Source organism: Sitophilus oryzae, unplaced genomic scaffold, assembly GCF_002938485.1.
Source record: "Sitophilus oryzae breed Bouriz unplaced genomic scaffold, Soryzae_2.0 scaffold_169_pilon_pilon, whole genome shotgun sequence".
NCBI lineage: Eukaryota > Metazoa > Arthropoda > Insecta > Coleoptera > Curculionidae > Sitophilus > Sitophilus oryzae.
The window spans coordinates 1772715-1916893 of NW_022146390.1; the positions used below are offsets into that span (position 1 = coordinate 1772715).

The 144179-nt window shown below is 31.9% G+C and overlaps 16 protein-coding genes and 1 long non-coding RNA gene across 24 annotated transcripts; 6 read left to right on the forward strand and 11 right to left on the reverse strand.

Annotated features, from left to right (window-relative positions):
* Positions 1-1832: 1832 nt before the first annotated feature.
* On the forward strand, positions 1833-18834 carry LOC115881110 (facilitated trehalose transporter Tret1-like). Of its 4 annotated transcripts, none has more exons than XM_030898490.1 (3): positions 1833-1979; positions 11177-11437; positions 17496-18834. In XM_030898490.1, exons 2-3 carry the CDS (start codon positions 11281-11283, stop codon positions 18812-18814), a joined length of 1476 nt encoding a protein of 491 aa, XP_030754350.1. In that variant the 5' UTR covers positions 1833-1979; positions 11177-11280; the 3' UTR covers positions 18815-18834. The 4 variants fall into 4 exon arrangements, with proteins under 4 accessions (XP_030754350.1, XP_030754351.1, XP_030754349.1 ...); XM_030898491.1 differs by having other exon boundaries at positions 11301-11437; XM_030898489.1 differs by lacking the exon at positions 1833-1979 and having other exon boundaries at positions 11027-11437.
* On the reverse strand, positions 18827-19985 carry LOC115881111 (deoxyhypusine hydroxylase). The gene is made up of 2 exons (XM_030898493.1): positions 19578-19985; positions 18827-19482 (listed from the first exon to the last, which is right to left on the reverse strand). Exons 1-2 carry the CDS (start codon positions 19855-19857, stop codon positions 18860-18862), a joined length of 903 nt encoding a protein of 300 aa, XP_030754353.1. The 5' UTR covers positions 19858-19985; the 3' UTR covers positions 18827-18859.
* Positions 19986-20205: 220 nt separating this feature from the next.
* On the reverse strand, positions 20206-21095 carry LOC115881112 (probable 28S ribosomal protein S23, mitochondrial). Its single transcript, XM_030898494.1, has 3 exons — positions 20903-21095; positions 20680-20841; positions 20206-20622 (listed from the first exon to the last, which is right to left on the reverse strand). Exons 1-3 carry the CDS (start codon positions 20944-20946, stop codon positions 20331-20333), a joined length of 498 nt encoding a protein of 165 aa, XP_030754354.1. The 5' UTR covers positions 20947-21095; the 3' UTR covers positions 20206-20330.
* Positions 21096-21296: 201 nt separating this feature from the next.
* LOC115881109 (nuclear pore complex protein Nup85) lies at positions 21297-23921 on the forward strand. Its single transcript, XM_030898488.1, has 8 exons — positions 21297-21492; positions 21545-22258; positions 22317-22439; positions 22492-22710; positions 22770-22882; positions 22936-23153; positions 23213-23531; positions 23614-23921. The coding sequence occupies exons 1-8, from the start codon at positions 21466-21468 to the stop codon at positions 23819-23821; spliced, it is 1941 nt and encodes a 646-aa protein (XP_030754348.1). The 5' UTR covers positions 21297-21465; the 3' UTR covers positions 23822-23921.
* A 425-nt stretch (positions 23922-24346) lies between these two features.
* On the forward strand, positions 24347-36671 carry LOC115881122 (epsin-2). 2 transcript variants are annotated; one of them, XM_030898503.1, is made up of 12 exons: positions 24347-24706; positions 25211-25256; positions 25396-25613; positions 25668-25833; positions 25902-26117; positions 26176-26350; positions 26407-26518; positions 28007-28221; positions 29608-29795; positions 32476-32679; positions 34567-34735; positions 35638-36671. In XM_030898503.1, the coding sequence occupies exons 3-11, from the start codon at positions 25410-25412 to the stop codon at positions 34725-34727; spliced, it is 1641 nt and encodes a 546-aa protein (XP_030754363.1). In that variant the 5' UTR covers positions 24347-24706; positions 25211-25256; positions 25396-25409; the 3' UTR covers positions 34728-34735; positions 35638-36671. The 2 variants fall into 2 exon arrangements, with proteins under 2 accessions (XP_030754363.1, XP_030754362.1); XM_030898502.1 differs by having other exon boundaries at positions 25410-25613.
* A 1913-nt stretch (positions 36672-38584) lies between these two features.
* On the forward strand, positions 38585-39689 carry LOC115881128 (cyclin-dependent kinase 2-associated protein 1-like). The gene is made up of 3 exons (XM_030898509.1): positions 38585-38634; positions 38687-38938; positions 38995-39689. Exons 2-3 carry the CDS (start codon positions 38779-38781, stop codon positions 39165-39167), a joined length of 333 nt encoding a protein of 110 aa, XP_030754369.1. The 5' UTR covers positions 38585-38634; positions 38687-38778; the 3' UTR covers positions 39168-39689.
* Positions 39645-40683, reverse strand: LOC115881126 (protein C10). The gene is made up of 2 exons (XM_030898508.1): positions 40318-40683; positions 39645-40218 (listed from the first exon to the last, which is right to left on the reverse strand). The coding sequence occupies exon 2, from the start codon at positions 40123-40125 to the stop codon at positions 39748-39750; it is 378 nt and encodes a 125-aa protein (XP_030754368.1). The 5' UTR covers positions 40126-40218; positions 40318-40683; the 3' UTR covers positions 39645-39747.
* A 1323-nt stretch (positions 40684-42006) lies between these two features.
* LOC115881125 lies at positions 42007-43692 on the reverse strand. Its single transcript, XM_030898507.1, has 4 exons — positions 43087-43692; positions 42919-43020; positions 42381-42822; positions 42007-42319 (listed from the first exon to the last, which is right to left on the reverse strand). Exons 1-4 carry the CDS (start codon positions 43472-43474, stop codon positions 42226-42228), a joined length of 1026 nt encoding a protein of 341 aa, XP_030754367.1. The 5' UTR covers positions 43475-43692; the 3' UTR covers positions 42007-42225.
* Positions 43693-45836: 2144 nt separating this feature from the next.
* LOC115881161 lies at positions 45837-46480 on the reverse strand. Its single transcript, XR_004050001.1, has 3 exons — positions 46326-46480; positions 46068-46270; positions 45837-46006 (listed from the first exon to the last, which is right to left on the reverse strand). It is a non-coding gene; the product is annotated as an uncharacterized LOC115881161 (long non-coding RNA).
* Positions 46481-50196: 3716 nt separating this feature from the next.
* On the reverse strand, positions 50197-51575 carry LOC115881132 (histone H3.3). Its single transcript, XM_030898516.1, has 3 exons — positions 51439-51575; positions 50811-51096; positions 50197-50635 (listed from the first exon to the last, which is right to left on the reverse strand). Exons 2-3 carry the CDS (start codon positions 51090-51092, stop codon positions 50507-50509), a joined length of 411 nt encoding a protein of 136 aa, XP_030754376.1. The 5' UTR covers positions 51093-51096; positions 51439-51575; the 3' UTR covers positions 50197-50506.
* A 3395-nt stretch (positions 51576-54970) lies between these two features.
* LOC115881123 (RING finger protein unkempt) lies at positions 54971-62476 on the reverse strand. Its single transcript, XM_030898505.1, has 10 exons — positions 62392-62476; positions 62079-62288; positions 61206-61628; positions 60947-61149; positions 60766-60890; positions 60522-60705; positions 60154-60258; positions 59935-60063; positions 59589-59877; positions 54971-57597 (listed from the first exon to the last, which is right to left on the reverse strand). Exons 1-10 carry the CDS (start codon positions 62448-62450, stop codon positions 57126-57128), a joined length of 2199 nt encoding a protein of 732 aa, XP_030754365.1. The 5' UTR covers positions 62451-62476; the 3' UTR covers positions 54971-57125.
* Positions 62477-69281: 6805 nt separating this feature from the next.
* Positions 69282-84041, reverse strand: LOC115881129. 3 transcript variants are annotated; one of them, XM_030898511.1, is made up of 12 exons: positions 83784-84041; positions 83136-83400; positions 82834-83085; positions 82570-82777; positions 82152-82223; positions 80446-80767; positions 76801-77496; positions 74844-75038; positions 73376-74786; positions 71096-71234; positions 70793-71037; positions 69282-69725 (listed from the first exon to the last, which is right to left on the reverse strand). In XM_030898511.1, the coding sequence occupies exons 2-12, from the start codon at positions 83350-83352 to the stop codon at positions 69472-69474; spliced, it is 4011 nt and encodes a 1336-aa protein (XP_030754371.1). In that variant the 5' UTR covers positions 83353-83400; positions 83784-84041; the 3' UTR covers positions 69282-69471. The 3 variants fall into 3 exon arrangements, with proteins under 3 accessions (XP_030754371.1, XP_030754370.1, XP_030754372.1); XM_030898510.1 differs by having other exon boundaries at positions 69282-69731; XM_030898512.1 differs by lacking the exon at positions 82152-82223 and having other exon boundaries at positions 69283-69731.
* Positions 84042-84217: 176 nt separating this feature from the next.
* Positions 84218-85118, reverse strand: LOC115881130. The gene is made up of 3 exons (XM_030898514.1): positions 84845-85118; positions 84716-84786; positions 84218-84661 (listed from the first exon to the last, which is right to left on the reverse strand). Exons 2-3 carry the CDS (start codon positions 84781-84783, stop codon positions 84277-84279), a joined length of 453 nt encoding a protein of 150 aa, XP_030754374.1. The 5' UTR covers positions 84784-84786; positions 84845-85118; the 3' UTR covers positions 84218-84276.
* A 463-nt stretch (positions 85119-85581) lies between these two features.
* Positions 85582-88782, reverse strand: LOC115881133 (dynein assembly factor 5, axonemal). Its single transcript, XM_030898517.1, has 7 exons — positions 87900-88782; positions 87292-87850; positions 87048-87231; positions 86503-86998; positions 86150-86443; positions 85898-86089; positions 85582-85846 (listed from the first exon to the last, which is right to left on the reverse strand). The coding sequence occupies exons 1-7, from the start codon at positions 88573-88575 to the stop codon at positions 85719-85721; spliced, it is 2529 nt and encodes an 842-aa protein (XP_030754377.1). The 5' UTR covers positions 88576-88782; the 3' UTR covers positions 85582-85718.
* Positions 88783-89167: 385 nt separating this feature from the next.
* Positions 89168-90494, forward strand: LOC115881159 (diphthine methyltransferase). Its single transcript, XM_030898537.1, has one exon. It carries the CDS (start codon positions 89292-89294, stop codon positions 90378-90380), a length of 1089 nt encoding a protein of 362 aa, XP_030754397.1. The 5' UTR covers positions 89168-89291; the 3' UTR covers positions 90381-90494.
* Positions 90486-96889, reverse strand: LOC115881160. 2 transcript variants are annotated; one of them, XM_030898538.1, is made up of 5 exons: positions 96766-96889; positions 94860-95050; positions 93436-93559; positions 91031-91045; positions 90486-90968 (listed from the first exon to the last, which is right to left on the reverse strand). In XM_030898538.1, the coding sequence occupies exons 1-5, from the start codon at positions 96775-96777 to the stop codon at positions 90573-90575; spliced, it is 738 nt and encodes a 245-aa protein (XP_030754398.1). In that variant the 5' UTR covers positions 96778-96889; the 3' UTR covers positions 90486-90572. The 2 variants fall into 2 exon arrangements, with proteins under 2 accessions (XP_030754398.1, XP_030754399.1); XM_030898539.1 differs by lacking the exon at positions 91031-91045.
* An 8443-nt stretch (positions 96890-105332) lies between these two features.
* LOC115881167 (odorant receptor 85c-like) lies at positions 105333-113702 on the forward strand. The gene is made up of 5 exons (XM_030898549.1): positions 105333-105486; positions 107320-107419; positions 107475-107600; positions 113442-113597; positions 113652-113702. The coding sequence occupies exons 1-5, from the start codon at positions 105353-105355 to the stop codon at positions 113700-113702; spliced, it is 567 nt and encodes a 188-aa protein (XP_030754409.1). The 5' UTR covers positions 105333-105352.
* The last annotated feature ends 30477 nt before the right edge of the window (positions 113703-144179 follow it).

The window sequence follows — 144179 nt, forward strand, 5'->3', positions numbered from 1 at the left end:
ATCGCTATTCAGATTCAGATTCTTTTTAAGTTAGATATATCATATCGGACTAAACAAATTAAAGAAGTGGAGAGTGAATTTTTAAAAATATACATTTTGAGGCCATATTCGAACAAATTTACAAATGGCTGCATGTACTCCTCTTGTTTCGTTGTCTGGTCCCCTGAACTGGGCACTTTTGAAACTGATTAAGAAAAATCTTCTTACCTGACATAGCCTTTTTTGGGATAGGAATAAAGAGAGCCCAAAAGAATCGAATCAAAAAAAATGTCAACGTTCTAGAATGTAAAGACAGTGCCCGTTTGGTATGTATAATATAAATTTACTTTTAACATAACGTTAAAATTAGCTTTAAAGATTAGAAAGAGTAGCGTATTTTTGAAATATTTTTAGAACTTAACATAGGACTTAAAAACTTTTAAATTCGAAAACAACTTTCGAAATTTTTACTTTCGGTATCTACATTTTCAAATTTTCAGACTTCTGAAAATATACTTCTAACTCCTAGCTATATCAAACTGTTCAATTCAAAGTAATTTTTATTGCAGTAAATAATATGTCTATTGTTTCTAAATTATTGTCATAAATGAAAAATATTCCCCACATTGCATCTGTTAAATTAAACACTAATATGGGCTAATAATATGACTCATATAATAGTTTTATTTTTATCATTATATACCACAATCAATCCTATGTATTAATAGTTCTTTTTACTTAAAATCAATAAAAAATGTATTATTAATTTTATATTAACTATACCGGGTGCGTCTCAAAAGTGGCTCGCCCCTATAACTTATTTATTTTTTCAGATAAAAAAACGAGATTTGGTATGTTAGTATATGACATAAATTAGGATTGATTGTCGTAAACAATTGTTTTCGGTCACTTCCTGTTTCACCGGAAATGACTACAACTTTTGATTTTAAAATGGCACCCTCGGTATTTTTTTACTTTACTGGATAAAAAATAATATTCTGAATAGAATGACATATCATATGTCAACTTTTGACATTTTCGCATATGGCGTAATTGACATTATAACTTGCGGTTCGTAACAAAAATTTAACTCGTAATACCAAATGTGTGGTATCAAATTATTCGTAAAAAAAGGCTTTTTCCAAATATGTTAATGAGCCACCCTCGTTCCACTTGAAAAATTGAGATGTGATTAAAAATACGATTTGAGCATTTTCTAACTGGCCAGGACAAGACACTAAAAACATTAGACGATCAAATCTATTTTTCCAAGTCTTCTTGATTAAGAATTAGTGTTTTTAACATAGCTGTGGCACTCTAGATTGAATTTTAAAATACGATTTTTCATTAAGGGAGAATGTCAAAAGTTGACATATGATATGTCATTCTATTCAGAATGTAATTTTCTATCGAATAAAGTAAAAAAGATACCGAGAGTGCCATTTAAAAATAAAAAGTTATAGTCATTTCCGGTGAAACAGGAAGTAACCAAAAACAATTGAATACGTCAATCAATCCTAATTTATGTCATATACTAACATGCCAAATCTCTGAAAAAATAAAAAAGTTATCGGGGTGGGCCACTTTTGAGACGCACCCGGTATATCGTTTACTTTAGTCCATATTAATCGGTATTTTTTAACTGAATCACTATACAAAATTTCAAGCATCTCCAGTAGACAAATCTATTGGAATACCCGTAGATTTACTAATTAAAAACTGAATTCATAATGAACCACATATTATAGATTCAGTTTTTAATTATTCCGAACCAATCCAAAGGTCAACATTTTGGTGGAACCCGTACTAACCTACAGTACCTCAATTCATAAATGTAAGACGGGTTTGCTCATTGGTGGGTCAGCGTGTGCGGTAATTTTCCTTCACTTTTTTCTACTTTCTCTATAGCACTACTGTCTTCTCTTTTTCGCGAATGCTTAAAATGGGTCCACAATTTTGCCATACGTTTTAACAAACAAAAACTATTCAATGACAAACTGGTAAGCCTTTATAGATATTTTTTTAAATATTGAACCATTTTTAAAAAGAAAAAGATATTTTTTAATATCCTTATTTTACAGGGTGGTCCAGTTTTAACTGTTAATGAAGTTAAAACATGTGTTGAACAAAAGACATATTGAGTTAAAATAACAAATGATCATAGAAAAAAGAGTATTCTCTTTGGTCTGTTAAAATTGGACTACCCCGTAGATATTTTTATTTTGTATTTAATTTGTATTGCTTAAAATTAAGCTAAGAACATATCAAAATTAGTTTTTTCCACAGGAACTGTTAAAATTGCCTTATATCTATCAAAAATAGTAGATAAAATAGTACTTTAACCGCAAGGGTAGATTAAATGATACTTTAACAGCGAGCATCGAGGATAGGCTAAAAACTTTTCTATTTCTTCTCGCACGTTTTTTATTTGCTTCCCTTTTTGAATTTTTTCTTATTTCTTTTTATAAGTTATTCGGGATTTAAATGGAAGCAGTTTGGATATGTCGTTTATCGCCTCAGCCTGAATATCTGTTGGTAATTTACTTATTTCGTTGTGAGCCATTTCTGGTCCATCTCCAATTCAATCAGCAATCAACACGAAAGAGAATTAAAAAATATTGACTCAAAACTGACAACTAAAGAGACAGCTTTATTTATTTGTCAAATTACATAGAAACCAACGCCAACCCAGCACAATATTTTTTCTACTCCTAATGAATTCCGTGAAATAATAATTTCTGAATATTTTTTAAAACGTAACTCGTTATGGAAAAAAATATTGTTTTATACACGGCGATGATATATTGTATGAAGTCTGTATGATAAAATTGTATGAAGTCTTGTATAAAAAATAACTACTTCTAATGGGTTTCTTTTTAATCTAATATAGAGTCAAACGAAAAGTCTTGAATTGTCAAATATTTATATACCGTATAATCGAATAAAAAACAGAGTCAAAGACGGCAAGGGAATGACAATCGATGATAATTCTTTCTTATAGCCAACTGGCAGTGATTTCCATTAAAAAATAATGAAGATTACGGGACAAGTAATGACGTCTAAGGCTTGACCTCGGCAAAATTATCATCGATTGTCATTCCCCAGCCATCTTTGACGCCGTTTTTTTTCGATGGTATGGTATTTCAATTCGTTACATAAAAGATGTATAACAAGTTGTGATTAATGCAAACTGCCGATTTGTGAAAATTAACTGTATTAATTGTGCCTAACTAAGCAGTGACATGTCTAAGTGACATGATGTAATTAACAAATTTGATTATTTGCACTATATGTAATTAAGCTAATTAACTTTATTTCACACGTGTATTAATTATTACTTATCCCACTAAGATTCCTATAAAGAAAGGTTAAATATAATGTAAAAATAGATAGGTTTTTATTTTTGTAATATAGGTCATAACGCAAAAAAAGTTAAAAATAATTTATAAAAATATAACTAAAAGAGTTTTAACTGTAAATGGACTATTGCGTGCAATATTTGACGTGCTGTAAATAACTACTTACTGAAAATTGGGGGAAAATGGGGAAACATCAGAACATCTCATCACTGAATGCGTCGAGACGACAACCTCTGTAAAACCGTCTCAGATACTGGCTACATTTTACATATTTTCATATAAACGGTAAAATTAGATTTTTAAAAATATCTTCGGGACTTTCCCCTAACTGGAGTTTTTTCCATTTCAAAACATGACGTTGAAGAGTTCAGCAAGCAGTAACTTTTATCTAATTTAATCATCTTGGTATCTCTTCCTATTTACACTCGATCAGATGCAAAAAAAACGCAACGGAGACATTTTTGATTTGGAGTTTTGGAGACAAATTTAAAGTGTTATATTTTTCTTATTTTTAGCCCTATTTTCATGAATTTTTTAGAAAGCTGTATTTAATTATATTAACTTTAATTCGTAAACTGAACTTTTTATAAACTTTAGTACCTATTTCGCATATTATACAAGGTTAATCGAGAGGGGTTGTTTTTTTTTATCTTAACTTTAAAACACCCTGTGCAATAATTTCGTGTGTAAATTTTCACAAAATATAATTTTATATTCAAAACCATGTCTCCTGAGCATTCTGTTTATTGGATCATGTCAATAGATGCCTTGGTAAATTTTTAAGAGAGAAATGAGCTTGCCACCAACAATTTGCAATTTTTTCAATTATCAGTTCTTTTTTGAAGTTATTTCAAAAATGTGACAAGGCGGCTGTGGTGATTATTGTGAACTATATACTACTATGAACTGCCCATCATATTCAACGTTTGGCAAAAAATACTTGGTAGGAGGGTTAGAGGTCGCGAAGCAATACCAGCTTCATTAAATGAACTTCGCTTGGTCCTAAAAAAGAATGGGAAAACATAACGCCATAAATATGATATATGAAGCCTCAATGACAGTATGAAGGGATGTATACAGGCAGTTATAGCAGCCAAGAGCGGCAATAGAAAGTATTTATATAAGATATTTTTTCAATTTTTTTTTTCTGTTTGTATACTTGAGTATTACAGATATTTTCTTTAATATCGTTAGTTCTGTTATCGTTAGTAATGTTTATTAAAACCCGGACTGTATTGTTAGTCTTTAACGTTTTTTTTTTAATTTAGTATAGACTATCCAATGCCGGGTGTAATATGACGTTACGATAATAGTCTCCAAAACCACCTCTCCGTATTAAAGAATTACATCAAAAAGTAAGGATAATTAAAAAAATTGCAAATTGATCGTTATCAAATTGATGTATTGACATAAATCAAAAAACAAAATTCTCATGGTTCTGACCGTAAAATTATATTTTAGAAAAATTTACAAACAAAATTATTGCATAGGGTGTTTTAAAGTTAGGGTTAAAAAAAACAACCCCTCGATTAATCCTGTATAATATGCCAAATACTAAAGATTATAATAAGCTGAGTTCACGAATTAAAATTGATATAATTATATACAGCTTGCTAAAAAATTAATGAAAATAAGGCTAAAAATAACAAAAATATATCTGAGTGTAATAATGTGCAATTTTATTTTAGGACAGCCTATATTAAAACAAATGATATATAGTTACCTTAAATTACCTAAATTTTAATACGAACCGAATAAAACTTTTGACTGTCTGTATATTAAAACATGTTTAACTTGTTCATTTAATTGAATGCTTTTGAAGACGTTATTTTCTAGACTGCATCGAACCATGATGCATAACTATCAAAGTATCGCGCATAGGTATTTTCCATATCACGATTGTTCTGTTTGTGATTTACTACAAAAAAATACAATTTCAATACTCGCAAAATTGATTAATTAGTTCATTAATCCAGTGCATATTGTAAGTACGTTTCAGATTAGTCAATGATAAACAAGTCACATTAAAAAAAATCTAGTGATATAATTTAAGGTAAAGGAATTTAAGACAACAAAGGTATATTGTAGTTTCTGTAATTTTGTGGATGTTTTGTCTCTTAAAGCTTCCCTGAATCAGTAAGTGTTCCATGTGTAATCAGAGTTGAATTTCATCTCAATACTAAATAGTTGATGGGAAATATAACAAAATACTAATTTATTTAGTTACTGAACTATTATTATTAACAAATTTGCTATAGTTTGTATTTTGATAATATAACTTTTTTCTTAAAATGGTTACTTTTTTGTTTATAAAGTATCCACAAAAAGACAATAATCAAATATTGAGAAGATACTGTTTGCGGATGTTGCAGAAAATAAAAAAAAAGATTTTTCTGCTTAATTTTTCAGAACCACTGTTTCTTTCTGGGTTTTGTTTCTCTAAATCTACTTCCTATGTTGTTATATTATCAAGATATTATATTTTTTAACTGAAAAAATAAGAAATCCATATTTTTTTTTCAAAAAATACAAAATTTTGAACATTATTTCTTTTCGCGAAAATAACTTTGCAGACGTGGAATCGAAATTTATCACCCCTAAAGATATGTTTTTAAGACTCCAGCCCTCTGTATTATTTACAAATTTGACAAACGACGACAGGGGCGCATATACGGGAGGGGTAGTGGGGGTAATTACCCCTCCCAGAAAGAAATTCATTAATAAGATAAAATTTGGTATAAAATAAAATTGTTACAAAAAAGTTAATAATACAAATTAAAACAGAATATCCAAACCAATCCAAGTAGATGTTTTTCCACAGTTACAATACCTTCCAGCAAAAATTTAATTCAAATTTAGTACGTTTTTGAATATTCATACGCCACTGACGACGACCAGAATAACAGGAAAATTAATATATTTTAGAATTAAAATTACACTCTCACAAATTTGTATATTTTCACCAAACAGTCTATATAGGGTAAGTCTTAAGTAAGTGCAAATATTTTCAGGGTTAGTAGATCTCGACAAAAGAAACGTATTTTCTCTTTACCGTTTTCCAAATAAGTCCAAAATAACCAAGATACTTTACTTTGAAAATTAAAAAAAAAATGTTTTTTCGCGAAAATGTTGAGAACCACTAAATCTTTTCTGGATTTTCTTTCTTCGTAATTTAATCTACTACCTATGTTACCATATTATCAACAAATTATGTTTTTTAACTGAAAATTAAAAAAAAATTTTCAATTTTTTTACGAAAAAAACTTCATAATCAGGGGTTTCTGGGGTCAAAATATCCTACCCCTAAAAATATTTGCACTTGTTAGTCAATAAATAAATTTTAAAATCTATCTTTATGAAATTTATCTGAAATATTAGAATTACTATTTCAGATAAAATATTCAACCTATAAATCTTAAATTAGTTGGTATATTATTAAATTATATATTAAAAAATATCATAGTTTTGACAATATTGAAGTTGTTTTCTTTATATCAAAAAAGGGATTCACAATGGATTTACCACAGTTTAATAAATCTAATGTAATTTATTCTAATTTAAAAAATCCATGATCGTGTGTATTAAAATGTTGGTATTAATAGAATATGTTCTTAATTTACATTAATATAAACGTGTTATGTTATTTTTCCCGTCTATTTTAAGAATTATTAGTTACGAAATAATACTGACATAATATAACAAAAACTAATAAACAATAGCCTATGACACAATCAAAGCAAATTTGTTAATTGGCTTAGGCCAGTTTTACACTATCAAATTTCTTTGTCAAAAGATCTTTTATAAAAGATATTTAATGAAACATTTGACAGTGTTAATATACTAGAGTATATTATTCAACGAGCATATAATGGTGGCTGTTATTCACGCAGATGAATTTATGACGCGAATGAAGTCATAAATCATCCAAGTGAATAACAGCCATTGTATAAGAGTAGAATACTATACTCTGTCCAGGACTACCAAAAAAATTTAGATAATATTAATATAAGTTTTTATTTTTAATGTCAAAAAAATGTTGAACGAGTATAACGAGTAAGTAACATGGAAACAAAACATTGAAATTTTCTTTAACTAGATAGCTAACTAATTTAGATTTAACTAATTAAAACAAAAATTATTTATTTATATTAATAGTAATGTTTGACAGCTCTTGTTTGGAGTTTGGATCGAGATATCCGTGGAAGCGATAATGAAACCATTATTCACTAGTGAATATTGAATATTATTATTATTTCATAAACTCATGTATAATAATCAAATTATAGACGAGTGGTGGCTAAAATATTGTATAAAATCACACATATTACACTGTCAAAATCTTTGATACAATAAAATCTTTGCCAAAGAAATTTGATAGGGTAATACTGGCCTTAAACGCAATCAAGAGCTATAGAGTAAACTCTGACAAACTAGCACGCGCGAAACTATCAGGGGCTTATCCATTGTTATTATTGATACGTAAATAGCTCTTCCAAAGTGACACAATTAGATCGTTTCCCAAATCATAAGTAAATGAGAATAACAAATACTTTAGTATTCATAAATAAAGGAATTTAATTTGTTCTATTGACTGCTCGTTGTATAATACTGGCACAGAACCACAATTGGCTGCAAAATACAGGTCTCTTTTAACTGGATTTATTTGGTTTAAAAGAAGTAATAACATTTTAGTTGTGTAGTTAAACTCAAAATACAAAGCTATATTTTTTGCATCACCAAAAGAACGGAAGATCATTTAAGAAAGGTACAAAAAGACAAAAAAATGTCTATACGTAAAAACTAATAATTATTATTCTATGAATCAAATTAATTAAATCCATAAATTGGCTTAAATACATAATAAACATCATCAAATTTGTTTCTTGAGTCAGGTAATTTTAATGTTTAGCAGCTAGTACAAATCTTATTAAGAACTACAACGTTAACTTTGAATACAGACTTGCAATCGATAGCTCTCAGAACTTGGGAAATCTTATTATAAACGATTCATACGATCTTAACAAACGGCGTCAGAGTTGGCTTTGAAATGAAGATCGTTGTCATTTTATATGTAAAACTAAACCATACGATCGGAAAAATTGCTGTCATAGAAGGCTGTGAAAAACAAGTGAGTTAACAAAGTGGCCATTACATAATCAAAAAATTAAATATGCATAATATACTATACTATGAGGATAAAATATAATTTAACTACTACAAAACTAGCAAAATCGATGCATAAAACTATGATCGCTGCCCTAGTTGAAGCAGCCGCAGGGCCGTCCTGAGGGGTGGAGCAGAGGAGCAGTTGCTCCAGGCGGCCAAATTTGAGGGCGGCCGTTTCGGTAAAATTATATTGAATTCAGTACATCTTGACCAAATTCGGTACGTCAGTACTACATTTTGGAAAAATTGTCATTTTCGGTACGAAATTTCCAACAGTATAAATGCAACTAGTAAACTGCTTCAGAATGAGAAACTCGACATCATTGAGTCCACAAAAGCTCTAAAAGCTATCGACAACTATTTTGTCAAAATAAGGACTGACGACCATTTTAGAGAAATATTAGTGGATGCTGCAGAGCTGGCAGAAGAGCTGGAAATTGAAGCAGTTTCTGAGTTTTTACTAATGACATTAGAGCTCGTCTCAGAAAAAAAACTATACAGTTTTTGTATGAATCAGTGGATGAGCCAATTTTAGATCCACAGGAAAAGTTTAAAATCGTTTTTTTCTTTGTTGTATCCTGGATACAATCCATGAGGCTCTCCAGGAAAGGTTGTTATAAACTCACTCGGACTATTTTTCGTTTTTATACGACTTCACAGGTCTCAAGAATATCAACAAGAGGAAATAACAAAGCATTGTATAGATCTTCATCTCTATTTAACGGACGGAGACAAGCATGATATTAATGGCCTAGAGCTTCGGGACGAGATATTAGCTCTAATTGCTCTAATACCACCAGATAATGCCGAAAACTTCAGTTGTCCAATACAAAAACTAAAATATTTAAAAATTCACGATCTGATTGGAAACTTTCCAAATATTTACATCTCCATAAGAATCTTATTAACGCTGCCGGTTTCAGTGGCAACCGGAGAGAGAAGTTTTTCTAAACTCAAAATATAATAAATAATTGAGAATTACCTGAGATCAAGTATGGCACAAGAACGATTAAGCGAATTATCTTTAATAGGTATCTATTGAGCACGAAATAGCGATAATAAATACAAAATTTAAATGCTAATTCTGAAAATCTTGCAATATTTATTTCCTTTTTTTTGGAAAGCGTTTGATAATATTTCTTACCACCTGTGGCACAACTTTCATAATTTTTTTTCACACCTGATTCTTCGGATCAAACTTCGCACTAATAAAAAAACGATTGTCTGTAGGGGGGGACGCATTTTGTTGGTCTTGCTCCAGGTGGCCAACAGTCTAAGGACGGCCCTGGCAGCCGGCATGTTAATACTATTTAAAAAAGTTTTTATTATTTTTATTAATAAATTATACTACACGTTAGACCTTCTGAAGATATCACGATATCAAAAGATTTAGATACCTACACTTTTATTTTTTTTTAGAATTTTCACAAATTACACTTACTAATACTTTTCAAATAATATTATATTTTTTTTATATTCCCCATTTAAACCCGTGTATTTGTTTAGTCGGCAGTTTACGATATTCTCTGATTGTGGCAGCACTAGCGGAGAATGCACCAACACTATACAGGGTATCCTAGAAATAAGTGCAAGTATTTTAACTGGTGGTATAGTTCAACCCCAGAAACACGCCTATGAGCTTTTTTTCGCGAAAAAATTATTTTGAAAATTCGAAATTTTTTGAGAAATTTTTTTGGAAATTTTTTGAGAAATTTTTTTTTAAATTTTTTTAGTTTTTAGTTAAAAAACATAATTTCTTGATAATATGGTAACATAGGTATTATATTAAATTTACAAGAAAGAAAATCCAGAAAAGATGCAGTGGTTCTCAAAATTTTAGCAAAAAACTATTTTTTTTTGGAAATTTTCAAAGTAAAATAACTCCGTTATGTTGGACTTATTTGAAAAACGATAAAGAGAAAATATGTTTCTTTTATCGATATCTATCACCCCTTAAAACACTTGTACTTATTTCTGGGACTCCCTGTATAACTTGAGCAAATCAAAATCAACAAAGTATTGCTATCTTCATTCAGCTGCTGTAACTAATCACTAAATTGGGCTACCAACTTGAGATGAAGTTGTATGATGACCTTTTTTTGAACTCCTCGACTTTTTCATTATGGGAAAATCTACCGAAAATTTTGTATAACAAAATAATTACAGAACCCTACTTATACACTCACCGGTACGAAAGGGTGTACACTCCAGAGGGTACACCAAGCGGTACACTCCACAGGGTGTTTCAAACTTTCACCTAAATATCAACATTTTGTTTTCCTTCGTATAATTGACAACGGGACATTTTTAACCCTAATTATGTTTAATCTATAGGTGTCCGTTTTTTTTGTGCCGGTGAGTGTAAGTAGAATGTATCAGAAACACCCTGTAAATATGATATGCAAAATATTCATCGCGTTTTTATTCGTGCTCAATTGGAGCACGTGTTCTAACAGCATGAAAATTTAAAAATTGTCCCGATCGCTGACATGTTTATATATAACAAACAATTAATTGCAATCAGCATCAATTATGTTCCGTTTCGATTTTATTGCGGATTGTTAAAAATTAGAGGGAACAATATTGTTCGGAAACGATACATCTACCACTGCCAATCGAAACTTTAAGTAAACTGCAGCAAAAACATATTCTACATTTTTTTTGTATTTTAGTATGGCTTACATCAGAAAATCAAACAGTCGCGCGGTATAAACTTTAATTGTTTAAAAAGTTGAATTAAGACAGTTAATATTGACGCCAGCCCACTATTTGCTAAATGGAACAAATCTTAAACAGGGAACAGCGCGCTATCACCGAAAATGTTACGAGCACAGAGACCACCTATATTTTCGAAGTGCAAGAGAACAATAGACTTGACAATTTGCGAAATAACATGAAGACAGGTGTGTGGCAAATTTTTCCATCGGTTTGTGGTAAGTCTCGTCAAACAAAAATCCTAAATAACTAGTCAAGATGATTTGTCAATTTTTTCAGCTTAATGATATCAAATAAATGTCAATATTTTTTAAATCGATTTTCTTAAATTGATCATTTTTAACTTTAATTTTTTCATTTTTTATTTGTTTACGATACTAGCAAATAATGTACCCCATACATTTTATTCAAAAATATTACAATCTTCAGTTCAGTTGTGCAGTATTTTTTTTTAATTTTCTATTTTTACCAATCAAAAAATATCAGATTTCGGACATTGTCAGTACTTCTTATGTCTGCATTTATTTACAATTTTCAATTTCTTCTTTCATTCTTTTTATAATTAATAAAATATATAATATATAATACAGTTGGGGGGTTGGAACCTTTGGTGTTGCAACAGCAAAATAAAACACTGATGCACCACAATACACGAAAACACTTTACCTTTGCACTGGACGCGCGTTTTACTAATCATATATGATGATTAGCAAAACAAACATATATGATAATTATCATCATCAGCATAATGATAAAACTAAATGATTATGAGTAAAGCCCTTGATTAAAGGGTAAAACTAAATGATAAAAGTGATTAAAACTTAATACTAGTTTTAATCATCTGCTGATGATGCTAACATGTTTAGCGAAACGCGCGTCCAGTTCAAAAATAAAGTGTTTTGGTGTATTGTGGCGAATTAGTGCTTTGTAAAAAGCTAATTAATAAAATCATTAAGTTTATAAAAGAGAAAAAATTATGATTTAATAAACTGCAAATAAAATATTTTCTCTAAAAAATGTTTAAAAAATAAACCAAAGTGAATTGATTTAATTCTTGCATTTAGATAATGTCAAAAAAATGTAGTTAAAGAGTTACTACTTAAAAACTACCTGATATAAACGGTTGTAGCTAACAAAATCAAAATATTTTTATTGGTATTAAATACTTAACGACATATATAAAAGAAAGATAATCTGGAATTGTTCTGTTTTCTTTTACTTTTGTTACTAAAAAATCAGATAATTTTTATTTTCCCTTTTTTTTATTTGCCTTTATTTTTATCTTCTTTTTTAAATTATATAAATTACTTAACTCTTTAAAAACTAATGGAATTCTTTTTTTCAGTTTTAGCTGATTTTACTGAATTTTTAGCTCAATATATTTCAACATTTTTCATCTGAATGGATCGGTTTTTACAACAAGCTTATAAAATATGTATATAGATGTATATGTTTAAAATATTATATAGTTCTTTTTTAACTATATACTTCAGTTTTTTAATACTCTTTTATATTTTAATCAATTATTCTCGACCGTTTGTCTTCTATATTTTCTGAGTTTTTTTATTAACCTTATTCTGTAAAATCATTGTTTATTTCTTTTTGTTCGCGTCTTCATTTTCACCTTATTTTTTACTTCTTCATTTAATATATTTACCGTTTCAGCATAAACTTTTGAAAATATCTCCTGCAATACAAATATTAAAAACCCAATTTTTTTAGTGAAAATTCTACTAGATTAAAACGACATATTTTTCAGTAGTATTAAACACAAATTTTCTTTCAACAAAAAAAGCCCTTTGGCAACATCAAAAGCAGAAATCTATGATAATGATGTAAATCTGTTGTTTACATACAGAGTGAGTCTTAAAAAGGTGCAAATATTTTAGGGGTAGTATATTTTGACCCCAGAAACACGATTATGAGGTTTTTATCGCAAAAAAAAATTGAAGATTCGAAAATTTTTGAAGAATTTTTAGTTTTTAATTAAAAACGCAATTTTTTGATCATATGGCAACATAGAGAGTAGATTAAATTTACAAGAAAGAAACACCAGAAAAGATCCAGTGGTTTTCAAAATTTAAGCAAAAATATTTTTATATTTTTTATTTTGTAAAATAACTCGGTTATTTTGGACTTATTTGAAAAACGGTAAAGAGGAAATATATTTTTTTATCGAGATCTACCAGCCCTGAAAATATCTGCAATTATTAAGACTCATCCTGTATAATTAAAATAAGTAAAAAAAACAATAGAAATGATAGAATATTTATATAATTAAAGGAAGTAAAAAAACAATTAATACAAATAATAGAATATTCTACTACAATTTTAAAATGGGGGTAGTTATTGTTATATCATACTAATGATAATAAAGATTTCAGTACGTTACAATGTGTAATTTGTGAAAGTGGATTCTAAATTCAGTTTTTTTATATTATATAAAACAGATATAATTTGGCGCCCTCTTCATTTGTCCCCTCCCCTCTTAAAGATAAAATATATAAACCTGTTGTATACGCCACTGTTAACTGTACTCGGTTCTCAGAAACAAACCGAATGAAAACATTTATTAATTCGTTTGACGTATTTGTTTACCTACTATAAATAAACTAACCTTTGTCAACATCAAATTCAGAAAACTACTGTAAAGTTAAATCCGTTGTTTATATACCGTATGATCGAATAAAAACGGCGGCGGCGTCAGCAATGGCTATGAAATGAAGATCGCTGTCATTTTATATGTAAATTTATATGGAAATTATCATTGATCGTCATTTTCAGCCAACTGGACGCCGTTTTTTTCGTTCATACGGTAGCTTCAGTTAAACAAAGTTAATACAAATAATAGAATATTCTATTACTGTTCTACAAAGAGGGTAGATATTGGTATATAATAATAATGATAGTAAAGATTTGTTTAATGCTCAGTAAAAGCCCAATAAGCTTTATTAATAATCTGTAATAAAATAAAGCATTAATATAAAATAAAAAATAAAAAAAAGCATAAGCAGGGGTCAATTCCAGTAGAATGCACATTGCTGTTTTCATAGAGAGAGGCTTTGAAATGAAACTAATATAAATTAAATAATAATACTAGGAACTTTGAATATCAAAACATATATTTTCATTTCAAAAAGGGGTGCAGTATGCATTATAAATAATATTTATAAGAACATGTATATGGATTATTGGGATGATCGCCTCCTCCCTTTTCGTATATAGGCCACTGGTCAATACAATCATCTACATTTTGAAAAAATCAGATAGAAACATACATTACGAATTTTGATATTGAATTTGTAATAATGGTTGAAAAGGAAATAGTTAATTACATAATTTTTGATTATACACGATATACACTACCATTAATATATTTTGAAGCAGTGGCAGCTGATCCTAAAGAGCACAGGGACTCGCGTTACTTTATTAGAAACAAATTTACATAAATAATGGTTAATAAAAAGCTTTTATTAGACTTTTCTTGAAAGAAGCTTTAGTAATAAATTCTGTTTTTCTTCTTTGTTAATAAAATAAACAATCAAAAATAGGGTATTATAGTAGCTACCAACTTAAATCGACATACCTATTATCTTATCTTAAACGTATTAATATGAAGTAAATAATGTAATAATATATACACATATTGCCGAAAATTATGGAAAAGTCGGAGTTTATTTTCCGACTGTTTACATTTGTTTGATAAATAGGTACTTTATTAACATTAAAACATACATAAGGTTGTAAAATCATGATGGATAATGTCATAAGTTTTACACCATATACCAAAAAGATGTCATTGATTTACATCAGCGAGGAATTTTTTTATTACTTGTTTCATAATTTTACTGAATTTCTTATAGGTAGGTGTGAAGTTTTATTATTGCCATTATTAAAGTAACCTATTATATTCCGATGATCATTTTTCTTTGTGTAGATTTATCTGGATAATTACATAATTACTTCTTTATCTATGATCTAGATCTATAAACACCAGAAAAAAGACTACAAATAAATAAAGTAACAATTGTTACAATACAGCTGTTTATAGATATTGTATGATAACAATATCAACATTAATTAAACTGTCACGATCACATATTATTTTCCATTGCAAAATCAGTTTATTCTTTCTAGTAAAGGGCATTCGGATGGCCTAATGCCCTAAAGAAAATATTTTAGTGCACCTACTATGAAATTCTGCCAAATGATTTCACACAGAATTTGGATAATCCAATATGTCAGATGTAAATTTTACTATTTTATTTAATTCTGCTCAATTCATAAATTTATTACCCATCCTACATGTCTTTCTCGAAATTCTGGATCCTGGATCTGTTTCAGGAACAACAGTTTTCAAGGTCTCATTTTAATGCCTATGAGCACCAATTCAACATCTATTTAAGTGGCTGTAGCGGCACACGCTAACTTAATAATCACACAGTGAAGAACATGCACGGTCTCGTTCATGAACACATATTAACCCCTATGACTCCTATGAGCACCAACTTAAATATATTTGAGTGGCCTGTAGTGGCTCACACTAGCTTAAAAGCGACCCAGGAAAGAATACATAATATGATCTCATTCATCAATACATTTTAACGCGCCTTTGAACACTAATTCAACATCTATAATGTGAGTACCTGTAGTGGCGCAGGCTGGCTTAATAATTACCCAGTGAAGAGCATGCACGGTCTCATTCATGAACACTTATTAATGCCTATGCACACCAATTAAATATCCATTGTGTCGTGTTAACGAAAGACGCCTTAGTTACAATTGAGATTCAAAATTATAAAAAGCAAAAAACATCTTCTTTTTTTTATTTTCCGTATTATAATTATTTTATATGTGCCAATAGATTAATGACTCATTCTCCCAGTAATTTAAAAAAGTACATCTTTTCAATGACGCAATATTCATTAAGATAATATTTTCAATCAGACAAAATATTCAAACATGTGTTGTGTCGTTAATTTTTTTATTAATAATTAGAAATTACTTTGTCGTTTGACTAAATTTTGTCTATGTGAAGGACAATTAATTAATTTGTATGTCTAATTATTTTGAATTGTTTTAATTAAAATCATATTTATTTTAATAAAATATGTATTATACAAGGTGAGTCTTAAAGAAATGCAAATATTTTCAGTTCTGGTAAATCTCGATAAAAGAAACATATTTTCTCTTTATTGTTTTTCAAATAAGTCCAAAATAACAGAGTTATTTTACTTAGAAAATTTCCAAAAATAAAGATTTTTTGTTAAAATTTTGAAAACCACTGGATCTTTTCTGAATTTTCTTTCTTGTAAATTTAATCTATTACTTATGTTGCCACATATTATCAAAAAAATATGTTATTTAACTAAAAACTAAAAAAAAATCCAATTTTTTTTCTTAAAAATTCCAAATTTTCAATTTTTTTTGCGGAAAAAATCTTATAATCGTGTTTCTGGGGTTGAAATATATACTACCCCTAGAATATTTGCACTTATTGAAGACTCACCCTGTATAACTGAAAAGAAACGTGTCACAGTAGGCACAGAGATAATATTTCTATTCGAATTTTAGAGTATATCACTGATTATTATCATTATTATCCATTCACATAAAGTTCTTCAAGTGTCGACACAAAACGTAGTTCTGCGAAAAAGGCTTTAAAATTTAAATATCTTAACCAAGAAATTATTATAATTGAAGTTTCATAAAAAATGATCTTATATGTCAAAAAAGTTACAAATCGACATAACAAATTATGCCACTCACTACTTTTACGTACATGATACGCACCTTTTCATATTTTGTAATTTTAATGGCTATAGTCTGTTCAACCAATCAGGGATGATTTCGACAGAGGGTACCCAAAAATTACAGGAAATGCAATTTGCCCTGAACTAAAATGATAGTCTATTCGATTAAACGTTATTGAACAAATAGATAATAGATAATATGAATACATATAAGTAATAATATAAGTAATTTATGCCGCAGGTTTTAGTAATAGTGATTTTAAATGGTGTAGTTTAAAATTTGAGAGCAAATAATTTTTTGGAAATCGATTTGTGTTTCTGGAAATGTTTTATCCATTTTTAATCTCTCTATAATTGCTAAATTAGTGTTAACTTTTGGCAAGTTTTATGTCAATTTTTAGTAAATGATTTCTAGAGACCATCAATTGTGATTCCCAACCGTGTTTGACGCCGTTTTTCTGTCAATCATACGTTCAGTACGGTATAATTTATTTATAATAAACTAATAAACTCTTTGTTTCAGCTTCATTGGCTGGAATTCCTTTTGGACTGATGCTAGGATGGCCGTCGCCCACCTATCACACTTTGCTCCAATCAGACTCACCCATTCCCATCACCCTGGATCAAAGCGCCATGGTAGCTGGATTCCTTATGTTAGGAATGTCTTTTGGAACCCTGTGGTCCTCCAGGCAAATAGGCCCAGGCTCAAAATACGGAATAGTCTTAGGCAACGTTCTAGTCCTTGTCGGCTGGGTGATCATGTGGCAATCCCGAGACGTGTTTTGGTTACTTGGAAGCAGGTTTACCATTGGTTCCGGTTATGGATACGCTTTAGGACAAATAAAGTGTTACATACAGGAAATGACTGATAAAGAGATGTCAGTTGTTCTGACCAAACTACTCACTTTTTATGCACTGACAGGATTTTTCCTAGCGTTTGCAATCGGAACGTTTATCGACTTCCGACGGTATAGTTTAATAAGTTTAATTATAACAGTATTTATTCTATTCCTAGCAGTATTTTTACCTTCCACGCCAAAGGAATTAATTAAAACCAAAAAACTAAACGACGCCAAAAAACTACTAGCATTTTTGAAACCAAATTTAGATCCTCAGCAAGAAACATATTCAATCATTGAAAAAATGTCACGTGAAAGGGGAGGTAACGCAATCGCTGAAATATACCGTAACAGAGAACTTAGAAACAATTTTTTAAGATTCAGCATGAGTCTATTTTTTCAACAATACAGTGGCGCACCACCCACATTAGTATATACAGAAGTTATATTCAGGGAATCCCATGTCCCTTTTCCTGAATACTTCGCTATTGTATACGCTTTTTTATTTTTACTAGCAAACATCTTCGGTGTCTATGTTTCAACAAAGTACAATAAAAGACGTGTTTTAATATTTTCTAGTTGTATTACACTATTTTTGTATATATGTAAAATTTTCGTAATATATAATAAAGTCAACGACAAGTATTTCTCATATACTACAGTAATAATAATGTATTTATTTATAATATTTCATACAATAGGTTTAGGTTCTATTCCATTTACTTTTATATCTAACTGGTTTCCTCCTAGTTGCCAGTTATTCATGACAAAATATTTTACAATTTTACATTGCATTTTTGCATTAACAATAACAAAAGTATTCCAGGTTTTATTAGGCAATTTTGATCTATACATATCTTTCTGTCTTTTTTTACTTTTAACATTACTTGCTATTATTTTTATTATTATTTTTATACCATCCGAATATTCTTACCAATCAGATATACAAAAAATTAAACCTAATATAAATTCAGACTTTGTAGAAAAAGCAGACATAAAATAAAAACAATAAAAAATAAATTAATTGGCTTTATTGATAAATCACTAATCACACAGTTTGTAAAGCATTGGCGTATTGAAACTCGGGACTGTTTTCATATTCACACATGTCCAAAGCTATTACACAACTTTCCTTGACAACTCTTTTTTCATCTTCAATATACTTATTTAAAATACTTGTACATTCTTCTGTTGCAATGGCACCTAAAGCTTCAGCACACTCATGCCTCACCATTTCATTTTCCTGAACATCTTCTAAAGACTCCTTAAGGAATGGTATACCGTACTCACTTTGAAGTTGCCCCAAAACAAAGGCAACCTCATGTCGAAAGAGTGCACTCCCAGTTTTTAAACTTTCTCCAAGAGCAACAACTGCTTCTTTAGTTTGCAAATTTCGTAATGAAAACATTGCCCTATATCTATTAAACAATGACTCATCATTACTATTTAAGATTAGTTTTAATTCATCGACATTTGTGGAATGTGCTGGTGGAGCAGGATCTACGGAATTATATGGATTGTTTGACAACCCTTCTTCATCACAATTCTGCAACCATTTTATTCTTTCCAGTGCTAATTCACATGTTTCAGCAACTTCTTTAACAGGGTCTGTTTTGAACCGTTCCAAAATACTTATTACCTCAGGACTACCAATAGCACCTAATGCTTCAGCTATAACAATTTAATATATATTAATAAGATTGTCAAATTAATTACAAATTAAAACTACTGTAAGCCGTGCTTCTCACTACTTTTTAAAGATATACCTGCTTCATGGCGCACCATAGGTTCCTGATTAGTATCTTCCAAAACTTTGATTAGAATAGAGTTAGCTGTTTTATCTTGCATCTGTCCCAAACAATATGCTAATTCATGTTTTAGTAATGCAGATGAATCTTTAAAGCACTGATTTATAAACTCGATTGAAACTGGACCACCAATATTCCTTAAAGTAAATAAAGCCCGAAATCTCTCTTTTAAAGGCCGGTTAAAATCGTTTAAGAGTTTGCCAATGCTTCTAATTTGATTTTCAGTTATGTTAACCATAGTTAAAACAGTTTATACTATAAAAAAAAAGCAACACAATTTATATTTTAAAATATTAACTTTGGAAAAAATAATCACAGAACAAGGCACGGAAAACGGAAACAAGGTTAATGTCAAACTATGACGTTTAATCTGCTTCTTCTCTTCTCTCCGTTTAACTGCCTTAAGCTGCTAGGACTATACGGCTGGTAGATAGGCTTGCTTTTAATTTAAAAAATTTAATTATGTAAAAATAGTTTATTCATTATTCGATTTTAATTTACCAGAGCCATAATATTTGTTTCTGAAATACTCTAGAACTTAGAAATAAGCATATCATTAACAAGTCAATAAGTATGTAAACCATAATAATAGCACAGATCACACGTTATCTGTGATAATAGTCAATGTTGTTCTTTATTAAACAAAAACCTATATATTTATTAAAAACTCTACATTACATACTTAATTTCAAGAAACTATATATTCAAGCATTAAAACAAAGATTTCACTTTGACATTCAATTCCTTTTCACGTTTCTTTTTAGCTTCTTTGAACGATGAACTCAAACTAACTGTTTCTATTTCATTACTCTGGGGTTTTCTCTTATCTTCCCTCTCTCTATTCAATATATGTATTGCTTCTGTGTACAGCTGCTCCTCCGTTGCGTCTTTTCCACAGCGACTCTCAAGTTCTAAATAAGTATCTATAAACCTTTGTGTTAAAGTTTTTCCGTGCCCTAATAAATTAATCGCTCCTATTCTTTTGTTGTTGCGATGAAACATGCTACAATACAATTAAGTAATTTCATCATTAATGTAACATTACTTTGAACCTGCTTACGCTCTTATTTTGTCCTCTTTATAGAATATCTTTTTTAGCTGAATGTTAGGAGCTGGCCTGTCAAACCGAGGTTCTTCATTGGGTGGAAATGCTTCGTATACATCGTACCAAAGTGGCCTATCTTGCCAGTTCAAGGCTTTTGATTGAATTAGGCCGGAAACTCTATTAAAATCATTGTTGGTCTAAATAGGTATACTTAAGATATTTAATGCTAACTACAAACCTAGTGTATATAGTACCAACTTTTTCTAATCGGCTACCAGCCATGTTGTAATATAATTATTTATAATTATGACTTACAATAAGTAAAGATTATGTTATGAGAGCAAAAAGCAAAATTAAGGAAATTTTGATTTTTTGATCAGGACAATTAGGTTAGCTTTAAAGTCTCTACCTCAACTTCTTTTTTTAATTAACCATTTCTGTCACTCCCCAAAAACTTCTAATCCAAATCTGTGGGCATGTAGTATGATTCAAAGCAAGATTCAAAGCCAGTGAAAGCTTGACATATCATCATAACATTTAATTTATATATGATCTGTGTAGGTGTATATAGGTTTAATGGTCACAGCCGCCAGGGCTATCCGGCCGGTTATGATCTACATCTACAAGGAATGTCAAAAACGTCAATACCATAGACAAACAAATAAGAAAAATGTTTCTTTGTCTATGGACGCTAACCATAAAAATTTAATTTTTAAAAAGCTGTGAACTTGTTTTAAATTTTAAAAATATACTAAAATATAATTGTGTTTATCTAAGAGCCATCAACAACAGACATCAACAATGAGCCAAGACGATGCTAAGATATTTGTAACAATATAATTATGTTTTAATGTCTTTTAGTCATTGATATTCTTTCTAGCTTATTCCTAACGAGCTTTGTCGTCGTGCAGGTTTAGGAGCCACTTGGAAACCTTTAAATCAGTTTGCTGTGTTTCCTCACGAACGACGTACCGTTCGCCAAAAGGATATTCCCAGTAATTTTGCTTCTACAGCACAGAGTTCTGTGTTTCTCGTTCAACACAGTATTATTTTATATCATCCTATTCTCCGAAAACTGGTAAATGAATCAAGTGGTACATTCCTCACGGTTCAGAGTACTGTATCATCAAAATCTTCAGAATTTAAGGGTGAGATCTTAAAACTCAGTAGACAATACCGTTCAATAATAAGAGCTTGTTTGGAAAACTTACAAGATGAAATTGGTAAAAATAATATTACCAATTCGGAACGAGACGAATTACGAGATTATATAACAATATTTTATTCCATTGAATGCATTTGGCATTTGTGTGAAATACTTTTTATTGATGTTATACCTGGTAATATTGTGTTGCCTTATTTACTCGATTGGGTTAGATTTCACTTTCCCAAACATGAGAGAAATGCTGCTCTACTTATATCTGGAGACGTGACTTCTTTGGAATTACATGAAGATTATTGGCCAACAGTGTTTGGGAATTTTTTACAAGGAAGAATTAAAATTGTTCGAACACTTTTAAGACAAAATTCAGCCTTTGGGAGTTCTGTATTTCAGTTAGTAGATGAAGTTCTAAAAACCATGCCAACATATAATGTAAGACAAACTTACACTTGTTTTGTTTAAGTTATTTATAAATTAATATTTTTCATAGGTAATCAATAGTATTTCCATCAATGAATTTAACTTGCAATGGAAGCATTGGACGACTGATATTCAGTTAAAAATTGATGCAAAACAGTTTATAACAAATCACAATTTAAATTTACTAATGCGAGTGAGTCAAATGACTTGTAATTAGTTTACATTATTTTATAGGCATAGTTCAGTTAATTGTAGGTGAAGAAGAGGCTTGGGCTGAAATACAATCTCATTGTGAAACTTGGTACGAATTTCTAGCTGGCTGGCTGTTTTACACTGAACCATCAGTAAAATCTTTTGAACTAGGTCAATTTGCAAAACTTAGCATAAGAAAAATGCGAATCAAAGATCACATGAAACATTTAGATCGCGTTTTACTGGCAGCGATGGAATTTGACTTATTTGAGGTATCTTTATACAAATTATTTCACACAATTGTGAAAATTTATTTTTTCTTTTGGTATAGGTGATTAAAGAAATCCAGCATATGACTGAGAATGGTTGGTTTGTGTGCCACTTGGCTGATATTTTGCATCATTCTGGAAGTCTTTCTGTGTTAGAGAAAGAAGTAGAAAACTTGTATGTTACACAATATTTTATATTAGATTTGGAACTATGTGAGACTTTTTTAGTACATCAGAAAATTTGAGAGAATCGTTTTTACTTGACTATGGAACAATTCTTATGGGGCATTCGAGTTTATGGGAGGTTGGTTTAAATTATCTGGACTATTGTCAAAATATTGGTCTCCAAGCTGTTGAATTGTTGTTGCCTAGAATCCCTTTTAGTACAGAAACAAAAGCACACAAATTAATAAGGGAGGCAAGAAATAGAGAACTGCACAGTGTCGGTATGTTTTTAGCTTCTTATTTTTATAAACAATGATATTGTTATATACAAATATTTTAGCACAAAGTATATGTAAAATCCAAGGAACAAGATCTTTAAAAAGAGGAAGAGTAGGTAATGCTTTGACGTGGGCTTTGAAATCTCAAGATGGGCCGTTTACATCATATTTAGCAGATCTGGTTTTGAAGAAGTACATTGAAAATGGGGAATTAAATAGTACCGATTTGTTGGATAATTTGGGATCTTGTATGCTGGCTAGTGATAGACTTATATTTCTAGGAAAATATAATGAATTTCATAAATTGTATCAAGCTGGTGAATACAAGGAGTGTGGGCATTTATTAATTTCACTTCTTGCTTCAAAAATTGTACCAAAATAGTAAGTAGGCCTAGTATTTTTGATGTCTTTTAAATCAGAGACATAATTTCCTATTTTTTTAATGATTTTTATTTATTTATAGCTTCTGGTCTGTTCTACTTAGTGAAGCTATCCCTCTATTAGAAAGTGAAGAGCTAGTATTTTCTGCTAATGATACATACACCATTCAACATTGCCTGGAAGAGAAAGAAGCAATTCCACAATTAGCTGATAAAATTAGTATTTTAAGACTGGCTGCAGCAAGAAATTTGTCAAGAGCTTTAATGTTTGAAGCCCAACTAGCACAATGATTTTCTTTATTATGTAATTTTTAATTTAATACTTTTTGTACAATAAACAAGATCTTAAAAAAATAAACAGTCACTATGTTTTCATAGGAAATAGTGAATTTTTAAGATGGAGTTAAAGTTTTCTCAAAATTACATTTTCCCTCCTTTTTCTTCTGGTAATTTGCTGCATAGTGCATAAATGAAAAACATATGAAAAAGAAAAAAGTAAATGTTAATAAACGTTATGCTGTTCTATGGTTCTATCACAGTTCTATCTTGTGGTCTGTGGTTCTATCTGTAACCTCTCGCTGGATAGACTATATGCAGTGTCACCAATACACCAATATAAATATGCAATTTATTTTAAACACAAAAAGTAGAATTGAATTATCAAATGAATTAATTATCAAATTACAAAACGTTTTGATTAATAGATCATGACTGATACTCTGCTGTTATAAGAAAAAATAACCTTTTAAAGAATTTTCCATGAGAATTGTTGGTTGCCTACAAAAATATATCACCCACATGTCATTTTAGGGTAAATGTCAAAATTTGATGTTTTTTATAAAACATTAAAGAAGGGTGTTGGATGTCGTTTACATATCGGGCAAAATATTAAAGTTTAATCACGTGAATTTCTAAATAACAATGGTGAAATTCTAAAACGCGTTTATCTTTATCAATTCAGATTATAAAAAGTGATTACAACAGAGCGCGGCCATGTTGACTGTGTTTATTGAAAATAAAAGTGTAGTGTCATCAGTGAACTGAGAGATTTGTTTAGGACTCTGCTTAGGAATAGAGCAAAATTATAGTTCGTTTATTTCTTGTTTTTGTTTTTTGAACGTGTGCTACATCAAAATATACATTCGTATTACCATTCTCACTTCTTAAATATTGTAGGTGGGTCGTATTTTTTGTTTATTTAAGATTTTTTCAAACGCTTAATTTAGCCCAGCCTAGCCTATCTTATCGTTCTTTAAGAAAATCTATTAATTAAGCAATAGTCTTTATTAATAGTTGGGCTGTTTGCTTTGGCTATTAGCTAAGTTTTAATTATTTACCTGTTAAAGGTAACAAATTCATTATTTTCAATCTTAACATTAACCTACATTTACAATTAATTATAATAGTGTTTTAAAAAGGTCACATTCAGAAGACTGACAACAAATCTTAAATGTTGATATCAATCTAATTTATTGTTTTGGTTCTCTTTTTGTCATTATTTTTGTTACACTTTAATTATCTGTAGAACATAAGATTGTTATCAAAATGAACTTTATTGATTTATCACTTGCTTCATTTATATATTTAAGGGAAACCTTCTAAATGCCAGAAGGAATAGATTTGTTTTAATAATGCATTATATTTGCCCTTTAATAACAGTATAACTATCTATTTTTGCAGCAATCTTGGAATATATCATCTAACATCGATACAAAACATCTTCAAAGTAAGTCATTTATTCATAGAAATTCAAAATCTTTAGTTTTAATTGTTCAAGCTAACTGATGCTTTTTTGCAGGAGTTTATACATTAATCTTAGACTTATTATTAACACCAACCTTACTAACTCAAGTTTCTAACATTAGTTGTGGTACTTTAGATGCGTAGGGGGTCCAGCGACATGCAGATGAACGTAGCGGGTATCCGTCGAAACATCAAAAATTTTGCTCACAATTATTCGGATGCTCAGAAAAAGGTCCGAGAGGCTACTTCTAATGATCCGTGGGGACCCAGCAGCACCATAATGGCTGAAATAGCTGATCTTACATACAATGTCGTAGCTTTTAGTGAAATAATGCAAATGGTAAGTAACTTTCTATACTTGACAGCATAATAATTTATTGTGATAAATATGTAGGTATGGAAAAGACTAAATGATCATGGAAAGAACTGGAGACATGTGTACAAAGCTTTGATGTTATTAGAATATCTTATTAAAACAGGATCCGAAAAAGTGGGCCAGCAATGCAAGGAAAATATTTATGCTATACAAACTTTAAAAGATTTCCAACATTTAGAGGAAGGTATAGTTAAAAAAATATAATACATATCTGAAATCATTTGTATTCATCTTAATCATAAATCATTCTAGGTAAAGATCAAGGACAAAATGTTAGAGAAAAAGCTAAACAACTTGTTAATCTTCTAAAAGACAATGATAAACTAAAAAACGAACGGGCTAGAGCTTTAAAAGCAAAAGAAAGGTTTGCACAGAGTGCTAGTGGATTTGGTAGCGATGGAGGTCTTGATACACCGACAAGCCCCAAATATCCAGCCTTTAGGGGAGATTGGTCCAGTAAGGACTCAAGTATGTTCAAATTAATTATTAATATGTTGTATTTTAACGTACTTAAAATATTTTTAAGCTGATATGTCCAGAGAGATAGAAATTGCCAGGCCCCAAACTGCTGGCGAGGAAGAACTGCAACTTCAGCTTGCCCTGGCAATGTCAAAGGAGGAGGCCGAACAAGAGGAACAAAAAAGAAAGTCTGATGATGTTAGGTTGCAATTAGCTTTAAGTCAAAGCCAGCAAGATTTTAAGTAAATTGATATGATGCCTGTGAAATGTTCCTTTTTTAATTTGACTTTTTTGATAGGAAATCTCAGGAAAAAATGCAAAGTCATATGGTTGATTTATTGGATGTCAATTTAGGAGGCGATCCAACTCCTGTTGATCCGTGGGGAATGCCTCAACCACCACGACCTCAGGTAAGTTAAAGTTAAAGATATTACTTATTATACATTACTTACTTTATTAAGTTAAAGTTAAGGTTAAAGTTATTACTGTATGTACTTGTGGGGTGGGTTCTTTGTTGTTATTTTGGATTGTCTAAAGATTTGTTTCATACTATAGATTTGTATATTATTTTATTTGAGCATTTCACTGCATTTTTTTATTAAAAGTTGAGGTGATAAACACTATATATTATATTATAAGAATATTGATTTTTTAAACTAGTCATTGAAACATTTTTTTTTGTAAACAGAACCTAAAATGAACCATACTTTTTTGGGTATGAATGTTATTTATTTATAAAAACTTATTTTATTTTATTTTTCATATAAACAAGTATATCAATATATTATTTATAATTAATTCTCTTAAATCAAACACACTATTTTTATTTTATTATTTAAATTAGTATATTACGTATATTATATGAGCTTATTAAATATAACAGTTTTTCTTATTAATAATTAAACTGATATCTATTAAAGGAATAATATTTATTTAATTTCAATTTTAGACAGAAAATTTTGATTGCAAAAATATTATTGTGAAATTTTAGTGCCGTTCTATTTTATTTTTATCAACACAAAATTCGATAATTATAAACTTCTTTTCTAATATGTATATGGAATTTTTTCAGTCCTTAGATTTAAATCTGTATGGGGTCAGTTTATTGGTATGTATTTGTGTAATAAAAACGCTAAAACTGCTCATATGCTAATTATTTGCATTGTCTGTATATCGTTGTTCACTGTAGTTTACTCTTTTAATAATACTGTTATTAAATGAGACCCTTTGACAAAACAAATACCTGTTTTTTGTATTTAAAAATATAACTGCGTTAATAATATTTGTATATTTAAACTGCTATCCCAATAGCCTCCATTTGATCACATTTTTTTTGTTTTAACCATCAGAAAATGGCATAAGTCAGCAGTGTGTCTAATATGTTTGTGAATTTTATATGTTTTTTTTTGCATTAAAAAAACCTGATTTGTTTTAGGATGTATAATTTTTTAATTTAGTAATGCTAGTGTGTTAAACTTTAAGGGTTAGCTATATAGCCATATTAAAGTATTTTTTAAAGAATATTTTGTTAGGCTAGGTTTAAGATTTTATAGTACCGCTCACTTAGAAAGTGTTTTTTATGTCTTACTACTGGCAAATAGTAGAGAATATTGTCTTTGCCGGTTGTACACGAACTTTTAAGACTTTGACACACTTTTACAGACATATTTATGAATATTAAGGTCTAACATTTACAGGAATTTGCTGATTTCGCATATTTTAATTATTAATTTGAGTAATAATATTCATACAATTTTATGTTACCGATATTTTTATTTGTTTCCAGTTTGTTCTCAATTTTATATATAAAAAAAACAAAAATTTTAGTACACTAAAATATAGGATTAACAAATATGTATCTTAAAATTGATTTGCATCGTGTTTTTTGTGTCCAAAAGCACTCAGCATCCGCCTTAGATCCGTGGCAACCCGCCTCCGCTAACTCCACCCCCAAATTGGATCCGTGGGGTTTGGCCGCTGCGTCCAGTTCCCCGCCCACTAATCTGTCACCCGTCAACACGGGACCTGCCCACGTTGCTAAACACGACCCTTGGTCGCCGACCAGCCAAGGATCGTCGACTGACTTAGACGAATTTGACATTATAACGAATAGGTGAGTGGCATTGATATTATGACAGCTTATTCATTAGACAGTCGACTTTGCTAGTATTTGAGTCCCTGTGCTTCGTGTTCTCGTACACATGCAGGCAGGTAGAGCGCCAGTAGACTTATTATTACCTCTGACTTTTTACAGAACATAAAATAAGCGAATATCTAGGGAGGTATGCAGAAATCCACGTAAATGATTGTAAGTCGGCTGGCTGTCTAATGAATAGGCTGTGATATTACTTTAGAGTTTTTGTATCACTCTTTTATTACTAAATATTTTTTGCAATATACAGAGTAGTCCGAACTGTATTCCGTAAACTTCGGCAGCATATGCTGCAGATAAAAATAAGTAAAAAAGTTTGTATAAATGTATGTCCTAAAATGCTTAGTTTCGGAGATACAGGGTTTAGAAGTTTCATATTTATTTCGAGAGAGAGATAGAGATTTTTTCCTAATAATTTATGAAGTAACGTCAATATTTGGATAAAAATTGGGAGTTTTTTGACATGAGAAATTTGATTTAGATGTCAATATGACTCCAACTGGTAGAGGGCGCCACCTACATATTTTTAACTGGTTTGAAGAGTAATAACTTTTCGTCCGTTCCTGTATAAAACTAGCGAGTAAAAAAATATAAATTTATAAGTTTTTTTACGTAAAAAAGGTCTCTTGGTAAAAATCGCTACGAGTAATGGTTCTCAAGATATTTGAAATCGAAATTATGAGTATCTATCATCATTGACATGAATTAAACATGTTGACTAAATAATTATTAGACTGAAATCCTAAATTTGAAATATTTTTGTGCCAAAAGTTCAGCAGAAACTGTTTTTCATCATTTTTTTCGCAGAAAATTTTATGATTAATTTAAAAAAATAAAAATTTCCCAAATTTATTATTTCACTCAAATAACAATCTACTCAACGTGTTTATTTTTTTGTTAAAAATTACATGTATTGACTATTTGCATTTTAAATATCTTGAAAACGGTTGCTCTTAGGGATTTTTACCAAGAGACAGTTTTTACGTAAAAATTCAAGAAAATGTATATTTTTCACTCAGTAGTTTTATACAGGTCCGTAACAAAAACAAAACAGTTAAAACACATGTAGGTGACGTGGCGTCCCACACAAATAGGACAATCAAAATCAAATTTCTCATGCCAAAAAAGTCTTAATAACGAAGTCTCAATAAATTAATATCGTATCGTCGGACAACGGATATAAGAAAATCAAGCTATTCAAGTCTTTCAATCAAGTCTTTTGTTTTCTTTTAATGTTTAGGATTTTTTTTTATATTGGCTATTCGATATCATCTTTTCTTTCATGTTACAGCCTTTAATAATTTGATGTATATCATGTATTTTAAAAGTGTCGCCATTTTTTTGTAGGAATCGGGCAACGTCTCCAAAAACAAACGGCAATATGACGACGAGCGACCCCTTCGAACTGAACCTTCTAGGGGAGTCGCTATCCTCGGCGGGGCCCAGCCCTTCGACGGGTGCAACCAAAAAGACACCACAAAGTTTTCTCGGTGAAAACTCTGCCTTAGTCAATTTAGACAATTTAGTTACTACAAGTAAGTATAAAGATAAAAAAATAAATAATTTCAACCGTCTATATTAAATATTGTCTGCTACAGTTTTAAACAAACTTAAAAATTTAATTTTGTATGTATTGAAAAGTAGTCGTCAAACGGGGAACACTTAAGATGGCGCTGTTGTAGCAAAAGTTCTACATTTGAAAGGAGCGCCTCAATTTTTAGAACAGAAAATAATTAAAAAGGGATAGATAAGAAGGCGCGTGTTGCCACTATTTTTAACTAACTTCACTACATTTGTAACTTGCTAAGTTCAGTTTGAACCCTTATTGCTTGTTAGCGTCACTGTGGTTATTTAGTGAATCCTTATTTTTCCGATTTTGGTGACCACTTTTTGAAATAAATTGTTATAAGAGATTTTCTCCTTACCAAACCAAACCAAACCAAACGCATCTAATTCGGCAATCCTTGAAAAATTAAAAAATTGAGTAAACGATTTTTTCTTGAATATATTTGAAAATAAAGTTATAAAAATCAAACATTAATTTATTACATTTACAATATTCCATGTTTTATATAGAACACGGCATCAAGATACATGAAATTATAACACCAATAATCCTTATGTTAACAAACCATTCATCATATATTAATTAAGTACATAAACTTAATGAGAAAGTGCTTTTTAAAAATCCTTTATATTGTTTTACGTCAATACTTTATGTAGAATTTAATATTCAAAAATAGCTTCTCAAGTTTTTAAAATGTTTACTTAACTTGGATAATTTTAAATATTTTTTACTTATACATGTTTTAGATTGGCTTTACTTTTTTAGGAGATCATGCCGAATGAAATAAAAGCTAAAACTTATAATTTTTGAATTTAATATCACATAAATACCATGCAATATGTTTATCAAATTTAATGGTTATAAATGTATTGCTTGATGTATGTATGTATTCTCAATGTATTCTCTCTGTAAATGTATTGCTTTACTAAAAATCGTAATATTTTCAAATTGTGTAATTTCAACATGAATTTTTTATGTCAGTGTGTTTAATGCCATGCAAATAACTGCAAATACAAAATAAATTGATATAAAATAAATAATTTGATTATTGTGAAAAAATCAGTATTATGTGAAAAATTTCAACAGCGCCATTAAGTAACAAAACTATTCTACGGTATGATCGAAAAAAACGGCGTCAACGACAGCTGGGCAATGACAATCGATAATAATTTTGTCGAGGTCAATCTCTAAACCTCATTTACTAAAATTTTAAATAGAACTTGTCAAAAATTAACACTAATTATAGAAAGATTAAAAAGATTAAATTAAAAATAATTAAAAAATTATTTCTTCTTGAATTTTAAACTACACCATTAAAAACATTTTTACTTTTTACTCAATAAATAAATTACATCCTTCTTAAGGCCAATAAGGGCCATTAAAAAATAAGGAAGAAGGGCCAAGTAAATGACATCTAGGGCTTGACCTCGCCAAAATTATTATCGATTGTCTTCTGAGCCTTCTTTAACGCTGTTTTTTATCGGTCGTATGGGATAATTTGAGTTATATAATATTATCTACATGCATCTACTACTGGCAAATAGAGAATATTTAGAATTTTTTGCCGTTGGTATTGGTACACAAACTTTTAAGACTTTAACACACTTTTACAGACATATTTATCAAAAAAAAACTCAAAATTTAAGTGAGGATTTAGTCAATAATCAGCACATAGGCTAATAAAACTACTTTTTCAAATTTGTCAAGCTTTCGAGAATTTTATTCCCATCATCAGGACAGTTTCTAAAATGTATAAATAAAAAGGCATTAACATTTTAAAATTGTATAACAGAAAAAAAACTTACGACTGAGTCAATTAGCAAAAAAACATCCTTTGCACAAAAAGGCCTTAAAAACTAGCATCGTATGACATTGGAATACAAGGACATTTCCTTTATAAAATATTAAAATACATATCCAACAATATTACTTTTTTTTAAACACACACAAAAAGATTTTTTTAAATTTAATTTCTACATTGTTATTTCGAGCTCGATCAAACAGTGACTGTTTAATAAAATACCAATGAACTGAAAATTCCAGAACTCTCCTTATCAAAAGATTTTTTTCTCCCATAATGACATTTACTTCTTGTACTGCTCTTTTTTATAAAACCAACAACCATCCACGGTCACAAACTTTAAAAATATATTCATTGTGTGAATTTATTTTACACTATTAAGGCTAAAAAACAACTTTTCAAACTTGTCGAATTACTTAACACATCTTTTATAACCACGGAAAGGCATGCTGGTATACAATCAACACCACAAGGCTATTCTATATTTATGACATAGCTATTTTTGACATATTTATCAATATTAAGCCATTTTTTGAATAAACTAATATGTTCATGTCTAACATTTTTATATTTATTATTAGTTTCACTAATAAATATTCATACAGTTTTAAGTTACCAATATTTTTATATTTTTTTATAAATATGCTATATCTTTATAAAAGTGCGTTCACACCGGCTGCGCCGCTCCGCGCATTTTTTTAACATATGTATACTTTTGTGCGCGCTAAAAAAATGCACTTCAAAAGTACATGTTAAAAAAATGCTTAGCGCGGAGCGGCGCAGCCGGTGTAAACGCACCTTTAGAAGGGCAATTTTATATGAAACATTTTCGCTTTTATTCATTTAGATAAACAAAACAACCCGACGCTGGCCGCGAATCCTTTCTCTGATCCCACAGTGCCTCCAGTTCCTCGTCCAGTCTTCAACACGCAGCCGCCGAAGCCTTCAATCAACGAAATCAAGCAGCAATCCTTCGCTCAATTCAGCACATCGTCGCAGAACACTTTGAGCGGTTTTGGACCTGCTCCGTCGTATAGCTCGACAACAACAGGTACATATTTTGATATATCTATTTTACCCTTTGAATAAAAAGATTAGGGAAGCAGGTTAATATATATCATAGGTCTCCATCCTTGGCAGTTCCGTTTGACGTTTAGAGGTAGTAAATCTAGAAGAAAATTGTATCAGAATTTAAATTAACAGTGACACTATTGTGATTTATCAAAAAAGACTGTATAATAGTTGATTGTATAGGGTGCGGTAGGTCTCGGTCAAAAATCGAGGGAAATAATGGAATAACTTTTCACTAGTAAGTGACTATGTAATATATACTATGTTACGGTTAATATCGACATTACCCGGTTAATCTAGAGAACTTTGAATAAGAAGACTAAGGAAGGAGCATATCAAAAATCTTAGGTACACGGCGATGGGCCTCAAATATGGCCGACTTAAATTCCGGTTTATCAGTGCCGTTCTAATTTTATTTAAAAAATGTAAAACTAGGATGTAGGGTAGACGTGGGGTAGACTCAATAATTTGTTATTTTATTTTATGTTGGGAATAAATGTTGGTAGTTATTAAAATTGTTATAAAAATATATAATTCTAATAAAAATAGATAAGTTAAAATAAGTATTTATTAACACAAACATCCGATACGCTACTGAAGCAGGCAAGTCAAATTAACGTATCAAAATTCTTTGACATCTGATCTTTGACAAGTAGTAAATGAAAGCTAAAATGCAAGAAAAATATATAATTTAGTTAATTTAAGTGAATTTCATAAATGATCGGTTTACTACACATATGTATATTATATAGTCACTTACTAGCGAAAAGTTGTTGCATTATTTCACTCAATTTTTGCCGAGATCTACTGCACGCTACACAACCAACTATTTTAGATTCTTTTTCGATAAATCGCGATAGTGTCACTGTTAATTTAAGTTCTGCCTCAATTTCCATCTAGATTTACTACCTTTATACAACTATTAGTAGTAGAATAAATAATAAATAACATAAAATAAGCTCCGTAAAGACAAATCCACAAAATTTCAAATCAAATTCAAATCTGTCAAATGAATCGTCAAACAGAACTGTCAAGGATCCTCACCCTAGAGTGCTTTTTCCGCCCACCATGCATGAATACATGGATAGCATTATGCTCCCTCCTTAGTCTTCTTATTCAAAGCTAGAGAATAACACAAAACAAAACAACCAAACCCTAACATTAACCTGTTAATGTCGACATTAACCGGACATCGGACTTTAACCGTAACATATTCACTTGTAGTAAACTAACCATTTATAAAATTCACTTAGAATTAACTAATTATATATTTTTTCTTGCATTTTCGCTTTAGTTACTACGTGTCAAAAATAATTTGGATACGTCAATCTTACTGACGTGCTCTAGTAGGGCATCTGATGTTTGTGTTAATAAATACTTATTATAACTTATCTATTTTTATTAGAATTATATATTTTTATAACAATTTTAGTAACTACACACATTTATTGACCACGTAAAATAAAACAACAATTTATTGAATGAATAAAACTAGAACGGCACTGAATAAACCGGAGTTTTAGTCGGCCATTTTAGGTCCCCATCGCGCTGCACCTAAGTTTTGTGATATGCCCCATCCTTAATTTTTTTATTCAATGGTTTTATCAGTTTTGTTTTGACATTTCTCTTGATAAATTTGCATTTTCGGCAATTCATTAATTTTTCTTTATTTATTTTATATTATTATTTTATATTTTATTAGTATAAAGTCATTGTATTAAGACTTAAATTATAATGAATGAATGAAAGAGTTTTCAAAAATAGTATATACCACTGATTGTATAAACCCGAATTGTAGAAATGGAGACATTATTATCTAAAAATAATTCAAATAATTTTTTCATACAGAGTAAATATTTTTTTTTAGATCAATTCCGAAATAATGGAACTTTAGGTAATCAAGCTCAGGCTGTTATTCAAGACCCCTGGACACCTATAACGACTAGTAATGCACCTATTAATGGAAATGGTAACGTAGGTGCGCCGTGGATGAAGGCTAATGAACCAGCTAATCCATTCTTATCTTAACGTCACTGGTAAGAACATATTTTTGTCTTATCTCTCAATTTCTTAAGGTGCGTTCATACCGGCTGCGCCGCGCAAATTATTTTTTTAACATATACTTTTGTGCGCGCTAGAAAAATATACTTCAAAAGTAAATGTTAAAAAAATGTTCTGCGCGGAGCGGCGCGGCCGGTGTGAACGCACCATTAGATTTAACAGATAATCAGTGTCATTTGTAAACTCTATACATTTTTTTTAAATATTTTTTTTTGTCACATTTTTTTATGGTTTATGCCATATTTTTGTCAGGGTTTTTTTTTAATTGCTCTAATATTACAGAAAAAGTTAGAGTTGGCTTAGAAATGGCTTAGAAAAAGGATCAATATCATTTAATATATAAAATTATACCGATCTGGTCATCGAAACTGCGTGGTCTTTTAACGCGTAAGACAGTGATGTAGACAGCTTAATGGAAAATCGAATGTACTAAAACGAGATAACAGTTGGGTTGATTCATTTCTTCTATGCAGTATTGCGGGATTTTGCATCAAAATTTTAAACCCCACAAGTAGACGTTTATGAAAAATATTGCATCTAGGGTTGGATTTTTATTTTTCACAATTAGTTACTCATTTTACTACAGCTTTAATAGTTATTAATATTTAGTTTAGATATGTTATCCTCATTTCAGTAGTATACATGAAAGTTTTTTAAATAATTTATTTTTTTTAAACACATTTTTCTACAAATGTAAAAACCGGCAACACTGCCGCTTTTTCTTTTGTCTCTCTGTCTGTCAACCGGTCATTTATATTTATCTCCATCGCATACATTAAAATACAGACCAAGCAGATGTTTATACACTGACACTGATTATAATATGTTTTTAACTCTAATTTCAAATTGTTATGTTTTTTTCCCTTTCTTTTTTCAGAGTAATAGCTACTTTGTGTAATATTATTAAAATGGCTAAATACCCAGAATTAGAGACGATACGCGAAATTATGGAAGTCGAATTAGCTTTTTCCTTCTCATATTTTTGTTAGAAATTATACACGTTTAATAATCATATACAATGGTTTTTGGTATACGATTTAGACAGATTTTTGTGACTAGTTTACATTGGGCACATATTACTGTAACAATAGTCAAAAATTTGAAATTATTGGGTATCAAAAAATTGTTTGATACATTGCAAGACATTATTATAAAGTGAAAAAATGGTAAATAGCAACTGGACACTGTGATTTTAGTATTTATAGAAATTTTAAATTTATATATTTTTTGTAATTTTAATCATACAATTTATTGAAAAAAAAAATTATGCAGAATTGCATATATTATACGTTGTAACTTGAAGGTTAAAAAGAGACAAGACATTGTATTTCACAATTAAAAATAATATTGTAATTTAAAAATCTATTTTTTACTTTTAGTTTAACAAATTATATCCTATAGAAAAAATAACTACAATTTTTATTTTAAGAATATTGTATCAAATTTATTTTGAAACTTTATCTTATAACCTTGGTAAATATTATAATATAGATTTCTAAATCTATATATTTTTTATTTTACACTTATATGTCTGCATATACAGCTAATAAATTTCTTACAGCACCGCAATAATGTTTGCTAATGCCGTATATCTCTAAAATATCTAAATTTATTGGATCTGCAAGTGAAATGTGCCACATATAAACATGTCCTAACGCGACTAAAGAAGAACCGGTTGCTCATTGATTTGTTTTATTTCTTATTTGATCGTATTTTCTAAAACAAATTAAGATAGAATGGAGAAATAAAGCCTTAACGAACTTGAACAATTTCCCTGAATTATATGAAATCATCCGTCACAGACTAGACTGAGGGTTAAATTACCTAGAACAGATTGAATTCCTTTGTTGTTATACAGGATGAAAATAAAAAAGTGCAAAGACATTCAGGAGGGTATTCCTTTTTTAGAAATCAACATTTTCCAAAACAGTGTATTATACCCTGTTGGTCATCTAATTAATGTGGTCTGGATTTTAATGAGTATGACAGAGAATAATATAAATGTCCGATTGACAGACTTTGAATCAAAAGCGGCATACATTGTTGCCGGTTTTTACGTTTGTAGGAAAATGTGTGTAGAAAAGTATAACCTATTTTAAAAACTTTCATGTATACTACTGAAGTGATGATAATATATCTAAACTAAATATAATCTATTACAGCTGTAGTAAAACAAGTAACTAATAGTGAAAAATAAAATTCCAACCCTAAATGCAACGCCTACTTGTGCGGTTTGAAATTTTGATGCAAAATCCGGCAATACCGCAAAGAAGAAGTGTGTCGACCCAATTTTTATCTCTTTAATACATTTGATTTTCCATTAAGCTGTCTACGTCACTGTCTTACACGTTTAAAACAGCCACTGTACTTGATATATATTTTTTAAAACCTTCTGAATTTTTTTGTACTTATTTATTTAATCCTGTATACCTCAATTGCTGTCCTCCATTCGCGAACTTCGAGTTCCGGGCTTTACGCCCTGGGGCTACTCGAGAACGGTTCTGAAAGGAGCGGTGCGCGATAGCCTGGTGCCTCCATATGGCGCGGAACAGTTCTGGAACTTTATGACTCAATTGAATGGAGTGAGAGTATCGCGTTCTTGAACAGTTCAGAGCTGCTCAACTGCGTGAAAGGAGGACAGCAAATAAAAACAATTTTAAGATTATTTCTACTGATTATCCTTTATTAAATTTTCCAGTAATGAATAATCAAAGCATAACTCTGCCGATTAAAAGATATTTTAATATCATAATTTTTGTATATCATAACGAAATTATTACCTAATTTGCCAACTTTCATTCTATATTAGTTTTGTGACTCCTCTACAGTATTTTATTAACTGCTTAAACATAATTTATATAAGATTTATATTTGTTGCTATTAAGATGTTTTATTGTCATGTAAAAAGGATTATTATTTAAAACCATTTTTAATATATTTTCTGTAATTATATTAATTTTAATTTGTATATAAAAATTTAACTTTATTATTATGTCCTACTCATGTTATCTGCAATGAATTATTTTAAAAAATTACTATAAAATGTATATAGTATTATTTTTAGAAGCAGAATTTTGTATTATAAAATGTGGGTTAAGAATGGCGTAATGGAATTTATTGTATCATGATAGCTATTTTCACTTACATTCGTATAAGAATAAACATTTACAATTATTACGTTTGCCTTTTTTATTTTTCAATTTTTAATGGGTGAAATTTAAAATTGGGTAACCATTTTTCAGCAGGGCTATAGGAAACAGCCGTACAGCTGCTTGTGTGCGAACTATGCTTTAAACAGAAAATTCGCACACAAGTGGTTGTTAAAACTTTGTGAAATTTAAACTTTTCATCAAAGCTTTTCATTTATATTCCCAATTAACAAATCATATTATTGTCTAATTAATTATATAAGATAACCAACATCAACAATAAATTTATGAAGCAGATTTTCGAAAAAATGTTAATTCGTGGATAGAATTTCAAATTCCTTTTTTTACAACTTAAAGTCATTGTTCTTTAAAAGTCCACAGTCATATATAATCACAGTTATATATGATTACTTTCTTCTTTTATGTTAAAGTGGCCTCTTCAGAGATATGAATATCACCACCAGCCATATAGTCCTGGCAGCCACGGCCAACAAATTGAATAAGAAAGAAGAAGATTCTCTAGTTGTCATGGCCACAGCTGCCAGGACTATCTGGTCGATTATTCTCTCTTTATCTATGTCTAAATTAGAGTATGATTATATATGAACAGCCATAGAGATATATTTAAAATAAATTAGTTGCTCTATGGTTACTGGGGTCAAGGTCAGTGTTGATAACGGTGATAATTTGTTAAAATTTCTTTTAATTTTTTTTTCATTCAAGTTGTATTACATGTATTTATTTTATAAGTTAAACTCATATTAAACTCCTTTATAGTTTCAGACATTTACTAATATCCATATTCGTTGTTCTATTTATGTAACCGTTATATTAAATTTTCACGAATTGTTATAAGATTGCTAATTAAAATGGACACAGTAGATATTCAAGCAGTAGAATCAAAATTAAGTGATGTGACTGTTACAGCTATACCAATTTCTTCAACAAAAACACAAAATTTAAATAACTCCCAAACTAGTAACAATACGGGTAGTAATACTCCAGTTGGGTTGGCCAGTCCACAAACTGGTAAGTTTCAATAATCTGCCAACCCTTGATTTGTATAATAATTTGCTGATCTTTAGGTTTATCAAAATATGCTCAACTCCTAAATGTAATTGAAGAAATGAGCAGAGAAGTTCGCCCGACTTATGCTGGAAGTCGTAGTTCAGCTGAGAGGTTGAAGAGAAATATTGTTTCTGCACGAATTCTAGTCAGGGAATGTTTGATTGAAACAGAAAAAAGTGCCAGACAGTAAGCAGATTGGACGTGCAAGCTCACTATTTGCACTGTGTTGCATTAAAGAATTATATTAGTACAAATTATTGCCAACATGATCTGTCAAATAGTATTTAAAACTGAAAAGGTGTAAACAGGTAAATGGATATTGTTGTGATAATTTTGAAATAGATTCGTCATTCAAAGTACAAAACAAATAACTAGTGATATATCCATAAATGCTTAGAGCATATTTGATTTTACAAGCCAAATAGTTCAGTACCTGTTTCAGATGGCATTGTTGCTTGGAAAACATTTTTACATATTATGTTGTTAAGTTACCTTGAGATTCACAATATCTCAGTTATTTGTAGATAACCTTAAGATAATGTAAGCTGTTGAAAATGTACACTTCCATTTAAACATTCTTGTGAGTGTAACTCAGGTCAAAGTATTTTCTGAATAATATTTTTGTATTTTAGAATAGTATAGATAATGAAATCCATTTATAAACTATTTTGAAGGAATATATATTAAAATAAACAGTTTTCTTATATAAAAATTGTTTCAATTCATATTATAATAATTGTAGTTATTAAGAGTAGATAAAATCATAGAACCTAATTACTACTAGTTCTGTCTTCGCTAGATTCGTTATTTGTATGAGCTGATACAGGAGGCAAATAATATGACTTGATTATTCCATGCAATCTAGCTACTTCAGTATCTTCTCTCTCCAATGCTCTTAGCATTTGTGAAAATTTTATTACACCTTCCCTGGCTTCAGGATATCCATATTCTTTAATAACATCAATTTGTACTTGCATCACTATGGGAAAAATAAACTGCATCATTTTTAGCATCTCATTGCCAACATTATCTCTAGCTTCATCGATTTTTTGAATGTTCTCTGGCAACTGAAGCTGATCAATGGTCTTTTTTAAAATTTCTATAGCCAAGTCTGATGTAAGACTTGGTAATTGATCCAACTTAGACATATTTTCTATTGTTTAGTTTTCCAAGTTCCTTTAAAGTCACATTCTAATATTCAAGATATTAATATCTATTATAGGCTAACTATTATAGTAAACCTGAAATCAATTTACATAATCCATTGCTTTAATGCAAGAAGTATATAGGATTTATTAGAACCTCTATTTATTGGATAAGCAAGAGAAAATGGCCCTCACCTGTACTTCACGAGATTAGTTATAAGTTATAATAGACATAAACTACTTCCTCATTTTGTAATAGTAATATCCTAAATTGCCCTTTGTTAGATTAAACACACAAAACGCGTAATTAAACATGAATTAAACCAGGATCATTTAAACCACTTTCTTTCAGTAACTGTTTTATAGTTTTATCACGGCATATAAGTTTTTATGTGCCGTGGTTTTATTTTTATAAGTGCCTGACCTTGAAAAGACTGCACAATGCACCCATGCACCCATAGATAAAGATTATAAATACTGAAAACTGCACCATACCAAAGATTACATATTAGGATTGGTGACAATACTGCACTTTTTCAAAGATACTACGCACTTCGTAGATGTTGCCAAATTGTACGTCTATTTCCAATTCTCTACACTCCATACAATTATTTCAATCGTTAGTGTGATCGTTAGTATATTCTGTGTTTCAAAATCTTTTAAAGACACGAAGCATACATTAAAGACACATGCTCACAGAGTGTATTACTGGTTGCCAAAACAAAAAAAAATAAATTTAAAAATCTTAAAGTGGCCTTTAATATTAGTAGATTAATTCTTAACGTATATAAAAAATATACTTCTATACAGGTAACAGAAGAAATACCGTATGATCGAATAAAAACGGCGTCAACGATGGCTATGAAATGAAGATCGCTGACGACGCTGACATTTTATATGTAAAATTATATGGGAAATGTCATCGATCGTCATTTCCAAGCCAACTGGACGCCGTTTTTTTTTCGATCATACGGTATTATGCCTTATTAGTATAAGAAGGATGTCACCAAAAATTATGCGAATATATAAATAAGAAAACCAATAGAAGAGTGTACAGAATTGATGAATGACGATATTCCAATAATGAAGAAAATATGAGTAAAAACGAAATAAAGATATGATGAATTGAAAAAATGGCATGAAAATGGTGGGTAAATAGGGAAAAATGGCATGAAATTAAATAAAGCTATAATTCTATATAATGAAATGATAAAATATATCTTCGAAAAAGTATCAGAAGAATGACACAAAAAAATACAAATATATAAGACTATCAATGAATGAGTTTATAGAATTGACGAATAATGATATTCCAATATGTAATCGGGAGATTAATATATTTAACAGAAATTGATATTTAAAATATAATTCTAACAGGCTTGACAAACAATGTCTTCTCCGGGCCGAAATCAACAATCTCTGACATTCAACTGTTTCCAAAGCCTACTACTCCGCTACTCGCAAACATCAGCGGACACGGGGTGCAGGCACGGCGTGAAAAATGACTGCCTATCATAAGGATCATAGGCGTCGATAACAAATAATAAAGAAAATATGGAATACAAAAATAGTGAAATAGAGGTAGGCCAAAAGCAAGAGAAAAAAGAAGTATGTGATCAAAAAGAGCAGGAATATTGACAAGTTATGCCCAGCCTCCCCTAATAAATATCTAGTCAAAGTATGACTCAACCACATAAAGAAAAATCTTCCAGAGCATCTAAGTTTGCCTCCCTTCATCAGATTTAACTCTTGGGCCTCCAGTCAGTTCCCATCCCAGCTAAGCAGCCTCGTCTCAGGCAACCATTGTCACCCAGAGAGATTATTTATAAATAAGCTGATAGTGACAATAATCTATAGCAATCTAATGCATGGAAACAAATTTACAACTGCCAAATATGTGTATTAAAAAGTAAAAATTTACAAATTTAAAGTTGTCATTTGGTCATACAAAAGTGTATGTCTAGTGAGACCACGTAGAGGCGACAACATTTCCACCGGGATGAGTAGGAGAGGAAAAGATGGATATAGGGAAAGGTTACATTAACATGGAAGATTAGAAAAGGTCTCCTAAGCTATACTAAAAACCTGTGCCTAAACAATACTCTACTTCTTTCGCTTTCTTGGAATGAATTCTTGTTTGACCATTTTCCTTGATTTATTTTCTTGCTCCATTATTAAACTATATTTTCGGACAACCCTTTAAAAAAATACTGCTTAACTCTTAGAACATACACATACATTCAAAACAATCCCATTACCTTTCAAAAGCCTCACCATTTAAGGATAGTATAAAGTTTTTAAAAGTATTAGCAATTTCTGTCCGCTGTCTCAAATTGTAGTCCTCTGTGTCATCTATCGTAAGTAAATCATTGCTGTCCGATCCATTCTCTCTAACAAAATTTTCAGTTTCTTCTTTATGTCCTTTAATGTGTGATGACTTATTCTCCGAAAATAATTTGTTCTTCATTATATTATGTTTTTTCATTAGATATGACACATCTTTCCTATTCAGTATATTTATCCTTTGAAGGTTCTCAGTCTCCGATGTCATTTTTCTAGCATCAGAAATAATTCTCTCTACAGTTACACCACTAGATAATTTTGAAACTATTTGTTTTTTTTCCATCTCTGATAAGTGCTGACTCCTGATGTCTTCTTCATGACCGACATGTGATTTCCAAAATTTTACTGTAGTCTCTCCTACAATACATTTTGTAGTAGTATAAGTATAAACTTCAACTCACTCATAATAGTTTTAAGGTAATAGAATAATAATTTTTAAATTCACTTATTTACCTGTCTGCCAGATTTTAATATTTAAATGAGATGGGCAAACTCCATATATTTTTATTGAACCACCAGCCTTCTCTGTTCGTTTAGAACATTTGCTGATGTATCCTAAGAATAAAAAGAGACTATTTGTGATTGTGTATTTTTACTTCCACTTTACCTGATTTTACCTACCTTCTGAATTACTGCGATTACAATTGTAAGATTTTTCCACATAATCATTAAATTTGTTGGATCTGGCGGATACATAATTTGTCTTAATCTTCTGTTCTTCAAACCACTGTTCATAACTTTCCCTTGTAGCAAAGTTATGCGTTTCTATTTCCAATTTTATTCCATGGTTTATCTTCAAATGTTCTTCCAATATATTGTAACTTCCACAAACTATTTCATTTTCAGTACACAATGGGCAAATAATATGTGATTTTCTAGCATTTGTATTTGGTATTTGGTTATGAAGATTTTTCATATGTCTATTCTTTGCCGAAACACAAGAAAATTCCAAATTACAAAGCAGGCACTTTTTGTTTTGGGTCTGGGACTGTGAAATACGGGCTTCCATGTTTAATTAACAAATTAATAAGTAGTAATAATCAATTCAACAATTTCCCAAAACAGTTAACAAGTGAACTAAATAATGGCTAAATATTAGCAAAATAACGCAGAGACAAATGAAAACCACGAAAAACTAATCCATAGAATAACCAGTTTAGGGGGTGTTAGCTATCAAGTTTGGAGGGTGTGAAATTGTTCTTCTCTGGTGTGAATCACATGTGTGAATCACAGAACACACTAAAGAAGAACGCTAACTCCCATGCATTTTTTAGTTTCAAAACGGTTTCAAATTTGTAAAGAAATCTGTAATCTGTATGTTGAAGTGGCGCCATCTAGCCACCCAGGAAAGTAACAAATGTGGCGGCAAATTTAAATAGATGCAATTTATTTTTAAGCAAGACGTATTGACTTGTTCGCCAGTTAGAGCCAATCAGATTTCTACAAAATAATGTGTAGTCATCTGATTGGTCCCAAATTGGCAAACAAGTCAAATGGTAAAAAACAAGGATTTATATATAAAGGTTAAACCAGGTTAAACTATTGTAAAGTGTTAAATGGTTTGCTTATATCATTTTAAGTGCATAAAAACCTACAATAAATAATTTAATTTAATTTACAGAAAATTATACCATGAAACATTTTACAAACAAATAAAACAACAGATTAAAAAGTATAATATTTATTATAGTACCAGATTTAAGAACACATAACAAATATCGTTATCGAATACAAGAGAAAGTGACGTCCATTTGAAACAATGTTTTATTTACGTGTATTTTTTACATATGGACTTGAACAATTGTGTAATATCACATTGTGGAGTTTATGTACAAAAATATGGAGTTGATCAATTTTTTTTTTGTAAAAATATATGGCGTTGTAAATATTACATTGTTAAAAAATAAAATTCACGAACATTTGGACTTGGTTAGGTTACCTCACCTCACTTTCTCGGATTATTAAATAAAATTGTTAGATAAATCAAAGACCTTTAACTTAAACCTTACCTTTAATAAAGATCTTAAAAATCAAACACAAAACAAAGTTCAAAAAAATTCAAAATACAAAACCACGATTGTAAAATGAAGATTGCAAAAAACACAGCCAAACAACCAGAAAACAGCGAAACGCACATCTCCGTTCAATTGCAAAACACAACTGAAGAGAAAGGAGGAAGCCGGAAACGGAAAACTGATTTGACATACAGAACAATGACAAAACATAATTAATAGGCCTATTTAGGCAACTATAAAGACAATTTTGTACGCAATTGTTAGGCAACTAGAAAAATTAAAATAAAAATACGCCATCTAGCGCCCCAGGAAATTACTACCCCAAAAAAAGATCGTTCAAGGTCGTATATCTCAGTTGACTGGCCCTGGTGTGAATGTGAATCCGGTGGCTGACCTTGAAACGAGTTTTTGCTGCATATAGTCCAAGAATATATGGTGGGTTCATACAGCCAAATAAAATAAAATAAGAATAAAATAAAATAAGATATAAGGAATTCTTATTTGTGTGCGTTCATACAGTCAAATAAAATAAAATAAGAAATATATATTTGCTCATGCGCAGTACGATGAGGCTGGATAAAAGTTAACTTTTACGATTGTTTATAGTAATTTTACTATTTATAGTATATTTATTTATTCGTTGCCTACTATATTATACATTTTACTTATGTGAAATTATAAAATAAATTAAATCCAAACTGAAAATATTTGTAGGTTAGAATTAAGCGTGCGCAAAGCCGTTTTCACATAAAATAAAACAAGAAGTTAAAAGATAAAGACTTCTTATTTTATTTGGCTGTATGAACGCATGTACGGTATCCCATATAACCAACTTTCTTATTTTATTCTTATTTTATTTTATTTGGCTGTATGAACCCACCAATAGTCACAGACATAGAGAAAGTTAATAGTTTAGAGAGTGGTGAATCGCGTGGTAAAATGTTGGGAGATTGCGCTTTTAGCGCCCTCTACTTGGCTACAGGTACGAACTATGAAAGAGCGGGAGATTTAAATTATTATTATACTTATTATTTTTAAGGCAATTAAAACTAAGAGTGCCCTTAACCAAAAACAGTGATATAAATGGAGATACCTACTCAGATTTTATATTATCATGATACTAAAGGATATAAATACACCATTTATAATCCTTTTACACCTTTTTATTCAAAGTCTTACACGCTAATATAAAATTTGACTATCTCCATTTATTTCACTATTTTTGGTTAAGGGCACTCTTAATTTTAATTTTCTTTTTTTTATGGGAAAACGATTAAATGGGAAGAATTGAATGGGAATGGAAAGAATGACCAATTATTGTATTTTGTATTAATTTATAATACCCCTATTCTACTAAATATCTAGCTACATTGTACTTACAGTTAAATAGCTACATAGTACTAGTTATATACATATTTACAGTTTTATGCTGGCTATTATTTCTTTTCATCGTGCTATCAATTGATTCGCTCCGACTTGAGTACTATACCTCGAGATGGCTCCAGGAATTATTTACCTTTACAGGCCTAGAATATGAAGATTCACAGTAGAATTTTTGGTTTTACTGCCTATTCGAAACAAACCTACCCCCCTACATCAAGGGACATACAATTATGCCTTGTTCTCGGCCATGATATTCCTTCCATTCTATATCCAACATCCAACTTAGCACACCTTCTGGTTCACAACAGGGCCTAGACTGGTCGGATGACATTTTAACAGAATAGCCCTTGATATCTCTTTCACACTTTCATTTAATAATTAAATAGGAGGGCTGGATGGTATAATTTCTAGAAAGAATAGCCAGTGAAATAAAAACTTAGGCATGGACATTACCTTTCTTACCTTTGTCTGCTATTTTTTAATAAAAAACAACTGTTTAGTTTGCAGAAAAATAAAATTAACAATCAAAACTTTCTTAAAAAACGATCAAGCCTTGTACTACGCCGCGTGCCGCTTTTTGAACAAACAAACAAAAGAATCAGGTTAGCGGCGTTGCCAATGTCAATTTTCTAAACTACCCAAAAATCTAAATTAAATTCGCCAATTTGGGGAGAAAAATGTCCCGATTCACCAAAAATTCCCCATATGATTATTTTAACAAAAAAAAAATAATTTTAATAAAAATACAATATTTATTATATATGTTAGAGAGATTAAACTGTAAATTACCTCCTTGTTTTTTAATCCCTTCCCTAGTAGTCATTAAATAATTTGAGGTCACTAAATTTTCTTTGAACTGAAGCATTTGCAAAGGGAAGCACAAGTAAAAAGCAGATTATAATTTTTAAGTTGGGAAAGATATATCGTCCCGCTCCGTTTTTAAAGCTAAAAATTTTACGCCATTTTCAATCAGCAATAAAATGTTGAAACTCCCCTTATTTTCGCCCCCTATTGCTAAAATCCCCACAAAACTCCCAATCGGCTCCGGATTCCCCAAAATTTGGGGAATTCCCCACAAATTGGCAACGCTGGAGGTTAGCATGTGTTCTTTCTGAATATGCTAAGACTAACGGACTAGTGTCGAAACACAGATAGCTAGATGGACGTATTTCGGCACTTGCGTCGATGCGCTACAGGTACATTTGCCTGCGCGTCGTATGTCTTCTGGCAGTCTTTTAATTTTTCTGTTTGTCTATGGTCACAGCAGTGCCTTCTATTAAAAGATCAGCCTACGGGCGAGATTTATGACGTCACGCTAGTTAGATATAACGGATTAATAAATATGTTGTAGAATACATGGAAAACATAATTATTCCTCAGATTTTTGGTTTGTATTTTCAAAATGATATAGTTTAAATGAAATATACATAATATACAGTTAATAACTACAACATATATACCTATTTATAGTAATAAATACTTTGGCAAATAAACTATGAACCATACAAATGCAGCAAATGTTTTACAATGTACAAATAATGTATAGGTACATAAGATAATGGGTAAAATGTAAATATATTTTAAATTTTGGGGTTTGAAAATCGATCTAATTTAACAAAAACATTTAATATCTACTAATAGTGATGTATTATTATTTGCATTCACAAAATTTATATGTATATTTTGCAAGTATCAATGTTCGAAAAATTATATTTACAAATAATACAATATTATCTAAAAAAGGCGTCAGCGATGGCTATGAAATGAAGATCGCTGGCATTTTTATATGTTAAATTATTCTAAAATTTTTGATTTTCTTGGGATTTTAGGTTCGGGAAAAACGCTGATTAAGTTTTCATTTGGGTTTTCATTATTTTTATTTGGTTTAAAAAAACGTTTCGGCTAACTATAGCCTTCACAGTGTTGTGTCATATGAGAAAAATAGTGTCGAATATAATCCAAAAAATTACATATACAATATAATTCACACCTCATAATGTTTACTGCAATTAATAAACTAATATAAACTTATCAAAAGACGACCACATATTTTTTAAAATTATTATTCTTAACACTAAAATTATCTACATTGACTATGGAGTACGCAGTAAACATTATGTGCGTGGTGTGAATATTTTATATGCAATTTTTTGGATTATATTCGACACTATTTTTTTCATATGACACAACACTGATGGAGGCTATAATGTTAGCCAAACCGTTTTTTTTTAAACCAAATAAAAATAATGAAAAAACAAATGAAAAATCAATCAGCGTTTTTCCCGAACCTAAATTCGAAGAAAATCAAAAAATTTAGAATATTTAGAATCAAGGTTCAAGAATATCAAATTTTCCAAGATTGTAAAATTCTAGTTAATTATTTTATGTGTACAGTTATTTAGGGAATGTCATCGATGTTTATTTCCAAGCCAACTAGACGCCGATTTTTTCGATGATACGGTATAATTCTTACGTAAAATGTAAATAACATTAGACCAATTAAAACAAAGAAATATGAATTTCTTAGTATTTTTAGTAACACCTTTATTCTTAAAACTTAATTTTGTATTATGCAAATATACCAATTTTATTGTTATTTTATTCATATTGTATTCAGCCATCACTTAAATATTTGATATTAATTTGGTATTATAAATAATCAATACTATTCATTAAAAATTACTGAACAAATATATGTTATGCTTAACATACATTATATATTATCAAACAAAACACATTCTTCTTTTAAACTGTATCAGTCTTGTCTTTACAAAAATCTTTTTTAAAATTTGAACTCAAAATAATAATCTTTTTTCATGATCTCTAATACACATATTCTTTATTTTTCCCTAGATCATAATACCTACTTACGTGTTTGAATCTATCGAAGCTGAACCAGCAACACTTGGAGTGGAGATTCCACAATATGAATAAAATAAACATAATTGTCCAGTTTTCATTAATACCATCATGGGAGAATATTATTTTTAAATTTATTAAAGATATTTTCAATAAAATTCTCTTGATTTATAACTCGTACCCACTTTTCTTGCTCTTCCGGACACTTTAGGCTGCCTAGTATAATAACTATCCTTAGTAACTATCCTTTCCACCAGAAACACAACAAAGATGAGGCATAGCACCAATAACACACTCCACTTAAGCTTTATTGATGAATTGTTAGAGTCTTAAAAAACACACACAAAAATCACGATAAGTAAAAATGTATGGGCACTTTTAGGTTAAATCACTTGCACAACGTGTAAATTTTTAAAATTTCTATTTTTTATGCGAAACCGAGAGTGACCATATATCTGGTAGTAGTTTATGTCACTTCAACACCAAAATAATTAGTTTTTTGCACTACAATAATAAATAATACCAAAAATCAAAGAGTTAAAACCAAAAATCAACCGACAAAATATGAAACGGAATCTAACCCAATATCTAAGTATGTACAGCTGATGAAGTAAACAAAAGTCCGCCCCCAGGCTGATCTTTTAATAGAAGGCACTGCTTCCATTTTCAGAAAAATCGCCGATCAAAGATATAACACCATTTTCTTGCATCTAAAAAATGTAAAAACAGTGTTTATTTACTACCTATTTTTCATATACATGGGACATACCTACTGCTGCAGAAACGTCATTTTCTCCAGGATTCTTCATGTAATATATATTATATATACTTTATTACCATTATATTTATAAATTTCAGCCGAAATATTAAATTGAACTTCCAAAACGAAACTAAACGGAATGAATTAAAATGGCGTCGAATATTTTCGAATTTGTTCTAGAACAAATCTGAAGTTGTCTCTGAAACTGAAATCTGTCAATTCTAAACTGTGAAGTTAGACAATAGTTAGACAAAAACAATGCTGTCCTTGTCTAGGCGGCCATACTTGTCGTGAGGAGAATGACAGGAATGACACTAATGACTGTTTCCAATTTTCCTATTTCACTGTCACCCCCCTGGTCACAGATACATGACAGATACTACGCATGTGTACATCGTCGATGTTGCCAGATTGTAGGCTATTTCGGAATTATTTTTAGTAGAAAACAAACTGTGCTTTTTTGTCAATATATACCCTCTGATATACCTTATGATCGAAAAAACGGCGTCCATTGTCATTAACCATATTAAATGACCAAAGACATAAACCATAGAGAAATAATAAACCAACAATCTCCATAAACATCGCAAACATAATAGAGAAACATAAGTTTCTCTATGTTTACAAAAGACGTTATGGAGTGAATGTGAATATAACAAAGAAATACTAATCATCTAAAAGTAATATTGACTTCAAAAATTAAAACACAATAAATTAGTAGTCTGGAATATATTTAAAAATAATTACGACAAAAGACCTTATTTCTAAATAATAATTGTCTAGTTTAAACTTAAGACTACACTAAATTTACCAAAAAAAAAACAAGAATTTTGTCACTATAAAAACGTCAAGATGAAAACTTGTAATGTTATGAACACATTTTTATTATTATTTATGTTAAACGGTTAAAATATAAACATAATGAATTCTGAACGAAAATCTAGAAAGAAAACAGAAAAAATATATGACTATATGAACATGACAACACTACTATGATTTTAGTACAATGAAACTTAAAACTAACTTATGCTCGTTCTCCACGGATTCGGCGGGCCAACTGGATATCTTTGGGCATAATGGTTACCCGCTTGGCGTGGATAGCACACAAGTTGGTGTCTTCAAACAAACCAACGAGGTAGGCTTCACTAGCTTCCTGCAATTTATATAACATGATATTGACATAAAAACAAAGTTCACATCAGTGGTTTTAATTTTCCCGCCAAAATATATAGCGTTCGGCAACCAGTGAGCATGCGCACAACCGTATCCCCAAAACACAAATTTGCTGTAATTTTAATTTGTAAAAAAATGAAAAATAAATATCTCACCTGAAGAGCCCCAATAGCTGCAGACTGGAAACGAAGATCCGTCTTGAAATCTTGAGCGATTTCTCTTACCAAACGTTGGAAAGGCAGTTTACGGATGAGCAATTCGGTAGACTTCTGGTATCTACGGATTTCACGAAGAGCCACTGTACCAGGGCGGTAACGATGGGGCTTCTTAACTCCACCAGTGGACGGAGCAGATTTTCTTGCGGCTTTTGTAGCCAACTGTTTACGAGGAGCTTTTCCTCCTGTAGATTTACGGGCAGTTTGCTTTGTACGAGCCATTTCTCTAAAAAAATATTTAATTATAAATTTTGCACTACTCCAATAACACGAGTGGGTAACGTGTCCATTATAATTCCTCAACAAGAACCAACATTTTCAAATATATTGGAACATTATTAACGGTAGCACGAGTGAAAAAAATGTATTATTTTACACAAAAGCAGAATAACACATATGACTAAGTGAAATACAAAATGGCGGCACAAACAATGAAATGTAACTTAGAAATTTTGCTTTTAACTGATTTATTTTTACAAATTACATCGATACAATTAATACAAACCGTAAAGTGAACTATATAGAATGTGATTCCATATAAATTTGATCAAGAAAATCGAAATCTTACCTATTATTTCTTTAAAAATGCGGGAACACGTCAGTAACGCTTTCTATGCAGAGAACAGTCAGAAACAGAATGATGACGAAACTCGAAACCGCGAAAGTGACGCTCGTTTCTGTATTCTTATTGGCGGTCAGTGAAGAGAGAACAATTCTATTGGTTGTTGGAAAAGTGACGTCAATTGGAAATCCAGTTGCCTATTTAAATGGAGGGTCTTTTAAATATCTTTTAATTTTAATAAAATTTTATCTTTATCTATATCATGTTATAATAATAATTATCTTATGTATAATATATAACACTATTTGGATATTAAATAGAGAGTTAATCAGAATGGGGTATAATCATAATCAAAGAGGGGTAAAAAATCTAATAAAAAACTTTGGTAAAAAATGGTGATGTACGTTAGCAGTGGCGGATATACGGGTGTTTTATTTTAAACAGTGTCGTACGTTATATTTTTTTCTAAATGTATATTAATAGAATATTTAAAAACATTTTTCTAGATCTATACATACCTTATAATTTCTAAGATGGTGTAACACTTCTAGATACTATTTTCACCCCAAAAAATAAAATTACATAATGAATTAAAATATTTATTTGTAAAGGTAAATAAATATAAAATAAGCAAAGAAAGGTACATTATTATTTCTACTTCAAAACGACACATACATTTTGTTTCTTACAGTAAAGAACACTTTATTTAAAAATACTTTCCATTTTAAAATTCTATCCACAACTATGTATTGCCAAAATACTCTACATATATTTTTAAAGATATAAATTTTAAATGTTTGTACTGAAATAACATTTAGTATGAGAATATATTTAAGCAAAGAATGAAAGTAATGCTCTTTTATACAGAATTCCATTTGGTCACATACGCCACATTATGTATAGTAAATTTATATTTTATTTTTTAGAAAAGTTAAATAAAAATACCTAGTGAAAATTTCTAATTTAATAATTTTTAAAATACATTGTAATTACGGTACCTATTACAATTATTTAGTTTAAACGACTATGAAAAATACAATAGATGTCTAAAGATAAATAAAGGATTGTTTGGCATTAATATCTAAATGTTGTAAGCCAAAAAAACTGATCTTACACAATCTTATTGCGATTTGTTTCGTCAAATGTTGCAATGAAAATCGTGGTGGTTTTTGACGGGCACTGATATGAAATGACAGAAAGATGCCTATTTTCTTAAAATTCAAATTTCACGTTTAAAGAGCAACCTGTATATTCACTTTGGCTTGTAAGAAAATTATCCAGGATTCCGCGCACAACCAATCCTTTCTACAGTTTTTTTGACTCGAAAAAACAAATGCTAACATCTAAAATGTCTCTGTAACTATAGGCCCACTACGATTTCATATTTTTAATAAGATTTATGATAATCAAAAATTAAATGTTAAATATTTCAAAAGAAAATTTACTCAATAATAACAATAGAAATAATGAAACGGAGTCATTTGCTCATTTTACTTATAATAAGAATCTATATAACGCAAAATTTTCCAGTAAGCTTTCAGTGCCCGGTTTTTTTGGCAGGTCCATTTATAATGAAAATTTCTTTTGTTACTAGCCTATACTGGTGGCACTGACAGTAAAATTTCTCTTAAATACTAAAATCACACGAAACAGCCTTTACGCAACCGAGGACAGAATGCTTATTGGAAAATTTCAAGAAAACATATAACCTATATCACAATCACACATCGAAAATACCGTTTCGGCAAATGACCCGAAAAATCAGATAAAACTTCCAAGTTTGTTTAAATATAAAGTAAGTACTGTGTCAGAAAGTCCTCATTAAATTGATCTTTTTGTCTAAATAGTTTAATATAATCTTAAAATTTTGAGACAAATTATTATTTGCATAAAATGCAGAAAATATAGTCTATAAAAATAACAATTTAATTCTGTCAAGTTTGACATTTTTCAAAATATAACTCATATCTATAATTTTTCCATATCAATTTCAAGACACTTTTATGCCTTTTCTTTTAAAGACTGCCAGAAAGTTTACAAGAAACAATATTATTGATGAATGAGTTTGTCTTTATGAAGTAACCATAATCAATAATAGTAGTATAATAAATATTATTTATAATATTATTTATTATAATATTATAATTATAATAAAATAAAAATGTTAATTATTAGCCTACCGACTATGTTACAAGGGCATATAGAAAACAAAATTTTGAAATAAAAAAATGTTAGGTAAAGTTCTTCTATTATCTAGATAAATATATAAACAAGGATAATAGTAAAGATTAAACAATAAGAATAATGTCTAATACAATTAGATATTATTCTGGTTGTATTTACTTGTCATTTCAGCAAAAAAAAGTCTTAAAAATCTTCCAAAAATGTTCCAAAAATAGTAGAGCTAGCAACGTTTTCGAGAAAGTATTTTAAAACGTCTGTCTCTTTGATATATCTTTTACTATGCTCTCTGGAACAGCAGCCTGGCTGCCGATACCCGTCGCGTTCACTACTGCGCATCGGAAGAAGATCCTATATTTTTTTATTAATTTTATCCTATAAATTCTAGTATTCAATATAAATCGAACATGTCTCCATAGCGCAGTGCGTAGAGTTCCCACCACGAACCGATGATTCAGAGTTCGAATCCGGGCCAGGGCAAAGACTTTTTTATTTTATTTTCGCTTATATTCTGATAGTAAAGTATTAAATAATTCTGGTAATTTAAAAAAAAAACAAATATTTAATACTTTACTATCAGAATATAAACGAAAATAAAATAAAAAAGTGTTTGCCCTGATCCGGATTCGAACTCTGAATACTCGGTTCGTGGTCGGAAACTCTACGCACTGCGCTATGGAGACATGTTCGATTTATATTCAATACTGGAATTTAAACGATTAATAAAAATATAGGATCTCCTTTCAATGCGCAGTAGGGAACGCAACGTTTACCGGCAGCCAGACGGGCCGCATGCTGTTCTAGAGAGCATAGTAAAAGATCTATCAAAGAGCCAGACGTCTTAAAATACTTGTTTTACCGACGTTGCTAGCTCGCGTACTATAACAAAAAGGAACGTTTTGACATATGGCAGCAATTTAGGCCGTTTTAGAGTCAGCAGTAGCTTCTACAACTCGCAATTTTCTTGATGGAAGTTCAAAAACAGCTGATCCCTTCTTGCAGCTGCAAGGACTTGCAGAAAAAACATCTCGCGCGATTTCTATTGCAATCAAAGAGCAACTTAATTCATAATTTCATAATAAAACATATTAAATTCAAAATAATAAATTCAACTATGCTATGCTATAATATTATGTAAAAAAATTCCCTAGAATTACAATATATTTAGGAATAATATTAATTAAATTTAGCTTCAAATTCTTCAATCATACAAGAAAATACAATTTTGTATTTAAAAAAATGCGAAAAAATATATTTTTCAAAATTCCTTGTATATTTTATAAAAATTGGTATCTTTGTAGAGATAAAGTCGAATTTTAAACAACGATTTCTCACTGACTTTTTTATTTTTCATAGCATTTTTGTAAATAAATATCATGCCAGCTGAAACATGAGCTAGGTGCATATTATTTTATATGCATATAGGTCATGGTATATTATACATTTTATTAGAGTTTTTCACTCAGTTTTTACATTATTTTGCTGAAAAACTCAATAATTATCTCATGATGTGAACTTTTTGGCGCATCTGTATAAAAGGAAACTGAACGTAAAAAAATATAATTTTATAAATCACACTTTCCTTTCTGATATATCTGAAAATTTTGAGAAACAATGCATCATTTTCTGCGGTTAAATAATGTGACAAAAAGATCAAATAATTAATTAGCAAAAATACACCAACTGTGGAGGACTTTATGAACAACCTTGTATATTAACCCAGGCAAAACGTAATTTTTTCAAACCATGTTTCAAATAGATATTTTTTTATATACAATATATTTACTTTTTAACGGTACTAGAGAGACCTGGAATGTATGCAATAAAAATAATTTTAAAAGGAAATTTTAAATGATTCCTCATTTATAAAGTGAAAAATAAAACCAAATCAGTCAAATATATACAGATTTCAGCGTTGCTGCACTTCTATAAAATACGATTGAAAAACCTTTTAGGTTTCAATTTTTTAAGTTACTTTTCTTTGTTCTCATTTATTAAAATAAAAATTTATTTTCTATTCTATTGATATGTGAAAGTGCAGCAAAAAAAAAACAAAGAAAAAGTCCCTAATAGTCTAATTAAATGTATGTGTGTAATAATCCACATTAAAAATTGCTTTGATTAGGTATTTAACATCTACCTTAATTTTAGAATCTAAATATTCTTTTGTGGTTTGAATTTTATAGCCTTATATTACTTTAATAATTAGTATATACACTGACGAAACGCATATTCAAAAAACAGTATTTTACGTCCATCTTTAACATGGATCATTCAAGTCATTTATTCTGCCACAATTCCTTGGTCTCGAAACAGAAAAATATACCAATTACTTACACTTGTAGCTAAGTAATAGACGACTCTATTAATTGTCATAGAAATTTGCTTCAATAAAGAAAAATATAAAGAGTTAACACTATTTGCTTAATAAATTTGTTAAATATCTGCAATCGGTCTTACTGGTTATCGATTTTCAATTTGTTTTAGTAGTTCATTTGTACCACATATTAATACCATATTGTTTCTTAGGTTATATAACTTAACGCATATACCACTAGATTATAAGGTTTGTCATATATCTGGGTCATCATAGAATGTAACTCTTGCATCTTTGTGCATCTTTTAACTCAACCACAAGGACTATACAGAGGCGACTCGTCAATTTTCGGTTTGTCATATTTTTAGGCATAATCAGGCTAATGTTTTGTCTAAAATTTTTATTATTACGGAACACGGTTCCTCAAATATATTTGTCATTACTGTTACTAAGTTAACCAGCATAAAAAGGCTGGTATTTCTGGTTCGTTTGTCAATTATATGTCATTCAATCTTTTTTTCTTGCAAAAAAACTTGAACGGTTTGACAGACTAAACAGCTCATTTACAAATTACTTTTAGACTTTAAACTCAGTTGATAAGATGAAACAAGCATGAAATATAAGTTCTGTAATAAGATGTATGATATATTTTAAACCAGGGCGCAAAAAAACACCAATAGGACAGAAGCTTGGTTGGCTTGGAAATCAATATTGAGAACATTTCCCACATATAATTTTACATATAAAAAAGACAGGGATGTTTATTTCATAGCCATCGCCGACGCCGTTTTTTTGTATTTCCCACTTTGTCCTCTGTAATCATATTTGTAATGGTATTTTACATTGTATTGTATTTGATTTATTAAATTCAGTAAAAAATAAAGATTTACAATAAAAAAAACATTTCTATGAGTGTATTTAATGTCCATAAAATTCTAGACATTCTTTTCAGCTCACAGGTGAGTTTAGTTGTCAAATTATGTGACTTTAAGGTCAAAACATTTGGGAGACTTACTTCAAAGGAGCCGATGCTTATCGTCGCTTCTGTATACTTTGGTAACAAATTGTCATAATGTATTCTTTTGCTTCAAGATATCTAGTATACATGTTAATTTATATAACCCAAGTATACTTTAAAAAAGCTGTCGAAAATGTTCAATCAGTAAGACCGGTTACATACCTAATGTCAAATTATTCACATATTACTAACTAGATTATTTGGAGTTTGACAGTAGGGGCATTCGGTCTGAGTGTTCGCGCATGTATCGCACAACACAAAGTGATTACAATTCAACGTTACAGTCCTATTTCTTTCTTCGCATACCATACATTTAGATGCCGTTTCCCTATACAACACTTTTTCTATTTCCTCTAGGTCTTGCCTAATTTGGGCGTGCAAAGTCTTTAACACGCTAAGAGACAATTTACTTAATTCGGACACTTTCGTTATTCTTCTTATATGCGGACCCTCTTGCAATTGGTCGTATTCTTGTTTTAGCGTGGTGTATTGACTAACAGTGTCCTGAAATTTATTTTCTAATTGTTTGAACTTGCGGTTAGATTCTTCAGTCTCTCGTTGCCAGGCGTCGCAAGCCGACCGCGCCTGTTGCAAACGGTCTTCCCAATTGTTTAGTTGCAGTCTAGCTTGGGTAAGCTCATCTCGTAACCTAGAACAAACAAAATATTTGATTCGCCTCTTTTGTAGAGGGAAAAGTAGCACAAATTGCTAAATATAGTCGGTCCAAAGGGTCAGGGAGGATATGGACAAACAAAATCCAAAAAATGACAGAAAATACAATTTACCTGTGAAGTAAAATGACATATCCAACTGTCATGGATTCTCTCATTGGACAGACAAGTATAATAATTAGTATAAAGGTGCGTTCACATCGGCTGTGCCGCTCCGCGCCACGCCGGCCGCGCAAAGCATTTTTATAACATGTAGTTTGGAAGTGTATTTTTTTTAGCGCGTACAAAAGTATATGTTAAAAAAATTATTTGTATCTAATTTTACTATCCAGCAATGTTGTCAAAAACTAAAAATGTTAATTATTAGCCTACCGACTATGTTGCAAGGGCCTATAGAAAACAAAATTTTGAAATAAAAAAATGTTAGGATAAAGTTCTTCTATTATCTAGATAAATATATAAACAAGGATAATAGTAAAGTTTAAACAACAAGAATACTGTCTAATACAATTAGATATTATTCTGGTTGTATTTACTTGTCATTTCAGCAAAAAAGTCTTAAAAATCTTCCAAAAATATAAAAAAAATTATATTTTTTTAAATACCCTAGGTATTTATAAAACTTGGTACAAACAATACAATTTTGAACTTTCCTCTTTGACTATTTTCTATAACGTCACCTAACGCTTCTTTTGGTATACCGGGTGTTTCTCAAAAGTGACTCACCCCTATAACTTTTTATTTTTTCAGATTAAAACGAGATTTAGTATGTTAGTATATTATATGACATAAATTAGGATTGATTGACGTATTCAATTGTTTTATGTCACTTCTTTTACCGGAAATGACTACAATTTTTGATTTTTAAATGGCACTATATTTTTTTTACTTTGTTTGATAGAAAATGACACTGAATAGACATATCATTTGTGAAATTTTGATATTTTCGCTTAAAAATCGCATTTTAAATTTCAATCTAGAGTGCCATGACTGTGTTAAAAACACTAACTTTTAATCAAGGAGCCTTCGAAAAATTCGTTGCTCTTCTAATGTTTTTCGTGTCTTGTTCTGATCGGTTAAAAATGCCCAAATCGTATTTTTAATCATATCTCAAGTTTTTTTAAATGGAACAAGGGTGGCTCATAAGCATATTTGGAAAATATATTTTTTTACGAATAATTTGGTACCACAGACTTGGTATTTCGAATCAAATTGTCGTTATGAACCGCATGTTCAAAACAAATTCAAATAAACTACATACATATATGCGAAAATGCCAAAAGTTTACATATGATATGTCATTCTATTCAGAGTGTCATTTTCTATCAAATACAGTAAAAATACTGATGGTGGCATTTAAAAAACAAAAGTTGTAGTTATTTCCGTTGCAACAGGAAGTGACTGAAATCAACTGAATATGTCAATCAGTCCTGATTTATATCATATACTAACGTACCAAAACTCGTTTTTTAATCCGAAAAAATTCAAGTTATAGGAGTGAGCTACTTTTGAGAAACACCCGTTATATTATGTAAAAAATATTTATGTATTTGTTGCAAACATTTTGGGACACCCTCTCGATCAACATTAAGTTTTTAGTTATAGGGAATGATAAATCAAATGCATATAAACGTTGTTTTGAAAATGCATAGATATGTTTTCCACATTTTGTGTAAACTTTTTGGTCCACACTGTATACATTTATAACTTTTGGTCCACATTAAAAATTCTGTTTCCTAAAACTAACAGTTCTGTTTTTTTGAGGACATTATTAGTAATAAGTCTTTACTACCCTTTTAAATTAGAAACAAATATACATTGTAGTGTTTTTGTTGATATTATATTTGTAGGTGTTATGTCTGAAGTCTGACGATATACAATTCACTTAAAAAAAAAACAATTTACTAATTGATAAATACTCTGCATACAAAAACAATTTTTATCTAACATTATTATTTGAAGAACTTACCTTACAACTTCCAAGTTATTACTCATATTCGGAGACATACTAAAGTTATTATGATTCCTAGAATTTGACGGTGATATGCTTTGCGTTTGAAAGTCGAAAAACCCAGAAAAACTATTTATTTTCGAAGCGCTACTACTCAGTTGCATTTGACTGTGATTGAGAAAATCCATATGATCGGGATGCGAAAATCGAGCAGCAGATAGAAATGGCGCCATCGGGCTACTGCCAGGGCTGAAACTCGTCAAACCTCTTGAGGCTGAACTGGGAATATTTACCGGAGCTGAGCTGCCTAAAAATACAGAACGGAATTTAAGTCAGCTATTAATATGCTCACCCAACGATTTACCTAATAAACCTGATGAAGTTAAACCAACAGAAATTGAACTAGGAACCGTGGGAGAATCAGTGTCCAATTCCCTATCCAATGCGCCTGTAAGATTCAGGTCATCTAAATTTAGCTCATCTAACGCATTACCTGAAATAAATACATTTTTTATAACTACAATAAAAACTTGACCTGCATTTATGTTAAATTTATTTAAAAATAAATAAATTTCAATCTCACCTACTACACTTTCGACAGTATCATTTCCTGTACTGAAAAATGGACCTCCTAGACTACTGTATGCAAAACAAAGTGTTTGTTTCCTTTGTTCCCTTTCAATTGGATCTAAAAATAGTATTTCATAAAAATTTAAAAATTATACTTCAACCTTTGGAATGTGATCTTGAAAGAATTAATATTATTTATTAAATAAACTTCAAATAAAGAACTACTATTGTGTTAAAGAAAAAAAAAATGAAGTTATGAGGTAATTATTATGCAAAAATAGAAAATAATACTGCAGCCTAAACAATTGTTGCTAAAGAGCAACAGTTGCAAGCCTAAATACTCAGAACCTTTAATTAAAGAGATTGTTAAATAACGCTTACCTAAATTAGGATCTTTTTCAATTGCTAATAACTTATTGGTAAGTTCTAAACCTAGTGTAGAGTGTCTTTGAAAAGGTAAACTTTTATGCGTTAATTGTGCTCCTGGAGCTTTATTACTGCTACAGCTATTCGAACCTATTGATGATGTTGATGAAGCTGATTCACTAACTTCACTACTGCCATTCTAAAATTGAACATTTACTACTGCGTAAAATATGTTTCTTACTAATATATCCAAACTTACTGAACTTTCACTACTCTTCTCCTTTATTTTAATATCAGAATTTGAGGAAGGAAGAACATTTGATAATATTTCTCCTAGATTTGTGCCTGACGCATCAGCTGAATCGCGCGATACTCCCAATTCTTCTGCAACAATATAATGACATTTTTAAATTAAGATCTAAAAAGAGTCGATTACTTACGTTCAACATGGGCAAAAGCACAAAATACTCCTCTTGGACAATAACCAGATTGCTGCACATCATTACATTTAGTACTTTTGTATATTTCTGGATGAAACTGTTGCTCTGTTCTAGTGTGACAATACGAGCACATATCTCCAGCATCACAATTACCTGGTTCTCCCCATTCTTCACCATGTTTTACATTTGGACATGGTGTTGATCTATTATTGAAGAAAATACTAAATTTAAAGACTATGAAGATGATCCATTATCTTACCTATATTTAAATTTCCTAGGACTCCTCCTTTTATCTTTACTATTGTGATATTGTGGACATGCATAGCCTTGTCTGCACAATCTAGGAGGTCTTTTGCAGGGTTCTGTTTTGTAATTTGATAAAACATAATTTGTGTCTTGCCACTTGGGATCTTCGTTCATTAAATTTCTTTCTTTGTCTAGGGCATTAGGGCCATTTGAAGTACCACTACCATCAGCTTCTGCTGCTTCTAAGGCTTGTATTTCTTTAATATCATAAACGGGAGGTCTATGATCATGACTACCATGAGCAAATGCACAATGTAATCCATTTTTTACACAGTATCCTCTAGAATCAGTGTCATGAACACACATACATGTTTTATAATACCTTAAGTGATATCTTCTTTCTGTATCTCCTGCAGTTCTATGAAGAAAGGGACAACTAAAAAATAAACAGTATTTTGTATTTTTAAATGGCTATCAACCAACATGACATTAAATAAAATAAGTATAATTAAAATTTCTTTGAAGAATGTAAGAGAATAAAAAAACAACAACCTATTATACAATACATGATGTGACTTCTAGGTCTCAATGTAAATATAGTTATCAAAGATCATGGTGGGTTTGTTATTGTTGATGAAGGAGAATGTTTTTATTTGTATTGAAAGTTTGGTTATGAGATGGCAACAGATGATAAAAAGATGGCCATTATTATGAAATAGAAGGCCTATTTAGCCAAAAATCCACCTGTTGGGGACGCTATTTACATTCAGGATATGATTTGTATCCGAGTACAAATTATTCTAATTTTTTTAATGCGCCCCAAAAAATTGTCACACCCACCATAAACTAAAGTGACAGATTCATCTAACCAAAAAAATATACTTACTCGTCTCCATCGGGACAAATGCCTGTTGTTTCATCGTATTTCGTACAATAATTGTCTGCACTATAATTAAACGTTCCATCCCTACGTCTTACAGGTCTCCTGCGTCTTTGATTCATAAAATGCCAATGAAAACAGGTGAAGGGACGATGCTGTGTACATTTGTGTTGTAGGAATAGCGGGCATTGCTCGACGCGAAATTCTTTCAAGTATCTGGAAAACAACCATACATTTCATCATGATAGGCGTATATAACTACACAGGACCGAATACGGAATGCGTCATAACGTGAAAAATGCACTAAAAATACACTTACGAGTAATGATTTGGCTTTTCCGTCTGAGCTGTCAACAAAGGTTTAGACTCTGACGGCATTTTGTAATCACTGGCACGCAACGAATCCGCGCAGGGCACGCTCTCGATTTACGAATCGCCAAGCAGAAATCGCGGTCACGTGCTTCGAGAATCACGGGAGGAAAGAGATTCAAGGACGTTGTTGTTTTGAAGAAAAAAAAATCGGGCACCTGCATTTTTTGGCCTCGTTTTCCATATTTTTTTATAACGATCAGCTGTTTAAATTTTAAATGGACAAATTATACGGCCGAGCCGGGATTATTCTGGATCGTTATTTCTTTGAAAATATGTTATTGATTAATTACTAATACAAAGGATTAATAGTAAATGCAATTAATACAATTATTACAGATTATAAGGGGCTATGAAATTACATTTCGATTTTTTATTTATTCTATCTTGTTATGCTTAAAAAATGTAACAGTTGCAATAAACCTAGTAAACTTGATATCTCAAATTTAAATTGCAAATAAACAAAAAGGTTCAAAACTGTCACAATTTTACGTGTGCATTAAAATGAGAATTCTTGGTCTGACAGACCATAGACAGACTATATTCATAGCTTGTCCAGCCAAAGAATGTTCAGTTACTGTGTGAAAGGTCTGTTAGGTATATGTTGATAATGTAACAACATAGATAATAAATTAATCATTGATGAATGAACAATTCTGGATTTTAGTGTAAAATATTTTTAGGATTAACAAATGATTTAAATGTATTAATTAAAAAACACTTCAGTCTTTAAATGCATCTTTATTAAACATAACACAAAGCATTCATTATTTCACAGCTATATTAACATAAATTCATATACATCAAATTATTCAGATATAATACAAATTGATCAGTTCCTCCAAAGACACAAATTAATGTTTTTAAAATATAGGTATCGTTTGCGATCATAAAAAACATACCATACCTCCACTGATCTATAAAAATTTGCTTTTATTTTTACTATACAACAAAACCACCGCATGATTGAAAAAAACGGCATCAAAAACACGGCTAGGCAATGACAATTTTGGTGATGTAAATCTCTAGGCGTCACATAGTAAAAAAATCAACACTATACTTACTTCAAGACCCACAAATCTATTTCCAAAGAATTATTTTTTCTCAAATTTGCAACTACACCATTTAAAATATAAAATAGAACCTTCTTGTGGTCAACTGGCAGGAAGCGCCTTTAAAAAATAAAGAAGAATACAGGCTAAGTAAATGACATCTAGAGCTTGACCTTGCCAGAATTATCATCTATTGTCATCCTCCAGCCTTCTTTGACGTCGTTTTTTTTTCGATCGTATGGTACTAATTTAGTTACCAAGTTGCTTTGGAGATTCTTTTTTTTTAATTTAATGGACCTGTTAATTAAATAAATGAATAACTACATTGTTTAATAAAATATATTGAATATTTTGTTAATAAAGAAAAAGTAAAGTTAAATAAAAAAAGAGAATTTTTTGATCAAAACATGAAAATAAATACTTGGTAGACAGGTCCATTAGTTCTATCTTCTGGCTCATCAAAAATTAAGGACAAAAATCACACTAGGCTAATTTACCACCAGTGATATATTTCAATAATAAATAGTAAAAAATAAATAAATGGGTACATTAGAGAGATATTTTTTGTTAAGAGAGCAGTAAAAATCGAAAAAAACGACGTCTAATTGGCTTGGAAATGACAATCGAGCTCCATGTAATTTTACATATACAGACATACATATAAATAACAGTCGATAGTCATTTTAAAGCTAACCGACGCTGTTTTTCTTTACGATCATATGGTATATCATTTCAGTTTTTTAAAAATTAAAATATTTCTACACTATTTTTAGAGTGTAATTTTAGAAAAGCCTCTGCTTGTTACCCGAGACCTTTGAAAAATTGTGTTTCCCGTAGTAAATAATATAACATAAAAATTCTTGAGTTTACACCAAGATTATTATCTATAATTTTTAATGAGCTTACATGTATAAAAAAGTTATATAAAAATATCTATACAACAAATAAAAGCTACTATAGCATACAATAATATTTAAAAGAAATAAAAAATGCATCACAAATAATTGTATATTGCGCGAATTCAATTATCTATAGATTTTATCAGCATTACCTCAAGAAAGCAATATCCGATTGTTAATTTGGCATAATAGAAACAAATTTTAATTCATATAATAATTATAGTCTTCCAAAGGCAACGCTAAATTTAAACAGATCCTAGACAAAGTCTTATATAAATATATCGTTAAAGTTTAAACAAACAATTCGAATAGGTAGTAAATTTTAAATGCTATGTGGGAAATGCATTTCAACATTACCATAAGAGTACAAGCAATTTTCAAGAAAGGTTCATTTGAGATGAGTTCAAAATGCTCTGTATTTGTTGGCCGTTTGTTGTGAGGGGTTACATGACACTTTTTTCAATTTGATTTTAAAGATCTTTAAAGTTAGGTAATTTTATTTTTATTTAGTTCTAATCTAAGCCAATTTCGAGCGAACAACCGTTGGTTATGGTTGACAGATAAACGATGCTTTATACGTCAGTTGTCCACCGATTGGTTGACACATGACGTTTAAAGCATTGTTTATCTGTCAACCATAACCAACGGTTGTTCGCTCGAAATTGGCTCTAGTAATGTTTACGTAATTCACCTATAGTTGGGATATCCACCTAGGGATGGGATTTTCCCCCGATATATCGATAGTTATCGACTAGCTATCGATATTTACCAGTATCGATAGGTACCAGTATAACGATAATTTGGCTATTGATACCTATCGACATATAGATAACTCTCGAAATATTGATATATCGAAATTTATTTTTCTAAGTACATTTTTATTTATTCTTTTTAAAAATTTTAGTTGAACACTTCAGAATTATTATATAAAATAGGGTTATATTATATTTTTAGTTTTCCGTAAAATTTCATAAGATCACTTTTTATACTTGATACTTTATACGATTAGGAATAGATTTTCCGCCCATATATCGATCCCAACTATCAAATAATAGGTGACTTCAAAATTATCGATACATCAATATATCGATATCTATCGATATACCTAGTGTTATTGATACACTGATATCTATCGATAATTCGATAATTATTGTTATTGATATATCGGTTTAATTGTCGACATACCGATAACTAAAGTATATCGATAGGTGAATTGCGATAACCCATCTCTAGTTGTAGCTAAATTCTTTTGCTGATATTTCATTTGTATTATAAAATAGAATTTAAATATGGTGAAAAATAAAACAAAGTTTGTGATCAGTAGAACAAAAACTTAAAAAAACAAACTTAAAGCAGTGCCATAATAATTGGAACCAAACATAAAAAAATTAGAACCAAACATGAAAAAATCTCACTAGAATTATTAAAAAAAACTCTGGAAATAACGTATGATAAAAAAACGACGTCAAAGACGGCTGGGAAATGGCAATCAATGATAATTCTGGCAAAGTCAGCCAAAAATTAAAAAAGGATAGAACGTTTCCAGACACATAAATCTATTACCAATTTTTTTCTTAAACTTTAAACTACGCCATTTGAAATTAATATATTAATTTATTATTATTAAAAATAATTTTAATAATAATAAATTAATAAAATTATTTTTACTCAATATAAAAATAACTTAACCTTTTAAAAACTAGCTCACAGTAAGCGCCATTAAAAATTAAAGAAGAGTAAGGGCCAGGTAAATAGCGTCTATGGCTTGACTTCGCCAAAATTATCATCGATTGTCCCATTCCCCAGCCATTTCTGACGCCGTTTTTTTTTTCGGTCGTACGGTATTTCCTCATTCGCCATTAATTTTCCAAAACACAAAAAATACATACAAACGACTCTTTTATTGCTTTAGAGCACTTTTCAAAGTTTAGCATCAATACTTTTAAATAGTTTGGGTGCGATTGGACGTCGGTAATATATTTCAAAAATTAAAAAAAACTCCTATAAAATAACTACATTAATTTGTTACTACGCCTATGGTATAAATATCTATTTAAATGCCGTTAAATTATAGTTAATCAATAATCAATTGCATTATGTTCACAATAAGCATTTTTTATTCATTTCCGTTTTTTTTTCATTTAATTTTAAATCCTAAAATTATCCTAAAGTCTTACTAGTAGGTACGCATGTATAATGAGTAAATTATAAAATAAAATCACTAGAAAAAATTAAAGCTTTAGTGTGTAACATCTAACTTTTGATTTTCAAAAGTATTTTCAGATCAATAATTTAGAGAGACCAAACTAAATAGGATGATAAATTTGAAGATACCAATGCTCAATTTTTATATTGTTTTTAGAAAAACATAAAAAATATATTAAATTATGCCCCATTATCTTAGCATTCGTTCTGTAAAACGGCAAAACCATGTAATATTTTAAAATACCTGGAACAGTAATTGTAACTTTGGAAAATTAAATAATATACAGTACGTCTGTCCGTTCTGTAGCTACGGGGTATCCGTGAGAGGGGAAACGATATTCTCTCGATGTTTTTCGTAAAAAATTAGACGACGCGTCCCATCAATAAACATTCGACAAATTAGTAAGTAGCCAGTAAAATGAGTGGGCGGAGCGATTTGCGGTGACATACTCGTCAAGTCGACGTATAAAATATATTGCAGTTTATTTAAATGTTTTTTTTTGTCCGCATTCCTTTCATAGACACAGATCCAGTAGACGCACTTTACCTGCTGTTTTTTTTTCAAAAGTGACTCATCCCTAAACTTTTTTTATTTTTTTTTCAGATAAACAAAACGAGATTCGGTAGTATATGACATAAATTAGGATTGATTGACGTATTCAATTGTTTTCGGTCACTTCCTGTTTCACCGGAAATCATTACAACTTTTGATTTTTGAATGACACCCTAGGTATTTTTTAACTTCATTCGATAGAAAATGACACTCGGAATAGAATGATATATCATGCCAACTTTTGACATTTTTGCTTAAAAAAAATCGTACTTGAAATTCTAATCTGTAACTCCCTGTACCTACGAAACAAAGCAGAATCGGACCTATACCGGGGGCGTCTCTAAAGTGGCTCAACCCCCTATAACTTTTTTATTTTTTCAGATAAAAAACGAGATTTGCTTTGTTAGTATATGACATAACTGGAAATGACTACAACTTTTAATTTTTAAATGGCACCCTAGGTACTATTTTACTTTATTCAATAGAAAATGATACTCTGTCAACTTTTTACATTTTCTCATATGGTTTAATTTGAAATTGTGACATGCGGTAGAATGTAGAATGAGTAAGAGGGGGGGTTAATCCCTGCGACCTACACAGATGCAGTAGGCGTACTTTACCTGGTGTTTTTTTTTCAAAACTGACTCATCCCTATGACCTTTTTTATTTTTTTCAAATAAAAAAAATGAGATTCGGTATGTTAGTACATGACATAAATTAGGATTGATTGACGTATTCAATTGTTTCCGGTCACTTCCTGTATCACCGGAAATAATTACAACTTTTGATTTTTAAACGACACCTAGGTATTTTTTTACTTCATTCGATAAAAAATGACACTCTGAATAGAATGATATATGGCGTAGCAACCGCTGTATCAGCTGTATCAATGATACAGGGCCATTACAGGGCCCACTAACCTGAGGGGCTAAATATGATTTTAGCATCAAAATTTTTCGTAATTATGCAAACTTTGCTCATACTTTAATGACATCCCGTATCAACTACAGCCAGAGCACGCGGCCATCACGCCTTCGCCTGTCCCAGTATACATCAAACGGTTGCCAAAAATAAAAAATAAAATTGCTATATACCTAATAATAATTATTGTTACCCTTCTTGATTTTAGTTTCATATTTTCTTGTTTTTATTTTTATGTTTGTTTGTTGTTGGTTGTTGGAACGAATATTTATTTTATTTCTGTAGGTACAATTTTACCAAAGACCATACGTTGCTGTTTTGATATTTATGTTTATTGTTGGAAATAATGTTTATTTTATTCCTGTAAGGGGTAAAAGTTATTAATAAACTATAAGCTATTCTGATCAGACGGTAAGTTTTTTATTTTATTTACCCCCCCCCTCCCTCATGGTTCTGTCTCAGGGCCCCCCGAAATTCGTGATACAGGGCCCTTTCAATGTTAGCTACGCCACTGTATCATGTCAACTTTTGACATTTTCGCTTAAAAAAATCGTATTTTAAATTTTAATCTGTAACCCCCTGTAGCTACGAAACAAAGCAGAATTGGACCTATATCGGAGGCATCTCAAAAGTGGCTCACCCCTATAACTTTTTAATTTTTTCAGATAAAAAACGAGCTGGAAATGACTACAACTTTTGTTTTTTAAATGGCCACCCTCGGTATTATTTTACTTTATTCGATAGAAAATGATACTCTGAATAGAATGATATATCATATGTCAATTTTTTACACATTTTCGTACATGGTTTTATTCGAAATTGTGACATACTGTTCATAAGGACAATTTGACTCGAAATACAAGTGTGTAGTACCAAATTATTCATAAAAAAATACTTTTTCTAAATATGCCTCGTTTCATTTGAAAAAAATTGAGATATGATTAAAAATACGATTTGGGCATCTTTTAACTGGCCAGGACAAGACACTAAAAACATTAGACGATTAAATCTATTTTTCGGCTCCTTAATTAAAAATTAGTGTTTTTAACACAACCATGGCACTCTAGACTGAAATTTAAAATAAGAATTTTTAAAGCAAAAATGTCAAAAGTTGACATATTATATGTTATTCTACTAATTATGTCATATACTAACATACCAAATTTTATTAACAAACCAAATAAAAAAAAAAGTTTTTTTTTATCTGAAAAGGGGTGAACCACTTTTGAGACGCACCCGGTATATCGTTCATATAAGAAATAAATCTTATTTTTACGTGAGGAATATTCTCACAAGAGATGTCATGTTTTTTTGAAACAATCTGTATATTGTTTGGAAATTCATATTTAAAGATAATGGGGCATAACAAATTAAAGCAAAAAGACTACTCAAAGAGGATATTACACGGTTGTGCCGTAGGTACTGAACACAACCCTAGTACTGTCACTATCCAGAGTGACGTCTTCCGGACTGGCCAAGTCAACCCTCACACTGCCCGAATTATTACGCTTGCGCTGACCCCAATTGTTTAATGTCCACTGATACACACCCTCCGTCGATTGAATCGTGTCCTCCACTTTAGTGGGCGGACTGTCCAACGTCCCCGAGCTGGAACTCATAGTACCGCAGGAATCGTCGCCATTTCGAAATCGACCTATACCTTGAACGTCTCTTAGTAAAATAACGTTAGACATATACAGGATGTCCCTAAAAGGCCTGTATGAATACTTTATAAAGTTTGTGTATCAAAGTTATTAAGCTAAATTTTCAGTTTTAACAAAATGATATGAACACTTGAGCTGAAATAAAATATAGGCTTGGTGCATTCTACGCCGGTGCTGCCACCATCGGAGAATATCGTAAACAACTAGTATAAAGAAATACACGGGTTTAAATAGTGAGTATACGAAAAATTTAATATACAATTATTATTCTAAAAGTGTTTGGTAGGAAGTATTAAATGTGAAAATTCTAAAAACAAAAATAAAAAAGTGAATATTTTGATAACTTCACAAGGTCTAACTTGTATTATAATTTATTATTCCAGCTAAAAAACTTTTTAGATGAGTTCAAGTACGGTAGCTAGCATAGTTTTAAACACCGGTTTTGCTAGTGGGGCATAAGGTTCATAATTATAATTTTAGAAGATGTTCATAACATTTAATCACCAGTTGATTAAAAAAGTATACCATCAATATTGCAAATTATATTTTATCCTCTCATAGCATATACATATGTATGTCTATTTAATTTTTTGATTATGTAATAAGCACTTTGTTTACTGAATTGTTTCGTCCAACTGCTTGAAATCATTTTTGCTTTTGATCAAATCGTTGTTAGAAACTGTGAGGGCTATAAAATGTTGTTCCACGAGAGTTGAATATCCGGGAAAGTTGAGTTATTGAATGTTATTGCAACCTACAACGCCTTAATTACGCTCTCCTTTACGCGTTAACATTTTTTCGGCAATTTTATTAATATTTGAAATTGTCACAACACAACACGACGGCGACGTCTAGTTCGGATTTTTCTTCAATTATTTTTTACTATCCGAAACAGACGGCGTGAAATACATAGCGAAAATTTCTGATTTCTGCCGTATACAGCGCTGCGGGCGGAATTTTTTGAAATCAACTGAAATGCACCAAGCCTATAATAAAGAGTAATTTTTTTACAGACCTTGAATACACCCTGTATATTGAAAAAATCATGTTATCTTACCACTATCATCTGGGGATGCATGGTGTTCTTCGATACACCTCAATATGCTTTGGCAGATGTCAGACTCTAGCGAAATTGGATCGTCTGAATCCCTATTGTAAATGGTAACTGCTATTTGAGCTGGATGGGGCACGGGTAAAGGTATAACCATTTTATCTGGAGAATATGGTTTGTACCTTTGTTTCCAGGGCATCCATAACGTAGTTCTTGTGCCTTTTAGTGATCCTAGAGCCGTAGTTGATTCACTAAAAGGAAGTGATATTGAATAATAGCTTAGAAAAATTGAAATTTATTCAGTCCTACACTTTCTTTTCAGACTTTTTCCCGGTCGCAGACTGTTTGACCCTAGGATTGAATGCCGAAACTTCTAAATATGGAGCGTGTACTTGAATATTTCCTCTTGGTGTATATACATTTCCTAATAAGTCTGGCCCTCCAGCTCCTGAAAGAGTAATAGATTATATCTATAAAATCTATATCTTGAATTTGTAAAATTAAAGTCCACCAATCAAAAATTTATACTTTATAATTTATTAGATATTTTGATATACCGATCGGGTCATCGCAAAAAAGTGGTCTGGATTTTAACGTGTAAGACAGTGACGTAGACAGCTTAATAACAAATCAAATGTAATTAAAAAGAGATCAAAGGGTTGATACATTTCTTCTATGCGGTATAGCCGGCTTTTAAATCAAAATTACAAGCTGCACAAGTAGGCGTTTAGGAAAAATGTTATCATTCATCTAGGGTTGGATCGTTATTTTTCACAATTAATTACCTACTTCATTTTACTACAGCTGTAATAGATTATTTTACTACAGCTGTATTATATTTAGCTTAGATATATTATCTCCATTTCTGTAGTATACACGAAAGTTTTTAAAATAGTTCATTTATTTTCTAATTTATTTAAGGCAAAGATAAAAATATACTTATACCGGCTTGACAAGAAATGGACCTTGGATCGCCGTTCACTTACACGTATAGAAGTGAATCGCTATGGCTATCTTGTAAGTCGAAAAGAGAAAAATGCGAAGTTTATTACCCATCCTCACATATCTCTGCCTACACACGTAAAAACCGGCAACACTGTATGCCGCTTTTTACTTTATATCTCTCTGTCTGTCAACCGGTCGTTTATATTATCTCTGTCGCGTGCATTAAAATACATACCACGGAGGTAAATACAGACAACAGAAGTAAAGTGTCCACATATACCGGGTGCGTCTCAAAAGTGGCTCACCCCTATAACTTTTTTATTTTTCCAGATAAAAAAAACGAGAATTGGTATGTTAGTATATGACATAAATTAGGATTGATTGACATATCCAATTGTTTTTGTTCACTTCCTGTTTTACCGGAAATGACTACAACTTTTGATTTCTAAATAGCACCCCCGGTATTTTTTTACTTTATTCGATAGAAAATGACATTCTGAATAGAATGACATTATATTTGTGAACTTTTGACATTCTCGCTTAATAAAAAATTGTATTTTAAAATTCAATCTAGAGTGCCATGGCTATGTTAAAAACGCTTAAAATATATGTTTGATGTATACTAGGACAGGCGAAGGCGTGATGGCCGCGTGCTCTGGCTGTAGTTGATACGGGATGTCATTAAAGTATGAGCAAAGTTTGCATAATTACGAAAAATTTTGATGCTAAAATCATATTTAGCCCCTCAGGTTAGTGGGCCCTGTAATGGCCCTGTATCATTGATACAGCTGATACAGCGGTTGCTACGCCATATATCATTCTATTCAGAGTGTCATGTGACTTAAAATTCTTAATCAAGGAGCATTGGAAAAATAGATTTGGTGGTCTAATGTTTTTAGTGTCTTCTCCTGGCCAGTTATAAAATACTTAAATCGTATTTTCAATCATATCTTAATTTTTTCAAATAGAACGAGGGTGGTTCATTAGCGTAATTGGAAAAAGCATTTTTTTACGAATAATTTGATACCACACACTTGGTATTTCGAGTCAAATTTTCGTTACGAACCGCAAGTTATAATTTCAAATAAACCATATGCAAAAATGTTAAAAGTTGACATACGATATGGAATTCAATTCAGAGTGTTATTTTCTATCGAATAAAGTAAAAAAATACCGAGGGTACCATTTAAAAATCAAAAGTTGCAGTCATTTCCGGTGAAACAGGAAGTGACCGAAAACAATTGAATACGTCAATCAATCCTAACTTATGTCATATACTAACATACCAATTCTCGGTTTTTTTTATCTGGAAAAATAAAAAAGTTATAGGGGTGAGCCACTTTTGAGACGCACCCGGTATATGTGGACACTTTACTTCTGTGGTCTGTATTTACCTCCGTGGTATGTATTTTAATGCACGCGACAGAGATAAAATAAACGACCGGTTGACAGACAGAGAGATATAAAGCAACCAAACCAAACCAAACCAAATTTCGTTTTTTTAACTAAAAAAATAAGAAAGTTATAGGGGTGAGCCACTTTTGAGACGCACCCGGTATTATGATAAAAATTGTGAGAGGTAAATTTCGCGTAAAAAATCGTCTGCACTATAACCACTCCTTAATAAATAAACTTGCAAAATACCTAATTGTGCACACTGAACCATCTCTGTGTATCTAGTCAAATCTGCCTGAGGATGCGGGTCCAGTCGAAACGTCGTATCGCTATGATCCAGCGGCGTCAAAAAATCTAAACTAAACAAATCCGAATAGAGCAAGCCAGCCAATCCGGCCCAATCTCCAGTGCTCAAAGCCTTATTATCCCAAAACTCCTCTTCGTTACAAGATAAATGTTGAAAAATATGAGCGGGATAGAACTTTTCCAGCATCATCGCACCTTGCTGAATAGCGATTTTCAATTCTAAAGTAGTTAGTTTTATTTTGCTTTTTACAGTAATGCTTAATCCCGTTTGTAAATCTCTACGTCTACGTTCCAATTTCTCGTGCAAAACAGTTAAAAGATCCTGACCCTCTTTTTCTAGGTTTTTATAAGGTCCGTTTTTAGCAAGCTGCGCGGAAAAGCTGCCAAAACACGCTTCGACGAAATGAGTGAAGTCTTTCTGAGGTTGAACTATAGTGTTTTCTATAACCGTCTGATACGCTGCTAGTTCGTCCCACTCCATTTTCGCTTCAAAAGCTGCCAAAGCTTGTTCGGGGCTGATTTGGAAATAATAGTCTGAAGCAAGCCCGGGTCCGGCGATTCTTTTTACTACAAAACTATCACTTGCAGGTACCCTGCCTCGCTTTTTGATAATAAGATGGAAGATTGTGTTATCCCACATCAGCCTGAACCAATATCTAATTATACCACCGGCAAAAATAACTAAAGATACTAGAGGGCAAACTATAGCTGCTATAAAGAGAGCTGCGACTGGTTGGAGACAGCCTTGAAGAGCTATATTCCACAAAATCGCTTCGAATATAACGAAATACCGGTTTCTATGAGATTCCGGACTATCTAAGTCATATATAATTCCATTGGTTATCTGCACTAATAAAGTGAGCAAAGGCATCCAGAAAATTGCTGTAACGGCTATAAGTAGGCTAGTGGTAATGATAAAAAGACACACAACAGGAAAAACAAACACCAAGGCAATAGTTCCAAAGAGACCTTTAAAAAAATAATTCCAGATTCGATTCAGATGTCTAGTCAAACCTTTTCCGATAAATCCAGTATCTGGTTTAGTTTCGAAATGAGTCCTAGATTTAGAAATATGTCGCCAAAGACTTAGCAAGCGAGAAGCCAAGGTTGAAGTTAGACTAGACTTGCGCGGAAATAAAGTTCCGTTGACTTGTGACAGTTCAAGGTCTGGCATGAAAGGTTCCAATAAAAATAGGGCTCTAAGTCCGATGGGACTGCACCAAGGAAGGACAATACCGAAAAAGAACATAGCATTCCACGTCCAGCACCAAGTTCTGTGGAAGTAATTGAAAATTCTCCACAAGGGCCATCGCGTCGTAGTTGTTCTGACAATCTCCTTTTCCACCAGAAAGACCTGAAAAAAAAACACGCTACAAATATTACTGTACTAATCATTTAAAAAGCAGCTTACAGGCTGACTAGGGTCAGATCTAGGCGTAGTGATGCTGGTTGCTTGTTTGCTGAGCACTGTCGGTACTACTTCGGACTGTCCTTGGAAATTTCGGCGCACTATCCAGTTTGTCGGCAACCATATTTGCGTTGGCCAAAGAAAACTCCTGGTAGGTGTTTTTACTTTCTTTAACTCCCTTAGTAATGCCGGTTCTCGCTAAACACGTAATTGAATGATTAAAACGGTAATTACAGTACTGTATTGAAGAAAATAGCAGTGTAATCTCTTTAATTTGAACACAAATTCAAAATATCAAGAAAATTCCAACATCTGACATTCACTCAATATCATAAAATGTCTGACAAACACGCGGTTTTCGTTAGCGTTAGGTCTCCATATTAAATTAGAGAAAATAAAATTAAAACATAAACCTGAAAATATACAGGGTGGTCCGAACTGTATTCGGCAGCACATTCTGCATATAAAAATAAGTAAAAAAGTTCATATAAATGTATGTCCTAAAATGCTTGGTTTCAGAGATACAGGGTGTAGAAGTTTCATTTTTATTTCAATTGATTTTTTCCAAATTATTTCTGAAGTAACGCCAATACTAAAATTTCTATTTGGGAGGTTTTTGACATGACAAATTTGATTTAGATGTCAATGTAACTCCTATTTGTAGGGGGCGCCACCTACATGTGTTTTAACTGTTTTGAAGAGTGATAAACTTTTCGTCCGTACCCGTATAAAAATACTGAGTGAAAGAATATACATTTCCGTGATTTTTTACGTAAAAAATGTCTCTAAGTAAAAATAGCTACGAGCAACTGTTCTCAAGATATTGAGAATGAAAATAGTCAATACAGGTCTTTATTGACAAAAAATAAATATGTTGACTAGATAGTTTTTTGACTGATATGATAAATTTGGGAACTTTTTATTTTTTTCAAATTAATCTTAAATTTTTCTTCGAAAAAATGATGATAAGACAGTTTCTGTTGAACTTTTGGCACAAAAACATTTCAAATTTATGATTTCGGTCTAATAACTATTTAGTCAACATGTTTAATTTATCTCAATAATGTAAATTGATAATTTCGGTTCTAAATTATCTCAAGAACCATTACTCGTAGCGATTTTTACCAAGAGACCTTTTTTACGTAAAAAACTTCGCAAATGTTTATTTTTTAACTCAGTAGTTTTATACAGGTACGGACGAAAAATTATTATTTATAAATTATTATATATTAATTATATTATTATTATTATTATATTATAATATTATTATATTATTAAATATTATTATATTATTAAATATTATTATTACTTTTCAAACCAGTTAAAAATATGTAGGTGGCGCCATCTACAAGTAGGAGTCATAGTGACATCAAAATCAAATTTCTCATGTCAAAAAACTCCCAGATGCCAATTTTCATCCAAATATTGACGTTATTTCAGAAATTATTTGGAAAAATTCAAAATAAAAATGAAATTTCTACACCGTGTATCTCCGAAACCAAGCGTTTAGGACATACATTTATACGAACTCGTTTACTTATTTTTATCTGCAGAATCTGCTCCCGAAGTTTCAGGAATACAGTTTATTTTTTTAGAGAGATTATAATAGTACTTAGGTATAGCAATATCATCTGGGTATTATTTTCAATTCTAGATACAGTCTATTGGAGTTTTGTTTTAAAAATCATGATTTTTATGGTCTAAGGAGGAGTTCTAATTATTAACCCCCTCCCATGGGCACGCCACTGATATGTACTAGTTAAAAAAGTTAACGTAACATTCATTCTTATTTAAAATAGGTGGTAAAAGACGAAATTAAAAACAAAAAATTAAAAAATACGTTTTTTACTACGTTTTTTTTCTATTTACTAAACATATTGTAAAGCAAATTGGAGCTGACCCATCTAGAAAGAAGGTGTTCAAACTAAAGAGGTAGCTCTGCACCTTATAAAAGTACTACCTCTTTCATAAATGCTAAGTCCCTGTTTAAAAAATAAACAGTCTGATGTAACCTCTGCGAGTTGCAAAGCGCCAAAGCCTCCTCGTGAGCACTCCACTGATTCTCAAAACTAAACCTGAGATCGGAATTCCGTAATTTCGACCTTAACCACGGCCGTATCCGGGATAATATCGGATGAACATGATTCAGTCTGTTTTTATAATCCTCCTGAGTTTTCTGCAGCCGATGTTGTACGTTCTCGACCGCCCTGTGCATCAGAACCACGCTCTGAGCTTGTTGCACCAGTAACTGAGCAATTCCCTCGCCGAGTACGTTTATATCGGGATGGGAAAGGATGCTGTTGTATACCCTTTGAAGGTACTCTTTCATAACAGCCTCGTTCACCTCTCTTTCGATGTTCTCGTCGGGCATCTTCTGAGCTCTCAGTTCGGCGATGAGTCTCTCGCGAAAGTGGAGGAACCAGCCCCTGGTTTCTTTCTCGAGAATGGTCATCAGAATTGGCAAGGCTTTGCGCATGAGTGCGCGGTCCCATAACCTCAAATCTAGTTCTGAGCCGGAGGGAGTGAGGAATCTGTAGGGTAAGGAGACGGGAGGTTGGCTGCATTCTCTGGCCACTTCGAATTTCTCAGTTGCTGCCCTTCTAAGCTGCTTTTTTATGTAGGAACATAAAATTTCTAGTGCGTCTTCGTTTTCGGCCTAAATAGAGAAAAATTCACATGACGTCATGATGTTAGCTATTAAAAGAAATAATGTCATTATTTTATTGGCTTATTAAAATATGTTAATGTAACTACTAAATATATTTTTATGAGTATTTGGTAATATACAAAATACCATGTGAATGTGATAAATTTTACATTGGTGAAACATCTAGACCCTTAAATGTTCGAATTAAAGAACATAAAGATTATTTAAGAAAGGAAGATTTTTACAAATCTAAGATTTGTCAGCATTCATGGGACATAGGGCACAGAATAAATTTTAACAACGACAAAATTATAAGAAAGAAGCGATAGCCTCCAAAAGAAACATAAAAGAGGTTTTTTTAATACAATCTAATAAAAATAAATGTATTGCTCATGCATCTGTAGATGTTAGTACAACTCCCAGTGGATGACATACCAAGAATTTACAACTTTGAGGAACACCTCACTGTAGTATTGGGTAATAAAAAGGATTGGAAGAAAGAAACGCTTACTCAGCATATAAAAGACCATACCATCACGTGGTATACTGATGCTTCCAAAACCAAAGCAGGGACAGGGATAGGAGTATTTGGGCCGAAAACTGAATACTCCGAACCAATGGGCACCTACCCCAGTATCCTTCAGGCAGAAAATTGCGCTATCGAAAGATGCGTACAATTTATCTTAGATAGGAACTATCGAAAAATAGGAAATTGCCATCCTATCCGATAGTCAAGCAGCACTTAACGCGATCAACTCAGTAACCATCAATTCGAAGTTGGTCAAAGAATGCCTAGAGAAGCTCAACAAATTAGGCAAAGAAAATAAAGTCCTCCTACTCTGGGTGCCTGGTCACAAAGGGATAGAAGGCAATGAAAAAGCAAATGATCTAGCTAGAAAAGGAGCGAACACTCCACTAACTGGACCAGAACCGTTCTGTTTTCCAAATGGGAACCAACTGAAAGCGGAACTGAAGAATCTGGAAGACTCCATCCGTAACTTGGAATGGGTATCCTCCAACGGTCTAAGACACTCGAAAAAGTTCCTTAGAACTTATGACCGAGAAAATCAAAGGTTTTCCTTGATTTAAGTAAAAACAATCTTCGGATTGTCACGGGGTTTCTAACAGGACACTGTCTCCTCAACGAACACCTCAGTAGGCTGAAACTGAGAAACAACGGCGAATGCAGATTTTGTGGGGAAAATGGGGAAACACCAGAACACCTCATCACTGAGTGCGCCGAGACGACGACCATTCGTGCCATGAACCTTGGTACGTCTGATGTCGAGAATGGAGAGCTAGCCTCTGTGGAGCCGTCTCAGATACTGGCTTTTCTTAAAGCCCTGAGACTGTATGATGAGTTATAACTCGTTATAACTCAAGAAAGGGGAACACACAATAGATCTACAGGTCGCGGTGATTAACTCCCCTCCTAAACATTCTACATTCTCTAGATGTTAGTAATGTCTCGCAATCGCTTCTTTGATTTTAAAGAACATAACATAAATAAACATAACATACGTAAAAATTAAAAATAATCATAGAGAAAGTTTGAGGCTTTTTGGTTTTACCTTATTAAGTAATTATTGTTATCAGGTAATAATTGTTAATTTTGAAGTTTAACTTGATATGTAATCACAAAACATCCCCCTTTAGAACTTCGTCTGTCATGTTAAGAAATGAAAGTAAATAATAAAGCGCCTCTCGTGTTTGTTCGCACTCAAAAAATTTCAATTAGTGCCTGTATATATTTTTAATATATTTTTAAATGTACATTTTTTTAATTGTTAAGTAATATATTACATTTAAATGGAATATATTACATAACAATTATGTCAATTACAGGATTACAAGTTTGTTTTCTAACATTTTTTAAATAAAACGAATTATAAAATTTCAATATATGTATATTTGTCGTAAGTATGAAAAAAGTAAAATATAAAATGGACAAACGCTTACTTACATTGCAATAAAACTTCCACTTTTAGTTTTGCAATCCAAACGCAATATTTCTATTTCACAAATAAAAATATCCGACAACACTAAAATCACTGAAACTTCCGCGGCTGACAACGAAAACTGAAAAACATAACGGCATTTTTTGTTTTGGACCTGCATATCAACATTACGCTGTACTATTATGTGTTTGTTGTTGAAATAATATTAAATATCTAATTATAACTTGTACATTTTAATATTTTAACATGATTTTAACTGCTTTTGACAATAACTAACTTTTTGTTATCAAGATGACATTTTAGACGGCAACTGACATATATGTCATAATATTTGAATCTTAAATATGTATGTAATATAATTTAAATTACTATAATGCAACTTTATACTAAGAAAACATTTATACATTCACAAAATACAACAAAGTCTAATAATATAGTTTGAAAACAATGAATATTGAATTAAAATTGAAAAAGTTAAGCGCGACCCCTTGTGTCAAAATTAGATGATTAAATTTTCGCAATTTTTACACCATTTGATGACCGGTGGCGCCTCTAGTGTTTGTTCGGGCGGTTGGTCTTTTACTCCCGCTTATGGCCATTAAAGAAAAAGTTCTAAAGGGGGATGTTTTGTGTATGTAATTTTAACAGAACGTCAACGGTTTTTGTAAACATATGGTAAACATATCTGTTTAAAAAAAAAAACTAAAGTGTTCTCGAATAGTTGAATTTTAAATACTTTTTTTCTTTATTCTGTGTATTTTTGTTTGCTGCCGACGACGGAAAGAGATAAACTTTCCGAAACGTTAAGCAATAAGATTTTGCCATAAAACCACCGAGTTATATGATACTTTGATTTTTTAATAATAAAATCCATATACCTTAGAAACCTGTTATTTTAAGCTCTTATTATTTATATAAGTCATGTATATAAGTTAATATTTATTATAAGTAACAATATCAGTTCAAACTGTTATTCAAAAATAACAGTTTTCACACTTACCCTACAAACTAATTCAGCAACCAAATATTTACTTCGCTCCTCTCTAATTTTCGTATCCAAATTATGAGCTTGCAAGCTGGGAATCCCAACCAGGATGTCGAGAATACGAAACAGACCGCTGATAAACGATTTCGCGGCCTCCTTGATGCTGAAGAAGTGCGCAAACAATCTGCCCATGGCGGTGACGAAAATGAAGCGAAGTGCCAATGCCAGGTCGTTTAGTAAAGAATTCCTGCTATTTTCCCTGCCTTTCTGCAGCAGCTGAGAAAGTTTCCATCGATGCTGTTGACCGGGGAAATTGATCGACTCCACCTCAAATTCCCTGAAAAAAATTATCTTGATACGATGCAATAAAAATTTGAATAAAAATATACAAAACTAATGTTAAAAATTGCAAAAGAGCATTCAAAGCAACATAAATAAAACTAATACAAAATAAACGTAAAAAACCTTTTATACATTATGATACTTATTTGTATAAAGCTATAAAAAAGATACATAGATTTTTTTTTGGAAAATTTTTACTAGATTTAAAAAAAAACAATTAATTCTTTAAAGTATATTTAATCTTTCTCAATTTTTAAGATAAAAAAAAATAATCAAAGGTGTAGTAAAAACAACGCTGTTCAAAGTCAGGCATAAGTTAATATTGTATTAGTCATATACTGGGTGCGTCTCAAAAACGGCTCACCTCTAATAACTTTTTTATTTTTTCAGATAAAAAAAACGAGATTTGGTATGTTAGTATATGACATAAATTAGGATTTATTGAGGTATTCAATTGTTTTTGGTCACTTCTTGTTTCACCGGAAATTACTACAACTTTTGATTTTTAAATGACACCCTCGGTATTTTTTCACTTTATTCGATAGAAAAAGACACTGAATAGAATGACAGATCATATTCTGTCAACTTTTGACATTTTCGCATATGGTTTATTTAAAATTATAACATGCGGTGCGTAACGTCAATTTGACTCGAAATACCAAGTGTGTGGTATCAAATTATTAAAAAAAAAAATGCTTTTTCCAAATATGCTAATGAGCCACCCTTGTTTAATTTGAAAAAATTGAGATATGATTAAAAATACAATTCGGGCATCTATTAACCGACCAGAGCAAGACACGAAAAACATTAGATGATCAAATCTATTTTTCCAAGGCTCCTTGATGTAAAATGAGCGTTTTTAACAAAGCCACATGACACTCTAGAATGAAATTTAAAATACGATTTTTTTAAACGAAAATGTCAAAAGTTGACATACAATATGTCATTCTATTTAGAGTGTCATTCTATCAAATAAAGTAAAAATATATCAAGGGTGCCATTTAAAAATCGAAAGTAGTAAAAAATAAAAGTTATAGGGGTGAGCCACTTTTGAAACGCACCCGGTATTTAATTCCAATAGTTCTGTGCTTCAGATCTTTAAAATTTTACATTTTTTTAGATAATTTATTAACAGCAGCAACGTATATTTCATAAGTATCATAATGGTAAATTATACTCATAAAAGTTCTAAACAAAATAAGCTATTTAGAAAGTTAGTTACCATATTATTTCAACCTGAATATGTACTACCTCTTAAAATGAAAAAAAAACTGCAGAAGTACATAACAAATAGCCAGATATAAATGCCAATAACAAAATCAATAAAACAGTTAAAACAATTGTAGAATAGAAAGACACTGCACAAGAATCCAACATACCCATGTAATCTAATACTTTCTAGCTGTTCCAGGTTCAACCTTTTTGGTTTTCCAAACTTATCCTTGTGCAAGCTTTACAAAACAATATCTTAAGTTTACAAATAAATAAAGATAAATTTATATCTATTCCAAAAGTTTTGTAGCCATAATAAATATTATGGTTTAATACAACATTACATAACTTTCTGAATAGAACCTAGGAAGTAAGAAGCAAAAGAAAGTGCCTCAAATAATCAGGTCACAATACTTTATTAAATCTATCTAGAAATAAATAAAATCTTTAAGTGCCCCACTGTACGTTTACTTGTAGGTCTGAGATATTTACTATAGTTATTATGAAATAATCAATATACTTCAAGCTATAAACATATAGCTACAATTTCATATAAATATATTTTATAGTGTTGGTGTACCTTACCCACGTTCTCTGATGTATTCCAACTGTTTTCCAGTCAGTTTCCTGGGTTCCCCTTTCCCATCGACAGCAACTGCGTCCAGTTCATCAAAAGAAGGCGCTATAAACAAGTCCCTAAGATGATATTTTGTTCTTGACCTGCCCAATGATCCATCTGATGATACTTGAGATGTTGGAAAACTATCACACTGCGAAACTGGATTTGGAAGTACTAAAAAAAATTATAAGTGTTTTTTTGAAACACTTCAGTATGAATTATCATCTTACTAATAGGAAAAGTCTTCCAGTGATACAGAAATTGCTCAGCAACTTGTTTAATGTTGTTCACAAGTTGTTCTACTTCGGGAGGAGCTCCAACCAAACTGATTTCAAATTTAATGGGTTCCTTTTCTGGCTGCAAAGCGTCCGGTCCAACCAATCCACTGTCATTGCTACTTTTTAAAGGGTACAAAGATGTTGGACGTATACATTGGTTGTCATGATGAAAACCTTGTGACGAATTAAATTCCACTTTAGGTACTAAAATACATAAAAAGTTATTCTCAGTTATTGATAAATTAAAGACTTACAGTCAGGAGGATCTCTTAAATAATCTTTTTCTTGTATATGAATTCCACTTTTTGATCTGTGATGTCTTCTTTCTGTATGATGATCTGAGACAGCACTCTGACCAGAATCAGACCTATTATGTCCTGAGCTTGATGATCCATGTCGTTGATGGCCTGCTGACTCAGATCTCCAATGTCCTGTTGAAGCTCTTGAGCCAGAACTTGGTCTGGAACTCATAGCTAAACTCCAACAGGATCTTCTGATAAGCCTTCAGTCATGCCAATTCTAAAAATAAACCTATTATGTTTCTATGGTCTCATTCACCACTGTCTTTAAAGTAAAAGACATTAGAGTAAAGAAAAACAATTATTGACTTTGTTAGTGTAAATAAATCATTATTGATATTAGCATAAGTACATTAAAAAACACTAAATCTATAACCTATTAAAACATAATAAGCTTAGCTTAGCATGTCAGATAACTATTGTTATTGGTAGAATAGAAAATCATTTTCTTTGTTAAAATACTAAATATCAACACTCTTTAAAAATGTTTAATCTATATAATTATAACTCTTTAAAATGCAAACACCTCTAAAGAAACAGATCTATTAAAACAAACTATGAAATGTGAGGAATGTATTTTATTACATAAATAAACACACTTACATAGTAGCTTATTGTTTAAATTTCAAACTAATATTCGAGGTCTACCAAAACAGCAAGTATCCAGTCGTAGCAGGTCATTTTTTATGAGTGATTTTAAATATAAACAGGCGCGCATATCATTTGGCATTCCAGATGTTCACAAATAATAATTGGGGCACTTTACTTCCACATTCCTCCTACTTTACTTCCCGAAAATAAATCCAGTTTATGAGCTATTCCAAAACACAACGCACACAACACCCTTCTTCATGACATCTAGTTCAGAGACATCTATGTCGAATGATTTAAAATAGATGGTGTTTATTTGGTTGCATAAGTTTTTATTACTTTTATTTAAAAAAATTATGTAAAAAAATATTAAAAATCTATTTTTTTCAGAATATTATTAATTAAACATAATCATGACATTTACACGGTGGTAAAAATGTAATTGGTAGATTATAATAATTTTATTGACTAACAAATAATTACAGATTCTTAAAATTATATTCTACTAGCTGAGCTGCTTCATCTGCTTTTCTTTTTCAATTTCTTCTAAACGTTTCCGAATATCTATAGTTTCAAGACCATGTTCCTCATTATATTTAAGAGTTAATTTTAATTGAGCCTCTTCCAGGCCCTCAATTCTACTATATAAAGATTTACTAAATTCTTTATCTATGTCATTTTCCTCTCGAAGAATACAGAAATATATAAGGAAAGCTGCTATACTAACTAGACATACATAAGGTTCGTACCATAGCCTTTCATGTTCTACACCAGTTCTTGATACTTTAGCTTTATATTTAAAGGCTGGAGTGGATGAATACCGAACTGGTGAATCATCTGTATTTTGCTCAGTTTTGTTTCTTGTTGAAAAGCGGTTCTTATTAATGACACTAAAATATACATGAGGTAATATGTAAAATTTAATGAATGCAGTTTTTACCTACTTTCGAACTGAAGTGATGCATTTAAAATTACTAGCACAAAGTGGAAGAAGTCGTCTTACTTGCAGCATTACCTAGACAAATTGCAACTGGTCTTAATGCCCTTTGTTTTAAACTAAATAGATTCTTTACCGAATTTATAATTCAAAAATATATAAATCACATAAAAATAGTATAAAAGTTAGGTTAACTCTATTTCTCTCTCTAGTAAATATCTCTATCTCAAGTCTCTCTCATGAAGTTCACTTCTCTTTCAAATTATTGGCCAATATGTGGCTAATACATTATTTTTATCATATATAATTTGGTTGTTTTATTTCTTGACCTTTTTTCAGGTATTTGGTGCACGGTGCAAAAACTTAAATGGCAGGATTTGGAACAAGAATTGCCAAATCCTGCTGTCAGAGGGCTGTTAATCTGTTCTGTGATTTGGTGGTTGACCCTCATGCTCAAAATATATGCTGTTGCTCATATCAGTAATCATTCAGTTAGTTATTCTATGCTGTTGCTCATATGTTTTAAACCATAGTTTTAAAGGTTTTAAACTTTTACCCTTTATCAGCCTTTAACAATGGTCTTAATTTTTAAGAGAACTACTTAAAATCTGTTTTATTATTTAAATAAATTAGCCTGATTAATTTAATTTTTATCTTCTGGTAATATCTACTAAAAAACTACCACACCGTATTATAATCTGTTTTTAGCCCTAAATTAAAAAATTAATACAAAATACATCGTTTAATAACTCAATTTTGTGTCCCGCATATTGAAATATCTAAGAATTGAAATTTTTCATAAAAAAATAATATTCATTCAAATCTTTGAATTCAAATTAATGTATATAATTTTATTTTATAAATAAAAAAATATTTTTATCAGTTTTATTTTTTATTAGCAAAACAAAAATACACAGATAATTGAACATTCATCCATGGAAGGAAACGCTAATCAGTTAATTTAGATATATACATAAAATACCTAATTAATAGGTAGGTACAGAATTGCACTAAGGTACAGTTTGAATATATTTAGCGATTTCATCGCATCCTTTCTGGTTTCTCAGTAAACCCCGATGAGCTTCAATTTTCCATGATAATTCTTTACTACAAATTCTAGCGAGCGTTTTAAACGATTCTGAAAATATTTCTGTAATGCATAGAAGATAATATTTATCTGTAAGCTTACCAAGAACTAAATTTTGAACAGTCTCGTCGTCATCATCAAGATGCGTAATTAATGTATCAATTACAAATTCGCGATGGCCTTTGAAGTGTTCCTGGGTAAATTCGTTTGGAACATCCTGGAAAATCTTTGGAATATAACTTAGAGCACATAAACGAACTTTCTCGGTTGGATCATCCAATCTTTTCAATACCTCTACAAGTTTTATTATTTGGTTTTAAGTCTTAATAAAACAAACTTGCCAGTAAATATTACCTGGGTAAACTTTTATTAAATCATCGTTAGTCCAAACGTTCTTGTTTGAACAGATATCTTTCAATAGGACGACACATTCAATGGCAACTTTCCTACTTTTGTATGAAGCATCTTCCATTAGTGAAAGTAGAAGCGGCTGTAGTTTTTGAGCAACAGCAGTTAAAACATCGCTAGAGACAAATAATTCGACCTGCTGTGTTGGAAGGAAGGCACATTTTAAACAGGTGGCTGCCATGGTCCTGATAGCCTCAGCAGTAGATCCAGCATGCCAAACCAGTGATGGAATAAAGACCTCTATGAATTTCAGTAATTAAACATTAGATATATATAGTTAAATTTCTATTGTTACATACCTTCAATCAGTTTTTCTAAAAACGACGTTAAATTTTCGGCTTTTTGAAAGATTATATCTTTATTTTCAAATACAGAGGCTAAAGAATAAAAAGTTTTCAGTCTCAGTTCAGCATCTGTTTCATTATCTAACACTTTAATCAGTATCTCAGATATTATGTCCAAATTTACACCAAAAGCTGTTTGACATTCTTCAAGCAAACACAGAAAAATGCATGCATTATCAGTCATTACTGTCCATGACTTAGGAGACGTATTTATATGAATAAATAATTCATTTGAATATTTTAGTAAACATTCTTCAGTATCTGAGAAGCCCAGACATTTTGCCAAATATTCATATAATTTGATTGTAAGCTCTTCAGCATTATTTGGATCTTTTAAAGACATAAGACTTGTAATAATTTTAAACAGATGATAGCCTGGGTCATCATTGCATTTATCATATTTCTCTAATAAGGCTTTCACGCATTTTAATAATTCTGATTGGTATTTTTGCTACAAAAAAATAGTCAATGATAAGTTCGTATTAGTTGTAGTCAGTTACTTTTCGACTGCAGCAAATATAATCTTCACTTAACAGTTTACTTATTGGAAATACACCTTTGGCCATATATTCTATTGGAGCCCCTTTAATCAATGAAGCCATAACAACTAAATGGCCGTGATGTGGTCCATCCTCAATAACTGGCAAAATAATCTTGGACCATGTATCAAATGGCACAAATAATCTAATAATTTATAGTCTTTTAAGTATTACTAATTTTTAGAAATACTTACAAGTTTATTACCCGATAATTTCACTGGCTTGAATAATGTTAGCTACTACTCTTGAATCCTGATCTCTAGCAGCCGAGTACATTGCTGGTAAGAGATTTTGAAGATTAAAAGTTAAGTCTTCTTCAGCATGCAAAGCTAAAGAACACAGAAGTTGACTGCATCGAACTCGAATATCCTCTTGCCAGTTAGTAAGCTCATTTGATATAGCTGAAGCGATTTTGCTGATATTCCTTTGAACCAGTACTCTACATCCCAAATTTGGACGTTTTAAATGATTTGGATAATGTTTAGGCATTTCTGTTAAAAAATCCAGCTTATCTTTTAAATCTTTTTCATTTTCCTGCTGGTATTGGAGACCCACCTTTTCCCATAACATATGAGCTTCAATTCTAGTACTTTCAACTTCATCATTTAACCCTGTTAATAACAAAGGAAGCATTTTGTGAAAGTAGGAGTACCTATCACGTTGATATAGCATCCACCTGGCAGCTTCTTGAGCTACTGTTTGACGAACTATTGGAATTTGATCAAACAATTTCTCTGCCATTGGAACAATAGCCTCATCAACACCTTAAAAAACTTATTAGAAAATTCAATATATCAAAATATTTTAACAAACCTTTATAACTGCTATGCATAATTATTTCCCCAACAGTTTTAATTGCTTCTACACGAACTTTGTAACGTTGATGAGAAAAACAACTTAAGACAGGTTTTAATAAGGATTCGGCTTGCATATGAAAATCTCTGGGTAAAGCTATAGACAGTTTTCTTATCGTTTGACAACTTAATTCCTTTATGCTAGGATACTTATCTCTAACTGTTTCACAAAAAATCTTAACTGAATCATTTAGAAATGGCCTTAGCTGTTCAGTATTAGAGTATTTTTCGATAATATTATCCAAAAACTGAAGCATTTGCAACCTTATTTCTTCTGATTCTTCAATAAGTTCAACACTACCTATTCTTTCAACTAATATTGGAAAAGTATATGTTAAATAAAAATCATTTAAAGGTAATCTTTCCATTATTATGTATGTAGCAAATTTTATTGCCTCTTCTCGTACAGTTTCAGATTTATCACGTAAACCATTTAAAAAGTATATATGATTTTCAATAAAAATCTTTTGTAAATCATCAGCGCTAAAATCATTCTCCTTATTTGTCAAAAAATTCTTTAATTCCTGATATGTTTGTTTTCTTATTTTTCTGTCTGGACTATGAAATCCTAAGCAAATTTTCTTTGATTCGGAGACTTTCTGGCTCATTTCTTCTTCGCACTTTTGTATTACCATAATGTTTAATAACAGTATAAACTCTGGTATAAATTCAGGTGAGTATCACTTAGCAACACAACCGGTAAAGGCTTGTGGTTCACAAAATTTAAAGTATAATTAATTATGCAAGTATTCCTTCCTTATTTAAGTAAGTTTAAACAATTATTTCATAGAATTACTTCTATCATATTTCTTTCTAAAATTATTGTTGACATCGTTGCCATGGCTATGACATGAGAGTTGTCATTATTCATGTCATTATTGATCTATTTTTGTGAATCTGTGGAATTACAATTGACCACAGAATGATTTTTAGATAGTACCAGTTTGGTTTCTTCAAAGTTTGGTTTAAAGGCCACAGCTTTCAGGGCTATCCGGCCCTAATCATATGTTCAGAAAATAGATCAAAGTGGAGTTATCTCTTTTTTGCTGCTTATGCTGCTTTGAATAATTAATCAAAATCATACACTAATATTATATTAAGTTTGCTAACAAAAAGGCATATAGCTATTGTCAAAAAGAAGGAAAAGATATGTTTAATCTATGGTGTCGGAAATTTGGATTGAGTTAAGAATAATCTGTGGTGGTAGTTCAATTGTATTTTGTAGGTAGTTCATGGGTAGTTCTATGGGTAGTTCAGTATGTAGTTCAGTCTGGTTTTAATGTATTCTTTTTTTAATTTAATTTAAATTAGTGTTTTTATTTTTATATGAAAGGAGCCCCTAAATCTCCCAATGGAAGAAAATGTATCTAATCCAACGTCTAAACACATAGAGACATTGTATTCATTTAATACAACATATGGTGCAGATTCGGTAGAATGGTGCCCCCATGTGCAGTATCAAAATTTTTTTGTTTGTGGAAATTACGAATTAGACGAGACTAATACAGAGTCTGTTCAGAAAAGATTAGGATGTATATACTTGTTTTCAGTAAATTGTGACACAGGTTTAAAGTTACACCAACAAGTAAACACTGTTGGGATTTTGGACTTGAAATGGTGTCCCAATCTGGTTCAGGGATCTTCTTTGTTAGGTGCTGTTAATTCAGATGGTATATTAGAAATTTACCAGTTTGAAAAAGAGTCACTTAACCTTTTAACTAAATATGTGTTTAATCCCAATACTATTGAAAGTATTTTAATATTATCATTAGACTGGTCTACAGGCAAATACGAAAACGATCAACCCCTTATATCATGCAGCGATTCTGCAGGAAATATCCATGTGTTGCATTTTAATACAACCAATTTAACTGTTGAAAGTTTTTGGCATGGCCATACTTTTCAAGCATGGATAACAGCATTTTATTACTGGGACACTAATTCTATTTTAAGTGGTGGTGATGATGCACTCTTTTTAGTGTTTGATAAAAGAATTAAAGATATGCCAGTAACAAAGAATAAAGAACATGGAGCAGGTGTTACTTCTTTACATTCAAATAAATCAAAAGAATATGTTATTGCCAGTGGAAGCTATGATGAGAACATTAGACTTTGGGATATTAGGCATATGAAAAGATCGACAGATATTTTTAAAATGCCTGGAACATTATGGCGTTTGAAGTGGGATCCTTTTGTTCAAAATTTTTTATTAGCTGCCTGTATGTTGGGAGGTGTGCATATTGTTAGTGCTTTGACTAATCATCCAATGGGGATTGTAGAAAGTTATTATGAACACAAAAATATTTCTTACGGTGCTGACTGGTCATTTCTCGACAAGAACGAAGTAGAAAAATTTAACTCTGCTGGAAATGTGGTTATTGGAACATGTTCATTTTATGACAAATTACTATGTATATCAAAGACATATTGTGATTTCTAATTATAAGTACATAGTTTTTAAGGGAAAAATAAAAATCAAGTGATATAAAAATATTTATTGTATAAAAAAATTTACTAAAACTAGTTAACAAAAAATATATGCAGTGTTGCAAAATTGAAACTACATTTTTTGTCTATCATGGCTTTGAATTTCTCAGAAATAGTAGTTAGTAAGTCTTTGATACTAACACTATCATTGCACTTCTTTTAACTGATATTGGGTTCCTGTATTTTGGTCTGTGATTTTTCCAGTAGCAACATCAAAAACTAAATAAGCGGGATTTATAGGCTGCGGCTGTCGCTTAATTCTAATTTCTTTTGCTTTTCGGTAATTTCCGCCATGTTTGGGTGTTCTGTCATTTAGAATTGATGATTTGGCCTGATCGCTGATGAATTCAACATCATCATCTGGATTTCTCTTTTCTCTGGGTAGAACTTGGTATGAGTTAAGCGTTTCTTGAGTTTCTCCACCTTCAGAGGATTCTTCATTCTGCTGACTTTCCTTGCCTTCTTCATCGTCACCTTGTCCAGCGTGGTTGAAGTCCCAGTAATGTTCACCATATCCTCCATTTTTGTCTCCCCATCTTACCTGATACAAGAAATAAAATTTAGTAAGAAAGTACATCGTTTATAAATGTATATTATATTTACATATTTACATTGTTCCTTTTTTCCATATGTACAAAACAATCATCATAAAATAGGTGCTGTAGGTATATGGATGCAAAATATATTTTTAGCAACTTTTAGCCTATTGTAAAATGTCTGATAGGTATGCTAATCAAGTCTGTGATCAAGTATAGGTTTGGAACTTTTAAGGAAAAGTTAGGATATTTATTGTCTCGTCTGTAGAAGTTATAACTGAAAACTATTTTAATAAACATACAGGGTGTTTCAAAAACATGTGCCATCTCTCGTGGGGAGCTTCCTCACGCCTCACGTAAAAATAAGATTTATTTTTCATATGGGCATATTTGATACGTGCATATGGCCTATCACTGGAATTTTTGAAAAAAAAACATGTGCGCCACTGACTTTTTTCTTTTGATATCAAAATTGTGTAGGCCGTTTAATGTTAATTAAAAATTATCTCTTGATATTTTGTCGAATTCAGCCTCCTTGATGAGATAAACGCAATTTTATTAATCACAATTAATAAAATTAAAATAAAATTAATAAATTATTTATTTTATCTAATTTAATATTATTACTATTAGTCCAACCTACAGCAATTTCAAATAAAAAAATAATGGTATTTAAAATAATTGCAAAACAAAAAACCTAATTTTAAAACGTTTTAACATTCTGTAACTCTAAAACTATATATGCATTGGCACTAAAAGTACTTGGAAGAAAATTATAATAAATCGAAAAAATATTAAGAATTTAACACCCTGTAGTTACGAAACAAAACAGAATCAGACCTCTGTGTTGATATGAAAAATAAATCTTATTTTTACGTGAGGAATCTTCCCACGAGAGATGGTACGTATTTTATGAAACACCCTGTATACAAAAAATTCTCATAAAATAGGTGCTGTAGGTATATACAGGGTGTCCTAGAAATAAGTGCATAGAAAGAAGTATTTTAACTCGTAGTATAGTTGAACCCCAGAAAAACGCCTATGAGTTTTTTTTCGTTTTTTTCAAATTTTTTTAGTTTTTAGTTAAAAAACATAATTTCTTGATAATATGGCAACATAGGTATTAGATTAAATTTACTAGAAAAAAAAACAGAAAAGATCCAGTGGTTCTCAAAATTTTAGCAAAAAACATTTTTTTTGGAAATTTTCAAAGTAAATTAACTCCGTTATTTAGGACTTATTTGGAAAACGATCAAGAAAAAATATGTTTCTTTTATCGAGATCTACCACCCTTTAAAATACTTTTATTTCTGGGACACCCTGTATAGATGCAAAATATATTGGATGCAACTTTTTGCCTGTTGTAAAATGTCTGGTAGGTATGCTAATCAAGTATAGGTTTGGGACTTTTTAAAGAATGGAAATGAAGATCGATGACATTCCCCATATAATTTTGAATATAAAATGACAGCTATCATCATTTCATAGCCATCGCTGACGCCGTTTTACGCAGATTTTACAAGATTATGTCAGCTTTATCAGCGAAAAATAATACTGAGTGAACTCATTGGTGATATAATGAAAGTGGAAGATATATTATCGATTAAAAAGATCAATTAAGTCTTTTGAGTGAAAAGTTAGTGATAAGAGAAAATTACTTTGTTTTTAAACTGTCCGAGATGAAGTTCCCTTTTCTCGTGACGTTCAATGAAGTGGTCATCGTCGCCTTGATTGTGTCCGTGTTCGTAGTAGTCTTTAGTCGGCACATAGATATATCTGTTAGTTGAAGAAAATGATGTCAATAACCGTTCGACACTAGCAGGTGCAAAAATGTGACAAGCAGCAATTGAATATCGCGATGAGCGAATGCCAGATCAAGACCGAGACGTCCTTCGTCTGGTCTTGGTCTAGCAGGCTAATAAGTAGTCTTTGTTTTGGTCTTATAGGGTTCAGTTGTGGTTCAGTCTTGGTCATGGTCTTGCTGCAAGATTCTTGCAAGCCTTCTAAGTTAAAACAAAAAAAAAACTTGATACGAATATGATTTATTGTTGATGGTTATCATAAGTCACATAAAAGCTCCAGAAAAACTTTATAATTATTTCTTATTTAATAAATTACAGGGGGAAGAGGTAAGTAAATATATTTTTTTAATAGTATTTATGAACAATGAGGTGTAAATAAAAAACGTCAAACATATGCAAGACCGCAAGGGTCTTGAATATTGAGTCTTGGTCTTGCATAAATCTTTGCACTGATCGGTCTTGGTCATGGTCTTGTTGATCTAATGATAGTCTTCGTAAAAGCTTATCAAAAAAAAAGAAGCTCAGGAAAGCATATTTTTTCTCGGCGAGCGAAAATGCATATAATTATAATTATTCAAGTCATAAAAATTATTAATGCTAAGCAATTATAGTTAGATAAGCCAAGTATATATAATAAGCTGTTATTAATTTTTGGAGAACAATTATTAACCTTTCCTTGACGATTTAGATTATCCAAGTTAATTTTTTCGAATCGCTGCTCCCACTCATTTAGGTTTTCTGCCACGTGACCAAATTCGAGTTCTTTAGGGTTGTTCTGCGCTACGTACATGTCCCTAAATAGTTATAATATTTTCTAATTTAAGTAGTTTGTAATAATGAACTTACCTATAATATACAGGGTGAGTCTCAAATAAGTGCAAATATTTTCAGGGTTTCTCGATAAAAGAAACATATTTTCTCTTTACCGTTTTTCAAATAAAAAAAGTCCAAAATAAACGAGTTATTTTACTTTGAAAATTTCCAAAAAATATATTTTTCACTTAAATTTTGAGAACCACTGGATATTTTCTGGGTTTTCTTTCTTGTAAATTTAATCTGCTGCCTATAATGCCATATTATCAAGAAATTATGTTTTTTAACTAAAAACTAAAAAATTTTCCGAAATTTCCAAAAAAAAGTTTTTCGCAAAAAAAAATCATAAATATTTGTCTCTGGGGTCGAAATATACTACCCCTAAAAATATTTGTACTTATTTTAGACTCACCCTGTATAATCCTAATACTCTAACATTATTAGAAGTACCTGTGGAAGTACGTATGATCGAAACTAAAACGACGTCAGCGATGGCTATGAAATGAAGATCGCTGTCACTTAATATGTAAATTTAAATGGGAAATATCATCGATCGTTATTTCCAAGCCAACTGGACGTCGTTTTTCTCGATCAATTTCAGTTCGCCAAATACAGGATATGTTATTTTCTTCATGAAACCTTTGTGTCGATGGTAAAATTGCCAGATATTTATGGAGATCTAGAAATTTGATTTATTTAAACTGTTTTTTCTAGCTGACTAGTACTTTAAATTTACTATTTAGAGATGCTAACATAATTATTTTATAGAATACATTAGAATCAGAATTATTTAGAAAAAAAATTAAAGAAATTCATGTAACAATTTGTGAAACTGTGAGGTATACGTGACACGCAGCATTGGTAAAATAAAACGGAATTTTACATGGTTTAAACGAAAATACGGCGGCGCAAATTGACCAAGAAACATTTTATGCTAATAGTATGTCGAAATGTTGTATTGCAGTATTAAAAATTAAATAGCCAGTAAATAATAATACCCAATTTACAGTTCCACTAATGTAACACTCTGTTTCCATCATTATTTTATAACATACTATTTATGGAAATATTAAAGCAAATTCTCACACAAAAATTAGAAAAAAAAACATAAATATTTAAAAATAATTTCAGTTAAAATCTCAATATCAAAAAAGAAAAATCTGACATGCAGATTTTTCATTGAATCACCCTGTATATGATTCCTTCTTCTTACAGTAGATATGACCATCACTATGTAATACTAAAGTTGATAAATATACCTGATGGACGATTGAAACTTACTGGAAGTATTTCGCAGTAGGAACGGTCTTGGTTTCAGTGGGTAGCTCATAGTCCACCAATCCAGATCTTTCTGAAATTGGGTCAGGCGAAGACTTGCTATTTCCTGCTTCTTCTATTGCACGCTTGAACCTCGTCAAGGGAATACTGTGCGCCACCAGACCGCCAAAACAAAGGATGGCTAATAATGCCAACTAAACAAAAATTATATTTGAAAGAATATTCTAGTTGAAAGCGAAATACATACATGGCCAAAATTATTGCATATAACGATATTTTTATTTTATTTTGGACGATTGATATAGACAAGAATATGATTCTTTTTATATTTTTGGACATATTGGCTTACTACACGACTAACTAATATAAAATTAAAAATCTAAGCGCAACTAGGCTGTTATTATAATTTTATTTCATAGTGAGTGAAAATCAACAAAAACAAATTTCATTTTAAACAGAAAATATTGAAAACAATTTTAATTATTTCTCACAACTAATAGTCTGTATTGCCTCCTCAAGCCTCAATGCAAGCTGTGAGACGACGTGCCATGCTCTCAATTAAGTTGTTCAGGAGATGCTGAGGAATGGCTTCCCATGTTTCGCGCGCAGCAATTTTCAATTCATTTAAGGTACGGGGGGTATCATTCCTTTTGGCAATATGGCGTTTTAGCATGTCCCAAGCATGCTCGATCACATTTATATCTGGAGAAATCGGTGGCCACCACAAGTTTCTTATACACTCTTCCTCACAAAATTCGCGAACCGCTAAAGTGCGATGGGGAGGAGCATTATCGTCCATGTAAACAAATTCATCCCTCACTGCCCCTCGAAATGGACGCACAATAGGCTCTAAAACGTCTCGAAGACATGAGGCACCTGTCAATAAAAACAAGAGGAGTTCGAGCTTCGCGCATTATACCTGCCCATACCATAATGCTTCCCCCTTGAAACGGGACACGGGGTTGAGCTGCATTCAAGCGTGCTCGTCTTCCAGATGCTCTCCAGACCAAAGTTCGTCGCGAGTCTGGCACTAGGCCTATTCTTGTTTCATCACTAAACATGACGAAATTCCAATTAGGTCCATTTGCTCTCATCTCCTCAGCCCATTGTAGTCGCGTAATTTTGTGCTGTAAATTAAGCTTCGAAACACGTAGAGGCCTCCTTAAATGTAATCCTCTGTCATGGAGTCCTTCAAGGCGAGCTAACTCATTTTTAATAGCAGTACTAGAAAGCAGGGGATTGCGTCGTGCAATTAGGGATATTTGACGGTCTTGCATAGTATTAGTAACTCTCTTTCTACCTCTTCCAGGCCGGTCTGTAACCTTGTTTGTCTCGCTGATTTTTTTTAATATTCGCGAAACATCGCTTTAGTTAACTCTCCTACAATTTCAGCTATTGCAACTACTTTCAGCTATTGCAACTTACCGGTAGCCCTGTTGAGACAGTGTTACTATTCTGACTCTATTAAACTGTGAAATAATGTTTCTAGGCATTTTAAGGCCAAAACAATGGTCAAATTTCTTCTGAAACCCAAGAGGCCACAAATCGAAATGTGCAAGAATTTGTAATAATATTGGGTCTAAAACGATAAAAAAACGATAAATATTGGGTTGAACGATAAACATTGTTTACCATATCCATTTTAACAAAAAAATGTTTATTACAGATTATCAAAGCTATGTATAAAAAAAGATTCTTTAAATTCCTTTCCGTATATTTTTAAACGATATATGCAATAATTTTGGCCATGTGTGTAGTATAAGGAGTATTAAAAAATTTAAATTTTGAAATTTAGTTCGGTATTTTTGAAATTTTAAAGCTTTTTTAAAACTTTTTTTTTGTCACATAATATTGGACTTAAAATATTCAAAATATACTGTATAAACAATAAACAAAAGATAATATCTACCTTCACACACATTTTTGTACTATTTTAATTGAACGCCGTTTGTCGTAACACTGAACTTTAATTGTGCAAAAGAAATGCTTTTATAGCTTGAAATTTCGGCGCGATTTTTTCTACTAGAGTAGAGTTCTATGACACCGCGGTTTCTTAGTTTTTACTGTTTTTACGTGTAGCCAGCGATCTGACAAAAAAGTCGAAATTATCTAGTTCACCGGTTATTTAAGTGAAATAAATGAACTATGCAGGTGGACGTCCATTAACTGGTCATAGCTTTCGAGCTATGGTTTTATCAGTAGTTTATATCTAAAACCAAAAAACATGTTTATATGATAATAGTAACACATATTTACAGTTAGGTAAAGTCATCATACAGTCTCAGGGCTTTGACAAAAGCCAGTATCTGAGAGGGTTTTATAGAGGTTACAGTCGTACCAAAATTTATGGCACGAATAGTTGTCGTCTTGACGCACTCAGTGATGGGGGGATCTGGTGTTTCCCTATTTTTCCCACAGAATCTGCATTCGCCTTTGTTTCTTAGCTTCAATCTATTGGGGTGTTCATTGAGACTGCTTCCTGGTTAAGAACCGCATCATAATCTATAGATTGTGCTTACATAAATTAAGGAAAATCTTTGATTTTTCTCTGAAGTCCGAGAAATTTCTTCGAGTGTCTTAGACAGTTGGAGGATTCCCATTCCAGGTTACGGATGGAGTCTTCCAGGTTCTTGAGTTCCGCTTTCAGTTGGTTTCCAGTTGAGAAGCAGAACAGTTCTGATACAGTTAGTGGAGTGTTTGCTTCTTTTCTAGCTAGATCGTTCGATGTTTAATTCATTGTATCATGATTAAATACCTCCTATCCGTTGGTGGGCTGTCGCCCAGAGTAGGAGGACTTTATTTTCTTTGCCTATTTTTTTCAGATTCTCAATACACATACCTACATATAAATTCTGTTAAATAAGTCGGGGCAGATTTCGACACACAACATCCAAAAAATGACAGAAAATACAATTTATCTTATCATTTCTTTACACAGATTTTAAATACGATTGAAAATTTTGCTTGTGATTTTTGAAGTTGTTTTTTAGGTTTTTAGCTGAAAAGCTCTAGACGTATAATTTTAGAACGTTATATTTAATATTTATTTTTTTAATGAACCTATTTTTTATATTTAATTTTAAAATTAATTATGTATGTGCAAAAAAGAAACTTTTTCTAATAAAACAAGAAAGAGAATACTTACACTACTTTTTATCTATTTAAAATTTTCTTTCCAACGTCTAATAAAATTGCCATAGTTTTCGTCAGTGGGGCTTCAAGATTCACAAGAGATTAGGAGTTTATGAAATACAATATGATCGAAAAAAAGAAAACGAAAAAAAAAACCTTTTGGGGCACCCTGTAGATCAAAGTAGGCTTTTAGTTATTGAGCATGACACATCAAATGCATATAAATGTTGTTTCAAATATTTATTAAATATTTTTTCTATTGGTTGTGTAAACTTTTTGGTCCACACTAAAAATTTTGTTTCTCAAAAATAACAGTTCTGTTCACCTTTATACTCCTTTGTTACTACTTAAATAACATTATTAGTAATAAGTCTTTAGTACCCTTTTTGATTAGTAACAAATATATATTGTAGTGTTTTTGTTGATATATCGTATGATCGAAAAAAAAAACGGCGTCAGCGATGGCTGTGAAAGGAAGATCGCTGTCATTTTAGGTATATGTAAATTTATATGAGGAATGTCATCGATGTTCAATTCCAAGCCAACTGGACGCCGTTTTTTTCGATCATACGGTATTTTCCATTCATGCAATAACATTATACTTAATTACATTTTAAAGTTTTTTGTTTTTTTTTTTGAAGAAAATATATTTCCTTTTTATAGAACTGGACTTATTTTAAGAATATGACAAGTTGACTATCGTCCAGTCAGAGAATAAGTTGTCTTTGTACATCAATTTCTCTCACATTGTTTGATAGTTAAAATTTCTTTTCATCATGGCAAAAAATTGTATAACTTCGGTTATCCTCAATTGGTCTTAGTTATTGATTTTTTTCTTGTTAACCATAATCTTGTGGGATAGTAACATTTAAATTAATTTAATTTAAAAGCATCGTTTGCTATGGCAATTATGTGCACCCTGGAAGCGACAGAAAGGAATTTCTGGAGACGGGCCGCAGGTAAATCCAGAAGAGAAAGATGGTACGAACAACAGAATTCGATAAATTATGGGGGTCAATCTTGGGTCAATCGAACAATAGCTGATGACATAAGAACGAACCAACTAATATGATGTGGCCACATTACAAAGAATGTCAGAGGAGAGGCTTTCAAAACAGATCCTCAACTGGACACCAGCGGGACGACGAAAAAGGGGGTAGACCACGCAAGAGCTGGAGAGAAGGAATAGGCCTCTGGCTAGATAGGGAGCAATGGCGACTGGGCATCGGAATACGTCGAAAAACGTTTGATACATATAGTGAGTTCTTGCAGTTATGCAATCAGTATTAAAACATTTATTATATCATGTATACTGCCTACACAGAAATATTTTTTTACACATTTCCGCGTTATAGAGACAATGGAAAATAAACAAAAAAATTTAGAAACTTCTTCCGGCCACCACAATCAATTTTGTGGCTTTATTTTCAACGAATTATAACGATTTATCTGACAAATCATTTGTAACGAATAAACTACTTAGCTGACCACACAATATCGATTGAATGAGTTAATTCTATTATTTTTCTTTGCTTTTCTGATTGACACGCTCCGTAGTTATTAGTTTAGAAATTTATATAGATATCTTGTAAAACCACTTTATGTGTTCTAGTTAGCAAAACTATATTTCCTTTAGGTTTATTGTATTTTGCAAAGATTATTGATATTGTTTACAATATTTAGTTTGAATTGTAGTCGAATAGAAATAGATGTTGCTTTAACCATATCATCAGAAATATATTCAAGCTCTACAGGGTGAGTTTTCTATGACGTTCTCTATGGATATCTTGGAAACTAGTGGAGCTAGAGAGTCGGTCAAATGGAGAAAAAATTGCGGTTTTGTGAGGACAAACATACTTGCTTACTAGATATTTGAAAAAAAAGTTTGGCTATTTTAAAAATGCTGCCTAATTCCATTATAATTTATTTTAGACAAAAAGTCTTCAGATACAAGTTGTAAAGAATCACATCCTTAATGAGACGGTATTGCCCGTTTTTTTCTAAAGCCTGCAATTTTTGACATATGACACAAACATATGTTTTATTAAATGGAAACCATAGTTGTCATAACTTCATAAAAGTGTAATTTTTGAAGCTTTCCAACGATATAAGCTGTAATATGTTTTTTTTTCGAAAAATTATTGAGTTGTAGCCAATTAACAACAAAATTAACAATAATGGTCAAAAAAAAACGTCGAAGTGGTTTTTTGATTTGATCACTATACAGTACCTATGAAATAAAAAAATATGACTATTTTAAGAAAAATAATTAATTAAATATTAATCCAATATGAAGGGAAATTTTGCACTTGTCTGTTTTTTGAAGTACTTATTAGAAATTTTACCCTCTTATGCGGTATATGGAATTTTTAATTTTTTATAACCATTAGTTTTGTTCTTAGAATATACGTATAAGTAGATTTTCTGTTACCATATATGCAATTAAAATAATTACAGCTCTATCAATCTCAGTTTAAATTTTAAATAACGGAAAATTAAACTGGCATTATAGGTAAATCGTATCTTGAATTCATAAGATGGACACGAAATCTGAAGTAAAGATTTTGGAAACAAATAATTTGCAAAAGGTAAAAAACTTTGTAAAAAAATAATTATATGTTCTTAAGGCAAAGATTTTGTGGTAACTAGTTACATTTCTTAGTCTAGTCATAGTAGAGTATATTGTGATTATAAAAATAAGGATTTGTTTTAGTAAGCTAAGGACCAAATTATTTTAAACTTAGGGATGTCAAAATAGTATATTCTTTTATTAGGAGTAAAAATGACACTTTTCGTGGCGAGGCTGTACGTTTGACACTACAGCCGAGGCAGAAAAAGTCATTTTCACTCCAAATAGAACATGCTATTTTGTTTTCAAACGCTAGAAATAAGTTTTTAAACAATTTCAAATGATGTATATATATATATATATATATATATATATATATATATATATATAAATATATATATATATATATATATATATATATATATATATATATATATATATATATATATATATATATATATATATATATATATATATATATATATATATATATATATATATATATATATATATATATATATATTATTTCGTATATTTTTCATTTTATTATTCATTTATTTGGAAAGATTTTATGGAAAGCACTGTTCATTAAAATGTTGTATCCTATGTTATAGGGCTTGTTTTTCTTTACTATTTTCTGTCTCACAATGTACCGTTTGTGTCCAGGAATAGTTCATAGTTTCATAGTTGTCGATTTTCGAAAGAAATCAGTACATGCATATTATTTCGTATATTTTTCATTTTATTGATTTTATGGAAAGCACTGTTCATTAAAATGTTGTATCCTATGGTATAGGGCTTGTTTCTCTCTACAATTTTCTGTCTCACAATGTACCGTTTGTGTCCAGGAAGAGTTCATAATTTCATAGTTGTTGATTTTCGAAAGAAATCAGTACATGCATATTATTTCGTATATTTTTCATTTTATTGATTTTATGGAAAGCACTGTTTATTAAAATGTTGTATCCTATGTTATAGAGCTTGTTTCTCTCTACAATTTTCTGTCTCACAATGTATCGTTTGTGTCTAGGAAGAGTTCATAGTTTCATAGTTGTCGATTTTCGAAAGAAATCAGTACATGCATATTATATCGTATATTTTTCATTTTATTGATTTTATGGAAAGCACTGTTCATTAAAATGTTGTATCCTATGTTATAGGGCTTGTTTCTCTCTACAATTTTCTGTCTCACAATGTACTGTTTGTGTCCAGGAAGAGTTCATAGTTTCATAGTTGTCGATTTTCGAAAGAAATCAGTAGGTACATGCATATTATTTCGTATATTTTTCATTTTATTGATTTTATGGAAAGCACTGTTCATTAAAATGTTGTATCCTATGTTATAGGGCTTGTTTCTCTCTACAATGTTCTGTCTCACAATGTACCGTTTGTGTCCAGGAAGAGTTCATAGTTTCATAGTTGTCGATTTTCGAAAGAAATCAGTACATGCATATTATTTCTTATATTTTTCATTTTATTGATTTTATGGAAAGCACTGTTTATTAAAATGTTATATCCTATGTTATAGGGCTTGTTTCTCTCTACAATTTTCTGTCTCACAATGTACCGGTTGTGTCCAGGAAGAGTTCATAGTTTTATAGTTGTCGATTTTCGAAAGAAATCAGTACATGCATATTATTTCGTATATTTTTCATTTTATTGATTTTATGGAAAGCACTGTTCATTAAAATGTTGTATCCTATGTTATAGGGCTTGTTTCTCTCTACAATTTCCTGTCTCACAATGTACCGTTTGTGTGCAGGAAGAGTTCATAGTTTCATAGTTGTCGATTTTCGAAAGAAATCAGTACATGCATATTATTTCGTATATTTTTCATTTTATTGATTTTAAGGAAATCACTGTTCACTAAAATGTTGTATCCTATGTTATAGGGCTTGTTTCTCTCTACAATTTCCTGTCTCACAATGTACCGTTTGTGTCCAGGAAGAGTTCATAGTTTCATAGTTGTCGATTTTCGAAAGAAATTAGTACATGTAGTTTTTCATTTTATTGATTTTATGGAAAGCACTCTTCATTAAAATGTTGTATCCTATGTTATAGGGCTTGTTTTTCTCTACAATCATCTGTCTCACAATGTACCGTTTGTGTCCAGGAAGAGTTCATAGTTTCATAGTTGTCGATTTTCGAAAGAAATCAGTACATGCATATTATTTCGTATATTTTTCATTTTATTGATAAATAATTAAACAATTTCAAATGTATATGTTGGAGGCAGATGCCGAATTCGGCCTATGTCCGAAATAATTAAACATATGGCGATTATAATTAAATATACCTAATCCACAAAGTTACGCGGAGGAGTTTTGATTGCATTGGTTTCAACTTCTATGCGGAGGGTGTTAATCTTTTGTTGTTATATGATATCAAAAAAAGACTAATCCCCTCCGTAAAGAAGTTATATAACGACTATTTATAACCACGAAGTTAGTTCAAGTGGCAAGTTTAGTATGGACATATCGCCATATGTCTAATTATTTCGGACATAGGCCGAATTCGTCATCTGCCTCCAACATATATATAAAAAAAATTAAAAGTCATACCTTGTATATAATTATACAGGGTGTCCCAGAAATAAGTGCAAGTATTTTAACTGGTAGTATAGTTCAACCCCAGAAACACGCCTATGAAGTTTTTTTCGCGAAAAGAAAATTTGGAAAATTCGAAATTTTTTGGAATTTTTTTTAGTTTTTAGTTGAAAAACATAATTTCTTAATAATATGGCAACATAAGTATTAGATTAAATTTACAAGAAAGAAAATCCAGAAAAGATCCAGTGGTTCTCAAAATTTTAGCAAAAAATTATTTTTTTTTGGAAATTTTCAAAGTAAAATAACTCCGTTATTTTGGACTTATTTGAAAAACGATAAAGAGAAAATATGTTTCTTTTATCGAGTTCTACCACCCCTTAAAATATTTGCACTTATTTCTGGGACACCCTGTATATCGAGAAACTATGGTTTGGTTTGGCACTTTATGTCAGTTTAATAATATATTTTCGCACTTTTATGCTTAGGCGTAAAAGTGCTTTTTTATATTGTCAATCATTCGTCGCAAAAATTAATACCTTTGTGACGTTTGAAAAGAAATAGTTATTTATGATATAAGTGCTAAAAGTGGTATTTTATTTTGTGAGAAGGGAAGTTTGTTCCCATTCCTTCGAACAGGTTGTTTTATAATTTGTGTTTTTATAAACACCGAAACTGCCCAAAAAAAATAAATCCTTTTATGAATGACGCGGTCAATGGCCAATATCACACCAATATAAACTATATCTATCATACCTCAACCCATTATCTTTTCTATGCGTAGTATACCTTACCTCGTTAGCGTCACGAGCAGCGGTATTTGGAGTTTGATACGTGCAAAACATAGCGGGAACGAAGGACAAAATGAAATTTTGACCGGCAGTAGAGGAAATTTTACCCATTTCCCCTACTACCGGCCGGTCAAAATTTCATTTTGTTTGTCATAAAACGTTTTCAAGCAAAAATTGGCCAAATTCAAGATTTTTGAGAATAGTTTTGAATACCTTAGGATGAAAAAAAGTGATTTAAGCCGCCACTGCTCTATATGCAAAATATTATAAAACAACCATTGTAGTTCCTTAAGACTTTTTTATAATATTGTTTTAGGACTTTGATATTGGAAAATACTACCACGCGGACATGAAAATCCTGATACTTCATGGAATATATTTCAAGTCCCAATCCTACTGGGCCTTTGTTTATAAAATACGATTCGCCTTTTCTATGTTCCTCATAGTTACCTTCGCCTTGTCGATGATCACTTTCGTCATTATCGAGTTTAAAAATCATGCGAAAATCATGGAAACGTTACTGCTCATGATATCCAGCTTCAACATGTTCATCAAAAGCTGTTTTTGCGCTTACAACAGAGAGCAAGTAGATTTATTGGAGAGTATTTTCTATAGTAAGATTTTATATCCGACATGTGAATACCATAAAGAAATAATAAGAAAGAATATTAGGGTAACGAAAAAGATAGTGTTATCTTATAAAATAATGGTTGTTGTTGCTGTTGGATCGTATATTTTGTTTCCTTTGTTTGATTCAAACGACAATAGACGGTAAGTGGTAGAGAGAAAAAATGGAATCGGTTTTTTTGAATTTAATTCCAAATGATATTATAATAACTTATTAACACAATCCAAAATATGAAGATTATGTATATTACAGTTCGTCTGCTGGATCTGTGTCTATGAAAGGAATGCGGACAAAAACTATTTAAATAAACAGCAATATATTTTATAGGTCGACTTGACGAGCACGTCACCGCAAATCGCTCCGCCCGATGGGACGCGTCGTGTAATTTTTTACGAAAAACATCGAGAGAATATCGTTTCCCTTCTCACGGATACCCCGTAGCCACAGAACGGACAGACGTACTGTACACCCAGGATTGCCACCTGTCCCGATTTTGCTCCAAAAGTCCCGCGTCCCCACGCAAAGCCTTAATATCCTGATTTTCATTTGTTTAATAGCCGCGTTTTTATTAAACAATAAAATTGTAAAATTTATTGTCTAAAAAAACATCTTGAATTTAAAAACAGTTCTTTTCCACGAATTAATTAATAATACCTATTGGTATGGTCGGCTAAAAAATAACTAATTATCTTAATTCTAGGCTTATCTTTCCTGCTTATTATCCCTGGGACCTGACCGATTCTGTAGCATACTATTTAACGTATGTATATCAAGCAATAGTTGTGTGCATTTGTGCCTCAGTAAGCGGATCTGTCGACATCGTCTTTGCCATGTTTTGTTCCATTGTTTGTGCACAATTCCGAGTTCTTAAAGATAACTTGGAAAAGTTGAATTATAAAAGAAACGTGGCCGATATCAAGAAGGATATTAAAATGAATGTTCAAGCTCATCTTCAGTTGTTAAAGTATACAATAATTTTAACGCAAGCGACATATCAAGTAAATATGAAACGCAAAACTTGAAATATTTGCTTTGCTTAACCTCGATGCTTGATTACGTACTTCAAATTAAGGCTATGTTTTTTATGATTATATTTATAATTTAATTACAAATGTAGAGTTCTCAGATTTTTCTCTATAGGCTTGGTGCATTCTCCGCCGGTGCTGCCACCATCGGAAAATATCGTAAACAACTAGTATATACAAATACACAGGTACATAATTATAATTTTAGAAGATGTTCATAAAACATTTAATCACTAGTTGATTAAAAAAAGTACCTATACCATTAATATTGCAAATTATATTAATTTTATCCTCTGATAGTAGATGTTCATTGAATTTATGGCCTCGGTGGTACGAAAGTACTACCATTGCACGCAGGCCGCTATCTCCCGTTCGGGACTTAATATCTAACCGATACTTTCCGACAAGTCGGAATTAACTATCTCTGCGCTGTGGTTGTCATTTTGTGGATCTCCCAAGCTCACCTGATGATGGAGTAGGGCTCCAAAACCGGTAGAGAGAGCAAGTTGATCCTCATTATGACAAACACAGCGTAGAATTAAATTTCTATATTCTTATATTAGCAGTTAAGTGGCAAGAACCCTTATATAATTTTATTATATACCTCTACTGCAAGAAATTTGTTTTCTATCTTAAATATTATGACAAAGCCACGATTTCAATATTATTTTAATACATACGGCGTGAAATACATACTGATAATTTCTGATTTCTGCCGTTGAAGCGCTGCGGTCGGAATTTGTTGAAATCAACTGAAATGCACCAAGCCTATAAGTTTTGATTCTTTTCTTCCTCTTCGGGTTCCATCTCCTAATGGAGGTTGGAAATCATCATGGCAATTCTAACTTTGTTAACGGCTACTCTGAATAACTGGTTTGAAGTCATTCCCAAACCATTCTCTCAAATTCTTGAGCCATGATGTTCTTCTTCTTCCTTGGCTCCTTCTGCCCTTTATCTTTCCTTCTATTATGTTCTGCAGCAGGGCATATTTAGGTCCTCTCATTATGTGTCCAAAGTACTCAAGTTTCCTCTTTTTAAGGCTGTTAATCACCTTTTCGTCTTTCTGAATTCTGCGTCGCAGTTCTACATTTGTAACCTGATCAGTCCATGCAATCCTCAGCATACGTTGATAACACCATCTTTCGAATGCCTCAAGCTTCTTCATTTCGGCCTTTTTAAGTGTCCAAGCCTCTGAACCATAGAGTAGAGTTGCAAATATGTAACCCCTTAGCATTCTTACTAAGCTTTAAGTTGATGTCTCCACTGCACAGACATTTTTTGAGTTTTACAAAGGATGCTCTGGCTATTTCTATTCGAGCTTTCATTTCTGCTGATTGATCCAAGTTTTCGGTCAACCTACTGCCTAGATATTTATATTTTTGTACTCTCCCATAGGTGTATCATCTATTAGAACATTGCCTTGGACATCTTGATTCTTGATTCTTTTAAGAGTGTGGAAATATATGTTATTTTGTGGGGGGAAACCTTTTTTTCGTTAACTTAGAAGTTTCATTTTTTCACAGCTTCAAGGAACTGTAGACCTTGAAGACCGCCATTTTTTTATTGTAGGGAAGCAAAATAAATGTAAGCTGATGACAGGCCAAGGATGATATTTCAATAAACAAAACTAACAAAATTAGTGAAGTAGTAGTTACTTTGTTTGCTATTTTTTCACTAATATCTCATATTTTACGTTTGCTATTTTCTTGGTTTGTTGCTTTTATATCAGTAAATATTTATTGATTACATGATTATTAACTAGACTTTTTCAGGGCCTGCGAAGTTATTAACGGCATTTTCAGCTTTGGTGTTTTAGGTCAATTTGCAGGAAGCATCTTCGTCATCTGTTTTACCAGCTACGAGCTAATTTTTGTAAAGTTTTATTGTTATATTTATGATTTCTTTAAAGCCAATATTTTTGTTTTAGTATTCTCCGGATTTTTCAGATTTTTATTTGGTATTAGCTTACGAGATCCATCTTTTGAGTTATATGGTTTGCATGCTAGGTCAGGTTGCATTTTATTGTTATTACGGACACAATATTATGAGTGAGGTAATAATCTATACTAATATACATATAAAATCCTTAAGTGACTGACATACTGATTAATCACGATCCTGCTCAAACCACTCAACGTAAGAAGCTCAATTTTGGCATACAGGTTGATTCTAGGGTGTAGAGCAGTGATTCCCAAAGTGGTCCAGGTGGACCCCCAGGGGTCCACGGGAGACTTGCTGGGGGTCTACGTAGGCGTGAACAAAAAATGGGGGTCCATAAGATGTTAATGGGGGTCCACGAAAATTTATCTGCTTTTGATAGTAAAGAGCAAAAATGTAAGCATAGTTTTTATAAGGGCCTACCTACATTGTTTTAAGTACCTATCTAAGCAGATAATATTTTAATAAGGCAAGCGACTGTTACTTGTCCAAACTTGCGTATTCGATATTACGTACAATTTCGTGTACAGACTTGCAAAGCGCTATCCGCCCGACAATGCTTAATGCTTGTTCAGACATGAACTTGATCACCACTATAAATACTTGATGCCAAAGGCAAACGCATTCATTTGTTTCCGGAATTTCGAAAAAAGGCGGAATTTGGAAAAAAGTTGTGAGAAAATTTATATCTGTGTTTGCTAGTGCCGGAGAAAAGTAAGTAACCTACCTTTTTTTGTTATAGTACTTAAGTATTTTGTTTACGTGTACTAGTCGGTTGATCACAACGGCCTGTATAGATAGGTAACTTAGTAACTTACAGATATTTTAATTGTCCTCTTTCGATTTGAAGACAAACAGCACGTTTTATTCAATTGTTTTTTCACGAGAGAAACACTGCCTCTCTAAAAAGGCCGAATAAGCAATATTGCAGAGCAATTAATTTTGTAATTTTTCTTGCAAATAACTACTAATTTTATAAAACAGTAATTTCATAATCATTTTAAATTGGTTTTGAAGTAACTATTTTATCAAAACTATTCCTTTTCGGAAAGAGCGAGCGGTGCGCGGGCGACGGGAAAAGGGCGGGGCTTGGACTTCGATGCCAGTTTGTCACGTTTTAACAATGAAGCCGCAGACAAAAATACGCAAATACACGGAGCGCGTGAACTCATTGATTTAATAAAATGTTAGTTATCGTTTTTATGGACAATTTTGGGATTTCGACTTTTATTTTTTCCTACACAAATATGATCAGTATTCGATACTGAGTACACCAATTTTTATTTATACTATTAAAAATTAGTGGTAAATTATGTACTTTAAAATTGATACCGTTTTGTGAAAACGTCTGTATTTGTCTCAGCGGTTTATTAGTTGGTCCCTTTACAAGCCGTAATTCTATTTCCGCGTGCTGACAAGGGCTGACAAAAGGCTGCGGTGTGATACCTATATTCAGAAAAAAACTTGGTTACTAAAACATTTTTTTTACAGGTAAGGTAACTGACACGAAACATGGCTACAGCAAAGAAAAAATGTCGACAATATAGTATCGATTATTTGAAATATGGTTTTGTTCCATCAGAGGCAGACAAACAATTGCCCATGTGCCTATTATGCAACAAAGTTTTGAGCAATGACTCTATGAAACCATCAAAGCTCGAAGATCATCTAAAAAGGTGTCATACTGATAAAATAGGTAAAGATTTAAAATATTTTCAAACATTGAAAGAAAAATATGGAAAGAGACCCACCATGCACAGTATGTTCGCTTCAACATCTCAAAGTAACGATGATGGCTTGCGGGCATCTTACAATATCTCATTACTTATAGCAAAATCTGGAAAACCGCACACTATCGGAGAACAATTAATTTTACCCGCTGTTGAAGAGGTTTTAAAAACTGTTTTGCACAAATCTCCATTTGACGTACTAAAAAGAATTCCATTAAGTAACAATACTGTACAAAGACGCATTGATGAAATGAGCTCTGATATCGAAAGCTTTTTGTGCAATCATCTGCAAAAAACTCATTTTTCTATACAACTGGACGAGTCAACGTTACCCAGTAATGAAGCATTACTATTGGCATATGTCCGATTTATTGTTGAGGAAGAAATTCACGAAGAATTGCTATTTGCCAGAACTTTGGAGACTGACACTAAAGGCGAATCAATATTTAATGTCCTGAGTAATTTTTTTACGGAAAAATCGATCCCATTTACAAACATTATTTCAGTGGCAACAGACGGAGCTCCTGCAATGGTCGGGCGATATCGTGGGTTTATAAGTCATCTCAAAAGAATTATACCAGGACTTACAGCTATTCATTGCGTAATCCACCGACAACATCTTGTGGCAAAACATTTAAGTGACAGGTTGAACCAATCTCTTCATTTTGTAATAAAAGCTGTCAACAAAATCAGAAGCAATGCATTGAATACGCGTTTATTTGCTCAATTGTGCGACGAAAATGATGAAGACTTCCAACGACTGCTCTTACATACTGAAGTACGCTGGTTGTCGAAAGGTGCATGCTTAACGAGATTTTACTCTGTTTTCGATTCCATATTAGAGTTCTTAGAAAGTAGAGATCCAGATTTAAAAGAAAACTTGATCAAATTCAAAGCAGACATTGCGTATTTGACAGATTTGTTTAAAAAATTTAATGATATTAACTTGCAGTTACAAGGGGACAGCCTGAATTTAATAAAAACAAAGGGGATAATTTCGGCTTTTCTTGGGAAATTGAAATTTATGAAGCAAAACATTAGTCGGCGCGAATTCTCTCAATTTCCAAACTTGTCGCAGGTAGAATGTATTGATGAGGATATCCATACCTACAGTCAACATTTAAGTGCTCTGCATGATGACTTCAAAACCAGGTTTGAAGATATACTGACGATGGATATACCACCATGGATCATAAATCCATTTGATGAAACGGAAGTGGCCAATGTTGTATTACAAGAGGAGCTGCTCGAGCTAAGCACTAATGAGGAGCTGAAGGTGAAATTTAGAAAAGGCTACCCAACATTTTGGCTGCAAGCAGAAATACCCGAAAAATATCCTGGACTGTGGGAAATCGCAAGGAAATTTTTAATAGCTTTTCCCTCGTCATACCTTGTCGAAAGGAGTTTTAGTGCCGTTACAAACCTCTTAACAAAAAAAAAAAAAAGGAGCAAATTAAACATCACAGAGCGGGGGGATTGCGGTTATTGCTCCACAAAAATAAAGCCAAACATTGATCGTTTGCTGACACTCCATCAGATACATCCTTCCCATTAATTAAAATTATGTCCTGAACCTATATTACCTTAATATTTTTCTTGTAATTCTATTCTTTTAATAAATAAAGTGATATAAAATGTACCATTTTTCGTTTTTATTTTACATATCGGAATATAGGGACAGAACTCAGAAGTGACACAATTTTTATTTTTTGGCGACTTTAAGAATGTGGTAGAAATGTAGCAGCAGGGGGTCCACCGAAACCAGTAAAATTTTGAAAGTGGTCCACGAGAAAAATAAGTTTGGGAACTACTGGTGTAGAGGTTCGATAAGAAGGGATTTTTCGAAATTCTAGTTCCAAGAGGGTGAAACCACCCCTAAAATATTACAATATTTTTTATTTAAAAAAGATGGAGTTTCCGAAAAAACTCTTAAACACGTATATTTTATTTCGCTTTTTTTCATATTTTAAGATTTTTAAAAATGTATACTGGGTGTTTCGAAAAATCTGGTCATTGATTAATCACGATCCTGCTTAAAGCGCTTGGCGTAAAAAGCTCATTTTTGGAAAACTTATTGACTTTAGGGTGTAGAGGTTCGATAAGAAGGGATTTTTCGAAACTCGAATTCTAAGGGGGTGAAACTATCCCTTAAATATTAAAATATTTTTTTATTTAAAAACCGGTGAATTTTTCGGGAAAACTCTTCAACACGTATATTTTATTTTGTTGTTTTACATATTTTAAGATTTTTTATAAATTTATACAGGGTGTTTCAAAAAATATGACCATTGAGTAATCACGATTCTGCTTAAACTGCTTGACGTTTAAAGCTGATTTTTGGCAAACGGATTGACTGTGGGGTATAGAGGTTCGATAAGGAGGGGTTTCTCGAATCTCAAATTCAAGAGGCTGAAAACGCCCCTCAAATATTACAATATTTGTTATTTAAAAAACGGTTAGTCTTTCGGGAAAACGCTTGGACAAGCATAATTTATTTGGTTTTTTTTACATATTTTGAAATTTCTTAAAAAATCATACAGGGTGTTCCAAAAAGTTAGGTAATTTTTTAACCACGATTCTGCTTAAACTGCTTGACGTAAAAAGCTTATTTTTGGCAAACGGATTTTTCGAAAGTCAAATTCCAACGAGACGAAACTACCCCTCAAATATTACCAAGTTATAAAATAATATCGCTATACTGTTTTTTCTCATGCTGACATAACTGTGAGAAAATTTTATCCAGTTTGTATGTTAATGGAAATTCTTGCTTTGCTTTATCATCACCATTACAAATGATTAATTCGACGCGAACGAAGTCGCTGGTACACGCTAGTAATAATATAAAAAGGTTTTTAATATGATATCTATACATTTGTGAAGGGTCCATTTCTGGATACAGCTAGATGTAGATGTAGTAGTTGATTTTATGTAATAATTGATTATATATAATCCGAAGATTGTTCTTAGTTAAGAGTCCATTTTACTAGTCCGAAAAACTAGCAAAATAAGCGTTGGGCATTTAACGTTTTATGTAAAATTGGATAGGTATTTTTACCACAACTGAAGAAGGAAATTAAAGAAAAAGGATAAAAGGATTTTACTATATCCATATTGTAGCACATTTTTAGACAACTTCTTTATTTTTAAGATTTTTTTAATGGCAAACATCAACAAAATATTCCTTATGTTTGGACTAAATTTTCTCGAAAATAAAGACAAAACTTAAAATTGCGGTACAATACGGAAATAGATTGAAGTTTTGTGATTACAGTGATATATAATTTATATGGTTTCGTAACAAATTGCTCGCTATTTTATTTCAAATGCTGAAGCTCTGCAAACCTTAATTAAGCATTAATCAAAGCACGTGTGTTTGGAATTGTGGGTGTGGCTTAACACGACAGGATCGGGCTAAGCCTAAGGCAGATTTCTGAAATATAATATATATTTCCTTTGGCCACACGTCCGCTTTGCCCGACCTCTGAGAACAGTACAGCGTAATAGACTCTTAAATCAAAGAATATCTTTGATTTTTCTCGGTTGCAAGTCGTGAGAAATTTCTTAGAGTGTCTTAGATCTTTCTTTTAAAGGAAAATACCCTAGGGGGGTTCCTATTCCAGGTTACGGATAGAGTCTTCCAGGTTCTTGAGTTCCGCTTTAAGTTGGTTTCCACTTGGGAATCCAACTTTTCCACACGGTTCTGGACCAGTTAGTGGAGTGTTCTTTCCTTTCCTAGCTAGATCGTTTGCTTTTTTATTGCCTTCTGTTTTTTTGGTGGGTTGACACGCAGAATAGGAGGACTTTATTTTCTTTGCCTAATTTGTTCAGCTTCTCGCGATGGAGGTTGCTGGCCTGTTCTTTTTACCTGAGCGTGTTTAACTGCGCGGTTAAAACTGAGCAAAATCATCGAAGTGTATGGGGGCCTTTAGCATCTAAGTGGTTCTTTACTCATGAATAAATTTTCATAAAAAAAACACTTTAGAAATGACTGGTTTTATTACTGACATGTCCTGCTGTTAAAAACTAATAAAATATTTCATTAGATAATTGTGGCGATACCGTATTATTATCGAAAAAAAAATGGCGCTCAGTTATTGGCTTGGAAATGAACACCCATGGCATTTCCCATATAATTTTCTATATAAAATGGCAGCGATGTTTATTTTTTAGCCATCGCTGACGCCGTTTTTTTTATCATATTTTATATATTTGGATTGTTATTTTAGAGTTCTGATATTGGTCAATCAATATATTTATCGAATTGGTATGATTCCGATTTAAAGATTCGAAAGGAGTTGATGATTTTTATGGAACGAGTGAAGAAACCAATCATTTTGACTGCCGGGGAGTTATTTCCACTCACAGTGAACACTCTTAGAGGGGTACTATTATGACACTTAATACACTGTCTTATAAAATATGTATTTTTCTTTTAGATATTAAGATCTTCATACTCTTTTTTTGCTGTACTACGACAAACCAAGTAATTTTCAATTAAATTAGTAAGAAATATAATTACACTCTTTAATATCATAATAATTTATATCTTATGTTAAGGATATTATAATACACTACATGGCAAAGTTTTATGGTTACGAAAATTAGTATAGCAATAATAATTAGTAAATGAGCAATAAAATGTTGTTTTTTTTGTGTTCCTAAATTGTATTCAAAAATAATAATAAGTACTAAAGTAGTGAATAGTGTTATATAGAATTCAACTTTGTATTTAGTTTAAAAAAAAATTAAGAATTATTTTTATATTAATTATTTGGTTTACTAAGAATTTAAATTTTGATTTAAAAATGAAATTTAATATGATTTTTAACTTAGTATGTTTAATCTTGACAAAATGATGAACAAAAAATAATACAATATAATTATTTATTAATATTGATACATATTATAAATTCAGAAATATATAGTTATAGACTAGAATAATAAAATATTGATATTTTCTATTTTGTTTGTTGTGTTTATATCAATTTTTAATTTTTATATGTGTTATTAGGTACTTAATTCGACGAAAAGTCCATTATAAAAAGCTTAGAACATATTTATTTTTATTACTGGATACTCAATGTAGGGTAAGTATATAATATACTAAGTATAAATATTGTAATTTTCATTAAATTTATAATTTATATCTTTGTTTAACTTGTATCCAGAAACTAGATAGCCGTAGTAGTTTCAAAGTTGATATTTTCTTGACATTATGGCGACAATAAATTCAAGAAGTATTCAATAGTTTCTCGATAGATGTCGCTATGGGCTGCATGTAATATTTCTCTAAAAAATATTCAGTTATTTTATGATGGTTTGAGAAGGAACGTCAATAATAATACCTAATTTCTTTATTATATTAAACAAAGGCCTTATTATTTTTCCATTTCTTAGGAAAGAAATTACGTAATTTGATTTCTCGTATTGTTTCAACAATCGATATTATTAAAGAATCATTAAAAAAAATATAATAAATTTGGCAATTTGGCTTGTGAACTTTTCCATAAAAATTAAAAATATATCTTTATTTTTAAACACATAAAGTTTAACATACGATTTCGAACACGGGTTCCGTTAAATCGGTACTACACATGGAAAAATTTTAATAGTTTGAAAAATTACTCTACCAAGTGTTTCCCATAATGGTCCACTAAAACCTACTGGGTGGCCAATCGAAAACGTTCCGCAAGGCATAACGGCCAGGGTAATTTTTTTTCAGAAAATTAAAAAACACGTCAATTTTGTTTGTGATGGGGACAACTTTTGCCACAAAAATGATTGCAAAATCTTCAACCCTCTAAGCGGGGGTGTCATCCTCCAATTTTTTTCAAATGGGAAGGAGGGTCAAGTTGTACCGCAATGAAAAGGGCTTTCTATTCTCTATACTTTCCCGCTTCGCTTTTGAAAATCGGTCGAGTCATTGAGAAAATATGAAGGATTGAAATTTGAAAAGTTTATTTAAACATTTATCAGAGTAAATGATAAGGATAAATTCCTTCGACCAATTTGCTGTTTTTTCTTATTATTTCTAGATGTTTACCCATTTTTTCACTTGCCACAAGGTTGAACGATCAGGTGCGGTAGTTGCTAGATAGCTGAAGTTTGTTCTTCTCAATATCGTTAAATTTTTTAGCAATTATGGTGTAATCACTTGCAGAAAAAGTGAAAATAATGAATAATCGAACTTTATTTTAAAAATAATAAATGTGGCAGTCGGGTTGCGCAGATATTCAATGAACGCCATCCTGACAAACACCTTTATGGCCAAATTGTTTGCGAGTTAGTAGCAAAATTGCGCGAAACTGGTTCCGTTATGAATAAAAAGAGGCAGAGGGAAATTCCTATAGTAAATGAAGCTATGGAGGTATTCGTATTGGGCCAAGTTGTCATGGATAGTACGCTGAGTACAAGAAAATTAGCCAAGGAGACCGGCGTGAATCGTACAAGTGTCCAAAGGCGTACAGTGTCGAACACGATTTTGATCGTCGCTTGCAATTTTGTGAAACTATGACTAAACGAGTGGCGAATGATAATAATTTCCTATTTAATGTGTGTTTTTCGGATGAGTGTACTTTCTTTTTGAACGGTGTAGTTAATCGGCACAACTGTCGGTACTGGGCTGAGAACCACCCCAGAGTTTTTCACGAGGTGCAGACACAAAACCCTCAGAAATTGAACGTGTGGGCTGGTATTTTTGGAAATTATATTGTAGGTCTTTTGAGTTTAACGATATTGAGAACAACCTCAACGCACAAGTCACAGAACAGCTATCTAGCAACTACCGCACCTGATCGTTCAACCTTGTGGCAAGTGAAAAAATGCGTAAACATCTAGAAATAATAAGAAAAAACCTCAAATTGGTCGAAGGAATTTATTCTTATCATTTACTCTGATAAATGTTTAAATAAACTTTTCAAATTTTAATCCTTCATATTTTCTCAATGACTCGACCGATTTTCAAAAGCGAAGCGGGAAAGTATAGAGAATAGAAAGCCCTTTTCATTGCGGTACAACTTGACCCCCTTCCCATTTGAAAAAAGTTGGGGGATAACACCCCCGTTTAGAGGGTTGAAGATTTTGCGACCATTTTTGGGGCAAAAGTTGTCCCCCTCACAAACAACATTGACGTGTTTTTGGATTTTTTGAAAAAAAAAAATACCCTGGCCCTTATGCCTTGCGGAACGTTTTCGATGGGCCACCCTGTATATTTCTCATAATATTTCCCTTATTCAAATAATGGAAAGTATTATTGGACGTTTCCCCAATGGGTGTTTTTTATTATATATTTCTTATAAGTAGGTATTTATTGCCCTTTTTTGGGGCAATAGTTGCCCTAAATATTTGTAGCTGTGACGTTTGTATATAGGAAATTTACAACCAGTGTTCTAAATAAAAATAAACACACAATATAGAAATGTAAAATAAAAAAATGTGTGCACTATGTGGGCATATTTGAAGTGAAACTTCTTCATCTTATAGTATCATCTTCTAATGAAGGTTGACAACAATCGCAGCGAAACAATCTGTGCAGCTCGAAACAATTCGTGTGAGTTCAGTCTAGTCCAATCTCGTTTAACCAACTCGGACGATTTTTTTTTTCGCCATTGACAATGGGGTTTCATAGTGCACTAAACGCTGCCAAAATATCATGAAAAAATGAGGCTCGAAGAGGCTACATTCCGGGTTTCAGCCCCCTAGCTCACACAGGGCCACACTCTCCAACGACCCATCTCAACTTCCTCATTGGCATTACCATTTTTTCGATCGTTGCCACTTTTCGTAACGTGTTTCGTGATGCTAGCTCGTGTTTGACGTTCTTCAATTTTTACTCCCAGCGTGCGTAAAGAAGTTTCATTTCAATAATATAAATAAAGACACGATATAAGGTGGTGGGTGGTATTTTTAACCTAATAGAAAGACGAAAAAGAAAATATTACAAGAGATCAAGAAAAAAGTCCTCCTACATTGAGTGCCAGTCCACCAAGGGTTAGAGGGTAAAAAAAAGAGATCTGTGTAGAAAAAAAACACACACTCCACTAAATGAACCAGAACTGTTCTGCTTTCCAAGTAGAAACTAACTTAAAGCAGGACTCAAGAAGCTGGAACACTCTATTCGTAATTTGGAATTGCAATCCTTACAGTCTTAAGACACTCAAAAATTTCTGAAAACTTACGATCGAGAAAAATTAAAAATTTTCCTTGATTTAAAAAGAACAAACTTCGGATTGTCAAGGTTTTTTTAACAGGACACTGTCTCCTCAATGATTGAAGCTAAGAAACAACTGCGAATGCAGATTCTGTGGGGAAAATGGAGAAACACTAGAACACCTCATCACTGAGTGCGCCAAGACGACAACCATTCGTCCCAAAAACTTTGGTACGACTGATACTGGAGATGGAGAAACGAAGAAATTTCTCAGGACTTACGACCGAGAAAAAATCAAAGATTTTCCTTCATTTAAGTATGATCAGCCTTTTGATACCGTTCTGCTTCCTAAATGGAAACCAACTCAAAGTTGAACTCAAGAATCTGGAAGACTCCATCCGTAAGCTCGAATGTGAATTCTGCAAAGGTCTAGGACACTCGAAGATGTTTCTGAGAAAACCGCAAAAAATCAAAGATTTTCCTTGATTTAAATAAGAACAATCTTCGGATTGTCTCAGAGTTTTTAACAAGACACTCTCTCCCCAATGAACACCTCAGAAGATTGAAGCTAAGAAACAACGGCGAATGCATCAGATTATGTTGACCATCCATGCCATAAACTTTAATACGACTGATATTGGAGATGGAGAACCAACCTCTGCAAAACCGTCTCAGGGACTGCCTTCTGTCAAGGTCCTAAGACTGTACGATGAGTTATAACTCAAGAATGGGGTACATAATAGATTTATAAGGTCGCGGATAACTTCCTGTTTCTAGATAATCCTGGAAAATGACAGAGTTTTGTATTTCTATTCTCTGTGGAAAATATTTTTGTAGCTGAATACAAGAAAAGGTGCCACTAAACAGCCTTTTGAAACAAAGACTTGAAAAAACATGATTTTACCGCGCGAGAATATTTAAATGTCGTTATTTTAAGAAAACCGGGAAAAATAAAATATTTACGGGCTTTTGGGCACAGCTGCGAGTGCCAAAAGGGCCCCCGAAGGCCCCGTTCCAGCGCTAATTAGCGGATATTTTTTTCGGGCAAACGCCACGACCAAAACGACGGAAAAAACGGGCCGCACTGAAAAAATGGCGAAACGCAAAACGTTTACGGCCTTTTTTGCAACCGAGCAATGGCTTTCGAAATCGATCCGTGATTGTGCAGTCTTCACGCGGATCAAAGCCGCCTTTGCCCGAGCCGACAACACAAAATGTTAATCGTTTTCATTGTTTCTGCGATCTTTATAGTTTTCGGAACTGTGTGTACGTACGCTTTAGTGTCATGCGGTGTATAATGGGATAATGCACTAAAGACGATAATGCGTTTTATAATTGCGCTTGCGAAACAGAAGTTTCTCGTTTTCGGTGCGTTTTATTAATTAGCCACGTTTATTTTGTCGTACTTATTCCGAAACTATTAGCCGAATCGTTTAGTTTTGTCATAGTCAGCAATGAGAATATTCTTTTTTTACGCCAAATAATAGTTTCAATTTGGTTACGTTATGTTTACTTTTAGACTCAGCCGTTTCACTTTTAGCAACAAAAACTACAAATAGCTATCTTATCCGATAGTCAAGCTGACTAACCATCAATTCCAAGTTAGTCAAAGAATGCATAGAGAAGCTGAACAAATTAGGCAAAGAAAATAGTGTCCTGCTATAGTCTGTCCAACGACAAGATCCTTGACAGTGATAGATGTGTCTGTCATTTTAATTTCAAAGTAGTTTATTTTATTTCTATAAGTTGGTACAACTGGAATGCATAGCAGGAAATTAATATATTTAAAATTTGACTGATAAGTGATTACTCCAACATACTGTGAAAAAAAACTGTATGAAACTGAAAAAATGTAATCGAGTTATTTTATTAAAAAAAACGGCATGTGTTAATACAAAACAAACAAGAACAAAACACCACATACCAAAAAAATATAAAAAAGAACTATTTCTTACTTTTAGGCTTCAAGAAAATTCACGCATTTATTATTATATTCATGAATAGTATAATTTATGTACCAATACAAATTTGTAATATTCCACAGGAATAAATAAAACAAACTCTTTTATTAATAATAACTCTTAGATACCAAATTTTATACCTTAATTGTTTTTGGTTGATTAATTAACTTTAATCTTAATTTTTTTAAACCTGTACCTTTTTACATTATTTTTCTGTAGTACTAAAATCCATTATTTACCTATCGTGTGATGTCGATATTTTACAGCTACTCCAGTAGGATATGTTTAGTACAATCCTTGTAGAATATACGAGATGCACTTATCTACGACGAGATGGTATACAAACTTTATTGATGGTAACTTTATTGGTGTGTAAAACTTTCTCCCTGGGCAGCGAGTATTAACTATAAACTGTGCTCTGGGTCTACAGTTAATTTTCCCTCGATTTTTTCTCCACTTGACTTCAAAAGACACAAAACACACGTAACACGTATCAAAATGCATCATCTTCCAAAACGCAGATATTTGACATAAATTGACATAAAATTATAACCTATAATTTGGCAACACTTTGACAAGCCTTAAAAATCTATAGGTGAGTTCATACGCATCGGCATCCGTTTGTCGTTCATCGTTCCGTCAAATCAATAAAATTGAAATATGATCTGTCATTTTTGAAATAAACCAATAACACTGGTTAAAACCAACAAGAGACGACGCATGACGGATTTATGTTTAAACCCATCCATAAATATTAGAATCCAAAAATATTAGAAACTTTTTTAATAAAATAAGTAGATTGGTATGGAACGTCATTTGTTGTTCTTCTGTCATCGTACTGTCGAAATCTTACCTGAGAAAAAAAGAGAGTATACTACTGGTGCCAGCTAACAGCAGCTAACCAAGAGATAGAAGACAATGAACTTGCAAACGATCTAGCTAGGAAAGGAGCGAACACGCCACTAACTGGACCAGAACCGTCCTGCTTTGCAAGTGGAAACTAACTTTAGTAGAACTCAAGAACCTGAAAGACTCCATTCCTAATTAGGAATGGGAATCCTCCAACGGTCCAAAACACTCGAAGACATTTCTGAGTACTTACAACATAGATAAATCAAATATTCGCCTAGATTTAAGTTAGAACAATCTTCTGGTTGTCACGGGGATCTTAACAGGACTGTCTCTCCTCAATGAACACCTCGGTAGATTGGAAGCTAAGAAACAACGGCGAATTTGTGGCAAATTTGTGGCAAAAATGGGAACACACCAGAACACCTCATCACTGAATACGTCGAGACGACAACCATTCGTGCCATAAATTTTGGTACGATTTATATTGGAGATGGAGAACTAATCTCTGTAAAACCGTCTCAGATACTGGCTTTTGTCAAAGCCCTGAGACTGTATGATTAGTTTTAACTCAAGAAAAGGGGACACAATACAGATCTATAAGTTTGCGGTGTATCGATCTACAGACTCGAGACAGGGTAGTCTTGGCGATTGAAAATTTTGATTTTGTTTTATGTTTAATAATAAGAAGAAAAAGTTAAAAATATATTTATTAAAAAAAATAAATAACTTAATAATTATTTACTAAAAAATATAAGTACGCTACTGAAACAACTGAGTAAAATTCATTCAATTGACGTATTTTAAATTATTTTGGACCAGTAGTAAATAAATATCAAAATGCAAGTTTAAAATATAGCTAGTCAACTCTAGACAAATTTCATAATTTTTTGTGACAACACTGTAACTTTGAAAATATCTTTGATAGATTAACCAGGTGTCTTTATGTAGAAAAAATCCATTTTTTTCAAAAAAAATCTCTTAACAGCACTCCAGCCTTTTTTTTAAGATTCACAATAATCTCAATCTCAACATATTTCAAGTCTTGGCACTACCTATGTCCCTCCAAATTTATATATTTTATAGGCATAAAACCAATTATAAAGTAAACAAGAAATCATATATAATAAATTCAGGAAAGCTTAAAAATCATTTAAATATTCAAATCGAACTTAAATCTATGAAGTAAAATGGCAGTACCTATCTATAGTTCATATCAAATAAACTTTTAGTCACGTGATGAAGCTTGACCGGCACAGCGTTGCCTACCTTTACATATTTCGTGTTAATCAAACTATTTTAGGAAAGAAAAATAAATTAATTATAAATATATAAACAGTTATTATTTACATCAACAAATCTCACCTTCGTAATAGCACTTAAGGATCATAAAGGGCCATTACTATCGCTTTTCCCGTTCAAACTATTCTAATAAAGTTGCGATTAGTTTTTTACGGCTATTAATCTATCGTGTACACTTCGCACTAAAAGGGGTTCTAAAAAGAACAATGTTCGATTGCAAGGTCTGCTAGTAAACATTTTTAAGCTTAAGTATTACCACATTATTTATTTAAACCAAAAAACTCGTAATACAAAACTGAAGTGTTAAAAATCGAATGACAATGTCAGGAAATAAATAGATAAATGCGGCAACTTGACATTTTGTACAGCACAGCTACCACCTGAATCCCCAGCCCAAAATTTAAATTCCACTTAGTCAGCTCGGCGCCGAATATGTTCATGGTTGGCAACAATGAATTTAAAAATCTGGCCCTCGATTATGTAATTAAAAGTTTAAGGGATCGCACCGCGATTAAACAACCGATACAAAGTGCCAGAGTGGTGAGACCCTAAAAATAAAATAGCAATAAATTAAAAAACCGAAATATAAAACAAAATATAAAATAAAAAAAGTGAAAACATAATAATAATAATAGTAGTTGCATAAACTGTGTATTATAATCAGTATAAATTGTGTGTACAAAGTGAGAAAAATACATTCGTTAAGTATTTTATCGTGAGTTTAAATTAGTGGACCCAAGGAATCCGTAACAATAATTATTATGTTTTCACTTATTTTATGAAATTATTTCACCAAGCATCTGCGGAGATAATCAGTGAGGCAAGACAAAACAGTGTAAAATCCGGAACAACAACCAAAAACAGCAATCATCAGAAGAACAAGAACCTCACAAATCAGTAAAAGAAGTTCTAATTTTTGTTAAATTACTAAATTATTTTTAATGTGTTTTTTATAATCTGCAAAGGACAAATGCCTTTCCGATAATCAAGCAGCCTTAAGAGTGATCAACTGAGTTGATTCAGCTCAGTAACTATTAATTCAAAGTTGTTAAAAGAATGCCTATAGAAGCTGAACAAATTAGATTACAGTTGGGGGTTGAAACCTTTGGCGTTACAACAGTACAGTACGTCTGCTGGATCTATGTCTATGAAAGGAATGCGGACAAAAAACATTTAAATAAACAGCAATATATTTTATACGTCGACTTGAGGAGTACGTCACCGCTAATCGCTCCGCCCACTCATTTTATTGGCTACTTGCAAATTTGTCGATTTTTTATTGATGGGACGCGTCGCCTAATTTTTTACGAAGAACATCGAAAGAATATCGTTTCCCCTCTCACGGATACCCCGTAGCTACAGAACGGACAGACGTACTGTAACATTAAACACTAGTTCACCACAATATACACCAAAACAATTTACTTTTGCTCTGGACGCGCGTTTTTCTAACCATGCTTTAATCATCAGCAGATGATTAAATCTGGTTTTTAGCATCATTAGCTGATGATTAAAACTGGAAACAGATGAACAGTTTTAATCGTCTGCTGATGATGTTAACTGTTGGATACTGGCTTTTGCCAAAGCCTTGAAACTGTATGATGAGTTATAACTCAAGAAAGGGAGACAAGACATGATAACTCCCCCCCCATACAATCTACATCTACTCTAAAAAAGCAATCAAAAATAAAGTTTATACCAGCAAATTGAAACTGAGGTATCTGAGACCATCAGGATATTCTCCTAAGTACCTACTACATAAATATTACAGGTTATAGATTTCTTATTTTACGTTTTCTGAACAAGTGAACCCAACCGATCGTCCATCAAGTGGCAAAGAAGAAACAAATGACGGTGGAGATATTTATGCCCGTATTAGTTTCTGTTTTAAAAATGATTTTCAATTAATAACTTTGCCCAGAAAGGATCTGATTAAATGCCGCTCATTTGTTTTTCGGGCGCAAGAGCAAGTCGCCTTTGGAATTGATTAGGCGCTGTCAAATGTTTTTTTGGTTCGCGCCACGGTTTTTATTTTGGTCTTTTTTCAATTTAAAAACCACCGAAGCCGGTCGATTTACATTCCATATGGCCGGTGACGTCGACAGTGACTTATCGGTTATCTTTTGTGGTGGTTCGCTCCGTCTTATAACTCATCTTCTGTCTTGACTAGTCGAAATTTCTTCGGGTTTTAATCTGATCTCCATCTTTGTACCAATTTGTCGGTTTTCGACACTTACATATTACAGATCATTGTTACCTGTACATTATTTGTCAGATTTTGTTAAAATCACTCATTAGATGTACCACCGTCTATACCGGGTGTATGGACGCCGGCTGTATCTCAGAAATCGACCAAGAGAAATCGCTGGAAATTAATTTTCAAGTTCGAAAAATGTCCGCTAGAGGGAGTTTCTCTGATAGTCAATCAGAAAACAGGGTTTTTCTCAAAAATATGCAGGTGAACAGGTATTTTAAATATTACTATTGTAATCATCGAGAAATTTGTAATTTTTTTGATATAGAGTATTTTGCTCTATCTCATAAAATAAGTAAGTGGTGGGGAAAGTTTAAATTTCCTTTTATTAAAATAAGGATAACTCTGATTTAGGTTACCCGATTTAATTAAACTAGGGCTCGTTTAAAAGCGCTTTTCTTCCTTAATGATCTCCAGTATAAATTTTGTTTCCATAATTTTTTTTCGTGGTAGCTAGAGGGCGCTGTTTGACATCATAACAGATATTGCGCTTTTGCATAAAAAAATTAAATAGGAGGCTATATTTCTCTTTGCACAGTTAAATAGAGCACAAAATTTCCAAAATATCAGTGCAGACCGCAACTTTCTATCTTCTCTCTAACCGGAGATATTAAGAGAACAAATCATGTTAGGCTGCCGCTTACGATTATATAGTCTTAAAATTATAGTAGTAGGCTAGGAAACAAAGGTAAATTAGTTATGTCAAAATATCAAAACCTTTAAGTTCAGTTTTCATGCATGCGAATTTCGGGCGTTTTCATAAAAAAATTGACATCATTTTTTACTAATTTCTTGGTTAATTATATGTAGGTAGTAGGTAGTTCTCAGATTAAAATGTCGGAAAGTCGGACAATTAATAATTTTAATAAAATTTCTAGGAATTTTGTGCCGCCGTATTGCTTTTAACAGTAAACGGTCGATTTTCGTATGGCCGAAAACTAGGGGTTTATTTCATGTAGCGTCATTACATGTTATTAGCTATTAATCCAAGTTAGTCCTCGATTTCGCTTGTTTTCGTGTTTTACCTGTTGTTTTGTGTTACTTATTATTATATTATAACGTTTATGTCGTTTGGATCACCTTTCATATAGCACCGAAGTCGAAGGTGCGAATCTTAACAATATGCACTACTGGTCCAAATAATGGTGCAAGTAGTTCAGAACCAAGACCGTTGGTCGGTAAATGTTTAAGCAGGAATTCTAGGATGGCGAATGATTGGACCTTTTTAATTGTCTGAATGAAATGAACTATCCATAATTTCTAAGAAATGAACTGCCAATTTTGTTAGGGGATCCATCTTGATGAAATTGTTGTTGCAATTTTATCAGCATGAATGCAGTTGATGTAGTTGATGCAGTTGTGCCGCTTATTTTGCTATGAATGTGTGAGGCTTTTTGGATACCACTTACTTTAGTAGATAGAGAGGCTGGAGCTGCATATTTCCATGGCCAACTAGGTCATCGCATTCAATATGCCTGGGTTTTAATTTATGGGGTCGAATCAAGAACGAACATGGATAAATAACAATCAAATGGTATTAAAATGAAGTTCAAATATATGTTTTGATATTTTGACGTAACCAAGTTATCTATTTTTGTTTTCTAGCCTACTACTATAATTTTTAGACTATATAATCCTAAGCGGGAGCCTAACATGATTTGTTCTGTTAATATTTCCGGTTAGAGAAAAGATAGAAAGTTGCGATTTGCGCTGATATTTTGGAAAATTTGTGCTCTATTTAACTGTGCAAAGAGAAATATAGCCTCCTATTTAATTTTTTTATGCAAAAGGGCAATATCTGTTATGATGTCAAACAGCGCCCTCTAGCTACCACGAAAAAAAAAATGGAAACAAAATTTATACTGGAGATCATTAAGGAAGAAAAGCTCTTTTGAACGAGTTTTTTTTGTTTAAATCGGGTAACCTAAACCAGAGTTATCCTTATTTTAATAAAAGCAAATTTAAACTTCCCCCATCACTTTATTTTAGTAGATAGAGCAAAATACAAAATTACAAATTTCTCGATGATTACAATAGTAATATTTAAAATACCTGTTTACCTGCATATTTTTGAGAAAAACCCTGTTTTCTGATTGGTTATCAGAGAAACGCCCTCTAGCGGACATTTTTCGAACTTGAAAATAATTTCCAGCGATTTCTCTTGGTCGATTTACTTGATAGAATTTTTTACCCAAAGTTGTACGATAAGTAGTTTCTGAGATACAGCCGGCGTCCATTCTTAGTTGGCCACCCGCACCCGATACAGTGCGACATCTCTTTATGAAATGAGAATAGACGATCGAGTCTCTTCTTACATGTGATTTATTAAAAACTTGGAAATTTTTTTTCAAAAATTCTTATATCATTTATGATGAGATAAAAAATTTGTTTGATTAATTGTTTTTCCTTTTAAATATTATACAGGGTGAGTCTTAAACAAGTGCAAATATTATAGGGGTGGTAATTTTTTTTCTGAAAATTTGGGATTTTTTAAAAAGGTTTTTGGAAACTTTTTAAAAACACAGACACTTATTTAAGGCTCACCCTGTATACATAATTCTTTCCGACAGAACTTGTCATTTACTGTCATCTCACTTGACAGATTTAAATTTGATTTGAATTTTTAAATAATTGTTGCGCCTTTCTAAATGATTCGATTACATTCTCCATAATTAATTTTACATATAAAATGACAGCGATCTTCATTTCATAGCCATCGCTGACGCAGTTTTTTTTCGATCATATGGTACCTAGAGTAGGAAGACACAATCAGCTTTGTACAGAAACAGTACAAACATTGTACGAACATCTTGGAGTGTCTTAGACTTCTATCCCCTGGTGGGCCCAGAGTAGAACGTCTTTATTTTCTTTACCTAATTTGTTTAGCTTCTCTAAACGAAACAGAGAATAAACAAAGTAATAAAAATTGAAGAGTTATGAACATGTAATTTAAACAGACAAAGTCGGAGAAGGAAAGAAAGATAATCAAGAACGTTAACTATATCTGACCCATGTTTAGCCAGTTATTTTTTTTTATTTTTACACTTTTAAACATAACGTTTAGTATCATACTAAAACGCCATAAGTACTTGGTGATGTTAACGACTTCCTTCAGACCAAATCGAGAATGGAAAGGCGATTCGTCGCGTCTTGTTTATTTCCTATTCCGTCCATTATTCCTCGTGACGTAATTTATTTGTTTTACGGCGGCCTGCATTTCGCCCCCTCCGTAACCGTAAGCCTCAGAGCGAAGGGGGTTCTCACACATAAAAACCGGGTATAAATCTTATTTTATTTTTCCCCCTCGGGAAGCCTAACTGCCAACGGGTTCAGATTAGGTCGTCGTTTAGCGTTGCGTTACAATTTGGCGTTGCAGATGCCTAATAAATTATATTTTTCGAATGCGGTTTATTCCGGGTTACTGGTTCTAGCGTTTCTTCCAATCGATGAGTGTAATATATTAGTAATGAGATATACTGTATGATATAGTTCTAATTGCCAATAATCCTGAAAAGCTACAAGCATGAATTAATGAACTAAATACAGACAACAATAAAGTAGGTCCCAAAATTAATTTAACAGAAACTAAATTAATGTACAACGAACTAGTGGAAAGAAGACCTTCTAATAAATAACACAAAACTGGAAACAGTAGAAGAATATACAGACCGGACCACTGTAGTAGTAATATAGGCAGAACCGGACGAATTAGCGTATACCCGTCTGCCAGATAAAAAGCAGGCGAAAAAATGTGATAAAATAAAAAAAGGTCGATATGTGATAAGAATGTTTCAGAATTTGTATTTATTCGTGTTTTAATAGCCAAAACGAATACGTAGATTCTCGCGACAGTTCTCGTGTAAAATTTATTTTTTAAGTAAAATAATGGATGTTTATGAAGTTCGTGAGAAAATTCAAATTGTAAAATGGTATTTCCAAAATAGGTTTTATCGGGATATACAAACAATTTTTCCACTAACTTTTGTAAACAGGCCATTTCCATCTTTACCTACTATATCAAGAGTTATTAATAATTTTGAAACACATGGGTACGTGTCCCTACAAAAACACAAAAAGCCTGATTTGTTGATTAATGAAGAACAGGAGTTAAAGGAAGTGTTCGTTTGTGCTACCGCGGATCAAAATCCCACGTTTTCAAGTAATCAAATTGCTGAGGTGGTTGCCCTGCCCACAATGCCCATATTGTTTAAGAATATTTGAACAATACTTTTCCCAACCGCTTAATTAGTGGATATGGAACTATTTTGTGGCCCGCTAGATCACCTGATCTTTCCCTAATGATTTCTTTTTGTGGGGTTATGTAAAATCCAAAGTGTATGGTCATAATAGAGCTAATAATCTGGAAGAGCTTCAAGTAAAAATACGAAAGGCTTTCCAAACTATTAGCCCTAATATGTTAGCCAATGTCAGACGGGGATTTTACGACCGCCTAGGCTTCTGTCTAGCACAAGAATGTGGTCTTTTTGAACACTTGTTATAACTTTCTTTTATTTAGAGTCATATTATAGTTTTTTTTTGGGTTTAGAGAATTTATTTATTTTTAGTTTTGGCTTGTAAACCCACTCAAATAATAAATGAAGGTAAACACTTAAAATGAAAATAATAAATACACGGCACTCCTCGCGTCATATTCCTAGTCTGTCACGGCCGACCCGTCCAAGCACAACTGCAACTGCGTACTCTCTGACCAGCCGACTAGCCGGCAGTGACTCTCGAGTACGAACACAAAACGGGTAAACGTAAATTCGTCCGGCAACTTGCTATGTTACTAGTAGCCTGGTCTTCTCTGTATGTATTTGGGACAACTGATACAAAGCTCGGGATCTCTACTACCAGAAATCAACAGAAAAATTACCTTAGCATGGAATAGTTTGGAGGAAACTCCAATCATATTCAAATCTAGAAAGCCACTCTATTTAAAGAAGAAAACATTCGACTAATGTGTCCTTCCAGTCATGACCTATGCATGCAAAACCTGGACGCTTAAAACATACAACATAAGGAAACTGTAGATCGCACAACGCTCAATGGAACGAAATATGCTGTAAATAACCAAGAGAGACTGTAAAAAAATAAAAAAGATCTAGGTAATAGATGTCATTCACAGAGTCAAATCGCTCAAATGGCAATGGGCAGGACACCTGGCAAGAAAGACGGACAACAGATGGACCACAAAAATCACAGCGTGGTACCCACGACTCCCACGAGGAATTAAAGGACTTAGAAGGAGACCGAGCCTGAGATGAGACCATTATACAGGGTTGTTCACCACATACGACACGGAGTATTGTGGCTAAACCATTAGATTTTTACAAATTGTAAGTTTTGTGTTCGTTAAAGGACTATTAGAGCTACAATTTAAAAATATTTTTACAAGATACAGAGTGTCCCAAATAAATAAAAAATATCAGAGTTGTATTTGTTTAAATGGAACACCCTGTATATTATTACATTTTTAGTTTCTACGATTAAAATAAAGGTAAATTTGATTAAGGTTTATTATACTTAAACTTTACCGTTTTTGAAATATTTTCAATTTTGTGAAATTGCAGTAAAAATTTTAAAGCTTCATTTCTCCAAGGGTATCAATGTTTTTAATACTAAATATTTAATGAAGTTTATTTATTAATCAGTTATTGTGTTGCAATAATAAAAATAATACTACCTTATACAGAGTGTCTAAAAATTTATTTTAAATAATTATTAGCTTCAAACGGCAATAACTTCTTTAATTTAAATGGAACGCCCTGTATATTTTAGGAGAATCAGATGCACAATTAAATTGTCCATCAAATGGTATTATGCCATTTGTAACCTATCTGTCCAAATTTTCGTAGAAAATTCATTTTCTTATAATTTAGACCTCATTATTTATCAGTATACCCATGGAATATTGACATTTTAGATTGTTTTTAAAGCAGCAAATGTACAAAATGTACAGACTAGTAATATTATCGTTTTTAGCAAAACGATAATATTACTAGCCCATTTGTATGCAAAAAGAAAACTATTTAAATCTTTATCAAAGAGTATACCATTAATTAAATATAACACCATTATTTCCGCCCATATACTAATTAATTACATACTTAATTGTGTTCGTTAATAAATTATTATAAATAAATGTGGATTTGAGTCAGAAATCAATATAATAATAAGTTATCAAATTAAAGTCTCTGTTGTTATAAATAAGTATTTATGAAAAATGAAATATCATTTTTAAGGTGTTACTTTTTATCACACTGTCTAATGCCCATACAAAATTCAGTTTTTTAGTATTTGGAGCAATTATTGTTAATCAACGCAAACAGTCAGTTAATGTAGTTTGAATACTGGAATCATGTTAATTGATCCTCTTTAACAAATATTTAAACAGTTTTTTTTTAATTTTTTAATGAAATAAATGAATTATACCGACAATATTAGTATCTGTACTCTTTAAAAATTTGGTACATCTGTAAAAATAATCTAAAATGTCAATAGTCCATGGGTATATTGATAAATAAGTTCTAAATTACAAGAAAATGCATTTTCTACGGAAACTTAAAGAGATAGGTAAAAAATGGTATAATATAAGTTGATAGAGAATTAAATTGTGCATCTGATTCTCGTAAAATATACAGGGTGTTCCATTTAAATTAAACAAGTTATTGCCGTTTGAAGCAAATAATTATTTAAAATAAATTTTTAGACACTCTGTATAAGGTAGTATTATTTTTATTATTGCAACACAATAACTGATCAGTAAATAAACTTCAGTAAACATTTAGTATTAAAAACTTTGATACCCTTGGAGAAATGAAGCCTTAAAATTTTAACTGCAATTTCACAAAATTGAAAATATTTCAAAACCGGTAAGGTTTAAGTATAATAAACCTTAATCAAATTTACCTTTATTTTAATCGTAGAAACTAAAAATGTAATAATATACAGGGTGTTCCATTTAAAAAAATACAACTTTGATATTTTTTACTTATTTGGGACACTCTGTATCTTGTAAAATTATTTTTAAATTGTACCTCTAATAGTCCTTCATCGAACCCAAAACTTACAATTTGTAAAAATCTCATCGTTTAGCTACAATACTCCGTGTCGTATGTGGTGAACAACCCTGTATTAGGAAATTAGGAGGGATAACTTGGGCCCGCATAGCCAAAAATAAACAACAATGGGCCCAACTACAAAGAAAGTATGTGTGAGGGAGGCTACAATATAATTATTAGAAACACCCATTATACACTAATATTTTGTTGTCCTATTAATAGAAAGTTTTCCGGGAGTTTTCAAAATTTGTGTTTTTATAGATTTCGATGTGTTCTTTCCGAATTTCAATTTTACCACCTCGTATCTTTACCGCTCACGCTGCCATCTTGAAAATCTGGGGTCTAAAATGTTTTTCGACTTTCGATCTTCTTTCTGACTCATTTTACGAGAAAACATTTATATACAAAACAAAACTTGAGAAAGAAAGATTTTCTACAATTCATATAAAAACTTCTTTTTTTCTCGAAAATTCAGTAGTTTTGGCGTAGGAGCGCCGCAAAGTGTACCTACTTTAACATGTGTTTTGGGCAAAAAAACTTAATTTCACTGAAAGAAGCGGCGCGTTTTTTTTACGGTGGTATCCCCAGTGTGTCTAACCGACATGCAATTTATTATTCCAAAATTTAGCTTATTCACTCAGCGTATGAGCGCTACCAGATTACAAAATCGGACCTATGTATATTTGATATCCAATTAAACTTTTAGTTACGTAATCGAGTGTGCGATTTTTAAATTCATTGTTGCCAACCATGGATATATTCGGCGCCGGGCTAACTAACTGGAATTTAAATTTTTCGCTGTAAATTCAGGTGGTAACTCTGCTGTAAGAGGTGTCAAGTTGCCACATTTATTTATTTATTGTCATTCGTTTTGACACTTTAGTTTTGTATTACGAGTTTTTGTTTTAAATAAGTAGTGTTTTGATAATTTAAGCTATCGTATTAGTTTACTAACAGACCTTGCAGTCGAACGTTGTTCTTTTTAGAATCTCTTTTAGTACGAAGTGTAAAGACATCTTAATAGCCATAAAAACTCATCGCAACTGTATTAGAATATTTTGAACGGGAAGGCGGTAGTAATGGCCCTTTATGTCCCTTAAGTGCTGCTAAGAAGGTGAGTTTTGTTGTTGTAAATAATAACTGTTTATATATTTATAATTAATTTATTTTTGTTTCTTACAATATTTTGATTAAAAGAAAATATTAAGTGGGCAAGTGGGCACTTTGAGTTGATTTGTAGGCAACGCTGTGCCGGTCAAGCTTAATCACGTGACTAAAAGTTTATTTGATATGAACTGTATGATATAAAAAATATATCTATCATATTTTTACGCGAGGAATCTTTCCACGAGGGATGGCACATGCTTTTTGAAACACTATGTATATGCGGTTTAGATTTACTGGAATTAAGTCATTTCTATAGAGATTTTTTGTTCTCGACTTTGTAGACAATTATTTTCCGAAAACAATACGAGAACTTAAGTATAAATCACATTTCCTCGATACTTCTTCTCCAAAACCACATAAACAAGTGCCCCGGGGTATCAGTTTCAGATCCCTTTTCTTCTAGACCTTGTCCTAATCGAAAACGAAAACAAAACAAGGTATTATCGCGGCGGGGTTCCGCCACAACAGCGCCCTTTTCGCCAGTCCATTGACAACGGGCCGGATTAGCCGCCGCCGACGACGACGACACTGTTTGGTGTGAAAACCCTTTAAAGACGCTCTAATCCGCTCGAAACGTTGACGTTTCATTTGCGATTAACCCTGTTAACGGATAGATTTTGCCAAGTGATGGACAGTGTCGTAACTGATAGCTGGCAGCCAGTGAAGTAGATTTCAGCAAAGTAGTAAGTAATGGTATTTTTCAGATATATTTATTCGATAGTCAAGCAGCCTTAACAGCGATCAACTTAGTAACCTTCAATTCGAAGTTGATCAAAATAAAGTCCTTCCCTAAATACTCCAGCTTCTGTTCCATCGGAGGTTTCTGACCCGCCTATATACGATGTTAGTATGTTCTGAAGGAATGTTGGTTCAAATTCATCATTAAGTTCATCACTTCAAATGGTTTGTTATAGTGATAAAGAAGGGTCATTTGATCCGATTTCTTTTGGAGTAGAGGTTTCCGATGGATTCAGCGTTTACCAAAGTTCGTCTAAATGTAGCTCTCCATAAATGAGACTTCGAAGAATGAATTGATGATTTATCCAGATTAAAGGTTCAGTGTAGTTAGTGTAGTAGATTTGTGTATTCTAGACGCCATAGTTCGGAAAGGAGATCCATTGGGCCTTAAAATAAACACGGCAAAAACCAATATAATGGTCGTTAGTAGGAGAAATATTCCACCACCTAACATACGAGTATACGGACAATGCGTAGACACGGTAAATAAGTTCAAATACCTGGGATCCTGGCTAACATTGGACCTTGGCCTTAACTTAGAAGTTACATCGCGTATAGAACAGGCTAGATCAATGTTTAACAAAATGAGAAACCTATTATGTAACCGATCACTCAACATCAACATACTTCTGCGTTTTGTCCATTGTTATGTATACTTAATCCTCTTATATGGCTGTGAGACATGGACGATTAAAATGAACACCATGAGACGGTTCGAAGCCTTTGAAATGTGGATCTACAGAAGACTCTTGAAAATACCCTGGACACACCATGTACGCAATGAAGAGGTTCTTGGGAGGTTTAACAAGGAAAGGGAATTACTTGCAAATATAAAAAAAACCTGTCTGTTACCTGGGCCATGTCATGCACAATAGCAGAGCAAAGCTTCTGATTGATTATAGAAGGAGAGGTAGAAGGCAGAAGAGGACTTGGGAAACGCAAGCACTCTTGGTTGAAAAACTTACGAGACTGGCCTGAACTCATACAAACTGTTTCGAGCTGCACAGGACAGACAACCTTCATTAGAAGATGGTACTATAAGAAGAAGATTATACATTTTCAACTATTAATTTCTCTTCCTAATAATCTTTGCATTCCTTCTTGCCAAGTTTCACTGTCCGCCAAGTATAATATAACAAAATATGCTAAGCTACACAATTTATGTACTGAGCTGTAGTTATTGAAATATGACAAATTCATTTACCAGTGAGACTGTGCAAAAAGTGCCCTTGCATAGTTTTTTATTTAAAAAAAGTTTGGTACAGTTTGCACATCAGTGTTTGTTTACAGCTCTACTTCTTTTAATAATTTCTTTATTTATGTCGTTGTTTATTACTGAAGAAGCCCGAATTATTAATTATTAGACAAACGTGTTTAATATGTAATATTTCAAATAATGAAAAAATACTAAAGCTATAAAGCTGCCAGAGCAAAAAAGAAGTCGATAGACAAAATAGAATTCAAATTTTTCATGGAGATTGCTGACTCTACGCCACTGGCAACAAAATGTTGACAAACGTAATCTTAAAATGGCCGAAACGAGTAGTTTTGACTTCTAGAGTGACAGCTTTCACGCTGAGAGAGATATTAGTTTGTCGAAAGTTGTCGAGATTAGAGATTAAGACGACACACTAGTGTATTTAAAAGAAAACGTGAAACGATTAGGATGTTTCTCAGTGTCAGTATAATACATTTACATAATGGAATGTTCTTCTAAGAGACGGATGTATGTGTCGTATTTCAAAATATAGATTTACATTTTTCTCCGAATTAAGCTACAAACACAGAAAAAAATATTAAAACTAAAATTAACACTGGAAGATATTAGAAGACGTTGCTGTTATATTTGCATGCTTTTTCGCATCAGTAGCCAGTTCTCAATCATCTAATTCATTTGAGTACATCAGAAATTCTAGTGCATAGATAAAGGAAACAAGTATGCTCGGCTTGCCGCTAAAACTTGTAATTGTTTTGGAGCGCACACGTTGTAAGGCGCTGCTCTAGCGGTTAGTTGATTTAGCTATAGTTGTTAAGAACAACCACAAACAAGAACAGAAATAATTTTCTCTTGTCAAAGTCAGAATTTTCAAAAATTATAAAATCTTTCAAAATTTACACCGCCCTCATTGAAAAAATACCGAAAAGTGTTCAAAATGTCCATTTTCAAACTAATTATTGCTATCTTGTGAGTTTAATTTAAATCTTATTTACTCAAACCCGTGATAATTGTGAAAAAGTGGCATTAGAAACTTAAAAAGCGAAGAAAAACTATGGTGGATCATGGATTAACGTCGGTTTCCAATGTTTCATGGGTATTCATACATGTAGCTATATAAAATAAAGTTTCTTATATGCAACACGCTGTATTTTATTTAAAAAATTAAGAAAATAATAATAAATTTGAATAAATAATATTTGGCGACATAATTCCGGAAAAAGCCGAACCGCTCTAAAATGATCAAAAGCTTTGGAGAGCGACCGTTGTAAGAATAGCGCCAAATAGTATTTATATTATCCTTACGGGCACTTTCCAATCTAAACTTGTTTCTTTTATTTATGTTATAGTCCTAATGACACAGTGCAAAGCACTGTATCATTTGAGCGTTTGTACTTCAAATCAGATTATAATTAATGATTTATCCAATACAGCCGTAAACTAAAACCTTTTTCTGACACAATGGCTTCAATTTCGCCCCATCATTCCACTTTTAATCAATCGAAATCTGGAGACAAACCCAACTTAGTATGCGATTCGCCATATTTGCTTTGAGTCACCCCGCGCTACGACAATAGGGTTTTTCTACATAAGGGTGTAGGTTAACGGAGGGTCGTACGTCGTATCGTTTGATTGGTCGCTTGGAAAAGAAAGGACTACAATAGAAACTAAAGAATTCGCATATGAGGGAGCGCGTTGTGAGGGTTAGGGTTGACATATAATAACGCGGAGTCGTTTAATTTTGACATGGCTGGATAGTTATGAAGGATTTAGTGCTTGATTTGGCTTTTGCCTTAGCTTTATAAAGGGCCCGGCAAAATTTTTCAGATTGCTTTATTTTTTATATCGATAGATGCATTTTGATAACAACAATAGATGCAAGCTTTTGAAGCTTGTATTAAATAATGGTTCTTCTACCATACGATCGCAAAGAAGACGGTTTGGGAATGACAATCGATGCTAATTTTAGCGAGGTCAAGTTCTGTTCTGGGGGAGCTTCAAATGTGCAGAAGATTATGTAAAAAAATCAATTTCTTTTTTTTTTATAACTTTGCCACATTTTTGGAATGGGAATTTTAGGGAAAATTCACTGAAGCAAAAATACGGCATACGATTTTATCACTTATCCAAAACCAGAGTTATATTTGGGTCGAAAACTAAATACTCTAGACCAATGGGGATCTACCCAAGCTTCTTTAGGCAGAAATCTACGCTATTAGCTGGAGACACACGAACAGTTTTTTTTGGCAAATTTATCATTGAATTGCAGAAATTGTAACGAAAAATCTGCTAGTTTATGTCATAAAGGAAATTTTAACTTTGGCAGATAAATTGTTGACAAATAATTGGAACGATATAATTTCTCCTAGTACACTAAAACAGCTATTAAAATGGCAGATAAATCTGTCGCCAATTATCGGAGGATATTTTGTAAATGGCCAAGCTCGTTTAGACCTGTTGACGGAATTCGTTGTTTGTTTAATTTCATTTCTCATTTTACATATTATTTGCTACAAATTCCTTTCTCAATATCCAAGTCTTAACCCACTTCGTGCGTTTTTTATTCTTTTGGCGTTCTTTTATAATAACATAACCCTTCATTCCTGTCAATATAACGTTTTTTAATCGTTTTCGTTCATTTTAGAACACCGGCTGAAAGGAAAATAAGTAAATCGCTAAGATTTTATAGATTTCCGAAAAATCAACGACCAAAGATAAATCATACCAACTTTAAGGATAAATCTTTACGAACGACATAGACGCCAGGAATAAACAGTCAGATAAACTTTTTATAAAATTTTGCGTTAGTGCCATCACTAAGATTTAACCGATATATTTGTCTTAACGATTTATCTAACAATTAATTGGTACAATTTGTTGCTCCCAATAAGTCTTTACGCGTGCATTCAGCTACTGTATGATCGAAAAAAAATGGCGTCCAGTTGGCTGGGAAATGACGATCGATGACATTTCCCATATAAATTTACACATAAAATGACAGCGATCTTCATTTCTTAGCCAACTGGACGCCGTTTTTTCTCGATCATACGGTATTAGCTATTACTTATTGCTTACTCTACGATTATTAAAAAAATAATTTAAATGACGCCGAGGGAATAAAAAGCGGACAAAGTGGATTAAGGCATTGGGTTAAGACAAGTCTATTGGGAAAAGAATTATACCATATGTGGCTTATAAAGCGGCTGCAAGAGGATGATCTTGATGATTTTAAAAACTACCTACGCGTGGATGAAGATACTTAAACATTTATGATCTTTGTGAGGTTCTTTCCCATTCCTTAACTTTCTACAAAATATCCTCCGATAATTCGCCACAGATTTATCTGCCATTTTAATCGCTGTGTTGGTGTACTAGGCGAAATTATCGTCCCATATTATTTGTCAGCAATTTATCTACCAAAATTCAAATTTGCTTGATGACATAAACTAGTAACTATGATGACATAAACTAGCTGATAAAACTGTTCATGTGTATTCAGTTTGAAAGATGTGTACAATTTATCTTAGATAAGGAACTATCAGAAACAAGAAAATACCCGAGATCTTATCCGATACTCAAGCAACCTAAGAGCGATCAACTCCGTAACCATCAATTCAAAGTTGGTTAAAGAATACCTAAAGAAGCTGAACAAATTCACTAAGGGATAGAAGGTAATGAAAAAGTCTCCACTAACTGGAACAGAACCGTTCTGATTCTCAAGTGAAAGGCAACTTAAACCAGAAGTCAAGAACCTGGAAGACTCCATTCGTAACCTGGAATGAGAATCTTCCAACGGTCTAAAACATTTGATGAAATTTCTTAAAACTTACGATCGAGAAGAATCAAAGGTTTTTCTTGATTTAAGTGATTTTTCATAGGACACTCTGAGTAGATTGAAGCTAAGAAACAACGGCGAATGCAGATTCTGTGGGAAAGATGGGGAAACACCCATCACTGAGTTCGCCAAGACAAAAATAATTTGCTATTGTATTAATTAATTATAAACTTTGATACGAATGATATCGGAGATGGAGAACTAACCTCTGTAAAACCTTCTCAGATACTGGCTTTTGTCAAAGCCCTGAGACTGTATGTTGAATGATAACTAAAGAAAAGGGGACACGATAGATCTATAAGGTCGCGGTGATCCAAATTCCCCTTTCCGATACAGTCTTCAATCGCTATTCTTCTATTTTACAAAAATGTAGTAAAATCTAAAAAAAGATCTGAAAATGGAACTTTATTGGAACACCATTGGGAAACCGTGTATTTTTTATAGATTTTTTTTACTAACTACAATTTAATCTTTTAATATTAAAACTCTTGGTTTGCTAATTGCGATAGTGTGACAATAGTGTTCCTAACGGACCGATGCAATATTTTCCGTGCGAAAAATAGACGCGGCGATAAATTTCCGCAGTTTCTTAGCCGCGGGCGGCAGCTGCGGCCTAAAATCAATGCAAATGCGGCGGAACGCGGGCCCGCTTTATCGAGGAAGTCGCTCGGTTTTATGTTTTCCTTCGACATGGCCGAAGAAAAAGGACATGTGCCCCGCTATACACGCCGTAACTAAAACCCGTAACAGGATTTTCTAAAGGTCCCGATCGCTCGAGACATAGGTACCTTTTCCTTGCTTTCATAGCCGAAGAACACCGAAGATCGAACGCCAAGTATTGTGCGTTTTTTTGCCTTTATTTATTTCTCTTGTAGATTTTTTGGGGAGGGGAGGGTGGAAGTTAATCACTTCAACCTTATAGCTCTATTGTGTCTCTTCTTCTTGAGTTATAACTCATCACAGTCGCAGGTCACAAAAGCAAGTATTACGACGGTTTTATATAGGTTAGTTCTCCATCAGCGATATCAGTCGTATCAAAATTTGTGATGAGGAGTTCTGGTGTTTCCAGGTGTTCCTTATTTTCCCCACAGAAACTGCATTAGCCATTGTTTTTTAGCTTCAATCCATTAAGGATCCATGGAGGAGACAGCGTCCTGTTAAAAACCCCCTGACAAGCCGCAGATTGTTCCTACTTAAATCAAGAAAAGTCTTTGATTTTCCTTAGTCGTAAGTCCTAAGAAACGTCTTATTTTTACCGAAAGAACATACAAAAATAACTTACAATCTAATAAAAGCAAACAGAAACAGAATATAAGAGAACTATGCTGAGCAAACATACATTAATACTTATTTTAACTTAAATGATATGACTGAATTATTGATAACAAAAAAATGCAAAAAAGTTAAACGTTTTACTTATGACCACGTGATTTCTTTGCCTTCTTATCAGCCCTAAACCCTGCATCCATGTGTTGTAGCCTCTTCACACCTCGTACAGGCTTACCAGTGTAAATGATCGGGATCTCCTGGTAATCCTGCTGTAGCTTTTCTTCTATTTTTGGGGCGCTTATGGACAGTACACCGTCAGAAGAAAGTTTAGACGTTATGAGTTGTTTTACATTACTATCCTTTCGTCGTCGTCTAAGTCCGTACGTCGCTTACGACGTGTAGTGGCTCTGGTTCTGGCTCACAGATCACGTAAATTTCTGGCTCTAAGGACCTGACGGCCGCACGCACCGCCCGTCTACAATTTTCTCTGTTTTCATTTCTTCGAACGGCACCCTCCAGGTTGGTAGGGTAGACTCGGGCAAAACCGATATATCGGGCAATAACAATCACTAATATATTTCTAACCCTGCAAAAAATTGAATTTTGCAACATTGCTATTTTAAAAGTGGTGCTCATAGTCTGATAAATACCGGTAGTTTTTGCTGAATTGGTAAGTAATATTAGTTTAATTCCTTTAAAACGTTATTGCAAGACGTAAAATACTTGGTTTTCTTCCACATTAATGATGATTTTTAGCTTAAACTTCTTATTTTATATAGAATTTTTGGGTTGATCGAAAGGATATTGTTTCCTTTACACATAACCTCAAAAATTTATATTCTAAAGTATTGTTGCCATATATTTAATAAAATAAGGAGATTTAGTTAATTCTAGGCAAGACCGATCAGGCAAAACCGATCATGATCAGTTTTGCCCTAACTACAAAAATGTGGTTTGTAAGCTACCTACCTATTATTGTTGAATTGAAAATTTAGTCCAGGTGACAGATGGCTTACAAATTATATCTGGCAATAATGTAGAGAAAGATCCAACAAATATGAATAAAAATATTATGACGCCTGAAAAAAGATTACCGTTATTTCCGATATATTGATACTACCAAAAGCTGACTCTAAACAAAACACACGAAGAAGAAAGTCACAGAAGTCGGAAATGTTGATTTCTACACCTGTTAAAGAAGAAATTTCTCAAAAATAAAATACAAAAAAGGAGAGTGTTACAAGAAAAATAAAAATAGACGATGGACTAAGAATAAAAATTAAGAAAACCCTAAAAACTGACGAAAAAACAATAAATGCAAGAACGAAAAAACAAAACAGAAGCTTATTTATCCTAAGCCACCAAAAGAAGAATATCCAGGGAAGATGTTAAATGTTTAGCATGGATTATTCTCTAATTCACGTCCACGAGAAGTGTGGCTACAGTGTAATATTTGCTGCAATTGGGCGCATAAATTATGCAGATATTACATAACAGGGGTATACGTTTGTGACCAATGCAAAGACACTATTGTGTCAAATAGACATTAATATTAACCCAACCCAAGTTGTTTCTACATGTTTGAAAATTACATATTTTTTACATTTAATTCACCAAAGTTTTGTTCGTTTGCTAATAAAGTGTTTTTGTGCTTATTAACCATTTAATTTAAAAAAAAGTATTTTAAAAGTAATTTGAAATTCCTGATCGCTTTTTCCCTAGTTACCTAGTGATATGATCGGTTTTACCCTGGGGTACTGGGCAAAACCGATATTCCGCAAGTTTTTAATTTTAATTTTTTTCATCCTTATTTTTCACTATTTTGTTGTTAACGTTTTTAACATTTGTATATAACATGTTAATTTATTCACATTTGAAATCCCGATCAGATTGAAGTAAGTTTAAACATTTTATAATAGGTAAATATAAGGTGATCGGCGCTGCCCGAGTCTCCCCTATTCATAAGTTTTTCAACCATGTCCACCCACCTGGTTGGCGATCTTCCTCGGCGACGGAATCCTGCAGGTCTTCCCTGCACTACAAGTCTCTCCATATGCCCGCTCCTGTTGACGTGACCGAAGAAGGAAAGGATGCGTTTATAGACAGTGCTAGAAAGTCTTTGTGGTAATTGGATTGCATTAAGGACCGACACATTGGTGCGATATGCTGTCCATGGTATTCGCAACATCCTCCTCCAGCACCACATCTCGAAGGCGTCAATACGTCGTCTGTCGGCTGCCAACAATGTCCATGTCTCACAAGCATAAAGCATAACCGGAAAGACAAGACTATTTACAAGATTGATTTTTGTCGATTGTGTTATGTGACTATTCAACCAAACTTTCGTGAGCTGCGTCATAGCGTTACGGCCCAGTTGAATTCTGCGGCGTATTTCCATTTCGCAACTACCGGTATTAGATATAAGTGCACCTAAATAAATAAATTGTTGCACAACTTCGCAGCGATCTATGTTTGTGATGTCTGGGCAGTTGTTGTTTTCGCGATCTACGATCATCACCTTAGTCTTTCTGTAATTGATGCGAAGGCCGAACTCTCTACTGGTAGTTTCCAATCTTGTTAGAATTGTCCTCAGTTCCAGCTGGTTGGCGGTTACCAATACCGTGTCACTATCCTTTAGGAAGGACGTATTTACGCACAAAATATATGGAGCATTTTTTTCTAGTGTCTTAAACTGATGGATGATTCCCATTCCAGGTTACGGATGGAATCTTTTAAGTTCTCGAGTTCTACTTTAAGTTGGTTTCCGCTTGAGAAGCAGAACGGTATTTCGAGATATATTGGTAGAAATATAGATATTTGGTAGAAAAATCATAAGTATAATCATAATTATAAGTGTTAGAAAGTATAGTTCTTCAAAAACAGGCTATAAGTTTTATTTGAATTGTTTAGTGGACCATCATTTAGCAACGAAAAAACATGTTGCACTGTATAAAACAAAAGTTCAATAAGGCTTCAAGCCTGTTTAAAGCATATGCACTTTTCCACAGATAACTCAATGGATTGATAAGGAAATTATGCATCTTTAGAATATGTAAGGTGAAGGACTGGAAGGACCAAACTTCAAGTCATATAGTATGCGCCAATATAATGTACAGTATGTCTATCCGTTCTGTAGCTACGGGGTATCCGTGAGAGGGGAAACGATATTCTCTCAATGTTTTTCGTAAAAAAATAGACGACGCGTCCTATCAATAAAAATTCAACAAATTTGTAAGTAGCCAATAAAATGAGTGGGAGCCGGGCGGAGCGATTTGCGGTGACATACTCGTCAAGTCCACGTATAAGATATATTGCTGTTTATTTAACTGTTTTTTGTCCGCATTCCTTTCATAGACACAGATTCAGTTGACGTACTTTATATCCTACGGCTAAAATGGATACTTGGCTAGTTTTCAAACTAGCCAGCTATTTTGCAAAAAGCGCTGTTATTTTGTGGATTAGGTGTTAGTTTCTAAAGTACGTCTACTGGACAGGGCCTATTTTACCATAAGGCCTATAAGGCCCGGGCCTTGGACCCGGTGGTCTGGTGGCCCGTTAAAGGTAGTAAAATGTTCATAATTTCAAATGTAAATTTACATAGCAGAGAAAAAAACAGTTACCTCTGATAGGGAAAATAGAATTAAATAAAATAAGCTTTAGATTGATATAATTTTTTTTTTTCATTATTTATTTTGTTCAATATAATAATGTTTATTTATTTTTTTTAATTATTAAAAGAATAAAAATAATTGTTTTATTTTTTTTTAACCCAAACTAACAAGAGAATTTTTGAATTTTATTGGAAAAGAGGGCCCGAATTTTTGCTTGGGCCTTAGGGCCCGACCAGATGAAAAATAGGCCCTGCTGCTGGATCTGTGTCTATGAAAAGAATGCGGACAAAAACATTTTAATAAACAGCAGCACACTCCGCCAAGTCATTTCATTGGCTACTATGCAAATTTGTCGAAATTTTATTGATGGGACGGGTCGTCTAATTTTTTACGAGAAACATCGAGAGAATATCGTTTCCTCCCTTACGGATGTCCGGTAGCTACAGAACGGTTAGACGTACTGTAGTTGTGGTTGTGCTGTTTCTTTGCAAAATAGCTGGCTAGTTTGAAAACTAGCCAGTTACCATAGTTTCTCAATATGTAATTCTTACAAGGTATGTAGGTACTTTTAAGACTTTTTATATTATTTGGAACATTTAAAATTGTATAAAAAATTATTTGTGACGTTTGGAAAAAAAGCATGTTCTATTCGGAGTAAAAATGACTTTTTGTGCTTCCCGTGTAATATCAAACATACAGCCGCGCCACAAAAAATATAATTTTTACTACTAATAAAACAATATATAGTTCATATCAAATAAACTTTTGGTCACGTGATTAACCTTGACCGGCACAGCGTTGCCCACTTTTATATATTTTCTTTTAATCAAAATATTTTAGAAAACAAAAATAAATTAATTATAAATATATAAACAGTAATTATTTATATCAACAAAACTCACCTTTTTAACAGCAGTTAAGGGACATATAGGGCCATTACTACCGCTTTTCCGTTCAAAATATTCTAATAAAAGTTGAGAGTTTTTTACGGCTATTAAGCTATCTTGTACACTTCGCGCTAAAAGAGGTATTAAAAAGAACAATGTTCGACTGCATGGTCTGCTAGTAAAAAATTTTAAGCTTAAAGTATCACAAGTTTATTTAAACCAAAAGCTCGTAATACAAAAGTGTCAAAACGAATGACATAAATTCCAGTTAGTAAGCCCAACGCCAATATGTCCATGATTGGCAACAATGAATTTAAAAATCGCGCCCTCGATTACGCAACTAAAAGTTTGATTTATGTCGAATATAATTATTATCCATAGTGCATACTGGCAGTTATTTGTAACTCTCGGAGTTTTACTCATTAATATGTAATATTAAATTGTACAGACACAGTATAAACGTTTAAGTATATCGTTCCGTTTTTGTTAGATTACGAGGCAAATCTTACAACCGATGCTCTACAACGCCTAAAATCTGCTCCTAGCTTCTTTATTTTACGATGTTGAACCCCACTGACCATTGTCCACCTGTCAACAAAAAGCCCGTCGATGTCTCGTCCGGCAAAAATAAGCGAAAGTCCAATTTTCGAGAACCTCAGCGG

Bases quoted from the DNA above. Each gene is read 5' to 3' on its own strand.
- LOC115881160 (XM_030898538.1), bottom strand. The intron at 93,560-94,859 runs GTAAGTTTCAAT...ATAACTATTTAG, and splicing joins CCTACTGCGAAATACTTCCA to GGACATGTACGTAGCGCAGA.
- LOC115881159 (XM_030898537.1), top strand. From the start codon at position 89,292: ATGGAAGAAAATGTATCTAATCCAACGTCTAAACACATAGAGACATTG.
- LOC115881126 (XM_030898508.1), bottom strand. From the start codon at position 40,125: ATGTCTAAGTTGGATCAATTACCAAGTCTTACATCAGACTTGGCTATA.
- LOC115881167 (XM_030898549.1), top strand. From the start codon at position 105,353: ATGTTTTGTTCCATTGTTTGTGCACAATTCCGAGTTCTTAAAGATAAC. The intron at 105,487-107,319 runs GTATACAATAAT...AGACTTTTTCAG, and splicing joins GCTCATCTTCAGTTGTTAAA to GGCCTGCGAAGTTATTAACG. The intron at 113,598-113,651 runs GTACTATTATGA...TTTTTCTTTTAG, and splicing joins CAGTGAACACTCTTAGAGGG to ATATTAAGATCTTCATACTC.
- LOC115881112 (XM_030898494.1), bottom strand. From the start codon at position 20,946: ATGGCTGGTAGCCGATTAGAAAAAGTTGGTACTATATACACTAG. The intron at 20,842-20,902 runs GTTTGTAGTTAG...TGATTTTAATAG, and splicing joins GTTGGTACTATATACACTAG to AGTTTCCGGCCTAATTCAAT. The intron at 20,623-20,679 runs GTAAGCAGGTTC...ATTGTATTGTAG, and splicing joins AAAGAGGACAAAATAAGAGC to CATGTTTCATCGCAACAACA.
- LOC115881130 (XM_030898514.1), bottom strand. From the start codon at position 84,783: ATGCTGCAAGTAAGACGACTTCTTCCACTTTGTGCTAGTAATTTTAAA. The intron at 84,662-84,715 runs GTAGGTAAAAAC...TGTATATTTTAG, and splicing joins TGCATCACTTCAGTTCGAAA to TGTCATTAATAAGAACCGCT.
- LOC115881111 (XM_030898493.1), bottom strand. From the start codon at position 19,857: ATGGTTAACATAACTGAAAATCAAATTAGAAGCATTGGCAAACTCTTA. The intron at 19,483-19,577 runs GTATATCTTTAA...AAATTGTTATAG, and splicing joins TATGGTGCGCCATGAAGCAG to CTGAAGCATTAGGTGCTATT.
- LOC115881132 (XM_030898516.1), bottom strand. From the start codon at position 51,092: ATGGCTCGTACAAAGCAAACTGCCCGTAAATCTACAGGAGGAAAAGCT. The intron at 50,636-50,810 runs GTGAGATATTTA...TATAAATTGCAG, and splicing joins CAGCTATTGGGGCTCTTCAG to GAAGCTAGTGAAGCCTACCT.
- LOC115881109 (XM_030898488.1), top strand. From the start codon at position 21,466: ATGAGCCAAGACGATGCTAAGATATTT. The intron at 22,440-22,491 runs GTGAGTCAAATG...GGCATAGTTCAG, and splicing joins ATTTAAATTTACTAATGCGA to TTAATTGTAGGTGAAGAAGA. The intron at 22,711-22,769 runs GTATCTTTATAC...CTTTTGGTATAG, and splicing joins TGGAATTTGACTTATTTGAG to GTGATTAAAGAAATCCAGCA.
- LOC115881128 (XM_030898509.1), top strand. From the start codon at position 38,779: ATGGACACAGTAGATATTCAAGCAGTAGAATCAAAATTAAGTGATGTG. The intron at 38,939-38,994 runs GTAAGTTTCAAT...GCTGATCTTTAG, and splicing joins GTTGGCCAGTCCACAAACTG to GTTTATCAAAATATGCTCAA.
- LOC115881110 (XM_030898490.1), top strand. From the start codon at position 11,281: ATGGAACAAATCTTAAACAGGGAACAGCGCGCTATCACCGAAAATGTT. The intron at 11,438-17,495 runs GTAAGTCTCGTC...TCTTTGTTTCAG, and splicing joins AATTTTTCCATCGGTTTGTG to CTTCATTGGCTGGAATTCCT.
- LOC115881123 (XM_030898505.1), bottom strand. From the start codon at position 62,450: ATGCCGTCAGAGTCTAAACCTTTGTTGACAGCTCAGACGGAAAAGCCA. The intron at 61,629-62,078 runs GTAAGTATATTT...TTTATTTTTTAG, and splicing joins ATTTGTCCCGATGGAGACGA to TTGTCCCTTTCTTCATAGAA. The intron at 60,891-60,946 runs GTAAGTAATCGA...ATATTGTTGCAG, and splicing joins TGCTTTTGCCCATGTTGAAC to AAGAATTGGGAGTATCGCGC.
- LOC115881125 (XM_030898507.1), bottom strand. From the start codon at position 43,474: ATGGAAGCCCGTATTTCACAGTCCCAGACCCAAAACAAAAAGTGCCTG. The intron at 43,021-43,086 runs GTAGGTAAAATC...TTTTATTCTTAG, and splicing joins TAATCGCAGTAATTCAGAAG to GATACATCAGCAAATGTTCT. The intron at 42,823-42,918 runs GTAAATAAGTGA...AATGTATTGTAG, and splicing joins TATTAAAATCTGGCAGACAG to GAGAGACTACAGTAAAATTT.
- LOC115881122 (XM_030898503.1), top strand. From the start codon at position 25,410: ATGCGTAGGGGGTCCAGCGACATGCAGATGAACGTAGCGGGTATCCGT. The intron at 25,834-25,901 runs GTATAGTTAAAA...AAATCATTCTAG, and splicing joins TTTCCAACATTTAGAGGAAG to GTAAAGATCAAGGACAAAAT. The intron at 28,222-29,607 runs GTGAGTGGCATT...ATTTTTTTGTAG, and splicing joins TTTGACATTATAACGAATAG to GAATCGGGCAACGTCTCCAA.
- LOC115881133 (XM_030898517.1), bottom strand. From the start codon at position 88,575: ATGGTAATACAAAAGTGCGAAGAAGAAATGAGCCAGAAAGTCTCCGAA. The intron at 87,851-87,899 runs GTTTGTTAAAAT...AAGTTTTTTAAG, and splicing joins TATGCATAGCAGTTATAAAG to GTGTTGATGAGGCTATTGTT. The intron at 87,232-87,291 runs GTAATAAACTTG...ATAAATTATTAG, and splicing joins CAAGCCAGTGAAATTATCGG to ATTATTTGTGCCATTTGATA.
- LOC115881129 (XM_030898510.1), bottom strand. From the start codon at position 83,352: ATGAGTTCCAGACCAAGTTCTGGCTCAAGAGCTTCAACAGGACATTGG. The intron at 82,778-82,833 runs GTAAGATGATAA...AATTTTTTTTAG, and splicing joins CTGGAAGACTTTTCCTATTA to TACTTCCAAATCCAGTTTCG. The intron at 75,039-76,800 runs GTAGTACTTTTA...TTACGTGTTTAG, and splicing joins ACTTAGCATTTATGAAAGAG to CGAGAACCGGCATTACTAAG.